The sequence below is a fragment of the Mauremys mutica genome, chromosome 23 (assembly GCF_020497125.1).
Source record: "Mauremys mutica isolate MM-2020 ecotype Southern chromosome 23, ASM2049712v1, whole genome shotgun sequence".
Taxonomy (NCBI): Eukaryota; Metazoa; Chordata; order Testudines; family Geoemydidae; genus Mauremys; species Mauremys mutica.
In genome coordinates, this window is record NC_059094.1 from 20,816,383 (window position 1) to 20,960,561 (window position 144,179).

The 144,179-nt window shown below is 44.4% G+C and overlaps 1 long non-coding RNA gene across 1 annotated transcript; it reads right to left on the reverse strand.

Annotated features, from left to right (window-relative positions):
- Positions 1 to 27,341: 27,341 nt before the first annotated feature.
- Positions 27,342 to 59,858, reverse strand: LOC123355258. Its single transcript, XR_006575037.1, has 3 exons — positions 59,666 to 59,858; positions 29,489 to 29,644; positions 27,342 to 27,415 (listed from the first exon to the last, which is right to left on the reverse strand). It is a non-coding gene; the product is annotated as an uncharacterized LOC123355258 (long non-coding RNA).
- Positions 59,859 to 144,179: the final 84,321 nt, after the last annotated feature.

Consider the following 144,179-nt stretch of genomic DNA (forward strand, 5'->3'; position numbering starts at 1 on the left):
AATTAAATTATTACTATTATTAATCAATGGCATGATGTCTTCCCCTGGAATCCTGGGATCAAGCTTAGTCCCCACAGTGCAGAAATAGGGCTCTGGCAAGGATGAGAAGAGGTGAGAATGGAGGACTGGGTTCCCCTCCTGCAGGCACCGGGGAGCTGGGAACAGCAGCCAGGCTAAGCTGAACAGTCTCATGCTGCAGCTGGCACTGCCTGCGCTAAGCTGCCGCTGGCTGCACCTCTGCGGCTGCTGCTGCCTCTGCCTGAATCATAAGGGACAGCCCCAAGATGTGCTGCAGAGTGGAGAGTTTGGGTGTGAGGGTTTCACACATGTAAGTGCTGAGGCTTTTGCCTGCTTGTGTGAGTCATCACTCTGGGTCAGACTGTCTCCAGCCTTTCCCCAGGAAGCAAAGGAGAGAGTGGTGATACGAGGAGCTTCCCTTCCACACCACATCATCCAGGGGCTGGTCAATGTCCCCTGAGTATCTACCAGAGCTCAGCGCAGGCTGCAGCACGAGGCCTACAGTCTATACTAGCACCCCTGCTTTGGCAAGAGCTGTGCTGAGCACTGCAGCACAGGCGAGTGTTTGCAAAATCCTCTCCGAATACACAGTCCTAGTGTGCAGTTCCTCTCTGGGAAGGGCCTCCGCATTCAGCAGCTCACATGCACGTTCCTCCTTTTTATTCCTGTTAGCTTGGCTGAGCCAGCACAGCGAGGGAGAGGGACTGGCCTGTCTTCTGCTCACATACCAACAGAACTATTAACTAAAATCCAAGTGCAGGGACTAAGTTCTGTCCTCAGGTAATCTGTACAATCACCGAAAAAAAGGGTCTACTTTATGCTTCATTCTCATTGGAGCTGCATACCCCACACCTTCTGTCTCCCCAGGCACCCTCCTGGTGTGTAAGTTACACTAGCTTTGCACACCCACTAAAGCTGGAAACACTGCGAGATATGCCACTTCCCATAACACAATCCCTTCCACACACTCTACACTGCTGTGGAACTTGGCCCAGAGACGCCCATGCCAGTTGCATGTTTGCAGTGAGTTTAGATGCAGCAGTAGGCAATGAGGCTCTCACCCAGCCTCTCCAGTCAAAGTGCTGCTTTTTTTTCCTAGAGGGAACAAGCATGAATTCCGCTCAGTGATGAAGATTATTTCTTTGCTCCCTTCCTATCTCAGCACCAGACACCCAGACTTCGAGACTCCTGGACGGAACACGTCCCTAGTGCACCAGTCCTCGGGGTGATTTTAAGCTGGTGGATGGTAGGGGATCTGTAGAACCTAGATCCCTCCCTGCCTCCCCCCTTCTTTGCTTCTGGATGAACATACTTGTCAGGACCAGATGGGGAATGTAATTAGAGGGAGCTGTTCCCAGAATGCCTCTCCCATTTTGGCAGCAGATGGAAGGTGTGAGCTCAGTGCTGCTGAATTCCACACCTCCCCCTCCCAGACTCCCACCCACACCTCACACACCCTTTGGAAACACTGTAGTGAATAAATCACACCAGCCCATCAGGATGTCGAGCTCTGGTGACCGCCCACAATCCCAGTTCATGGAGCTGATAAACAGAGTTCTCACTTGCTTCCTGGAAGAACCTTCTCCTTCAGTAGAAGCGCTGGGATGCTCACTTTCCCAAGCCCATTGCTCCAATTACGACATCACCAGTTAATATGGCTTCTTTCCTGGGTTGTGGGCAGTTGTCTATCTGTTCCCAAATCCTGGCTTGCTGGTGTTCCCACACACTAAAATTATATAACCATGGTACAGAGCTGACTATTTCTGTCTTCCCAAGCAACGCAAAGCAAAGCTGAAACAGCTTCCTTCTCCAACCTGCTGAGTCTATGCCCTAGAGCCCTGGTGAGCTGGGAGGTTCCCATTATACCTGCCAATAAAATATAAATAGTAAGTCATCGTATTTAGCCTAGAAAACACTTATGGAAAGGCCTGAAAGTCGGAAGTCTTGGAAACCTGTATTATTCTATGGCAAGTCTACAGCATTGGGTCCTTCAGAATTGCTGCACGGATTTAGGAAAATTTTACACTGCTGGGAGATTAATAGATTAAGGCCAGAAGGGACCATTGCAATCAGTCTCATGTCCTGCATAGCACATGCCACAGAACTTCCCCAAAATGATTTTGCAAAGGAGAGGCCAAAAAGTCTGCCTAGAGCCCATACATTAATTTGTTTGGCATATCAGGATCTTAGGAAATTCTTACAAGTTTGTCAAACCAAATCCCTCTTGGGGAAAGACCTTGGACAGAGAGTTTCAGCACAAGCCAGTGGTTACAGCTAGCTTGTGAGCCCCTGGAAACAGAGCTTACAGAGGACCTCCTGTAGGTGTAGGCAACCCCCTAAGGCCCTGCTCCTGTGAACACTTACACACGAGTAGTCCCACTGGATTCACAACATCTGACCTTTTGATTGTAAGTTACTTGTCTATTACTGTATTTTCTATGTAGAATGTACATTGTTTTGGGGACAGAAACTGTTAGTTTTGTGTTTGTACAGAACCTAGCACAGTGGGACCTAAGTCCTGACGGAGCTACCTTAACACCTACTGCTACAGTTAATCTACTAACACATGCCTAATTATCTTTGCCAATGCCTCCCCCTTGCACAGTATACAGTCACAACCAATCCTTTTGCCTAAACCCTCCCCAGCATTGCATCTGGGTGTTCAGAGACTGTTCCAGCAGCCTCTGCCCTTTTCATTAGCATCCTATGGGAAGCACTGCATATGTCATAGACAGTGCAGATAGAAATGTTGCTAATTTAAAAAAAAAAGCCTCTTCCTCCCCAGCCATATCTAACTTCTCACACATTTGGCCTTTGTACCACCCCACCCCCAAAGAAAATCAGAAGACAGTAATAGTAGCCAGAATAAAATAAGCCTGTATAGATACTGGTGACAATCCCAGGCATGGCAAAGGGTAAATTGAACCTTAATTTCTTTCTGGCCAGCACTTACTGTACATAGAACACAGATTAATGTCCATTTTTCCTGGGCAACAAAACAATGTAAATGATAAATTATTTAAAACACAAGTGCATCTTTATGTAGAAAAATGGCGCCCTGCACACCTGCAGCTGTTTGTCTTATTTCTAATCCAGTGAGAGTCCATGTAACCTGAAGGATAAGGATCATGCAGAGCGATGGAGCTGTAGCATTTGTCTTTTCTGAATGCACCTAATGAAGCCCAAAATGACAAAAGGTGACATACTGTATGTGTTTTAGCTCATTAATAAATAAGCATATTTATCTCTTAAATCAGATGTGACTTGCACCACAACATCAGTAATTAAATTAAATATTGATGTGTGATGGTGGTGTGCTAAGGCTGCATGGTAAGTGGAATTGCCATATCTAATTATCATCTTGCAGAAGTGGCCCCATTAGGGTTGTTAGTTAATCCTCCAAATGGTAATACTAGCAAAAGAGTAACTAACACTTAACCACCCTAATTAATAGGCATCTCATTAGGTTTGACTAACATCCTTTTGTTTCGGGGGGCTGCTGGCTGGGCTTTTCTCATGTCTTTGTAAAGTTGTGCACTGTTTGGGAGTGGGGACTGCAGTGCTTTGCTTCCATGTCTCAAGGAGACATGCTGCTTATTGGTTCTTTGAATTAACACATGGCAGCATGATAGGGTTAGAGATCCTTGGAGAAAACCACACTGAGATAATTTTAATAAGAGCTTCAAATTCACCCCCTGCCCCTGAGAGCAGAAGCATGTTAGAGGGTGGGAGGTTGGGTGTACTTGTCCTTTGTCAAGCATGCAAGATTGGCTAGTGCCTTAGTTTTTGAAGCTTTACCACCTCCTTACTATACACAGACAGCTCTCTCCTTGGAGAGGACTGCAAGGATATTTTGTTGGAATGCTCATTAAATCCCAGGGTCTCGTAAGCAGTTCAGTGGTGCCATTGCAATTCTGATTACTGTTCTACTGTATGCTGAGCTGAGAATACAAAATGACTTCACTTGGGATTAGAGAGATTCCAGGCCAGATTTTAGGGAGAACTCTAACTATTAATCCTCTATCACTCCCTTGTATAATATAATCCATATAGTGGTTGTTACACAGGCTGGATAAGTTACATCATCTGAAGTGATTAATACTCATGTTCATTTAACTACTACAGATGCTATTCTCAGCTGTGACTGAGCGAACAAAAAATCAAGTGTATTAAAAAAAACTATTCCCCAATTTGTGCTTTAGAAGCTGTTCCAGGGCTGCCCATCCTTCTCAAGCATCACAGGAAATAACTTCATAGATGACTCTTTCCGCTGCACTTTAGACTAAAACAAGGTCAGGACTTGTGTCCACCCAGCTGTCTCCAGGGAGGCTGCAATTCCATTCTAGCATCCTGGGGACATCAGAAAAAAAAAAAAAAGGACCCAATTCTTGCACTTTCCTCGCTATCACTACATGCAGAATTGCAGCTGGAAATTGGATGGGATGGTTCAGGGTATATTAAGTTCTTGATAATGGAGGGAAACAAAAGATATTTTATTATCCTTTATCACCCTTTGTTTCCTTCTCCTCTGCTATTTCTCCTACAAATCTCTTCCTCCCTTCTTGCCCTGTCCCAGGCACCACAAAAGCTGCATTTCTGATTTTAAATATGCTACTCAAGTTAAATAATGAGACAGCTGGTTTGTTTTTAAAGTAAACATGCTGGCCCAGGTTCAAGCCTGCTGTAACCCTCCAAAGCCAATGGAGTCACAATTAGGATGAAATTGGCCTGTTAACTGCAGCCTCTTTCTCTGAGAGCAAAGCAGGGATACACCCATCTCCAGAGACACCAGGGTCATTTCAAAGCTCTATATGGAGAATAGCTGTAAAATAAAGGGAAGCATAGCACTTCTATCATGCTTTACATCTTCAGAGCACTTCAAGCATTAGTGGTTTAACCGTGGCTGGAGCAGAGCATTTAGCAGTGCAAGTGTCAGGTTAAGATGGCTGGACTCCCTGGGGGCCCAGGTTCTATTCAGCTCTTCATCCCCCAAGGGCAGAAAGTTTACTGCACGTGGTGCTTTCAGACGAGACTCTCAAAGCCAAGATCCCACATGGTCTGTGAGAACATTAAACATTGCTTGGTGTTCATGGGCCCTGAGATTTGTTCCAGCATCCTGAATACAATCCCCCTGGTCTCACCCTTGCATAGGGCTGCTGTGCACCTGTTGTCTGCCTGGCTGTCCTTGTCCATCTAGGGATGGTTACATTTGCCAGGGGTTGAAGTGTGCTCAGTCTGTGAACTGTTGGCACTCAAAGGCGCCAGAGAAGCATGAGCTACTGTTAGCAGATGAGAGTTATATTGTTTGAAGTCTCATTTCCCTCATTGCTCAGTAGCATTACCAGGGCTGAAGCACCACTGACTACAAAGTGCAACAATTCCCTGGAGTCCCAGTGGCACCAGACACTACTGAAACCACAGAGCAATAACTTGCACCCATAGTTCTATTTTCATAGCTAATAACCAAGCACAACTATGTAGAGGAACATGCAATCCTAATTTGTGGCCAGGATCCTCTTGCCTCTGCCCCAGCCTCAGAGTCTCCAGGTCATAGTGACCCTCCTTCCCCTGGGGAAAGGCAGAAAGCAACATTGAGGCCCGTGAGCCAAATACCCTCAACCCCCCGCAGCTGCTCTCAAAGACCACCTTGCTTCCCTAACCTGTTTGCACATTCCCTAGTAAGGACAGCCAGTCTCCCCATCAGTGTTTGGTGTTCTAATAGCAAAGTGAGAAATCCACCCCCAGCACAGCACACACAGCACCAGCATCTAGCCCTGCCTGTCAGCTTTCTGGGTAACTTGGATCCCACAAACAGCCTAAATTCTCATCCTGAGGCGTTTCTGTAAGCCTCCCCTGTCTCTTTTTTTAATCCTCCCTGAGGCACCTCATCCCTCTTTATATCCTGGCTGGCTTAATGGGACACACCTGCCAACATGACTCATCGCTAATTACCCTGACCCTTAATGCAGCATATTAGCACCCAAGCCTAGAGTGTCTCAGCAGAAGAGCCCTGCATCTTTCTCCAGGGTCTGACATCTTGTTATACAGCATGAGGTGAGGGTCTGTAGTTTGCAATGTACAAGAGGTCAGACTAGCAGATTATGATGGTCCCTTCTGACCTTAAAGTCTGAGTGAGAGGGTCCACAGTGCTAAACCTCCTTCTGGGGGGACTAGATCAGAGGAAAAGGCTGCTGCTTGCCCTATGCATAGCACCAAGCCCAGATAGCTGGGTGCAGAAGCTTTTCTTGGCCAGCCACAAATATAGTTTATAGCTGTTTATTTAGGATGCAGCAGCAATTTTACAAACCCTCACCAGACAGGCACTAAAGAAATCCCACAATAACCAGGACAACAATGAATGTATTGCTTTTTGTTTAGACATATATATTAGCAGGGATGCAGCCACCATGTTTTCCTATATAGTAGGGTAATACTTTATTACAGGATAATTTGCTGTATGTCTTTTAGGTCAGTGATTCTCAAACAGGGTCCACAAATGTCTTACATGGGGTACATCAACTTGCCTAGATATTTGCCTAGTTTTACAACAGGCTACATAAAAAGCACTAGTGGAGTCAGTACAGACCAAAATTTCATACAGACAATACCTTTATACTGCTCTATATATTATACACTGAAACATAAGTACAGTATTTATATTCCAATTGACTTATTTTATAGTTACATGGTAAACATGAGAAAATAGGCAATTTTTCAGTAATAGTGTGCAGTGACATTTGTATTTTTATGTCTGATTTTGTAGGTTTTTAAGTGAGGTGTAACTTGGGGGTATGTATGACAAATCAAACTCCTGAAAGGAGTACAGTAGTCTGGAAAAGTTGAGAGCCCCTGTTTTAGGTCATGTTACTTCTAAGTACTTTCTCAATACACTGAATTACAAATCTGTCTTTACTAGTCCTGACAAACCAAACTGAGCCTATTATGCTTATTAAAATTATAAGCAATTTGCTAAATACTTTTTTTTGTTGGCAAGTGTCCTTTGTCCCCATATTGAACAAATCAGATATCTAAGTTTCTATTTGTCTATTTTGCTGTGTGCGTACCTGATGTTTTAATTTTCCCACACTCCCATCATATCAGGTATTGGAACCATTTCTCTAATTTAGGACATTTTGTCCTTTTGCCATGAGAAGCAATACTCTAGTAGCTATTAATGGTTGCGTGATTTGGGCTATGGCTAAACTACAGCTGATGTCAGCAAAACGTATGTTGCTCAGGCGTGTGAATATTTCAGTGCCTCTGAGCGTCATAAGTTACACCGACATAAGCGCTTGTGTGCACAGCGTTATGTCAGCTCCTATCGGCATACAGCATCTTCACCAGATGCACTACAATGGCACAGCTGTACTGTGCTAAACATAAAGACATACCCTTAATGACTTCCTTGAAGGAGACCCCTAAAGGGTTACCAAAGGATTTGGTAATAAATGCCCAACCATTTGTAATATTGCCACGAGTCACATCCCAATACTCTTTAATAATGGGACATGCTCAGCATATATCTATATAAACTCATCTCTTCCCCTCAGTTTCTCCAACATATATGCTCACCCAGTCTGGATTTTTTTTAACTATGCTGGTGTAAGGTACCTTAGAAAGAATATCTTATAGACATTTTCTCTTAATATGCTACAAATCCAGGTTGTGGCTTCTCTTTGTCAAATCACGGCTCATTTCTTTGGCATAGTTAGGGCTAACACTAATTGAATTCATTTCCCCAGCCTATCACATCTGGACATTTCCCAGCCAAGGAAGCTGCCGGCAGAGCTGACTGAAACTGGGAATTTCCATTTTGCAAAGTATTGACATTTCAAAATTCATTTTTGTTCCCAAAATCTTTTAGAAATTTTCATCAGAGTGTAAAGTTTGGGGAAAAATTGTTTATAAAATTTTGTACTGGAAATTATTTGCAATTGAATTTCATGATAAAATTTTCATTTTGAAATTTATTCTTTTTGTATATTGTTCTTGCATTATTTCATAACATGTCAGTAGTAGCAGTACATAATGTCAATTTGTAAAAGAAAAGATAGCCACTCACTACTGAAATGTCAAACTGTTTCATTACAACACAGACAGGAGACACTTTGATCTAGAAAATAAGGTTAGATGTTTCACTTACTACCAATTAGCAGGTGCCTTTAATGATTTAAAAAATAAAATATAAATAATGTAATAGACTATTTCATGCTAATAGTTGTTGGGTCTGCCAGCACATGTCATACTATTAAAAATAATGCCATAATAGGATATGACCTGTCCTGGTAAGCCCGACTACTACCAACATGTAATGAAATAATGTAAAATCATATAACACTGAAAAAACTTTCAAAACAATATTTTCATTTTGAAATTACATTTCAATTTTTGGCCTAAATTAAGTTTTTGGAAACTTTTTCAGGAAATTTCATCAAAATGTATGATTTTATTCAAAATGGCGTTTTGTAACAGAAAACTCTGGTTGGAAATGTTTTGATCAGCTCTAGTGGCCAGAAAAACCCACCTTTTTATTGATGGAATTTTGTCTAGGCATAAGCTGAAACTGCCCTTAACTCCAGGCATTCCCAGCTGTTCTATTACAATAAGCTCACTTTATGCTTACCCTCAAGGATTTGTTTCCATGTGTCTACAGTCAGGTATTGGCATGTTATTGTGGTCACTCGCAAGCTAACGATATAGCTCCCTAAAGCAGAAAATCCCAAGTGAGTATTGGTTGACATGGACAACCTGCACAGTGTATAGGTCATCTCAGCCATATGGAACCATTGGGTTTCTGTGTGACAGACTGGGTACCAACTGCTTATTAATGGTTATATTATTGGGAGGGAGGAGGTTAAAACAAAGATCGAGCATAGGAAAAAGATTGGAAGCGAACAGGGATTCTGCAGTAGGGAGGGGATTGTATGGCCGTGTGGAGGAGAGGACTGATTCGATGGCAGGAAAGGATAGAGAACATTCTTCAGCAGGAAGGGGAAATGCATTTTCTAGCTCAATCGCTCACTTGTCAGATTCACATCAGTCCCTGAGTCTGTGTTAATCAGAAGACCTACCCTCTAAAGCCATGTCATCCTGCACTGCCCTCTGCCCATTCCAGCCTGGTGCTGTTTGCCTGGTTCTGTTTTCATGCACAATGTCACTTGTTCCAATAATGTTGAGCTCTGAGTTTCAATCTTCCAGGTAGAAGAGCTTTGATAGAAGTGGAACTATCTAGATTTCATGCTTTTAAATAGCACATGTTGTATTCGATGAATTTCAAAGACACGCTAAACCCAAATTACTGCTATCCATGGATCTTGAGAAGCTTTTATAAATGGCTGCATTACAGCGTAGTACAAAGCAGTGATTTCCATAATGCTTGTCTAATGTATAGAGCATTTTACATAGAGCAGACCCTGTTTCATCTTGAAATGCTTTTTAATTAATTCAATTCATTAATACTGCTTGTCATGGCTAAACTCTTGAGACTTAACAAAAACTTTACTTCAGCAGTTGTCAACACATTTCATTAAAACATATGTTTTTGAATGCTTTCTGATAACATAGCTATTCTTCATATGCAGAGTGCACTACTTAGATGTATTAAATTGAGAAGGGGAGTCCCTGTAAAATCTCTATTATATATTGACAAAGCTGCATTTAGAGATTACAGCTGGGTGAGCCAGCCCAGGGGACACTCATCCACAGCCCCTTAATGAACCAAATCCAAGCCTCTCAGTGGGTTTGGATAGGGACGCTTCTTTCCCCACCTCTCTCTCCTTGGGATCCTCCAGGAGGCCCTGGCTCCCTCTTTCTCTGTATCACACACAGAGCCGGCTGGAGAGAGCTCTTTGCATTGGTAGACACTTGGGCCTGTGGTTTGGGGGCCTCCTGGGTTGACAGACAACTCTCTGTTTAGCGGAGGAGTTTTGTTTCCTTCACAGACAAAGGCAAGGCAAAAACCTTTACACTTCTCTTGCCATTGGGTCAACCTCTAAAGGAGTCTCAGATCACCAGTGAGCCTCCAGGTTTATGGTAGTGGTCTGAGTGGTAGAGGAGCTTACTTGCCAGTGATCCATGGCAGCAGGAGAAAGGCCATGGAGAGTAGGCAGTGGCACTGCTTGGCCAGCCCTCCTGGGGCCAGGGAGCATTTCCACCACGCAGTTTGGACCACTGATGACTTGAGATGGACATCAGACCAGATTAGGGGTGCAGTTAGTATGCCACCAAATGTCTGTACTCAGGCCGCAGAGCAGCCTAGGGAGGAGTCAGCTTTAAGAGACTGTTCTGGAGGAAAACAGTGAAAAGGCCAATGGCACCTTAAAGACTAACAGATTTATTTGGGCATAAGCTTTTGTGGGTAAAAAACCCACTTCTTCAGATGCATGGAGTGAAAATTACAGATACAGGCATAAATATATATACTGATACTATCTAAACTCCTACATGCCACAGGGGGCTACAGCAGTGGTACCCTTAACTCACACAACAATATTGTTAATCTATCCAACCACACACTTAGCCCGGCAGTAGAGTCTGTCCTATCTTTCTGCCCCACCACCCCCACGCACATAATACTGTTCTGCGGTGATCTAGAAGCTACTTTTGTTGTCTCCTACTCAAGGAATATTTTCAACACACCACTGACCAGAGCACGGACCCACAGGAACCCTCCTACTAACACTACGAGAAGAACTCTGCGTGGACTCCTCCTGATGGTCGAAATGACAGACTGGACTTCTACATAGAGTGCTTCCCCACACATGCACAGGCTGAAATAGTGAACAAACAACATCACTTGCCCCATAACCTCAGCCGTGCAGAACACAACGCCATCCACAGCCTCAGAAACAACTCTGACATTATAATCAAAGGAGCTGACAAAGGAGGTGCTGTAGTCATCATGAACAGATCTGATTATGAACAAGAGGCTGCCAGGCAACTCTCTGACATCACATTCTACAGGCCACTATCCTCCGATCCCACTGAGGAATACCAAAAGAAACTACACCATCTGCTCTTGCACAGGAACAAATCTACTCAGACACACCTCTAGAGCCCCGACCAGGGGTATTCTATCTGCTACCCAAGATCCATAAACTTGGAAATCCTGGACACCCCATCATCTCAGGCATTGGCACCTTAACAGCAGGATTATCTGGCTATTTGGAGTCTCTCCTCAGGCCCTATGCTACCAGCACTCCTAGCTATTTTTGAGACATCACCGACTTCCTGAGGAAACTACAATGCATTGGTGATCTTCCTGAAAACACCATCCTGGCCACCATGATTAGAGAAACTCTTTACACCAATATTCCACACAAGGATGGACTACAAGCTGTCAGGAACAGTATCCCTGATAAGGCCATGGCACACCTGGTGGCTGAGCTTTGTGACTTTGTCCTCACCCACAACCATTTCAGATTTGGGGACAACTTATATCTTCAAGTCAGTGGCACTGCTATGGGTACCTGCATTGGCACTGCTATGGGTACCTGCATTGTTAATCTATCATGGCCCCACAGTATGCCAACAATTTTATGGCTGACTTAGAACAACGCTTCCTCAGCTCTCGTCCCCTAGTGTCCCTTCTCTACTTGCACTAAATTGATGACATCTTCATCATATGGACTCACGGAAGGGAGGCCTCTGAAGAACTCCACCTGGATTTCAACAATTTCCAAGCCACCATCAACCTCAGCCTGGACTAGTCCACACAAGAGATCCACTTCCTGGACACTACAGTGAAAAATAAGCGATGGTCACATAAACACCACCCTCTACCGGAAACCTACTGACTGCTCTACTTATCTACATGCCTCCAGCTTCCATCCAGGACACATCACACAATCCTTTGTCTACAGCCAAGTGCTAAGATACAACCCCATTTGCTCCAATCCCTCAGACAGAGACAAATACCTACAAGATTTTTATCAAGCAGTCTTAAAACTACAATACTCACCTGGGGAAGTGAGGAAACAGATTGACAGAGCAAGATGGGTACCCAGAAGTCACCTACTACAGGACAGGCCCAACAAGGAAAACAACAGAACATCACTGGCCATCACATACAGCCCGCAGCTAAAACCACTCAAGCACAACAACGATCTACAACCTATCCTGGAAAATGATCCCTCACCCTCACAGACCTTGGGAGGCAGGCCAGTCCTCCCTTACAGACAGCCCCCCAACCTGAAGCAAATACTCACCAGCAACTATACACCACACCAGAGAAACACTAACCCAGGAACCAATCCCCTTAACAAGCCCCGTTGCCTACTCTGTCCCCATATCTGCTCTAGTGCCACCATCAGAGACCCAACCACATCAGCCACACCATCAGGGGCTCATTCACCTGCACATCTACTAATGTGATATATGCCAGCAATGCCCCTCTGCCATGTACATTGGCCAAACCAGACAGTCGCTACGTAAAAGAATAAATGGACACAAATCGGACATCAGGGATGGGAACATACAAAAGTGAGTAGGAGAACACTTCAATCTCCCTGGACATTCAATAACAGATTGAAAAGTAGCCATCCTGCAACAAAAAAACTTCAAAAAAGACTTCAAAGAGAAACTGCAGAGCTACAATTAATTTGCAAACTTAACACCATTAATTTGGGCTTGAATAGGGACTGGGAGTGGCTCATTACAAAAGCAATTTTCCCCCTCTTGGTATGGACACCTCCTCCTCAGTTATTGGGAATGGACCACCCTGACTGAATTGGCCTTCAACATTGGTTCTCCATTTGTAAGGTAACTCCCTTCTCTTCATGTGTCAGTATATATATTTATGCCTGTATCTGTAATTTTCACTCAATGCATCTGAAGAAGTCAGTTTTTTACCCACGAAAGCTGATGCCCAAATAAATCTGTTAGTCTTTAAGGTGCCACCAGACTCCTTGTTGTTTTTGTGGATACAAACTAACACGGCTACCCCCAGATACTTGTTCTGGAGGGTTCTTTGGTTGTCACAGTGGATGCATGGGCCTGATCCTGAGTGTAACAGGCACTGTCAGTTGGGTACTGAAATTCCCATCCCCCTAACCGCAACACCTTCTAAAACACCCTGTCTTGGCACCTGTGGTTTGTAACCTCACCTCTCCTGTCACTCTCCTCCCTCATCAGCATTTCCTTCTTTCTGCCCTCGTAGGTCTAATTGCTTCACTTCCACCAATAGCTCTTAAACTGCTTACAGGCAAATATACCAAATACCCCAGAGCATCATGGACAAATGTACTAAGGCTACAGAAGTGTCATCACCAGGGCTCCCATCCCATTGTCACCTCTTACTCATGAGATGGACACTGCTGCTTTGGCAACACCATTAGCTACAGTGCTGGGGCCTCATGTCTTACTCGTCCCCTCCAGGGATTTAGCCTTTCCATTGCCAGTTGGTATAACAGGGCCACACAGCTAATGTTCTGCTGCCTGCTTTGAGGGTTATATTTTCTCTTCAAACTTTGCCCCAAACACCCGTGAGTGTCAATTCACTAATGCCTGACATGCTGGGCTGATCCGATACAGCTTAGAACATCCCACAACCAGAATACGCTCGGAACAAACGAGGAAGAAAGGCTCTTGCACTTTCCCTAGCTGAGCCCCATCTGGAGTGCTCTGAGCTGGAACACTCTGTAGTTGCAGACTGACCCAGGGATGACTTCATCGCTCAGACAGGAGTGTTCTCCACAAAGATCACACAACCACAAGGCAGCCTGCTGGCTCTCAAGCCTCCTTTTCATCCCAGAACACAAGGCTCTTCATCTTACAGCTGTATGCTGTGCAATCCAACACATCTGGTTCACTGGCAATGAGAAGGGAGGAGCTTCTTTTCCAATGTTGCCAACTCTTGTGACAAATGGCACTCAAGTCAATTGGGCCGAATAGCATTTGTGTTACTGTTCACGGGTGCAAAATGGATTGAGCACCTGAACACTGGGTTACTTTCTGCTCTGCATGTCATTAAGCAGCGTACAATCCTGGACTGCAGAACCACAAATGTCTTGGTACCCTACAAAGAGAACAGGGAAACCTGCTCCTGTTGAACAGTGTGTAAACCCTGGATTACAGAACAGATCCACTTGAAATAGACTAAAGGAGTCTGGAAGAAACAAACAAACCCCACGTCTCTCTCACGCCCCACCTCTACCGGACTGTACACTGCACTGAGAAAATACATGAAGAAAACAAAATTGGAAAGCTGACCCTGTATGAATGTGGGAACTGGAAAAAATGTTTATCTTAAGTAGTAGGAAGAAAAAGTTTCAGTTGTATAGCTACAAACTGAATAGTTTTTGAAAGCAAAAGGCAGTCCCAGGAGAGAGGTGTTAGAAGACTGTAAAAAAAAATGTAAAATATTGAAAACATTTTGTCATAACATTTCCAATGAATATTTAGCATGTCCTGCTTATATCCCAGGCCATGCTGTCAGTCTGTATTTTAAGTCACCTTTCTGTCTTACTGGATATGGGAATCTAATGTTTTTAATGCAGTCTCCTGTGTGTGTTTTATATAGTGGAATACTTTACAAATCAAAATGTTATTGGGGAATCAGCCCATGATCTCCAGCGTGACATTTCCTGGCTCTACTGCACACACATCTATTGTTCAAGATTGAATTGGTCCCAAGAAGCATCAGAGCATGTGAAAGCCGCTGTGAATTTTGCAAAGTGGCTTCAGGGCAGTAAAATACGTCAGAAGAATAAGGTGCAAAATCTGAAAGTCCAAATTTAGGAATCTCAGTCAATACTAAAAACTGAAAAAAATGAGTCAATGCCCCTGGTTATAGCTCATGCACTTTTCTCCTCTGACACTGCTAATATAGTTGAAAGCTACATGCACAGCCAAGAAGCAAAATAAATCCAATTATTAAATACGTTTACATGCAATTAAACTGTTAGTCTTTCACTTATTACCACATGTGAGTCACAAGATTGTGATTTCATTAGCAGATTTTTTTTGCATACCACTCTTATTTAATAAGTGTTTTTTCACTTTCATTACAATGTGCCTTCTATTTAGTGCTCAGGAAATTAATGTCTCTTGAAAAGTCTAATACATTGCTACTGGAGCTAGCTCAGTTGAAAAATACTCAGATTCAACTTTGTGCAGCACATTTTTCCACATATATAAGAAAATATAATCTGTCAGGGAAAGACCCTGTATCCAGGACTCAGAAAGAACAACAGAGATTTTGCATGAATGTTAAAAAAAATCTCTGATTTACGATTATTAATCCACATATTTTTATATTAATTCTAATGCAGCATCCAGTAAACTGATCAATATATTTCATACAGGTGCTTAGTTAGAATCCTTTGGTCCATATGTTTCTCAGGGCTAGTAATTGGTCCTTAGCACACAGGCTAGAGGGCAGGCATGGTGTTGTTCCAAATGCTAACTACCTTTGTTACAAACTGTTATTACTTGACACTGTAGAAAGCAGTGGTATCATTTTTTGACAAATGATTATTGCTTGTTTTGTTTTTCAAATCTGGCCTGCACTGAAAAGTAAAACCGCAGACTGGGGTAGGGTGAATTAATTATATATTTACAATATTAATTACGGTATATATTTAAAACAAACCTTCAAAGAGAAACACATTTAAATTCAGCAAATGAGATATATTTTTCTGAAAATACTTTGAGCAAATCCATCACTCAGGTCTGAGCCCAATTTACCTGTCTGAGGCATGTGCAGAATAGTCCCAAACTAAACCAAAAAACTAACAAAACAAAATCCTTATTTGAAACCCCCCAAAATGAACTCAAGTTTCCATGTTTACTGAGATGAATTCCTCAAGGACATGATTCAAAGAATTATCCTAAAAAAGTGGATATGAATTATAGACAGAAATATATGCAAGAGGAAAAAAGAATATTATATGTGTAAATAAGCACAAGGAATAGTAAAAATAAAAACTAGTAATAAGAAACTATTTTTGAATTTGCTATGCACAGGACATAACAGCCTAATGTAAAGTTATATGTTGCAGTTACTTAATATCTCTTTCTTCAAAGGATTGCTAATAAGTCAGTGACTGAATATCTAAAGGGAAAAAATATTTCTCTTTATAGTTTTAGATAATTGTCCCTGAAAAAAATAACAAACCTTTAATTACAACTCACATGAAGAAAGCTTGATTTGTGCGCTGTGCCCAAATGCTGAGGAGTCGATGTAAAATATTTGTAATATTTAGGGAACCCTGAGTTTTACATAAAAGTAAACAGCATTGCCTGAAGGCACAATTTCCAGCAACACAATAAAATGTGCAGTGAATTTATGGCGGCCATCCATTAGCTCTTACCAAGGCAACGTCGCCCATATCTGTCGTCCATCATTATAATAGAGGGTTAATGCACCGAATTTACATAAAAAAGTCATATTGTCTGCATGAATTATTTACACTCTCAGCTGTTTTTACAGCTTGGTTTCAAGCTGGATTCTGGGAGAGATTCTGCCAGTAAATTACTCTGTGGAGACCCGGCTATAACTACAAACAGAGCTAGCAATGAAAAGAAAAGAAAATGGGAATGCACAAGTCAGTAGTTGGAATGGGAGCACAGACTGTTGGCTTTCCTTTCATATGCACAAGAGGACTAGGCAGAGGAGGCATGTGCAGCAAGAATGCTCTCCCAAGAAGTTCTGCACATGCTGCTCTGTATTAGTACCTTTCTTTCTTGCAGTTGAAAACAGCAGTGTAATTTTGTTGTAGGTATTGTCCTTTTCTGTGCGTAAACGCCAGAGAGCTGCATAGCCATTCATTCTAGACTGACTGAGGAAAAACTGACCAAAAAATGAAGTTGCTTTGCACCCTAACACAACACCAATCCCCAGCCCACATACTAAACCCAACTCACAATCCACATCCACAGGACAATGGATTTGTTAAATTCCAATCACAGTTATGGGAAAGGGCCAGCACCAGGCTTATGCACCACATAGATCCTACTGCAACCTACAGGGCTTAGGTTGGGACAAATTCTCTGCTGGCATAAAGGGACACAGCTCCATTGATGTCACAAGAGTTTTGCACATTTACAATACCAATGACTTCGGCCCAACAGCCACAAATGGCTCAGGTTTTACAGGTGGGCTGATGAACTTGGGCCAGGATATACCAGCCCAAGATCTGGGGCCAGTGAACTGACATTCTCACTGACAGCCCCAGCATAAGCCATTGTTGCCTTCATTTCAGAGGGACTTTAGCATACACAGCAGCTGTAAGGAAAGGACAGAGGACCCAGGCTAGTTAAACTTTGTAAAGCACCTGAAAGATACAGAGCACTGCACGGGAAAGCCCTACAGAATTTGGTAGGGAAGAAACCAAGTGTCCAACAGAAATTTAGTAGGCTCCTACAGAAATTATCCTATAAAGTTACAGAATTGAATAAAAAATGGACCCTTTCTATAGGTTTTTTGCACTATCCTATAGAATTCTCTAGTCAAGTCTATAGGATAGTTTAAAAACCTAGAAATGTGATTTCTACTATGCATTTCTATAGGGCTTTTCTCGCTGGACACAATATAAGTATTAGCACCATTTTCCTCACTCTCCACGCTGAGCACAGCCCTGAGTATCTAGTCCCTCACATGGAAAATGTCCCTCTTTTGGAGGAGCAAAGACATTTTCTAAAGCGCCAAAGAAATTCCTTTATTGCTTTAAAAATAAGAAATTTGTTGATTTCTTTTTTAAAAGGGGAATTAAATGACTCCCCCTTTCCCCTAGTAGTGCTGGAGACATTTTCCCTCACGATGGTCACAGACCTGCAAGCTCCTGCCTTCGCTGCCCCCAGAGTGACAGTGCAGCAGTCTATTATTTATTTGATTGCTGCTCAAGGTGACATGTCTTTTCTGCCCAGAGGGGTTAGACAGCAGCCTGCAGTGTGGAGTGGAGTGGGTGCAGGGATTCTCGGGGACTCTGCATGCTAGGAGGGGAATGGGTCAGTGTCTCATCTTCACTGTGTAAAGCGACTCCCCAGATGTTGTTGCAGAATCACAGGGGTGAGATCTGGAAGAGACCTCTCAGGCCATCAAATCCAGCTGCCTGCCTGTATTCTCCCTAGATGAGGGATCTAGTCTCTCTGTGGAAAATACCCAATCCTGGGACCTCCTGTCCCCTACTGCTGCCTTCTCTTTGCGGAAAGGGTCTTACCGTAAGGGAGAGTTTCTTTCTGTCTAACCTGAAGGCACCTTCTTTAGCTTTAGGCTGTGGCACCTTGTCACCCAGCCTTGAATACAGATCTCCTTCCTTGGTTTCACTCCTTCTTGAGCCTATGGCTAGAGCTACTACTATCATCATCTTCAGAGCTGGGGGGAGGGATAGCTCAGTGGTTTGAGCATTGGCCTGCTAAACCCAGGGTTGTGAGTTCAATCCTTGAGGGGGCCACTTAGGGATCTGGGGCAAAAATTGGCCCTGCTAGTGAAGGCAGGGGGCTGGACTCGATGACCTTTCAAGGTCCCTTCCAGTTCTAGGAGATTGGTATATCTCCAATTATTACCTTTATTACCTTTTAGCCTGCACACCAGCTGCCCATTGTAAATGCAGGGATGGACAATGTGCCTCTTATCAGAGCCAACATTGCACCAGGCTTCCTCGAGTTGGTGGGGAGCGTAGGGGAGAAGAAGCCTCTACCTGTAACCCAGTGGAACTTGTCCTGGGGGATGCAGCAGTGGCTCACTCCTGTTGCACCCCAGGAAGCACTGTGCCCCAATGTGGCCAGTGGCTTTATAGCCACAACATGATGTTTGATTTTACAACCTCCAAATACGTGCAAGCCATTCTCATACTCTCACCCTGTTTGTTGCCATTTTGGTGAGCATAATGTATTTAGCTCACCTCATCTCTCCCTGAGGACCCAGCCCTCCAGCCCCTCATTTTGGTGCTCTTGTCTGAATCCCCTCCAGTTTGTCAGCACCTTCCTGGTACTGAGGTGCCTGGAATTGAAGACTGTATTCTAGGTGCAGTGACCCAATTACACTGACGATTTATCGCCCAGAGCAAAGGAGCTGGACTGACCCCACATGTGGGAGCACTTGCACACATTTCAAACTTGCCCGTTAATCCACAGAACCAACGCATGGCCTGGTGGAGACAGTCTGGTGTGCTCGGAAGGTGACTTGTGTTCTGGGGGAGAGCCCTTGACTGCCCCAGTAGCTGTGGTAACTGTTGGAGACAGGAGAGTGAAGGAATGAAGCTCTCTCTCTCCCCCCCTCTTGTCTCAGATGCTGCTTGAAAAATGGGAACCATTTGTGTGAAAATCTTGGCAATTATTTTTCTTGTTGAAATATTTCAAAATTTTCCAACCAGTCCTATGGCTCGTGGAACAACGGGAAGCTCCAATTTACCCAATTTACCGAGAACATCCACAGGCTTTATGTGGCTATTTGCTCTGCTATTCCATAATAATCAAGCACCGTAGTTACTATGGCAACTGATGTAAGTGATGTTAACAAAAATGTCTTGGTTAGCTCCACAGTGGTTTACACACTATTGCATCCGAAGAAGTGGGTATTCACCCACGAAAGCTCATGCTGCAAAACGTCTGTTAGTCTATAAGGTGCCACAGGATTCTTTGCTGCTTTTACACACTTTGAGTTTCACTTCTGATGCTCCAGGTCAGAAATCCTCTTCAAAGCCCTGGCCATAGGGAGCAGAGTGAGTGACTTGGCAAAGTTAAACTTCTTAGCACCCCTGAATGCCAGACTGTCTCTGGCTCAATGAAGCAGTGGAAATGCAGTGCTGCTGCTGCCGCCAGGGGGGATTTATAAACATTTGCTAGGGGCCAGCTGAAGGAGTGCAGTCTGCTGAAAGGGGCTTATATTTTATTCTTTAAAATTGTTCTTCAGTGCAAAGGTGCCATGTCTCCATCTTGGGCAAGCAGCATCCCAGAGCGAGGGCTGGGGCTGCAGATGAAGGGACAGTGGGGATGGTCCCCAGCCTCCTGAAAGCCAAGTGAAAGATCTCTGATAGTTTGGGGCTGTGCGGGGGGGTTTAATATTGCATTTATAAATATTAGACTCATTCTCCTGATACACAGACTCAGGTGAAACAAAGCAGCACTGTCTTCGCCATGCGGCCATATCATCAGACAAGCACTAGTGTTCGGCTACTGCCTTGTGAGCACCAGCCCCATGAATTCCCCCTTCATACAACAATGAATCCTTAGCTTCCAAACGTGCCTTTTCCACAGGGAGCTCTGAGATGGGCTGTGTGGCCAAGACAGGCTGTGAAATAGCATCTTACAATAGCATGTAAAGTCACAAAATTATAAATAAGAATGGACCAACACAGGTGATTCCTCTCCCTCTTGATTATTTACAACCTTTAAATATTTGCAGACCTATGTCCCCTCCTTAGCTGCTGGTGAGCCAAGTATACATATTTATCTCACTTAATCTTTCCTCATAAATCACTCTCTCAAGTCAATCTCTCTACTCCCTAATTATTTTTGTTGCTCTTCTCTGAACTCCCTCCAATATGTCAATCAATATCTTGCTGGTAATGAAGTGCTCTGCACGCAGCACAGTATTCTGGGGCAGTTGCTCCGGAACTATAAACAGTATATCTGTGCAAGTGATATTGATTTCAAGACTGGAAAGGAAGGATGGTCCAGTGGTTAGAACACTAGTCTGAGACCTGGGTTCATGTCTCTGCTCTGCAAACGACTTCCGGTGTGACCTTGTCAAGTCACTTATCCCCATTTTACAGATAGAGAAATGAGATACAGAGAGGCTAATAGCACTTCCCTACTTGACAGAGATGTTGTGAGCTCCAGTGGCAATTTAAAGGGCCCTGGGCTCCCTGCAGCGACCAGAGCCCAGGCTCTTTAAATTGCCACCCAAGCCCCACTGCCGGAGCCCCAGGGGTAGCGGCAGCAGCCAGGGGCTCTGGCAGTGATTTAAAGGGCCCTTTAAATCACCGCCTGAGCCGCCTCCACCACCCAGGGGCTCTGGCAGCGGGGCTCTAGTGGCAATTTAAATTCTTGATAAACCCTCGGTACTGCTCATGGGCCTGGCATCCTCAATGGTCTGTAACACCTCAGTGCTGCTCATTGTCCATGGGTCCAACACTTTCTACATGGGGCAGGGGTCGCTTGCTGGTGGATTATCTGCTACTAGAAGTCTTTAAATCATGATTTGGAGCATTCAACAGCAGAGTCAAGGGAGAGAATTATTTCAGGAGTGGGTGGATCGGCTTATGTGGCCTGCATCTTGCAGGAGGTCAGACTAGATGATCATAATGGTCCCTTCTGATCTTGGATTCTATGATTCTATGATCCCCCTCCCCCTCGAAATATCTGTTTCATTATTTTACTAGGGGGAAAAAGCTACATTTATTTAGCCTGTAAGTGCCTTGAGATAGGACTGTCTTTGTACAGCACCTGGCACAATGGGTTCATGTCAATAACTGGGGCGCCTAAGCACTACGCAATACAAATAAAAATAATATTAGAGGATGGGAATTGTCAATATTACCCTTTCCTATTTTGAAGGTTGGTATTTATTTGCTTTTTCTGCCTCCCCAGTTCTCCATGACTGTTATCAAACAATTCCCTGTCCTTCTAATCTATTCTGGACAGCTCACTGAAAATGTGCTCAACGTGCAGTAGTCATTAAAAGAAAAAAAGCAGGCAAGATGTTGTATGTTATTAAGGAAGGGTGGAGAATTACACTGAAATATTATAGAGGCAAGGCGGGTGAGGCAAATTTTTTATTGGACCAACTTCTATTGCAAGAAGTATGGGGAACAAACAGGAAGAACTAGAAATATTAGTGAATAATCAGAACTATGACATAGTTGGCATCACAGAGACTTGGTGGGATAATATACATGATTGGAATATTGGTATAGACAGGTACAGCTTGCTTCTGGAAGGACAGGCAGGGAAAAAAGGGCGGAGGTGTTGCTTTGTATATCAAAGATGTATACACTTGCACTGAGGTTGAGATGGAAATAGGAGACAGACTTGTTGAAAGTCTCTGGGTAAGGCTAAAAGGGGTAAAAAACAAGGGTGCTGTCATGGTAAGGATCTACTGTAGACCATGTAACCAGGAAGAGGTGGATGAGGCTTTTTTTAAACAACTAACAAAATTATCCAAAGCACAGGACTTGGTGGTGGTGATGGGGGACTTCAACTACCTAGACATCTGTTTGGAAAATAATACAGCAGAGCACAGATTATCCAACAAGTTTTGGAATGTACTGGAGACAATTTTTTATTTCAGAAGGTGGAGAAAGCAAGTAGAGAAGAGGCTATTCTAGATTTGATTTTGACAAATATGGAGAAACTGGTTGAGAATTTGAAGGTGGAAGGCAGCTTGGGTGAAAGTGAACATGAAATGATAGTGTTCATGATTCTAAGGAATGGCAGAAGGGAAAACAGCGTAATAAAGAGAATGGACTTCAAGAACTTGGCAGTTTTTCAAAAGACATTATAAAGGGCACAAAAGTAAACTATCCAATGCATGGGAAAGAGAGGATGTATGGCAAGAGACCATCCTGGCTTAACTAGGAGATCTTCAATTATCTGAAACTCAGAAGAGTCCTACAAACAGTGGAAACTAGGTCAAAATATAAAGGATAAATACAACGAAACAACACAAACATGTAGGGATAAAATTAGAAAGACCAAGGCACAAAATGAGATTAAACTAGGGTAACAAGAAAACATTCTACAATTATATTAGAAGCAAGAGGAAGACCAAGGACAGGGTAGGCCCATTGCTCCATAAGAAGAGAAAGACAATAACAGAAAATGTGGACATGGCAGAAGTAGCTAATGCCTTTTTTGTTTCAGTTTTCCCCAAAAAGGTTAGGAGCAATCGGACATCTAATATAATGAAAGCCAGCGAAAATGAGGTAGGATCTGAGGCTAAAATAGGGAAAGAACAAGTTAAAAATTACTTAGACAAGTTAGGTGTCTTCAAGTCGGCAGGGCCTGACCAAATACATCCTAGAATATTCAAGGGGCTGACTGAGGAGATATCTGAGCCATTACTGATTATCTTTGAAAACTCATGGAAGGCGGAAGAGATTCCAGAGGACTGGAAGAGGACAAATACAGTGACAATCTATAAAAAGGGAAATGAGGTCAACCCGTGGAATTTCAGACCAGTCAGCTTAACTTCTGTACCCGGAAAGATAATGGAGCAAATAATCAAGCAGTCAGTTTGCGTACAGCTAGAAGATACAGTGACCACCAACCTCTCACTGGATGAAGAACTAAATATTCGCATTGGAAAGGCTGCCACCACTTTTAGCAGACTAACTAAAAGAGCATGGAACAACTCAAAGCTTACCATCAAGACCAAAATGCTAGTGTACCAAGCCTGCGTACTCAGCACTTTCATGTATGGTGGGGAAACATGGATAACTTATGCTCATCTGGAGACAAGGTTAAACAGTTTCCACCTACGTTGTTTACACCACATACTCAACACCAAATGGCAGGATAAAGTCACCAATGCAGAGGTTCTTCGAAGGGCAAATTTACCAAGTGTGACAGCCCTGCTTAAGCAAAGAACACTGCATTGGCTGGGCCATCTGAGTAGGTTGGAAGATGGATGCATACCCAAGGACATGCCATACGGGGAGCTATCAGAGGGAACAACAACAACAGATGGCCCAAGCTTCGCTATAAAGACACATACAAATGAGATATGGAGGAATTTGGAATTGATCCTGACCAATGGGAAATCTTGACAAGTGAGCGTAACAAGTGGCACCGTCATCTCCATCAGGTATCAAAGTCCATGATAGAAGCTGGCCCCCCAAAGCTTGAAGAGAAAAGAGCCCAGAGGAAGCAAGCAGCTCCCAACCAAGATACAGACATTTGCAATAACAGCCAAAGATCATGCAAATCTCAGATTGGACTATTCAGTCACATGAGACATTGCAAACCATCTACATTATAGGCTGCAATTCCCACCATCTCGCAGATGAAAGGATGCCCATTTTTAAGAAGATTATAAGGTGATAAGTAACAATCAACATCAAATCATTTCAAACCAACCTAATAGTTTTCTTTCTTTCTAATAGCCTTGTGCATGGGGTGGGGGGGGAGTGGTAGATGTGGTATATCTTGATTTTAGTAAGGTTTTTGATACTGTCTCAGATGATCTTCTCATAAACAAACTAGAGAAATATAGTCTAGATGGAGCTATAAGGTGGGTGCAGAATTGGTTGGAAAACTGTTCCTAGAGAGTAGTTATCAGTGGTTCACAGTCAAGCTAGAAGGCCTGTTGAGTGGGGTCCTGCAGGGATTGAAACATGACCTATCAGGAAAGGCTGAAGAATTGGGTTTGTTTAGTCCGGAGAAGAGCAGACAGAGGGGGGACATGATAACAGTTTTCAAGTACATAAAAGGTTGTTACAAGAGGAGTGAGAAAAAATGTTCTCCTTAACCTCTGAGGTTAGGACAAGAAGCAATGGGCTTAAACTGAAATGAGAGAGGTGTAAACTGGACATTAGGAAAAACTTCCTAACTGTCAGGGCAGTTAAGCACTGGAACAAATTGCCTAAGGACGCTGTGTACATTGGCCAAACCGGACAGTCTCTACGCAAAAGAATAAATGGACACAAATCTGACATCAGGAATCATAACATTCAAAAACCAGTGGGAGAACACTTCAACCTCTCTAACCACTCAGTGACAGACTTGAAGGTGGCAATTTTGCAACAAAAAAACTTCAAAAACAGAGTCCAAAGAGAAACTGCTGAACTTGAATTAATATGCAAACTAGATACTATTAACTGTGGGTTAAACAAAGACTGGGAATGGTTGGGTCATTACACCAATTGAATCTATTTCCCTATGTTAAGTTCCCCTCACACCTTCTATGGGGCATCTTAATTATCACTTCAAAAAGTTTTTTTCCTCCTGCTAACGATAGCTCATCTCAATTGATTAGACTCTGCCTGTTGGTATGCATACTTCCACCTTTTCATGTTCTCTGTATGTATAAATATCCCCTGTCTGTGTGTTCCATTCTATGCATCCGAAGAAGTGAGCTGTAGCTCACGAAAGCTCATGCTTAAATAAATTTGTTAGTCTTTAAGGTGCCACAAGTACTCCTGGTTTTTTTGCGGATACAGACTAACACGGCTGCTACTCTGAAACCTGTGAAATCTCCGTCATTGGAGGTTTTTAACAGCAGGTTAGACAAACACTTGTCAGGAATGGTCTAGTTATTACTTAGTCCTGCCTTGAGTGCAGGGGACTGGACAAGATGACCTACTGATGTCTGTTCCAATCCTACAATTCTATGATCCTATGATTACCTCACTCTCTCTCTAATATCCTGGGATCAACGCCACTACAACAACACTGATTACTGAAATATTATGCCATGATATAATCAGTGGGAACCCACACTTGGAATCACGTGCTCAGTTCTGGTTACCCCATCTCATAAAGAACATAGTTCTAGAAAACCCTCAGAGATGGACAATGACAACGATTAGAGGAATAGACAGAGTTCCATAGGAGGAGAGAGAAAAAGATAAGGTGTATTTGGCTGACAAAAGAGACAAATGGAGATGACCATACTAAAGGTGTATAGAACAATGAATGGTAGAGAAAGTAAATTTAGAGCTCCTGTTTACCCTTCTCAGAATACAAGAAGAAAGGCACATCCAATAAAATTAAAAGGCAACACACTTCAAGCTGATAAAAGGAAAAAATATTTAAATAAACAGTCTGACTTCCTTCCTAATTGCTCAAACGTCAGGAATGTACCCTGCTTCACTATAGTATCTCTTAAGATTTCACAGCCACATTCTCTACTGGTGGATTTAAATAATTTTCCTTTCTGGTATAGCATTCGGAGAATGGAAAATACCATGTATGTGCTACATAGTATTTTCATCAATCCCACAAGGCACTGCTACCAAATATCAGTCCCACAAGCTGTTTTGGGGGACTGACCTGCTATAGTAGTGTGGTACATTATGGGATCAATACCTTGTATCAGTGTGTGATTCAAATAAGTGCAGATCCTGATTCTCCACTGCCTTGCACCTTGTGTAATCAAACTCATGCTAAGTGTATATCAAACGTTCCCAAATCAGAATGGTTGTGTTTGACACTCACTTAGCACAGGTGTCACTGACTACACACTGGGAAGTCAGGACTACAGTATTCAAAATGCTTCATATGTGGTTATTGTTTCAAACCCTACACAAACATGAAGCACACATACTGTGTAGGACATTTGGTTAGAGATTCTCTAACTGAATTATTGCAGTTTTTTATCTTAAGGATAACCTGGTCTTAAAAACAAAAACCAAACAAACAAAGGGGAGTGGGTTAGGAACGCCAAAATAAACTGAAGAAAGCAAAGAAATCTAAGCATTGCAGTTATTATTCATCAGGCTCCCAGAAATGCATTATAATGTACTATATGCAGTAAGACTAAAAATTATTCCCCACTGAAATGGTATTCACACTGCTTCTGCTGTACTGAGGCGTACATCGTAATATAATCATAATAACTAAAGTAAGTTTCCCTTGGGGATTATACCTTTGTGTGATTTAATCCTTAAATTTGTTTTGCTTTCATCCCCAGGAGAAGAGAGATTTCAGTTATAAAGTATTCTTCCTAGGAATATCAGACCCTGTACATGCATTCATAATCTGCACTTACACTTGCAAACCCAGGCCAAGGGGTGAGCAGAATTGGAAGCACAAGTGTTATCAATTTGTCTGAAGAAACCAGGTTTGTTTTTCAAAAAAGAAAGGCAAGGCCAAGGGAGGAGTCCTGCTTATTCAGGAACGTTCCCCACACAACAGCAGAGCGAGAGTGAAAAATAAAGATCAGGAAGCCAGGATTTCTCTAACCTTGATACAAAATATAAAGGAGTGTGGCAACTTGTTAGAGTGAAATTAGGACAGAGTGACCACAGTGCCACTACCTTGGCTTTTGTTTACCTGGAACACAAAAGTCAGTGAATGAGATGCTTCTGTGTGTTGTACCTTGGGCCTAGACAAATAGCTGGAAAGCAGACAGAAAACCCCTATGTTGTCTCTCTCTGATATATATGAGTGCTTGGAAAGAGAATAGAATCAGAATGGTAGCATTGTACATTCACTTTGTACAAGTGTAAAGGATGACACAAGCTGCAAGACAAGGGAGAATCAGGCCAAGTATTTAACACAACCTCTGTCCACTTTTTAAGTTAATCTTGATCTTCTCTCTTATGTTTACATAATAGCTCTGCGGAGTCCAAAGTGATTTGCTGTCTTTAAAATGGATGTTTTCACATCTTTGTTCAAAGCTATTTCGATGGCACGTAGCACCCATGCAACTTTCAGCTGTACTTCCCACTCACATCTGCACAAAGCCAGTGTTTTCCGGCACGACGATCACTGAGCTTCTGGGCTTCACAAAAATCTATTAACAACAAAGAGCCATTGTGATGACAACAGACTCTGACTTAAAATAAAACTCAAATGTTGAGCACCAAACAGCCGAAGCACTGCAGGAATTGCCGAGCGAACACCATACTGTAGCAGCAGTTTGGAAATAGCAGTTTAAGATGCTCGAAGGTCTAGTAAGAGTTACATCTGCTGACTAACGCTCTAACCCCATATGTAGTAATTGTTACCCCAAAGCAGGAAAAGAAAAGCAGCCAGTAGCATATTGATAACATAAGTGACTCACACCATGACCCTAATATTTGGTCAATTGATGGTTATTAATTAAACATGTTAGCCCTTTAGCAGGTGATTTTCCTTGCTAACAACAAGAATGATCATCTTGTTAAATTGATCACTATCCTGTCACCAACACTGGTTTTGCTGTTGGGATCCATGTTCACAGCAATTTTTCACACTACTGACACAGAATTTGTGTTCTGTGTGTACTATTCATTAAAGCCATTTTATTCTCAGTCCAGTGGCCATTTTTCTATGGGACGCACAAACTAAAAAAGAGGTGCAGCTAGAGGAGAAAGATGGCTTGCATGCATTGCTCTTCTTGTCACATATTAATTTCTAAAGATGAGGCTTCCAAAACACTGACAAACAGGACTGTGAACTAGGACTCAGCCCTTCGCAGCTTTTATTTTGGTTTCTAGAGGGAAATTTCAGCTTTAGTAAAATCTTTAAGTGGAGCTGGAAGAATTACTAAGGCAAATACCCTCCCAGCATGCCAGCCTTCAGCCAAGCCACCCCAAATGCTGTTTTGGAAAAGGTAGGCCTTGATAATTAGATTCTTTTAGCTGGCACTAGGCTGTAGCAGTGTGGCTTGCTGCTTATTGGTTAGAGACGCCTGGGGCCAGCCAACCTTGATTACTAAGAAGCCCCACCTGGGTATGCATCAGGTGATTTCCCTATAAAGAATAGCGGGAGGCTGCAGCAAAGAGGAGGGTGGATGCTTGCTTGCGTAGGGAGAGCAGAGTAAGTAGGCTCCAGCAGAGTGTCTTAGACTTAGGCTATGTCTACACTACGCACCTTTTAGTGACACAGCTGTGCTACTACAGCCATGCCGCTAAAAGATGTGCAGTGTAGCCACTCTTTGTCAGCAGGAGAGAGTTCTCCTGCCAACAAAAAAATTTCACTCCCAACAAGTGGCGGTAGCTTTGTTGGCAGGCGAGCTCTCCCAGCGCTTTTCGTCGTAAAACTTTTGTTGTTTCGGGGTGGGGGTGCTGGACAAAGCCTAAGACTCCAAGCCAGGAGTGGCCTACCAAAGCAGGACAGTCCCGGGCAGGAAGGCCTGAATGTAGGAAGAGAAAAATTTGTTTTGTGTGGACTTTTATTGAACTTTAATTTGGCACTTGGAGTTTATTTTGATGTTAAAATATCTAGACCCCAAGGAGGGGTGGTTTTGGCCACAAAAAGCTTATAGGTGAAGTTTATTGAGCAGTCCAAGATGGAAAACTGAGGTGAGAGGCAGTTTGCAGGGTTCCCCTGAGGTCACCATGAGGTGCTGGAGGATAGCCACTCACTGACACGCTCCTCTTCCAAATGCATGGGGTAGCTATTAGGCTGTGGTTGGTCTTCCACAGGAAGTGGTGGATGCCCTTATGCTTGAGATACGGCAAAAATAATCTGTGCAAAGAACTAGGAAATCACAGGAACAGTCCTGAATGAGACCCTTGGGGCGTTGGTGAAGAAGGATTAGATGTACTTTGTATGCATCACTACTTGTGATCCATAGTTGCAGTTGCATTCAACGTGCAACACTCAGCACTGCATGCAGATGGGACATCTCTAGCAGGCATGCATAGATATGGCTGTGCTCACTGTCTTGGGTGATGCTCTTTATTTGCAGAGGGGATAGCAGCAGCATCCACTGGACAAATATAGTCTCTGTATTGGCTTTATAAAGGTCAATTGTTGTTCATTCTCAGTCATCAGAATCATTTATTGATTAGCAAAATATTCCCAGCTGCACTGAAAATGCTGCCAGAAAGGCAGCTGATATGCCTGACAGCTAGACTAGCCCAGGCAAAACCACACTTACATAATTTCCAAAACCAGGTCACAAAGGGATTTTCCCTTTTGCTTTTGGAAGAGTTCCTCCTGCAAGATACCAGCAGCAAGATCAGGCTAAGGGAACTCCCCAGGTGTCTTGGTCTCTCTTGCTGCTCAGGTTCAACGCTGAAGCTGTGGCAGAAGTCTGTAAAGCCAGAGAGGGCACACGATGAAAAACATCCCTAGCTGGTCTCTCTGTTTCACTTACCAGAAAGGGCTTGCTGGCATATTCTACTAGCCATGTGCTTTTGCTTCCCCATTCAGATGCGAGTCTAGAATGAAGTAAGATGGAGTGGGAGGAGGTTTTGTACATGAAAATACCCTGGCACAAAGTCAGACTTAGTGCATAAAACATCCACCTCCTTCCCAGCCCTTGCTAGTAGGTTTTCAGTGCATTGCAGAGGAGGTTAATATCAGCTTGGTTATCGCTGACTCCTACTGGACCTCCTCCAAAGCTTACGAAATTGGAGACACGTCTTTACATTTCCATGGGACTTTGTTCTCTAGGCAATCAAGTCCCAAGTCTCCAAGTCCATCTGAGTGTTTGTGAGTGAGTGTCTAGTCCATGGATGGCCCTCTAGCATTTTGCAGGCGTTATACTACGTGAAGTTGCATCCAGTGGTATTTCCTGTTTTAACGTTGACAATCTCTGGGCTAGTCTACACTTACGAGCCGGGTCGACGCGGTGAGTTCGACTTCTCGGAGTTCGAACTATCGCGTCTAATCTGGACGCGATAGTTCGAACTCTGGAAGCGATAGTTCGAACTCCGGTACTCCACCACTGCAAAAGGCGGTGGCGGAGTCGACCTTGGAGCCGCGGACTTCGATTCCGCGGCGTCTGGACGGGTGAGTAGTTCGAACTAGGGTACTTCGAATTCAGCTACGCTATTCACGTAGCTGAATTTGCGTACCCTAGTTCGACCCCGATTCTTAGTGTGGACCAGCCCTCTGTCTTCTCTCCCCTCCAGTTATCAGACTTATGGTACTTTCAAGTGAAGAATGGGATCAGATTCTCAGAGAGAGAGACAGACAGACAGACTGACGGTCTCGCATGGTTATTACGACACTGGAGCAGAGGATAGACACTGATTTGTTCCTGACACTCGGACAGGATGTTGGCTGCCGTATTATTTTCATGGAGTTATAAGATATAGAGTCTTGTGGAGCCTCTCTGCCAGTCACCCAGATGGAGGCTGTTTGCAATGACACCCAGTGGAGCTGTAGCTGACACTGATGTTATCAAATATTTGTCCAGATCAGTCCAAGGATTTGTTGCTCACAGGTTGTCATTCTGTGACCCTGTGTCACAGTCAGCTTTAACAGCATGGACATGGTGTCATGCTGAAGCAGCCTTTGTCAGACTGTACAATCTGCCTTAGGTGGTTTGGTGCAGTGGCCATGAAAACACCACTGAATATGACAGGTAACCCCAAGCCATAGATCTGCGGTGGTAATTCTCTGAGTGGCCAGAAGACTGACAGGTCCCTGTCTAATCTGAGGTCCCATTCCTGATTCACTGTTTGATTTTTATTGCAGTCAGACGTTGCCATCTCCGCCGGCTGAATCAGCAACTGTGTGTGAACAATTCAGCTCACGAGCCTCCTGCCTGTCTGTACCATCAGCCTCTGGGCCAAGAGTCCAGGTGTGGATTCCCCATTCACTGCTGCACTGATAGGAAAGCAAACGGCCTGGAGGCCACATCACACTAGAGACTCACTATGGACAGATGCTGATGCTTCTTCCTGTTCCGATAAAGGGGCCCACCATTTGTCTCCATTCTCTCCGTCATGCCAACTGTCTGCAGGACTAGGCACTAAGCTGTCAGGACCCAGACAGGTCCCTAACCTTTTATTTAAGGATGGCTGAAGCTTTTGGTTTCAGTGACACTTCTCAGGCTGTCATGTGGTTTATGTCCATTACAGTAATGAGATCTCAGTGCCACGGCCTGCAGTCAATTCCAGGGGCCTTAAATTCATAGTGAAATCTATTAGCAGACAAAATACTTTTACTTTAGCAACAACCTCGGCCGATAGGACAGAAGCTGTCTTGTTGACACCCACCCTGCATCATAGACACTGGCCACGTGGGCTACACATTCTCACACTCCATCCCTAACCCACCACATATGCCGCTCACAGGCCCAGCCCATGCTTCAGGTCTCCCACCCATTTTTAACCCCAGCAACATCTGGCCTCTTATCCCCATAGACTGACTCAGCCCTTTGCCATTCCAACTAGCCACTGCAGCCAAGAGACGACGACAGCTCACATCTTGTTCTCCAGCCACGTTTCCCGATTCACGATCCTGCTACAAGACAGAAAAGTCAGACTACCTTATCCACCTTCCCTGTACCGCTTGGAGAGCCCATCCGCCCAGTGAACAATCTTCTTCGTGCTTGGCAGAAAGCAAATGCTTTTCTGAAGAGAATCTATTGCCACAGACCAGTGACAGTCACCTGATGAGCTGAACACGAGGCCCTTAAATACAAAATCAGGCCTCTCGTGACCTAATGAAAAAGAACAGTTATTGACCCTACCATCAACCTCAGCCTGGACCAGTCCACACAAGAGGTCCACTTCTTAGACACTACTGTGCTAATAAGCGATAGTCACATAAACACCACCCTATACCGGAAACCTACTGAATGCTACACCTACCTACATGCCTCCAGCTTTCATCCAGACCACATCACATGACCCATTGTCTACAGCCAAGCTCTAAGATACAACCGCATTTTCTCAGATCCCTCAGATAGAGACAAACACCTACAGAATCTCTATCAAGCATTCTTAAAACTGAAATACCCACCCGGTGAAGTGAAGAAACAGATTGTCAGAGCCAGAAGGGTACCAAGAAGTCACCTACTACAAGACAGGCCCAACAAAGAAAATAACAGAACGCCACTAGCCGTCACCTACAGCCCCTAACTAAAACCTCTCCAGCGCATCATCAAGGATCTACAACCTATCCTGAAGGACGATCCCTCACTCTCACAGACCTTGGGACACAGGCCAGTCCTCAATTACAGACAGCCCCCCAACCTGAAGCAAATACTCATCAGCAACCACACACCACACAACAAAAACACCAACCCAGAACAAACCCTGCTACAAACCCTGGTGCCAACTCAATATATGCCATCATTTGCCAGTAATGCCCCTCTGCCATGTACATTGGCCAAACCAGGACAGTCTCTACGCAAAAGAATAAATGGACACAAATCTGACATCATAACATTCAAAAACCAGTAGGAGAACACTTCAAGCTCTCTGGTCACTCAATCACAGACCTAAAAGTGGCAATTTTTCAACAAAAAAACTTCAAAAATGGACTCCAACGTGAAGCTACAGAACTGGAATTAATTTGCAAACTGGATACCATCAGATTAGGCCTGAATAAAGACTGGGAGTGGTTGGGTCATTTCAAAATCTAAACTTAATTTCCCCAATACTAATTTCTCCCTACTGTTACTCACACCTTCTTGTCTGTAATGGGCCACTCTCTTAGCACCTCAAAAGTTATTTTTCCTCCCTTGGTATCCTGCTGTTAATTGATTTATCTCATTAGACTGACCTCACACTTGGTAAAGCAACCCCCATCCTTTCATGTATTTATACCTGCTCCTGTATTTTTCACTCCATGCATCTGATGAAGTGGGTTCTAGCCCACAAAAACTTATGCCCAAATAAATGTGTTAGTCTCTAAGGTGCCACAAGGACTCCTCGTTGTTTTTCCCATAACTATAGTTCTCCCAGATGTTGTCAATGTGGCTCCTGCTGCAGGTGCACATAATAAAGTTTAATGAAGTACAAGAGTTGAAGAAGGATTTCTTCTCAAAAATAGTTTTAGAAATTGAGCTCGAGGACAGTAGCAGGTCAGACCCTGCCAGGTTCTGTCTCACTGCGCCAGGTGGGAAGAGGGAGCTGAGGGAGGGTCGCAGCCGCTCTGCCCAGTATGTCTTTCCATGGAAGCACAAGCTACGTGCGTAGCCCCAACAGATGCTGCTGTTCAACAACTCCATTCTCCCAGGCATGAGGCACAGTAGCACCTGCAGTGGGAGTCACCCTGACACCTAGTCGAAGAACAGCATCAGGTTTACTGGTGAAGTATAAAAGGACCTTTATTTTCTCTCTAAGCTGCAACTAGCTACGCGAGTGCAAACAGCTCATGCACATGCTACAACAAGCTACAGATTCATTTATTTATTTACAGCTTGTTTTCTTCAATCACCACATAGGCATGAGTTTTCCAAAAGATTTCAGCATGGGGAATGTTTGGAGGGACAATACCAAGTCATTTTTAAGCAAAAAGATGCACAGAAATGTGAGACCCAAGTCAGAATCTCAAATCAGGCCAATTTTAAATAATCTGTAACTCAAAAGGCTTTGCAGAAAAATTCTCAACCTTCGGAGTAAGCCTGGCATGATGGAGGACCAGCACCGATTGTGCTAGTGTCTAACACGAGTCCTACCCCAGCCTAGGGCTCCCAGATGCTATGGTAACACATATGATAAATAATAATAGCGAAAGTTAAAGAGGGAGCTAAAAATCAGGCCTGCAATTGGGTCAGGTTACAACCATAACTTTGGAGGAAATGATTCTATTTCTATGTGACACTATGGAGCTTTTCTTCAGCTGTTGTACAGTGTGAAATGACTTCCACTATATTGCATTTGTCTGTACTGCAGCAGTGCTTAGGGGCACCACTCAAGAGTCAGTGCCTCCACTGTGCTAGCGGCTGTATAGACACACTGTCAATAATACAGTTCCTGCCCCCAAATGCTACGCACTGTCTAGGTTAGGACAAGGTGAGACAACCAGGAGGGGAGGGAGGGAGGAGCAGGAAAGGGAAGGTGAACTAAGCAGAGTTCTTGGTCAGCTCCTGCCTAAGCTTTGCCAGCTGGCAGTGATTTCCAGGGCTCTGGGCCAAGCGGAATCTTAAAAGGGCCCTAACAAAGGTTAAGGTGGTGCCTTTTTTCAGGGTGTTTCTCTCAGGCATAAGTGGTCACCTGGGAGAAAGCAAGAGGGTGCTTGTGGATGGATCAGAGCAGCAGACCTTTTGCCTGCGGCTGGGTGCTGGGCTACAACACAGAAGGGCTACCGGTTCAAGTATTTTGCTCACTAAGGGCTAGTCTACACTTACCTGCCGGGTCGACGCGGTGAGTTCGACTTCTCGGAGTTCGAACTATCGCGTCTAATCTGGACGCGATAGTTCGAACTCCCCGCGCGCGCCGGTCGACTCCGGTACTCCCCCACTGCAAACGGCGGTGGCGGAGTCAACCTTGGAGCCGCGGACTTCCATCCCGCGGCGTCTGGACGGGTAAGTAGTTCGAACTAGGGTACTTCGAGTTCAGCTACGCTATTCACATCGCTGAACTTGCGTACCCTAGTTCGACCCCCGCCCTTAGTGTAGACCTGCCCTAAGTGTATCTGATTTTCTCCTGTGCATTCAGGTACCCCCCTCTGTCTCTGAATTTCTACCCCACTCATTTAGAAGATAGTGAAATAACTTTTAAAGGTGCTAATGATGTAATTATGAAACACACAAAAAAGTCTCAGCATTTCAAGACAAACTCAAACCAAGCGCTGCCAACATGCCACGCTCCTCACTTCCCCTTTGAAATAAAGGGTTTCATGCATTTCAAAGGGGGCTTTGTTTCACTTGTTTAGCACAAGATGCAAATATGTTGGCAGGTAAAGTGGAAGGGAAGATGCACTTCTTATGTGTGGGGAGCAAAAACACCTGACCAACCATGCAAACAAAAACGGAACTCCCGGGTGGTGGGAAGTGAATGATTCGAACTTCACCCACCTTGTTTGTTTCATTTTTAATTACAAGTCTTTTTAAAAATTAAACCTCACTGAGACAAGAAGGAGTAAATGGGTTTCCTAACAGACCTCTCCCTGCAGCCAAGCAGGCAGAGCAAGAACCTCCCTGCACCTTGGAATGGAGACAGGTCAGCAGCACATCTCTCCATTATAAGGCCTTAAAGATATTTGATTAGCTAGAGACAAAACAAAGACTTCAAAGACCACACATGTAACTGAATGTCTTTAAAGGGCAGAGATTTCCTGGGGACTCAGGGGGAATGGGCTCAACAGGCATTTCCATTCTCGTTACTCTCCTGACATTGATTTTTTTATTTTAGAAGGGAGAGGGGACAATTTGGAGGGCAGAGCCCCATGTTAGATTGGCATGAGTAGGTCTAGCATATTGGCTGCTTCTCATGTTGCTGGGGATGCTGACAGCTCCTGAGGACTTTGTGCCTTGTGTCATCTAATGAAAGTTACAGTAGCAACATGTTTCCTGCCTTCTGTTCTTCCACTTAGCACATCACAATAGAACTCTCACTTTCATCTCCAAAGTACAGTTATGCTGGGGTTTATATTTCAGGTGCTGTGTGGATCAAAGCCACCCTGGGGAGGATGTGTATTTGAACTGGCAGAAATTAATCAGTACCTTGGGTGTCAAAGCTCTGAGCTATCATTAGCTCAAAAAGCTCTTCTAATGCATGCCACCTTCACCTACTAAACCTGTCATCAGCAGAGATGCCAGCTATTTGCCAGGTATTACTTGATGAACACCACCAACTCTTCAGCCTTGACTACACTAGCTTTTTATTAGTTTCCAACCACTGCAGCCATGAGCCGGGTCATAGAATATCCTGGCTGACATGCTGGTGGCTGGTCTGCACTGGGTCTCCCAGCTCAACGTAACATAAAAACCACTAGTGTAGCTTTGTCATCACAACCTAGTATTTCTGCTAGTCACAACTCTGATGGATGGCCACAAAACCTCCAATGATCTTTTCTAGACATAGATAACCTGCTTGTCCCAAGCACTGTTACCGCCACCCTTGCCCAAAATAAAGTTAATTTCCTACTGAACCACATTTCAGACATGAGTGTGAAATGCATTTCCCCTGAGTGTTCACACAAACCAAATTTTGCTTGTACAAGCATCTGCAGGAAGGTGATACAAAAGAGGTGGGAACATGGCAAAGCAAAATTCACTTTTTAATTACCGCAGCATTTGAGACTATTTTTTCCATTTGTCATCCAGTCCTTGTTGTAACTCAGCTTCAGCAGAGCTCTTTGGAGCTCTTTGGTGTTCCAGCTGTGAGACACACACGGCAGTGTGATGATGTGGGAATGCCCAATGATACAGCACAGCACATCCTTTCAAACAGAAACCTGGCCTAGTGCAGGAATGCGTGTGCAGGTTTGCATAGGGTGCCCATCTACACTAAGGCAGAGCTGGTATTTTACTCCCTGGCCCTATACCAGCCAGTCCCACTGGGCTACAAGAAACCATGTCTGAACCACCAGGGGAGGCGCCTATGACCTCTCACTGCTGGCTTGTTCTCAATCCCAGAGCTCTCTCTGGCTTGCCCATTGCTGGTTGGCTAACCAAGAACCAGGTATCTTAAAGCCTTATCAATACTCTGAAAACATGGAGCAAAAAAAGAGTCACTCGTAGGGTTCAAAAGGGTTATTCTGAGTCTGTCTGAAGTGAGACTGGAAAGGGGTCGAGGCTTTTCATATTGAGCTCAACGTGCTAGTGGTTGTAGCTGACACTGGCTATCCTCTCCGTGCATTGCAGGTGCTTCACTTCACACCTACAGTTTGCTGCAGCCTTTCCACAGGCTTTGCATGTCCTGGGCACAGAGAGTGGGATGTTGAGAGGGATGGAAGGAGAGAGGAACTTGATATTGCTTTCAAATGCTCCCAATCCAAACACTTGAACACCAGTTTCATTCCCGTATGTGCCCCCAACACGCTGCAACGCCTCTGTCACCCGAACTACAGTCCTGTCAAGAGCTTCTCATCAGCCCCACACTAACAAACACTAGAATGTCCCGCTCTCATGGGCTTTGTGACACGTCCCTTGTGCTCCACAGGGCGAGCTGGTGGTATTGCCAGCTCCTGCAATAACTGGGAGTGCACAGATTCTCCATGCATCAATGGGAGCCTCTGGTTTGCTCCTTCCTGGACATGTTGGCAGACCCATTGCTATGATGATAGATCTGACTAGGTCCTCATTATGAAATATGGAGCCATTTCAAACCCCCTGCTTCGTCTTTAATTTGTGCATTATAGCTGCTTCAACTGCCCCATTTATCATAATAGAATCCCTTATTATTTATCTGTTCATACAAAAAATAAAATTATGAAAATGGATTTAAAGAGAAAAATAAGTTTAATGAGTAGAACTGTCTACATCCCTCTTTTCTGTGCCGGGAGGAACGGCTGAGATTCTGGCATGAGATGGGGAGCTCAATAGCTGCACTTCAATGCAGCTGCCAGCAGGAAGACACTCTCAAACAGAACTGAACCTTAACACTAAACCATATTTTTTCCAGTCAAATGCTTCCTGTGTGTAATTCTGCTTGGCAGGTAAATGCTTCAAGTCAAAATTCTGTATCCATATCTAGTAACTAACACAGCCCACACAGAAGCTTCAATTTCTTATTCACATCCTCCCTGCAACATGTTCCCTCCCTCTGAGACTAACCCAAAGCAAAGGGGGAGCTGAACTCCTCCGGCAGAGAGAGCAGCACTTGGCAGATGTGGGAGATGAAAAGTGGAGTTTCTTCTCTTTGCTTCTTTTTAAAAATTTTTATAGGAATTTAGTGGATGCTGAAAGGTGCCAGCCTGGCAGCTCTGGATGCAGAAATATCCTCTTCACCCACAGGACGAAGGAAACACTGAAAGCTCCCTATGCTGCCCCTCACCAGCGTGTCTCAGAGCCCAGCGAGAGGAGCGCACTCTCCAGGCCCATCCTATCTTGGGATGCTCTGCTGAGGCTGCCAATCCATGGGCCAACTGTGGTTCTGAGTAAGATCACAGACCACCCACTGCCCTTAGAAAGAAGGGCAAGTTCTGTCAATGAAGATAGCTCATTCCCTATTATTTTTACAACCTCTGAGTCTAGACACAAATGAAATAGCCCTTCATGTAGTACAAGGGAAAATAAACTAAAAGATGTTTGAGATTGTATCTTATTGAGAATAATGTGTGCCTGGCTGACCTGCCTCTGTGTATATCCTTTCCCCATCAATGCATTAAAAGGCATCCATAGAGCAAAAAATGGCTGATAATTTATTATTGTGCAAGTCCTCATGAGCTATAGACCATAATCTTTGTATCTCTTCTTTTTCACAGTGTGTTAGAAAAATCCTTTTTGAGCGGGGAAACCAGGAATGGAAAATTCTAACTTCCCTTTCGTCATTTAAAAAAACCAAACAATGACCCCTACTTGATCTGATTTTTCTTTCATAGGTCTCTCCCTGGCTTGCAGTTTTAGCCTCTGCTGACCTTGCAATGGTTTTGTAATGTGTACACTTGTCCTAACAGGGGAGAGCTGTGACCCCCCCAAACCCACTTTATGTACGAGCTAAGGGCATATTAGAACCTAACCATACTGAGGTGAAAGGTTAACGCATCAGTTCACTTTACCCAAGCCCTGTAAACCAGAGTTTCTACAGGTGACTAAAATATTTCTCACCATCTCTTCATCCTGATGTGTAACCTCAATCCTACTCTGAAACCATGATGATAATTATAACTGGAACATTAAAATCAATACCCGTTCAATGGGATAATACAAATGTCCCAAACAAACCCCTGATGGCGACACCACAAAAGGACTTCCAGCCTTCAACCTAGCCTGGCAACGATGTTCCACGATGAACTGTATCAGAACATCACATGGCAGATGCTGTCATCTTTTACACCTCTGGGAGATGAGAGACAAGGCACAATGTGACGATGGACCCCAATAGCAAACTATGGACCACATTGTAAATCAGCACATCCTTCTCACATTGCTGGCAGCATGTCAGACTTCCAAAGCTACTCTCTGGCTCACTCATCTAGTCTTGGGTATTTAAACATTGCTAATCACCTATCTTGCCACACAAAAGAAGAAGGAGGAGGAGAACCTCAGTCCGACCCTAAGCTGTTTCTGAGGATATGTCTACACTAGAGCAGCTACAACAGTACAGCTACAGTGCTGCAGCTGGAGCACTACAGGTAGATGCTTCCTACATCAATGGAAGGGATTTTTCCATCAGTAGAGGTTGTCGACCTAGTTGCGTCTACTGTGGGAGTTAGGTCGCCTAACTATGTCGTACAGGGCACAACATTTTTCCCAACACTGAGCAACTGAGCTAGGTTGAGCTAAGTTTTATGTGTAGACCAGGCCTCAGTAGTTTTAGAAAATTGGGTAAAGAATGCAGATTCAGTGCTTAAAGGGAACTTCAGTTACTAACAGAACTGCAGCTTGGCAGGATGAACATAGCTACAAATCTGTGCCAATGTGCATTTATTTATTGGTAGATAATTTGTGACTACTGCTGTTTATTTCTTGGATTTATAGGGTTATGTCCCGGACTATGCAGGGTAAATGGGGACATTCCTATAAGCAGACAGTTTTAGAGACAATATGATCATGAGGACAATTTGTTTCCAGAGAAAATGCACTAGGATTTTCACAAAATGCTCTGGGAATCAGACCCTGCTCATTCCCCAAATGTATTCAGAAGAGAAGCAAACAGTTCTTCCTGCAATTAAAGGCTGCCCGAGTTTTCACCTGTAGATACGCAGATACACTTATATCATCCTCTTCCAGGTTTCTGTGGGCTGGCATGTCAACAATGGCTATACTGATTTAGTGCAATAGCTCCAAATGGATTAAATCACAGAGAGCGTCATTTGAATTTTACCCAGGCTTGCCACACAAATCTCAGAAACTGCTGTCTTGCATGAAAACTTCCTCTTGCTACTTCTGAGAATTTCAGGTTTATAGAATGACAAGTACAACGTATGAAATGTAGACTGTTAACATGGAACACAGAGGCAGCACATATAGCCTATTAGATGGACAACAGCTCTGATATTAACAAATTACTATAGTTTATTAAACAGAATTTGCTCATTTTTAATATTTTATGATGAATTTTATATTGTATTTAAAAAGTGACGACAGTTGGTTTTCCCTGATGTACATATTTAATAAGGGAAGTTACCATGTTTTAAGTGCTATAATATTTTACTTGCATAATATCACTAACACTGTTGGTGCTGCATAGTGCATAAGCAGGCATCTAGTATTTACCCAGATACCACAAAGATGGTCCCATTAAGAAGAATTTTGCCATTGACTTTAATGAGGCCAGGATTTCACCCTCTATCCCTTGTTAAGGCAAGAACCCATGATTCCACAATTCTCACCTAATTCTAACTAGATATGGGGTTTAGTTCAACACCAGCTGTGCACGTATATTTGAATCAGCTCAACAAAAGGGCACTTGCTAGTTCTTTAAGAGCTGTGTGAATGATTCCTAGCATAATTTAACTAATTAATTGTATTTCTTTTTCTATTTGTGGAATATGGGCAAAGAGATTGTGATTTTCTCCTATTTGTTTTTTACTTCAAGGTATTTTATTATTTTCTGTGAATTGCATTTACGCTCTGATTTGCTAACAGAAATTCAAGCTCTGGTACTTAATTGTGTTTGATCACATAAGTTACATGGTATTATTTCTGTTCACTGATTGAATGAGAGTAACTCATGAGTCTCCAGGTTCGAATGCTCCCAGAAAATCTATGTTAAATTTGGTTTCTGTGAGTATTCAGTCTGAGAGCCTAACATCTGCTTTCTGTGAGAATTCCTACTAATAAAACTCAGTTGCATGAGGGCAAAAAGGGATTTTGGTTTGTTAAATATACATTGAACCCAATTTTGCCTTATTACCAGCTTGCTGACATAAGAAGTAGATTTGGTGAAGCCTTAGAGCTGTTGTAGGGTCTGTTTCCTCACGCGTCCCAGCATGGAGCTGAAGCCTGAGGTAAGTATTTTGTGTAACCCTGACGCCTGTTCTTTCCCAGGGAAAGGCAGCACCACGTTACTACAGACGGGTATTTTCAAAGGTACAGTGGGAGCTAGTGCCCAGCTCTTATTGACTTTCAATATGGGTTGGGCAACTACCTGCCCTTGGTTAGCAGCTGGTAATGAATGTACAGAGGAATTGCTGTGATGTGATGAGGGGAGCAAGGGGAAAGTGGCAAATCCAAAAGCACCAATGAAGAGTTTGGCTTCACTGCCAAGTTAATTAGATTGTTGCCCCAACTAGAGTTCTGTCCACACACAAACGCCCATCACTGGAGTGCGGTGGTGCTTTGAAGTCAAGCTGGGTGGCCAATCAAAGGGTGTAGGCTAAAGCTCGAGTTAACACAAGTCATCACTTGCGGATGTGACCACCATAGCATGGACACAGGCTAGCAGGACTGCAGTGCTGCTTGGCCTCCAGTGCCTTCCTACAATTCCCCCATGTGCAGGAAGGAGAGACAAGTTCTCCTACAATTCACTGGGAAAGAATCATAGAGTGGCTCATCTTATTGCAGCACAAACATATAGGGTGTGCAGTGTGTCCGCTCTCATTCAAGGTAGGCTAACTCAAGACAAATCATGTGAATGGAGATAGCTCAAGTTAACACTGCAGTGAAGATATACCCTCGAGAAAACAGCGCTTGTTCTTGTGCCCATAAATCCCATGGGCCCATCCAAAGGATCCCTGCTGTTGGAACAACCCTGCACTTTCCCATCTAGGCTCTGCTGTACTAACCCAGCCTAGTCTATAGAGTACAGCCTGATCATCTGGGAAGTGTCAGCAACACTTCTGTGATAAATGTGCTTGATTCTGCTCTCACCAACACTGGTGTGAAGCCAGAGTAACCCTACTGACATCAGTGGTATTACAATGGTGTAAACATGGTGTAAGTGAGAGCAGACTCAGTGCCAAGTGCTATGAGATGGTATCATCAAACTCAGACAACTCTCTAGTGTGAATGTACACACCCATTTTCACTTCACTTATTTTTTCTTTTATCAAAGGTTAATCTGCTTTTGGCAAAAGATACATGGTATTAACTGGAAAATGCCGCTGCCATTACGAACACTTGCTAGACCATCTCAAGGACTGTCCCAGCTAATGCATGCTGCAGTAATCCTGGAAATCTCTTTTCTTTCCTTTCCAAAGGCAGATTTGTCTGCACCTGGATGAGGGACTGTTCCGGCTGCCTAATTAACCCACGTTGCATTGGAACATAATCACCGAGACCTTATAAAATACGTTTGAAATTAACAAATTGGGAAGGTAAGGCAAGAAAACATAAATATCCCCATTAAATCGTACGTACGTACACAAAACTTTACATAACATAAGCAGCAGCTCTAAAGACGCCCACAGACCTAATTGCATTTCTGTGCAGAGAGAACTTACACTCTCTGATCTCTGCTTTCCCCATTCATGTTAGTAATTACATGGAGCGAAGCGGCTAACGCACTTGTAATTAAATCCAACAGAACCAACAATGAAGCATTTGTAGGTGCCTTTATACAAGAGAATCAAAGCGGGAAGCAAGATGAACTAGGATGTGAGGATGATCACAGCTGAATAAAACCACTGGGCCTGGAGAAAGCCTGTGCATTGCTGCCAGTGGCCAGTTCCAGTGTTCCTGGTACCAAGGGTGTCTATGGAGAGAGAGGGTGCGAGTCACCCTCCCATTTTGAGAGATGCTGCAGAACATTTTTCACCCTCTCATTGGATTTCCTGTGAAACTGAGAGCTGTTTTTGGCGGGCAGGGAGCTCTCATCCTGCCTGTGAAAATTCACGGAGTGGAAATCAGAAGCTTGGCACGATCCAGCCTGCAGCATCTACCCATTTCGTTTGGCACTTTATTGGCAAAGGCTGCGACATTTATTTCAGTTGGGTGGGCGGAGCTGTTATGCAAACTCCAGTTCTCATTTGAATGATGAATATTCATGACTCACGCAATCTGTACTAGCCAGACTCTGTCGCCCTCTCTTTCTCGTACTTACTACCCGAGTAGTAACGATGCGAGACGCTATATTTAATGTATAAATACTCATCTAGTGTCGATTTTGCAAGGTCTGTGCAGAAGCGGGAGGCTCAGCATTTATCAAGCAGGCATAAGGCATGTTTGGTGACACAGGTGTTAACACCACTCAAAGGGAAACGGAGAGACTGAAGACAGCAGGGCTGGTGAATCAGGAGGTGACATCTTCATCCCTGAGCCAGTGCCCCAGCATCAGGGCAGGAAGGACTGCCATTTGGGTGACTCAGAAAAGGTCTTTATGGCCCTCATCAACATAGTGTCTGAGCACCTGGCAAGTAGTTATGGTGCCCCGAGGAGATAGGGAAGGTCCTAACCCTCTCATGCTGATGAGGCCACAAAGGCTTTTTCTGCAAGACTAGAACCATTATCCCTGGATCAGACATTCTGCTCTTCCTGACCTAAACTTATTGGCAATGGTGCTGTGCCCTGTTAAACAGCTGCTGTGTTTCACTGAGGCAGTGGATGCATTTCAGTGGTGGATGATGAAGTGATCCCTGTGTACAGTCTGTGGGTCAGTTTGTTAAGTTTGTAAAATGGTCTGAGATTCTTCTGGATGAAAAGTGTTGAATAAATGTAAGTTACAGATGGGAGCCCCACCTATTCCACATGGGAGCCTCACCATGCTGGCACGTGTTCCACATCATTTGGCTCAGTATATTTCACTTAACATTTAGTTTGGACTTTAGATTTCAAACTCCAAATTATATATCTAGCAAAGGGGAGCAGATATCCCACAGAGCACCATTCTGATGAAACACAGCAGGACAGCTTGTGCATTACGAAACCACACAAAGCCCTATGCACAGTGTGCTTGGTGTGTGTATCTACTGCAAGGTTATGTACTTTATATTCACACACACACATGCAAATCCACCTGCCTAGTGATACAGACATTCTGAATTGCGTCCCATATCTACAGATTCGCTTGGAGAAGCAGAACAGAAGGAACGCACCAGGAAAGAGAGCCTGGATAATATTTTATCAACATAGTAACATTAAGATTTATAATGATTAAATCTGAGCTGCAATTAACCCATTAATGTTTCCCGGCTGATGCTCTCAGTTAAACTGCCCTGGATGGCTGCAGGCACTGGGCTCGGGCAGGCACAGTGCTGGCTGAGAAGGGGCATTTTCTAGCTCGATGGCACTCAGCCAGTTTGCCAGGGAATGCCATCCACCCTTATCACGCTGCTGCTCTCTGGCACACTGCTCAAACCCACAGAGATGTAAACACTCTTCATTTACAAATATGCAAATTTGTTTCTTTTCTGATATGCAAATAGGGAAATTACAAACAGCTAATTAGGGTCAAAAGAGCTATTCATACCAATTAATGAAACTGATACCCTTTTATTTTGAATAGTCATGCCCTCTCTGCTCTCAGCTCCTGAGATAGTTCAATGAAGCTGCTTAGGCTGACAGCTTTCATTTCAATGGAGCAATGGAACAATAATTCAGTAGCATTCAACTGCCTGTTTTTTTATGCAATGTAAGTAGTGGCTTCAGTTGAATATTTGAAACTAGCAAGAAGAGGGATCTTGAGTTTTTAGTGGAACTGTTCATTGGAGAGAATATTCATCAGAATGTCAGGGAAAAGAACATCGTATTTTAACAGAAATAGCTGGTGCGAAGAATGAGAGGGTCCCCATAGCTGCAGCAGGCTCAGGGAAACTGCAGACAGAGAGACACTGATACCTCGGTCCTATGAGGCTTGGAACCCTATACACCCAGAGAGAGCCAGAAAGAGCTGCAGTAAAACCTGCACTGAAAAAAGGACTTCACAGAGACCAGCTTCCTTTACAGGTTTAGTGATTTGTTCAGCTCAAGCTCCTTTCTCCCACATATATAACTAGCAGTTCAATTTTAAAGGGAGAAAGTGTGTATAAGATGGAACAGCCTCAGGGCATTTTACCTGGTGCATTAAAAAGATCCAGGGAGCATATTTATTATGCTAGTCAATGAAAAACCATAGTGAGAAATATGATCACAACTGCCAGTCATGTCACACACACAGCACAAGCACCTTCTTAGACACAGATGCCCTCACTAGCTGGTCACTGAAGGGCTATTTACCTACATGGTCATTGGTAGCGTGGAGAAGATGTGTTGGGTCAGTCTGCTAGAGCAGCCCAACTCCCTGAGTCCATGTGACCAATAGGAGTCCCTAGAAACCATCTGGGGACCAGGGCAAAGGATGCAATGTTGCTCTTGCCAGCCCTGTGCCTAGAGTGTCATCTGTGCACAACCTGCATCTCATGGCAGAGCTGGGAGACTAGGCAGCTCTTACTGCAACGTGGCATTTAGTGAGTGTAGCTCAGACTCCCAGAGCCCCCGATAAAAGAGATGGTTTCCTCTCTGCCATGAGAAGAGTAATTTCTAGGGAATGTCGCCCTTCAGTGCTTGCTTTTATAGTACTTTGCTTCACTGGCTCCTCTGTTCTGAATCACACATGCTGCAATACTCAAATTCATGTGGCCCAGACAAATGTTTTTTAAAAAACATCTGTAGGAACGTTAATGAGTGCCACTCACATCACACAATCCCTCACACGTTACGGGGCTAATTGGCCTACGATGCTAAGAGGACGCATCGGAGCAGGAACGGAAAAGCAACATGCAGAGGCAGCAATTAGCAGTATTTCAAAAACTACATGTAGAAAACATCTGCTTAGTTGACAAAACATGACCCTGGCTTACCTGTGGGCATGGGTTTCTCCAGCTTTACTGAGTAATAAACACATTTCATTATGGTTTGCCTTTAAGATACTGTAAAAATCTCTTTGAACCCTCACCTCAGCTATTGCAGGATAAAAGCTCTCCATGCACAGTGCATTTGCTCAATGAGCTCTTCTCCACTCAGGTAGCGGCCTCAGCTTCCTCCTTTCCCCATTGGAAGTAGCTATTTAATAACTGCAAATGTTTTTGTGTTGCTACATTAGTTTCAAACCCATAGCCAATGCCCTTGTGGAAACTGCATGCCAGCCAAAGCCCATGGGAATGATCCCTCAGCCAGCCTACCCAGTTTCCCCCTTTCCAGCCCTGGAGATTCCAAAATGCACTTACCCCCCTTTGCTTCGAGGTGGCTGGATGGGCCTCTCACTTGGCTCTCAGCAGGGGACAGCATGAGCCATTCCCTCCCCATGACTGGGACAAAGCCTGTCATCAGAGCACACTATGGCCTCACTTCTCCACCCTGTGCGACTCGAGGGAGGCCTGCCGGGGCACCGCTGCAGCTCGCTCAGGGACCTTATACCAGTCGAGGACGAGCTCTGCTCTGTCACCCCTCCTCCGCTCCCTGTCCTGGCCAGGCCCCGCTGACGGTGGGGTGGGGCGCGGGCAGCACTCAAAGGTGCTGGGGAAGACGATCTCTGCACTGTGCTGTGCTGTGCTGGAAATGGCATCTGGCATTTATGACTCAGGTTCACAGTCTCTGATGTGGGGCTGCTTTTAGAAGATCAGATGGCAAGTGCAGCCAGAACGGTGTGTGCTCCCATGGGCCTGGTAGGGAGTGTGCAGCCCTTTCTTGCCAATGCAGACCTTGCCCCCCCTCCCCCCACCCAGGGGTGGCTCCAGGCCCCAGCATGCCAAGCGCGTGCTTGGGGCAGCAAGCCGCGGGGGGGAGGCGCTCTGCCGGCGCCGTGAGGGCGGCAGGCAGGCTGCCTCCGGTGGTTTGCCTGCGGAGGGTCCGCTGGTCCTGCGGCTCCGGAGGACCCTCCGCAGGCAAACTGCCGGAGGCAGCCTGCCTGCCTTTTCGGGAGGTTGGCAGCTCCAGGGTTATCTAGGGGGAGACCTTGTGGTTCTGTGACATGACTGGGCTGAATGTCACTTGGTTTAAGAGACTGTTAATTGGAAAGTTGATGCAGGAGCCTATTGCGTGAAAAACATTTAGATTCTCTAATGGTGAGTCTCTCTGTGGTGGAAGGATGGTCTAGCCTGCAAGGGCACTATGCTGACCCTCAGGGGACCACAGTTCAATTCCCAGCCACTGATTTCCTTGGTGACCTTGTCATGTCACTTAGCTATCCTGTGCCTCAGTTTCCCATCTGTAAGATGGACACAATGCCTCCCTACTGCACAGGGGTGCTGTGAGCCTCAATGATTGATTGTGAGGAACTCAGATACCATGGCAACGAGGGACATACAAGTACAAGCTGGCTAGATAGAATGTTTAGAAGGTTCCTAGCACACTGGGTCAGCACCAGAGACCAAAAAATAGCTTGTAAAAGGAACTGAAAATAGTAAAGAAATAAATTGCTTTTGTATTTTTTAAAATAAACTTGTGCACGAACGTAGTGCTCGTGAAAGGGAGACTGAGGCAGATTGCTTGTGTGTACCCTGCCAGCTCTGTGAGCTCCCCACAGCTCTGCTAACCCAGAGTTCTGATTGTGTAGCTCCCCGGCCTGCCCAAAGCTTTGCCCCTTGGGACAATTTGCCTGGCAAGTCTCTGGACAAAGAATAAGAAAGAGGAGGTCAAGTACACTGATCGGATTTGAACCTATGTCACCAAAGACAAAATGTCCAGCCAGTGACTCAATGTCCCAATTTGCCTCTAAGAAGAGTTTGTTTTCTCTTGCAGTAGGACTCATGCTATCCATAGGGTACGTCGACATACTCGTGTTAGCTCTCATTGAGCTAACACCACTAAAACAGAATGGAGCCGCCCCAGCGCAAGCAGCAGGAAGGGCTAACCACTCTGTCAGAGACCAGAGATGTGTGCTTGGGGCAGCTAGCTGCTTGTACTGCCGCTACCACCTTCCAGTTTTAGTGTGCTACCTTGAGGAGAGCTTGTATGTCTCCTTGAGTTGGGAATCAAATCCCCAGCTCTCAGTGTAGACGAATCCAGAGTTACAGCACTAATTTCCTTGGCTATTACACAGATGTCAGGCTGCTACAAGCACTAATTTGGCCTCTTGCCATATGAGGGTGTGAAAGCCGGATTGAAATAAGCAGCAGGTAAATCAAGTGCGGGAGTTGTAGGGTAAATATAAATACTGCCTGTGTAAAAGGTAAAGATGTGAAGTGTTGGTGGGATTACAGACAACATGATTATGATCTCAGAATTCCAAGAATTCCAAGCTGTGTTATCCCAGAGCTGGTTTGGTTTGGAAGATGATATTAAGGTGATGGGAGGATGTTCTCTATCCTTTCCTTGCCAAAATAGATATTGTAAACTGGAAGCTCAGTCATTTTTACTCCAACAAGCTGTCACTTATTACAAAATTTTAGTGATGAGGAATGACCATTTATTCCTTCAGTTTCTGCTTCCCCAAACTTCTCCTCCTCTATTCCTTAACTGAATCCAGCTAAATGTGCTGCAAACTTTCCTGTTCCTAAGAGTCTCCATCCCAAGTGAAGGTTAGAGCTGAGCAAATAGTGGCAAAATATTTGGCCACTACTCACTTGAATTTAAAAGTAAATTTCAGTGGGACTGCATCTGCAATTCTCTCTGTTGCATTTGCTTTCTGTAAACATTTGAATGTCAAGCTTTGCAAGTACAACTTCTAACACATTTTAAATATGGATGCATGAATATGTGAATTCACTCAAAATACTATCGAGTTCTGATTTGTATATTTGACTAATATTTGGGATTTGCATTTCACACTATACCTCATACTCAGAAAGAGATTGACCACGTGGAGAGTTCTGAACAAAGCAAAAGGAAATGGATCAGGGGTTGGAAGGAAGGATGCAAATGCTAAATCTGTGTTCTTGGCTAGGGGACGACAAAGGGGAGACATGACAACAGCCTGCAAATATTTGAAGGGTGCAAAACTTCCAGGAAGCCAAGGAATGAGTTAGGGAATTAAAACAGAGAGAAGTGAAGGAAAGAAATGACAAATTTAGTTTCAGCAGCAGGGAACCCACCCTGGCAGTGAGATGTATCAGGTGCTGGAATCATCTCCCAAGGGAAGGGCTGGACTCACCTGGGTTCAGACATTTAAAACTAGACTCGGCAAACCACTGGTAAATGCTCACCAGCTAACAGTCCTGCACTGGCCCTTGGTGGACCCTATAGTAACAGTAACACGAAACCACTCAGGTAAGGGTTCCCTAGTCCCAAGGCTTCTCTGGAACTTGAGGGTGCTCAGCATCTCTGAATATCAGGCCCTACGACTCTGTCTTTCCTGAGGCCTTGCTGGCCTGGCTCTCTCCTGTCTGCACTGCCAATAGTACTGGAGCATGCAGCAAATGAGACAGTCTGGGCTCTCCCGCAGCTTGCAATACAAAAACGTCAGGTTTATTGAGACGATGTTGCTGGTGTTGAAAAAGAGGGAATGTAAGTCTAAGGACAGAGGAGAGCTCTGCCCTGGGCAGCATGAAAACAAGGGAGAGCAGGTCCCCTCACAGGAGACACATCAAAGAGAGACTGGGAAATCGGCTTCACAACAGCAGAGCCCACTGGACCCCCCTGCTCAGTGGAGATACATTTAATTAAGGGGAAGGGGAAAGAAAAACCAGCAAGAGACTGATTCTGGCAGGGAACGAGGTCCTTCATTTCCTGTCAAACAGCAAATACTAATCCAGAAATTTCCCCCCTGAAGCCCCCTCTTTATTTCCACGTGTCAGAGGGAAAAGGAACAGGTTTCAGATCTGAAATCAACCGCAGCCAACGCTGGCACCACTGTCATGGTCACATGGTGTACCAGGGACTGTCAGGAAACTGAAAAAGGAGTGACATCATTGGGTAGAAACCAAACGGGGGAGGGAAAAACAGCCATGTGGAAACCCAGTCCCTGGACCAGAGGATAGAAAGTGACATGGCTGTCCATTTCTGTCAAAGGAAAGAGGCTTCAGCCCCCCTCAACACCAGAGAAGCTTTAGGAATGGGGAACCATGATTCTGGTGCCAGTGGTTTCAGGGTCAGAAGAGAATAAGCAAAATAAAAACAAAAAACACCCAGAAGAAATTAATTATACTTGGGTCAATCAGGTGTGTTAAGAATGTGCAGTATTATTGTTATAATAAAAATTCACGGTGCTCCCCCAAACCCGGGACCACACATTGTTGGGAGTGATGAGATCTATATAGCGTGAGAAACCGAAATATCACCATAGAGAACTATGGAGACTTGGGACTTTTCAGTGCTCAGAGGCTATGGGGAGGACCCCCATGGAAATGCCTATAAATTAATTCAATTACAGATGTGAAGCCATCAGTCAGGGAGGCGTCATCACTCCACCATTTTTCCTGGCTCGTAACTCAAAAAGTAAATGAGGCATCTGAGCCCAGTTTGGGAATAATAATTCCTAAATCAAAGATAAATATGTCAGGGCTGCATAAACAGAAATGAGAGTGTGGCCCTATAAATAAGGCGTTAATATTTGTGTGCGTCTGGACAAGGTCCTGCCTTTTACCCAACCCAGCTATTTAGGGACCTGGATGCCTATGATCACAGCTCTCTGGGCTCCCAAGTGCCCAGGTGGCCATGCTCACTGAACCAGTGGCCAGTACTTTCTAGATGTGGCTATCGAGAGTCCACAGCTCCATCTAGACAGTCTCACATGGAAATCAGATGTGTAGGTAATGAGCAGTTACTCCATCTGCATCGGGGTTCTGAGCAGTCCCTAGGATTAAATGACAGATGTGTGATCTGCTTTTCCTTCTCTCCTCATGCAGCACTTCACTGTGCATTATCTTCTCAGTCTCGGTTCCTTCTCCATGGACTCAAATTGATACTGTACAAAGAATTTTCAGAGCTTCCCTAACAACTCCTATGCCACCTCTCCCTGCCCTGGCACAGGGCGTCTGCCTGGGGCACTCCTACAGCTGGCGATATGGGCTGTGAGGCACACAAATGCTAGAGCCTCAGGAATTCGCCCACCACCTCTATGCTTCCGATGGCTGGAACAGCAAACACTCAGCTGTCATCTGCCTAACCGCTAGGCAGCGCAGCTCTCGTTGCATCTGGAGAGGAGAGGTATGTGCTTCCTTTTGTACAAATCACAATGTTATAGCAGAGGTGTCAATAGCTGATACCACATAGAAAAATTTAGCACATTTAATATTGCCAAACTGATTAAGAGTTGGTTTGCCAGGAGTAGAGGTGAAGTAATGAAACATGAGATGACATGGTTACCACTGAGTGAGACATTCTCATTGCCCTGAGCACAGGCTAAAAGCATAGAAGACTGAGACATCCACCAGGCTGGAAGCCAGACTTATTTCATCCACAAAGTTTGCAATGAAAATTCTAATGAAGTAATCCTGAGATCCTGCAAAGCTCTTACGTGGAATCCACGGTAGGAAGTCCTTCTACCAAGGTCAGGTCTACACTACCGCTTAAGTCGATCTAACTTACATCGCTCCAGGGTATGAAAAAGATATCCTCCCGAGCAACGCAAGTTACAATGACCTACGTGCTGTCCATACCGGTGCCACATTGGCAGGAGATGCTCTTCTGCTCACACACTTTCTGCCTCTCACAGAGGTGGAGTAATTATGCCGACAGGAGAGTGCTCTCCCGTCGGCATAGAGCATCATCACAAGACGGGCTGCAGCATCGGAGCTGCACTAGTGTAGACCTGCCCCAAGATGCACAATGTTGGGGTGGGAGGGAGGCCCAACTGCTATAGGACTCTCTCCCTCCTCTCCTTGCTGTCTGTCCTTCCCCAGTTTCCTCTGACTCCTTTGTGGGTCCCCACTTCTCAGTCTCAGCCGTAGCTCATGCTCCCACCCCCTGCCCCTTAGAAGGAGAGGACAGATATAGAATGAGCATGCTGCTTCTCTCAGATGCAGTGTCCAAATCTTAAAACTCACAACTTCATGGCAGACTGCGTTTTTTCTCTTTTGAGCTCTTGGCAGAGCTGGGAACAGAATCTAAGTCTCGAGTCCCGGGCCAGGGACCTATCCACTAACTCATGCTGCCTCTTCAGGACACAGTACTGCCATCTCTGTTCCTTGCTGTAGCATAACTTGGCACAGCCCTAACCCTCTGCCAGCCCTGTACTGGAGTCCAGCCCAGGCCCCAGCCCAAGCCCACAGCAAGGGTGTGCTACCCCTCCCTCTGTGAAGTTGCCTGGGTTATAATTTGGTAGAAAAGCACACCTGGGAAGAAGAGGTGATAGATATAATCAGATATTTTCTGTCTTCAGCTGCCACCCATGTGCACACCTTCCCCACAAGCTGTGGAGTGAATCTGCTAACAATTCTATTAATAACAGGCAGAGTGTAAGTAGGTGAACTGGAGGAACTTGTGAGAAAGCAAAACCCAAAAGCTAGATCAGTCGCTATGATCAAAGCACACAGATAATGATCTTGGCCCGCAGACAGATCCCACCTCCCATCAGCCCATCTCCAGGCACATCCAGGATGGTGTAGCTAGGCACATTCCATACAGACAGACAGACAGATACGCACACACACACACATATAGATAAAAACAGCAACTGCAAAGAGCCACTGATGACCCTGGGAAACTTTGGATGGCAGAGCTTTCTTTGGAGCGACTGTCTGCATTTCTCTTCCTTCTAAAACACTGTGCAATTGCCTGAAAATCAGATCTTTTGTTCCTCAAGGGCTCATGTCTCCCTGCTGCTTAGCCCTCATCTGAAGTCACAGTCTATTTGTGGCATCACAGTTAGCGGCTACAGAGGTGACTGTGACATCACACACAGCATTCTGGCTTCAGTCAGGGTGGCAGCAGCAGGAGTAGGTGATTAGTGTTAAGAAAGATTCAGGTTATTTGCAGACAAATCTCCACAGCGATGAACACAGAGAAATATAGGAAACGGGACAGAGACAGGACTAGGGTGTTCTGAGTTTCCCAGGCAGTGTTATCTGTTCTCTTGGGTCCTTCCAATGCTGAGGCAAAATCCTGATTTTCTTGTCTTTGAAGCAAGGAACAAGGGATCAGACTCTAAAGTTCTGGCTCGTTATTAACTGTCTGTGTCACTCAAAGGCAACTTTCACAGAGGCCCAACTGTTCACAAGCATCTGCATATCAGCAGCCAGAACTGCAGCCAGTGAGGGAGGAGACAGAGTGGGAGGCTCCCAAACAGGCCCCTATGAATACAAATGCATTGTTATAGGGGTCACTGTAGCCACGGGCTCAATACCATAGCCGTTGCTGGGAAATTTAGCCAGAGGGGCAGGAGGGACATGGCCACAGGCCCACAAGGAGTAGCACTGGGGTATTTTGTCCAGCAGGATTTCAGGTGGCTTGTGCTCCTTGTGTATTTCTGAAACACCCCCACACACTCTGCCTGCCCATTCCCAAGTCCTCTCTGAATTTGGGGGCAGAACCCAAAGGTGTCCTCTGAAAAAGAAGTCTGACTCAGGAACAGACGGAATTAATATAAAACAGCCATGTCCTCATCACCACATGTTACTATTTGCAGGTACAATCAGCCACTGACCCAAAATACCCAAACTCCCACATTCCTGTAAAGGCTGGGAAAGCCTAACCCAGGGGTCAGCAACCTTTCAGAAGTACTGTGCCGAGTCTTCATTTATTCACTCTGATTTAAGGGTTCACGTGCCGGTAATACATTTTAACATTTTTAGAAGTTCTCATTTCTATAAGTCTACAATATATAACTAAACTATTGTTGTATGTAAAGTAAATAAGGTCTTTAAAATGTTTAAGAAGCTTCATTGAAAATTAAATTAAAATGCAGAGCCCCCTGGACTGGTAGCCAGGACCCGGGCAGGGTGGGTGCCACTGAAAAACAGCTCGTGTACCACCTTTGGCACGCGTGCCATAGGTTGCCTACCCCTGGCCTAACCCATCCTCTTCCAATCCCAGAGCCATAGAGGAAGGCAGGACTGCGTGAAGGAAATGTGGTCTCTGACATTGCTCTGGTTCTGCTGTGTGCTGTGATACATGATCTGAAAGTTTCCTCTTCAGAGACTTAGCAACTGCAGAGCCTCCCAGCCTAGGAATGTTTGGAACCCGATGGTAGAAGACAACAGTGTCTGTATGCCCCCGAGGTTTTAGAGAGCCCTCTTTGTGTTTCCAGTTTTTCAGATGGTGGGTCACAAGTGACAGACACATCACAACAAGCTGCATCAGCCATGCTGTTTCATGTCCCATAACTTAATGGAAAGCAGTTGACAGGAGCCAGTGAGATGCAATATCTGGAACGTTTTAGGAGAGCTTTTGGGGAAAACACAAAACTCCAGAAGATTTCAGAATCCACTTTAATTATTTTGCTGCTGTTAAATATAAATGAGCAATCCTATCCCTTTCCCGACTCCTGCAGGGGAGATGACAAGTCTGTGGGTCCTTCTCTCAGGCCCCTCTGAAATACAGATGCAACATCAGAATCTCTGTCTTCAACAGTTTCTGTGTCCGACACTTGTGCAAGGCTAAATATTATTATACACAGTGCATAAAAGGTAATTTCATAGCATGGCCTTATTAATAATGCCAGTGCTGGCAATTCTTTCAAATGATCAGAATATGTTCCTTTGAAAACAAGAGAAGATAAAAAGTGTCACAATACTGGATGCTAAGGCCAGGTACTGGGAAGCTGGAAGGATGAACGGTGAATTGCCAGAGGTACTGTTCTATTAAAAGACATTTTCATTCTCAGAATGGAGTGGTCTATTACAATTCTAAATAGTCCTTAATTCCGCTGATGATGAATTATGCTGTTTAAAGACAAATATTGCACTTTTTGCAAACCACGAAGGGAAGCAAGGATGGACGGACAGAGTCCCCACTGAGTGCTTCCCTGGCTCTGTGCCATTTCCTGACTGACAGCTGATAATTATCTTTGATTTAATGTTGCTTAATGTTCTTTTTCCTCCCCTCTTCCTCTCTTCCCCCCATCCCCTCTCACTCACATATAGCAGGATAAGGAGCGATTTGCAAGGACTACGTGGCTTCAGTGAGCTATAAAGATGATGTGGATTTTATTTAGCTCCTGAAAACTTTGAACATAGGAGGAACAGACTGGCTAAGAAAAGCAGAATTAAAGCTGCAAACATACACCGAGAGGAGGAAAGTAAAACGATAAACTGGAGAAGTAAATGAAGAGCCCTGGATGTGGATGCATTCCAAGCTAATCAATTCATCTAATTTCTATCCCCTAATGGTTGAACCATGCATCACTATAATGCATTCTGGAATTTGGATGCGCATGAGCTTCCCAAATAACGATGTGCATACCTGCACAGAACACATTGGTCTCTGCAGAAGAACACTGCAGCAGCAAAGCAAAGAGTTCTCTTAAGCCTGCAGTGGGCATGAGAAGCAGCCAGTCATACCCAGTGCCACAGGAATTAGCTAGCAACTTTTCAGAACGGAGTTTTTAGAAGCAGGTACTTAAATGTACACACAAGGAAGAGATCATGAGGCTAGCACCAGTAGTTGGTGGATACACTATGGCTGCTTATATGTCATGATCTTAATATTTTCCTTCCTGATACAGCACAGTCAAATTGCCTTTCAATGACCAGATAAAACTGATTGGGGATATTGGCCTAAAAGTGGAGATGAGAATGCCTGCGAGAGGAGGACATTAGTCAGAAATGATTCCAAAGCCCTAAAAAAGAGGAAAGGAAAAGAGGAGGAGCAGGAAGCAAAGGAGTGAAATGTAGCTGGTGACTGCCTTTTGGATGTAGAGCTGCACAGATTAGAACTGACGACGCTGTGCCGTTGGCCATAGGATCGCTGGACAATCATCCAAGCACTTTGGATTTCAAAGCACTTTACAAACATGAATTAATTGAACCCTGCTCTGTAGCTGGAGAAACCAACACACAGAGAGCGAAAGCAACTTGCTCAAGGTCACACAGGGAGTCTATGGAACCCAGATCTCTGGATGCTCCGGACTGTGCCTTACTGCTAGGCCCATGCTCCCACACTCTACCCTGCCTGTCTATTGCTAATCACCCTGAGGAGGAGAGTGATTGTTTTCAGCAGAGCTCGCAGGCAAAGCAACTCTATTGTCTGAACCAGGGTATTCTAGTTGCCTGGACATTGGGGCATCTGCCTGAGGTATCACGCCTCCCTCTCTCCTCGGTCCTCTTTTCCTCTCTCACGCCTTTTCTGCAAAGGTTCCCCAGGCACAGCACTAAACTGAAAGTTATAATGCCTGCCCCCCCTGGACTTGAGCTACGCTTGTCACAGTCAGGAGCTCAGGTTCACTCACACTTTCCATTATTTATGAGGGAGCTCGAGCCTCTTCTGCACCTTCTCCGGCGAGAAGCAAAGACTGTGAGAAAATCAAAACAATTTCCTGTTATGTTAGTGGGACCGGTACTAAGATCAGAACCTCCCTCTGTTCCTCCAGCGCTCTCACTTGCCTCCTCAATGTCTATAGGTCTCCTTTCCTCCCCCAGCTTTCTGAATTTTTAAAGTTCATTTTCTAATGATGAATTTCAAGAAAAAGTAACAGCCCCTCCACTTTCCTTCCAATTCGCAATACAAGCCACAAGCATAAACACAAGGTCACTTTAATTGCTCGAAACCAGGGGTTCTCAACCAGAGGTCTGGGGCCGCTGTGGGGCCCTGAGCAGGTTTTAGGGGGTCTGCCAAAATAAACCAGAGAGCAGGGCCGGCATTCGACTTGTTGGGACCCAGGACAGAAAGCTGAAGCCCGAAGCCCCACTGCCCAGGGTTGAAGCTGAAGCCTGAGCAACTTAGCTTTGCAGGGCTGCCTGTTGTGTGCGGCCCCAGGCTATTCCCCCGCTTGCTACCCCCCTAACGCTAGCCTTGGCTTTTAATCTACTGGAGATGCAGAAAAACATTTGTCGCCACAAAGGTGGGCCAGGGAAGTTTTAAGGGGGGCTCAGAAAGAAAAAGGTTGAGAACCCCTGTCCTAAACTAGCACCTAGCATTGCTTTCCAATTGCTGGAATTCCACAGTCGTTATGTTAGAGAGAGGTTAAAACCTATTTCTCACACTAATGTTAGGCCCCTCCTTTGTTTTCCCCTGTACTTCAGAAAATGGGTCTGATGCCATATCCTCCTCTGAGCTGATTATTTTTAAAGAAACTAATTTGGGTCTATTAAATAAGTGTTTTTGAAGCTGCTTCTGTGCAGAGACAATTTATTTAAATTTCAGTGATTTTTTCTGATATGAAAACAGATGCAGGCACTAAAGTCTGAACAAGAAGAGGACTTGTAAGCTCTAAAGTTTTACATTATTTTGTTTTTGAGTGCAGTCATGTAACAAAAAAAAATCTACATTTGTAAGTTGCACTTTCATGAGAAAGAGAAAGAGAATGCACTACAGCAGTGCTTCTCAAAGCTGGTCCACCGCTTGTTCAGGGAAAGCCCCTGGCGGTCTGGGCCCGTTTGTTTACCTGCCACGTCCGCAGGTTCGGCCAATCATGGCTCCCACTGGCCGCGGTTCGCCCCTCCATGACAATGGGGGCTGCGGGAAGTGGCGTGGGCTGAGGGATGTGCTGGCCACCCTTCCCGCAGCCCCCATTGTCCTGGAGGGGCAAACCGCGGCCTGCGGACGTGGCAGGTAAACAAACCAGCCCGGCACGCCAGGGGCTTTCCCTGAACAAGGGGCAGCCCAGCTTTGAGAAGCACTGAACTACAGTACTTGTATGAGGTGAATTGAAAAATACTATTTCTTTTATCATTTTTACATTGCAAATGTTTGTAATAAAAACAATAATATGAAGTGAGCACTGTATACTTTGTGTTCTGTATTTTAACTGAAATAAATGTATTTGAAAATGTAGAAAAACATCCAAAAATAATTAATACATTTCAATTGGTATTCTACTGTTTAACAGTGCGATTAAAGCTGCAATTAATTGCGATTAATTTTTTTAATCATGATTAAATTTTTTTAGTTAATTGCGTGAGTTAACTGTGATTAACCGATAGCCCTACAATTTGCAAAAGCATCTAAGTGAGTTGGGAGCCTAAGTCTCATTTTCAAAAGTGACTCGGGAATGTAAGGGCAGGATTTTCAAAAGGGCCTGAGCAGATTAGGTGCCAATGAAAGTTAGTGGAACTTAGGGTTCTAAGTGACGTGGGTGCTTTTGGAAATGTTACGCCAGGGACTGACCACTCAGGTGACAAGAGCTCAGAGGGAAGTGCTTATTATTGATCACGATTAGGACAGTTTATCACAACAGTATTGGAGTGCCGAGGGCGAGACCAGCAAACATCACTGAAATAGAGTTTTAAATTGGGAATTGTCCGATGCCCCGAAGAAATGTCATGCAAAGAACTAGAGCTGTGTTCGCACTGGGAAAACGGGACAGCTTGTGCTAATGTTCCGAGCAATGGTTACCATGAATAGTGCTCAGCTATTATGGTGATGGGCGCCAGTAGAAATCCTGCAGTCGATAGCGACACGGGTAACTGTCAGAACAGGACAGCATCCTGTAACCCAGCTTAGTCCTCTACACGGTGCAAAATTGCCCTCTTCTTTTCTTGATTTCCCCACTCCCTCTATTAAAGCACAGCTAATGTCACTGGGAGAAATGAAAGCTCACCCAGGGGCCTCCCTGGCATGGTGATGTGTGTGGCTGCAATGCAGGTGCTGTGATTCTGCTATTACGGCATCAGAGTTCTCGGTGAGGTGGGTTCAGCTGACATAACTGCATCTGCCCACCCCCAACACCAAGCTCAAAGACCCAGAAATCCAGACTGTATCTCAGAAAACACAAATGCCTGATGCCCTGAGTAAAAACGCCTCTTAGCCAGTAGACAGGGCCTTTGGGATGAGAAATGAGAGTATCTTCCAGGAACGCCACGGCCCAGGGATCCCTGTGTGAACCACTTCTCACAGCAGCCCCCCAAGCAAGGAACCCAGCTCCCTCCAACAGCACCACCTCCAGCAGGCATCCTTTTCCTCCCCTCAGTAACAGCCCTCTCAGCAAGTATCAACGTCTCCCCATACAGCAACAGCAAGCACTGCTCTTGGTGCAGCCAGTAACACAGCCACTGGGCCCCATGGAGCGAGCCACCAGCAGCACGTTCAGTGCCTTTCTCCCACTTACATCGAGGATCTGCAAACATTGTGTCTTTTCAGTACAGAGTGTTTAGTATTTTCCACTCATTTCTGCATTCAGAAACTTGAACATTTGCCTCCCCTTCCAGAGTTTCCCTGCCCACCCCCTTGTGCCAGGCAGCTAGGCACTTCCATGCCAGGGCCCGTGTACTGGGAGGAACATGGCACTATGGGGCTCAAATGCCGATATCCCTTTGGTATCCAGTGCCTCTCAATTATGGAGAAAAGGACCAAACAAGTTGGATTTTTTGGCTATGCAACAATAAAAGTGAAAGGCACTCTTTGCCCTTGTCCTGTGTCAGGATTTGTACTCACCGATGACATCTTTTATAAACACGTCATGTACCCCACCTAAAGGTGCTGTGTGCTCAGTAAGTGCCAGATGTATTAGCATTCTCCAGCCATAACTTCTGGAGTCGGCATTTGACTATTTTTGCATTTCTTCCAGGTTGTAGTTAGACAACTCCTAATTCTTTGGGGAACACAAGGACTATAAAATGCCAGAGCTTCACTCCGCTGAAATAACATTAGCAAAATATCAAGTCCTTTATGATGTCATGAGGGATTCCTTAATGTGACTATAGCCTCCTAATGACATCATAAAAAACAACTGCAGCATCAGAAAACAGCCAGAGGTCATCAATCAGCCCATTCTCTCTCCTACTCACCAGGGGCACCAGCCAAACTTGCTCCTATCTTCTTTTTATGACCAGCGCTGTCCGCTGAATAGCACACAGAGAAGAGACTAATAATCATTCAAATGTCAGGGAGAATGTGTCAATCATCACCTGAAATGTTTAGCACACCTGAGGGAAATTCGGGTGCCTGAGCTGAAACAATCTGCAAATTTAATATGTAAAGGGAGCGGCAATATGCAGTGAGAGGTGACCTAGTGCTCCCCAGGGAACAGAGACACCCAGGCTATGTCGCTGGATCGACGCGCTGACGATCGATGCACTGGGGGTCAATTTAGCAGGTTTAGTGAAGACCCGTCAAATCGACCGCAGATCGCTCTCCAGTTGACCCTGGTACTCCACCCCGAAGAAGAAGAGTTAGGTAAGTCGATGGGAGACACTCTCCCGTCGACCCAGCATGGTGTAGACACCACAGTAAGTTGACCTAAGCTACGTCGACTCCAGCTATGTTATTCACGTAACGGGAGTTGCATAACTTAGGTCGACTTACCGCAGTAGCGTAGACATAGCCTCAGTTAGGAGTTCAGCCTATTTTTAAATATGGGGAGTAGGGGACTTCGGGCTTGTCTACACTTAAAATGCTGCAGCTGCACCGCTGTAGTGCTTCAGTGAAGACACTACCCGCCCCAACTCCCCCCAAGACTCGGCAGCTAAGTCAACATTCGTCCATTGACCTAGCGCTGTCGACACTGGGAGTTCGGTCATCTTACCTAGGCAGTTCAGGAGTGTGGATTTACTCCAAGCGAGCGACGTAGTTAAGCCAATTTAGTTTTCTAGTGTAGACCAGGCTTAAGAACAAATTCTCTGGTTGCGCCCTCACTCCCTTGACTCTCAGCAATAGCTTTTTCTGTGTTCTCCAGACACTCATTTGCACACACTCAACACAACCAAGGCCTGGCTGAAAGAAAGGTTTTTGTTCTTGAATTGAAATGGGTGATGGTCCCATTGAGACCACAGTGACTGCCAAATCCTCTGCCAAGAATGGCAACTGCCTCCCGCACTTTTCAAAATGCAACACACCAAAGTTAGATCCTCATTGTTATCTCTTGGGAAAACGTTGGAAGCTTTCCTGGGTGGTTAGAAGTCTTCAGGAATATCCCAGAGAAAAGCCCAGACTAGACACAGACCGCTGAATTCTCTAGAGTTTTTATAATCACTACACTGAGATTTTTAAAACAAGGGTCCTGCCATCGCAGGCTGAGCAAAAGCTAAGGTTAGTCACATGACTGGTAACGGAAGAAAGGCTCAGAGCTCACTGTTGTCACTTTGCCCCAAATCCTCCCCCCAGTTCGCAGCCATGCTCTCAGCCACAACTCCTGCCCTGACAGCCCGCACACCTGCCCCTGCATGATAATGCCCCCTGCACAGTCCCCCGGTCTTGCTCTCTCCTGAAGAGGGAAATTGCACTGCTCAGAAACAGCTGGCTTCCAACAGTTGCTCACTAGTTACATTCAATTCCCTATATATTTTACTCATAAGGAGGGCAGGCTTTCTGCTCCCAGCAGGGCTGGGTACAAATGTCTGAGGAGCCTCTCATGCCCTCAAGAGCTTATAATCCACCTAAAAACCAACTACAGCCCATAGAGCTTTCCTGAATATTAGCAGGGATTAGCCATTGCTATGACAGGCTTTTCTACTGTCTGTGAACTAGGAGATAACTCCAAGGCAATACAGGAAAGCTTTTTCACTTTCCTTCCCAGTGTCCAGGATTCAGTTGTTGCAATCACAGCATAACAATCCACAAATCCATTAATAATTAGTGTGGTTAAGTAGTCTCAAGTCAGCTAGTTGCAATGAGAGCTCAACCACAGCCCCGTGGGCAGCAATTTATGGTATCATTTCATTTCCAATCTTGTTGAGGGCTCCCAGCTACATGGATAATTGTTAACATCTCTCTGAAGCTCTTCTGGCTGAATTCATTTCAGGACATTTGTAAATATTTAGCAATGCTTTAATACTGAGAATATCTTCAGGTGAGAGAGAGAGAGCAATAACGCTGGAAATACAGACAAGGGTTTTCCTGCCTCATGGAGGGCAGACTCCCCATCAGTTAAAAAGCAGTATATGTTATCTGCAATTGCACGCCATTAGTGACTGCAGTAAATACCACTTGAACACATTCACAAATGTTCAGAGTCCGTTGGCCCCAACTCAGCAGAATGCACCTGAAAATCCCCTGCAAACAACTGTAGCAGCAAGGCCAGTGAGGTATTGTCCTGTTTCCAGGGCAGGTCCAAGCTAATCGGTGGCCTTCGCGAGGACACTCCAGCTCTTCCCAAAGCGCACTGCAAGGCAGATGGTTCAGTGACATATGGATGTGCATTAATAGGTGCATGAAAAGAGAAGATTTTAGAATGTGAACTAGTGAGTTGGATCCTGCACCACTGATTTCAGTGGGAGAAAGTGCTACTGAAAATCAGCTGCTTGTTTGAATATTAATACAATCCCCTGAAGTCTCTGGTCATGGTGCCTCTGGCTGGTTGGGCTGGCACCTAATCTTTGAACATGCAGCAGCTGCTGGTGCTGATGCTTGGAATCAGCACTCCCTTTTCTAATGTATGTGGCTACTATTGACAGAGAGACAAGCTGTTTTCAGGATGGAAAGTCAAGATCAATCACACAGATAAATGGATAGTGGAAATAGTTAAAGGCCATTGTGATTCCTTTAGCAATAGAATGCACTGGACACAGTGTAGTTATCCAAATTTCTTCCTTCATCAGCCCCAGCAAAACCTGCTCCACTTGAGAGTATCAGGAAGAGGAAATGCATTTATCGCAGCTCTAATTTTAACTGAAGCTGGAGCTTGTCTCTCAGATCAGTGGTGGGAGCGCTCTGGAGTTAGCACCACAATTGTGACTATGACTCTGAATCATCTCTGAGAGCACTCAAGGCAGAATCATAATCTGCTTTGTGCTTTGCTTGCTCCACTGAGCAGCTGCAGGGAGCAGTGTATTTCCATAGATGATTTCTTTTTAGAAGGTTTTGTTTCCCATTTGTTTCTGGGTCTTACTGTCTTGTCCCAGTCTTCAGAGGTGCAGATAGTTCACCTCCCACCCCACCTCTGCCTAAGCTGGCACAACATGCAACCCCTCTCAGCACTCTGATGTCTCCCTGCTGGCCAGTTCCTTTCCTGCTAGGCTCCCATTCTCATGCTCCCTAGGCAGGTCATTTCCATTCACCTGTGAGGGAAGGACGAAGTCAAATTGTGTCTGTTTCACAGATGTTAAAGTTATTTATCTATCTTGTGAAAGCTGTTCAGGGAGGGGGAGGCAGCAAACATCAGAAAGGGGTCGGACTCTGATGCTGGGGCTGCTTTGACACATTTATATAACCTAGGACGCTTGGTAACTGTTGGGCACCATGCAGTTAAAACTCACCTGCTGTTCGCCATAGAAATCTGTTTGCAGCAATAAGTGAGTCGAGGTTAGATCCTGCTCCAGATCTGCAGGGGGTGACAGAACCATCACTTGTACGGCAGAAACTTCTGCACTGCGGGCAGTCGCTGCATTGGAGCTGCAAACAGTCTGTTGATCATTTAGTCCATTACACCTATGCCAGTCTGGTCTCAGCTGAGACCAGCCAGAGCGCGTTGTTTCTCATGCAAATGGCTGAAGCTCTTTCTATGGAACCTGTTGAGCTGGCTGTGCTAAGCACTTACCCTTTGCAGGAGAGCCTCTTGCCCAAGAGATTGGCTGATCGTTGGCTGTGAATTTCCACACATCATTTTTTTCTGCCAGATCTTTAGTATTCTTTTCATGTCAGTTTTGCTGGGCAGCTATGACTGCCCATTCACAGACCATGACAAGGCCAAACTCTTTAATAACTGGTGCTGATCTGGATGAATTTCCTCGTGAGGTTTCCTTCCACTTCCCTTTCCCATGTTCCAGCTGATAGTCCTGAGTGTTGTTCTTGGGCTGAACACTAATGTAAAGGATGCCAGATTCCATGCTCTATGGAGATCACTTCAAGTCAGAAAGCGGGATGGAGGGGATGGAGTAGAGGGTTGCTGCTGGCATTTTGGATAAATGGGGAAAATAGTTATTTTAATCTCAGAGCTACTCTAATATTTGTAAATTATATAACCTCACTCCTAAAAGAGGGTTATTTGAGTAGAATGTCATGCTAAATGAGTATATTTACTGCATACGTTAACTGCAGTGGAGAGCTGTTAAAAAGATACGCTTGTTGCACCAAAATGTTATTCTTTTAGCAGGTCTGTTAGTTCTATGGGTCTCCAATTCAGAGGCTTTGTTCTTTCAGAACACACATTTCAGTTTGATATACAGAAAATGTGTTCACTGAACTGATCAATTCTTGTATCAGGCTGACTTTCTGTTGATTTTTATGTCATTTGGTGACACTGGAGTCGATTCTTTTAACAGGTTTATTCCTGTAGCAAAGATTCTCTTACAAGCAACTCACTCTGTCTCAGCAGAAGTGTTGGTTTGGTGAACAAAAGTGTATTCTCTTAACAGATATTAGTTTTAATAGACGCTATAACATAATGATTAGCACTGCCCTTCCCAGTGCATCCTTGTCATTATGTTCTTTTTATAGCTTGTTTCAGTTATTATGTTCTGTGGATAAAAACTTGTGTTATAACATCTGTAACCTAAGCATTGATAATATTCATTGTTGCTCTTTACTAAATGCTAATACACTTTAATTGCATGTTATTCTCTTTATACTTAGAATAAGAAGTGTACAAATTCATGTTGTATCAGTTATGACCTCTATTAAAAAGCCCTGGGAAATCTCTTCTTTGATCATATATTTATGAAGCAGTAAAGAGATTATTTTATGTATTGGGAATATTGGCATCATGATGCCCCTGGAGCTAGACACGTGACTGCTATGAAGAGATGTCAGAAAATACCTCATTGTGCATGTGTGTGTCCATGTATGATTTCTGTTCAGTCACAGACCCCACTCAAAGAACTAGGAGTCTCTCTGCGTAAAGCTCACTGTCACAGAGTGTAGATACCTCACAGTGGGGGGGGGTGCGTATGGAGGAGGGGGAGAGAGAGAGAGATTGAGAGAGAGAGCGTGTGTGTGTGTATGTGAGAGAGAGCACAGAGGAGGGGAAAAGTCTCGTTTAGAGCATGGGAGGATGCTCAGAAGGATTCTTCATTGGATGAGAAATAGCTGCACTGCATGCTTGATGGATAAGGCCATCTGTAAACAGCTTTTGGCCCTTACTATTAGTGATGCAGAACTTGTTGGGTGAAACATTTCTGTTTCCTTAGCCAAGAGAAAGGGCGATGTACTTCTGCAGGAGCTTGAGCCCTTCTGACTATGCCTGATTCTCTGACATGCAGCCACAGAGTTTGTTTAGCTCCTTTGTGAAATTGTGCTGCAGCTGGTTCACTGCACAAGCAAGACAGGAGCATCACCCTGGTGGAACTGGAGAAGAGAGTGGAGATGGACTGGTTCAGAAATGGTTGTTGGCCTCTCCTCCTCCAGGGAAGTGGAGAATACAACTTTTCATGGACAAATCTAGACACTGGTTACACATAGAGTTGCCAACTTTCTAATTGCACAAAACTGAACACCCTTACCCCGCCCCCACCCCAAGGCCCTGCCCCTGTCCCACCCCCACTCACTCCAGCCCCCTCCCACCCTCACTCACTTTCACTGGGCTGGGTGACGCTGAGTGGTGCTTACCTCAGGCAGCTCCCGGTCAGTGGCGCGGTGGGGATAAGGCAGGCTCCCTGCCTGCCCTGGCTCCGCGCTGCTCCCAGAAGTGGCCAGCGTGTCTCGCCCCTAGGCGGAGGTGCGGTGAGGTGGCTCTGTACAGTGCGCACTGCCCGTGCCCATAGGTGCCACCCCTGCAGCTCCCACTGGCCATGATTCCCAGCCAATGGGAGCCTCAGAGCCAGCGCTTGAGGTGGGGGCAATGCATGGAGCTCCCCTGGCCGCCCCTGCACCTAGGAGCCCAGGGACATGGTGGCTACTTTCGGGAACTGCACAGAGCTAGGGCAGCCTGGCTGTGCCGCCGAACAGACTTTTGACAGCTTGGTCAGCGGTGCTGACTGGAGCCACCAGGGTCCCTTTGTGAACAGGCGTTCCAGTCGAAAACCGGATGCCTGGCCACCTTAATTACAGATTCAAGTCATGCACATCCAGCCCAAGGTCTTTTGGGGAAGCTGGGCAAGGGTAAGAGTTTTTCAGGGAAAAACCACTTCTTTTTGTAATGGCAATTCTGCTCTGAACAGGGATTTTCTAAAAATGGCACTTTGGGCTTCCACATTTAGGTTCAAATTTGCAACAGTATGAATGTCTGATCAGTGTATGCATACACACATATCCAGGGCTCTGGTGTGCAGCAGTGCAGACCAGAGATATACTTGTGCATAATGCATGCATGTGCACAAGCATGAGCACACACACTTGCACACACACTTAAGATTATTGTCCTGAGTGATGCCCATTCAGCCCTATGGGCACAATTCAAAGGCAGTGGGGATATACTTGTGTTGCTGCAATTAGACCTTATGTAACAATTCTGTAGCTCAATGTTTGCTAAACTTGGGATGCCACTTGTGTAGGGAAAGCCCCTGGTGGGCTGGGCCAGTTTGTTTACTGCCCTGACCGCAGGTTCGGATGATCACGGGTCCCAGTGGCCACAGTTTGCCGCTCCAGACCAATGGGAGCTGCTGGAAGCGGCGCGGGCCGAGGCACATACTGGCCACCACTTCCCGCAGCCCCCACTGGCCTGGAGCAGCGAACTGTGGCCAGTGGGAGCCGCGATCAGCCGGACCTGCAGATGGGGCAGGTAAACAAACTGGCCCAGGCCTCCAGGGGCTCTCTCTACACAAGTGGCATCCCAAGTTTGGGAAACACTGTTGTAGATGATGCATGAGCTCCAAAAGAATCCAGTTCACTCTTCCAGAGCTTGGTCAGTTTGGCAGGTCTAACAGCAGTAAAACTTTCCATACTTCACTGAAGTCAGCAGATCTGACTCTAAATACTCAGAGGGAGCAGGTGTGCTGAGTAAGAATGGGCCATACTTACATTGTCCCTCTTCAGAGCAGAACCACATTTTAGACAGCAAAAAGAAGGCATCTGATTTCTCTTATTTGACCAGCGCAGGGCACTTTTTCCTTGCCTGGCTCTATCACCACCATGCATCCATGCTTCAGTCAGGGGTCAAGGTAACCAGAACCATGGGTACCAGACAAACCCCCTTTCACAAGCCATATAAAAATATGGTTCTTTGAATTGTATCTAAATGAACCACATGCAGGAAATAAAGGACCTTATGACTGCACAAGACTTGGTATTTACTCTCCCTAGAGACTTGCATAATGCAGAAGTGTGCATGAAAGGGAGAAGGTCAAACCACGTATAGGGAGCACTGGGGCTCTTTTATAGGGAATAAGCAATGGGTAAAACTGCTGCAAAGGGAGAGAAGCTTGGACTATCCGTGGTTTCAGAGCTTCAGCAGAATGTGGGCAGGGCCTGTTAGCAGGGCCCCGACTCCATGAGCAGACTCACTGTGTAGGTGACCTACACGTTACCAGAGACAAAACACAAACTGAGACTGCAGCTCTACTAAGTGAGACTCTGCAGCTGAGCTAATCTCTGCTTCAAACTTTTACTTTACCTAAAATCTGGCACTTCAAACACGGTAGTTAATCCCACTGATATGCCAGGAGAGAGCCCGGACACATGGTGAACACATGGTCTATGGCGAACACTGCAATCCTTAGGGTGCCATGACTTCATTGAAAGTTTATCCTCTTCCTACTGCAAGACAGGCCTCTGGGTCTAAAATCACATGACAAAATAAACCTGGCTACTCTTAGGAGAACTCGCAAGGGTTCACCTCAGCTGGTATCTCACACTCAAAAGTGGCTAAAGCCAGATGCTTCGGAGGAAGGCATAGATCCCCACAACACCCCTATCGAATAGGGGACATTTCTTCTTTACCCCAGCTAGCAATCTACTTGTACCCTAATCTCTAATATCTTAATAACTAATCTCTAGAATCAGAACCCATTTGTCCCAATAACATACCGTTCTCTCTTTAACAGCTCCACTTCCATTGAGGTAACTACAACACGCAATAGTGCATATAAAACCTGCTAGTCCTCGGGCATCAACCCACTGGAGGAAATTAACGCAAATCAGGCATTACAAAATGATGAACTACAATGCTGACTATGGCTTTGGCAAGGCTGCCTCCTTCATGTGCAACATCACTGTTACGTGTTTGGCAGCCCAGAATAACCATCATACTTTACCTGTCATCTAAAGTTACACATCTAGCAAGCTGAGGCAGACATGTCAGCTCATGTTCCAGACTGACTCTCATTCCAGAGCACATGCTGCTTGCATCTCCCCTTGGAATCTCAAACTGCAGCCTGTCTCCAGTCGCAATTAGAGCTAGGTTCAACAGCAGCCCAGGGATAACAGGTGACTGGCCACCCTATTTACTGGTTCTGGATTGCACTGGAGTCTGTCCTACTGCCCCCTCTCTCCATATTTCTCCAGCTCTGCAGGGCTGTATTCTAAAACGGTGTCATTTAGAAAAAGAGAAATGCCAGGCCAACTCCGCAAACCATCCTTCAATACAGTTTCTCTCTCTTCCGCCACTGCCCCACATCTCTCTGACCCCCCAGAGCATGCCCGTATAAACCTGCTGGGAATGCTCCTGCTACTGGCATATAAGACATAGCTGCTGTTAAAGTCATACTCCAAACACACCATTTACACAAAACACTTCCCAGGACAGGGCTTTGCAGGCCACTCGTTTCAGTGCTTTTTATTCCTGCCTGTGGAGCTACAGAGATGAAGATGCTCAGACAGGTTCCCTGGCTACATCCCAAATGCCCAGTGTATCTGTTCCACAGACCCATATCTACTGCACCTAGAGCCTCACGTCATCTTGGCAGGTCCCGACTGAAGTGGATTGCAGTCTGTGGTTCAGAACCCAGGCAAATATCCCACTGCTCCCCTGTATAGTCCAGCAGGCTGTGCAGTCTAGCTGAGGTGAGGTCGTGTCTCAGACAGCACCAGCCTCAGCAACTAAGGAAATTACAAACATTCCAGGAGCATTTGCGTGTTTCTAGGGTCACTTTAAAATTTAGGCCATTTGAAAATGTTTTCATGGCTATAAATTGCTGCAATGCTGGGGATACTGCGGGATGTTCAATTAAGGACAATAACACAAGTCTCTTGCTACTTTAAGTTCTCTCATCCCAGGCCTGCCCACCCTCCCTGGCAAATACAAAGTCAACTGCAGGCTGGAATCTTCTTCTTACAACTTGATTCATAGGTGGACGAAACCTAGAAAGAGTCTGCAGACAATCCAAGGCACTAAAATTCCACTGTTACTGCTTATCAGGATTCATGAGACTAAGGGATGTCAGAAAATGCTAAAGGAACATGCACAGGGAGCAATACTTACCCAGAAAAGAAAACAGCGTTAAAATATGGAAGAGTATTTGAATATGAATTCCTGGTGAGAATTATGTTCTTATTTATGGAGATAATATGTTGAAAAAATCGTCCTTTTTCTTGAGAGCTGTTTCCAGAACAGCACGTGTGAGGCTGAGGATCATTAAAAGCTCTTGCCTACAATGGGATATCCCCTGTTGAGGTGCAAAACATAATTCAGTCTTTGACAGTAGGAAAGACAGTAGGAAGTGAAACACATACTGCTGGGCGTTTAAAATTCACACATGAGCCTCGCTTTCCCCATCTGTCCTTGACTTGCAGCATCCCTTTTAGGGGTTTTCCTCCAACTTCTCATTAGGTTAAGCTGCTACTTGTGTTTAGAAGCAAAGCAGGCTAACGGAATGGTAATAACATGATGGATTTTATACCGTGGGATTATGTATCGGCTTGTCTCCTGACAAATGTTGGGAATTTAACATCCCTTTGCCCAGAAGGAAGTGGGCCAGTAGCTCCTGTGCAAATTTGACTCTCGAAAGTCCCCCATATCCATCAGAGAGCGCCCCGCTGCAGCTGCCTTAAATGGGTGCAAAGGGCACTGCAGCGTAGCATCATGCTCGAAACCCAGCCCAGCCCAGGTTCTGGCAGGCCAGCTGAGGGTGGGCACGAGAGAGATTTCCCATCAGGGTGAGACAGACCTAGGGGCAGCTAGGATTTGAGATGTGCGTCTCAATACTATTACATATTCTGTAAGCTGAAAGGGCCAGTCAAGGACTGTGTTTTGGTATTAACTGTTAGGCAAATACACATTTCTGGGTTTCCCCTAAAGAAAAGCCATTTCCAACAGCTGAAGAACAGAAGCCATATAATGTATAATGATCCTGCACAAGGCTGTACCATAAAATCTTACTGGATGAAAAGAGCAATCCAGCACTGAAGGTACAGATCGGAACAGTATTTTCACTGTGCATGAGGATGCTGCTGGATAATAGCTGCACTCCCTTTCAATTAATTACAAAAGCATTTTGTCAACTTTAAATGTTACTATTGCTTGAATTGACAAAACACAACAAAACAAATCAAACAAACTCTGACATGAAGAAAAGACTCAATACAGTACTCATAGAATGCTACACTCAGGTTCAGAGTTAGAGGTGCATACTCCATCCGTAACTCTTGCCTCTCTAGGCAGGGACCACCAGGGTCTCAGGTCAGTCTACAAGGATACGCATTAAAGTTTGTCCACAGCAATTCCTTTGCTCAATGGGGACAGTAGGATGTATCGTAATTTCTGATATCCTTGATTTTTATTGGTTAAGTCAGACCCTTATTTTCTCTTTATGTTGACAAAATACAAAGAACTGATCAAACAAGAAGGCCAAAAAGGTGACACTCCCCTGATTTATCACTTAGCCATGGCAGTCTAAAGGATGCATCATATCATGGTTAATGTGGAGGCCTAGGACTCAGGACACCTGGGTTCACTTTCCAGCTCTGCCACAGACTTCCAATGTAACCACGCACAAGTCACTTAATGTGCCAAAGATCCCCATACAATGGAAATAATATTACTTCCTTTCCTCCCTCCTTTGTCTGTCTTGTCACATTGTTTGGGGCAGGGACTGACTTTCACTATATGTAGGTACAGTGCCCAGCACAATGAGGCCCTGATCGTGGCCGGCATGCACGATAATAATTGGAGTGTTGGGAATGAGCATTTAACACTCATCTCTTAGTTCCATCCACTTCCACTACCACAAACTGTGTAGATTTGTGTCGCAAGTGTGCCCAGTCATGTGAAATCATCAGCCAGTAAACTCCTCTAACAGACACAATCATGCAGTTACAGAATGCCATTTCTCACTTCAGAATTATATGCATAGTTCCAATTTTGTAAGGTGACTGTTCTTTATGTACTTAATTTTGTATGTGAAAAAAGTCAAACACTATGGTACCATAGCTAATGGAAATGCTGCAAAGCTAACACAGCAGTTTTATGTCCAACAGGCAATTCAGGATTCATCCCAGATACATTGCCAAAAGTCTGCATGATAATGTTTGTATTGTCTGAGTAAAGGCCAATGCCCCTTTGTCTTTTATTGGTGTTAGTATCATGATTTTCTGTATGCAGATGGCAAGAACCTGATTAGTCCTTTATCTGATGATTAGTAAATCTTGATCAGATCTGGGCATCTTATTCAAAGGAGTATATAAAATTGTTGAAACTGTCTGCCCCTTTCCCCCTATAAACATTTGTCAATTCAGTCTCCATCTGCTATTTTGTGTGTACACATGCCCAGGCTAATGTTAGCTGAGACTGCATTGTAGCTTTGTTAAATAATGTTATCTGATTTGTTGGATGATGGTATTTCTAATGGAAAACAACATGGTAATTTTGGAATGTTACTGATTAGATGAAAATGATATTGCATCAAAGTTACTTCCTTAATTTATTCTGAAAAAACAAGAAGGCATTCTCTATTAAGATGTTTAATTAAAATCTCTCTCTCTCTCCATACAAAATCTATACTTCAGGTCCTGTATGTTTGTGCTGCCTGAAAAGAACAAAGGTTGATTAGCATCTTTTACCCTCTGGTTTTCTTCATGTCACATATACATTCATTCCAGCAATTCCAGCCTGGTTTCAATGGTCTGAGAGAGAAGACTGCTCTGTACACAGCCTGGCTGAATAAGGCAGAACAACAAAAGCATGCAGCTGAACTGTTTAGATTTATAGAGCTAATGGGGGAAGGGGTTAGCTTCAAAAGGTCAATAGGAAGAGCTCAGAAAAGGGACTTAGTGTGAACTACCAGTTTGTTGGAGGGAGGGAGAATCTCGGCCGGTGAACAGTTACCACTGCAAGGGAATTTGAGGGAAAGGAATCACAGAGCAACAGACTCCAACATGAAGCTGCAGAACTGGAATTAATTTGCAAACTGGATACCATCAGATTAGGCCTGAATAAAGACTGGGAGTGGCTGGGTCATTACAAAACCTAAACTTAATTTTCCCAATACTAATTTCTCCCTCCTGTTACTCACACCTTCTTGTCAACTGTCTGTAATGGGCCACTCTCGTACCACTTCAAAAGTTATTTTTCTTCCGCTTTAGCTCACGAAAGCTCATGCTAAAATAAATTTGTTAGTCTTTAAGGTGCCACAAGTACTCCTGTTTTTTTTGCGGATACAGACTAACACGGCTGCTACTCTGAAACTTTTCTTCCCTTGGTATCCTGCTGTTAATTGATTTATCTCATTAGACTGACCTCACACTTGGTAAAGCAACCCCCATCTTTTCATGTATTTATACCTGCTCCTGTATTTTTCACTCCATGCATCTGATGAAGTGGGTTCTAGCCCACGAAAGCTTATGCCTAAATAAATTTGTTAGCTTCTAAGGTGCCACAAGGACTCCCTGTTGTTGATGCCGTTTGTGTGATTTCACATGTGAAAACAAATAGAAACCGCCGCATCACCTGCACAGAGCTCCAGGACTCCCTCCCAGACTAAGACAAGACAGACAGACAGACGGACAGACACACACACACACACACAAAATCTTAGAGTCCAAACTCTACCTAGGAGGGAAGCAAAGAAATCCCACCTCTTCTCCACTGCAATAGCCACTGATAAATCACACCTCTCTGAGCTATTATGGACAGTGAATGGCTTTGTTATCTTGTGATGCCTCTTTCCAACTCCTTCGTCCATCACCAGAATTATCCACCCACTGCTCTGAAAAAAATCACCCGCATTTGAGGGACAGTCATATTCATGACTTTAGAGGAGCATTTTTCACCCTATTGTAACTATGGTATTATCCTAGGAGACATCACATGAAAAAAACCAGTCACTGCAATGAAAATGAAAATTGTCAGCCGTGCTCTGAAGTTTGTATCAGGACCAAATGTCCCTCATATCTGAGCCTCTTTGTCAGTGATGTGCTGCCAAAATATCAACAACCAGTTCCCTCCTCCTCACCCCATGAGGGGGTCATGCCCCCCCTGGGACTCCTGCCCCATCCAACCCCCCACGTTCCTTGACAGCCCCCCCAGACTCCTGCCCCATCCACCCCCCTTCCCTGTCCCCGGACTGCCCCCTGCCATCCCATCCAACCCCTGCTCCTTCCTGACTGCCCCCCCGGGACCCTTGCCCCCATTCAATCTCCCTGTTCCCTGCCCTCTGACCGCCCTGACACTAATCCACCCCCCCAACTCCCCTGCCCTCTATCCAACACCCCCTCCATGCCCCCTTACCGCGCTGCCTGGAGATGGGGGCCACGCCGGGCCGGGGCCGGGGCCAGGCTGGGCCGCTCGGCCAGGGTTGGGACCGGAGTCGGGGCGCCCCGCTGGCCGGGGCCGGGCCGGAGCTGCGCCGCCCGGCTGGCCGGGCCCAGGGGCCAGACCGGAGCCGCACTGCCCGGCCAGCCGAGGTCAGGACCGGGCTGGAGCTGCGCAGCCCGGCTGGCTGTGGTCGGGACCGGGCCGGAGCAGCGCCGCCCAGAGGCCAGGCCGGAGCCATGCGGCGCCTGGAGCCCTCCTCGCACTTCCGCCCGCCCTACCCCAGCTCACCTGCGGGAAGCCGCTGCTTCCTTTTCAGCTTTCCCAAGCTTCCCGCGTGAAGAGTTGATTCGTGGGAAGCCGGAGAGGGGGAGGAGAAGCCTCGGGAGCATACAGGGGAGGAGGCAGAGGCGGAGTGAGGTGAGCTGGGGCTGGGGGAAGGTCAGGGACCTGCTGGGGCTTTTGTTAAATTTAAAAGCCCTTTTCGAACCGGTTGTAAATTTAATAACTGGTTCCCGCGAACCGATGGGAACCGGCTGCAGCTCACCACTGCCTATGGGTAGGGCATTTAGAGCTAGGGTTAGTGTTCCTATGGTTAGGGCTTCCCACCCTAGGGTTAGGGTTCCTAAGGGTAGGGCACTTGGAGCTAGGGTTATTGTTCCTATGGTTAGGGCTTCCCACCCTAGGGTTAGGGTTCCTATGGGTAGGGCACTTGGAGCTAGGGTTAGGGTTTCTATAGGTAGGGCTTCCCGCCCTAAGGTTAGGGTTCCTATGGGTAGGGCACTTGGAGCTAGAGTTAGGGTTCCTATGGGTAGGGCTTCCCACCCTAGGGTTAGGATTCCCATGGGTAGGGCATTTGGAGCTAGGGTTAGGGTTCCTATGGGTAGGGCTTCCCGCCCTAGGGTTAGGGTTCCTAGGTGTAGGTTGCCCAGCCCTAGGGTTAGGGTTCCTAAGGGTAGGGCACTTGGAGCTAGGGTTAGGGTTCCTATGGGTAGGGCTTCCCACCCTAGGGTTAGGATTCCCATGGGTAGGGAACTTGGAGCTAGAGTTAGGGTTCCTATGAGTAGGGCTTCCCACTCTACGGTTAGGGTTTCTATGTGTAGGGCACTTGGAGCTAGGATTAGGGTTTCTATGGGTAGGGTACTTGGACCTAGGGTTAGGGTTCCTAAGGGTAGGGCACGTGGAGCTAGGGTTAGGGTTCCTATGGGTAGGGCTTCCCATCCTAGGGTTAGGGTTCCTAAAGGTAGGGCACTTGGAGCTAGGGTTAGGGTTCCTATGCGGAGGGTGCCCCACCCTAGGGTTAGGGTTCCTAAGGGTAGGGCACTTGGAGCTAGGGTTAGGGTTCCTATGGGTCGGATGCCCAGCCCTAGGGTGAGGGTTCCTATGGGTAGGGAACTTGGAGCTAGGGTTAGGGTTCCGATGGGTAGGGCTTCCCGCCCTAGGGTTAGGGTTCCTAAGGGTAGGGCTTCCCGCCCTAGGGTTAGGGTTCCTAAGGGTAGGGCACTTGGAGCTAGGGTTAGTGTTCAAATGGGTGAGGCACTTGGAGCTAGGGTTAGGGTTCCTATGGGTAGGGCACCCCACCCTAGGGTTAGGGTTCCTAAGGGTCGGGTACTTGGATCTAGGTTTAGGGTTCCTATGGGTAGGGCTTCCCACCCTAGGGTTAGGGTTCTTAAGGGCAGGGCACTTGGAGCTAGGGTTAGGGTTCCTATTTTGTGTGGTAAACCGGTGCAATGTTGGCTTAAAGGAAGAAGAAAAATCCTTATTAAATAGTTTTTGTAACTTTGTCTTTATGAGGGGAAAAAACCCTAACAACATAATATAGTTGTGCCTGAGAGAGTGGAAGGGAAAATAGGTCCAGTTTTTATTTGCAAAGTGTTTTGTTACATATTATTACATTTTTTGCTCAGTATAAGGTTGGTTTATGAATAATTTAGCTATTGGACATTAATAATTGCATGACTAAAGGGGAAACCCTTAAGTTCCCTTCCATTCGAGACAGAGTGTCTGATTCTTCTCTCACTTACACTATTGTAAGTGTGAAGTAATGTTGTTAAATGGAATTAGGGTGACCAGATGTCCCGATTTTATAGGGATAGTCCTGTTTTTTGGTCTTTTTCTTATACAAGCTCCTATTACCCCTCCACCCCCATCCCAATTTTTCACATTTGCTGTGTGGTCCCCGTAACTGGAATTGTACTGGTGTAAAACTGGTATTAAGTGAGAAGAGTATCTGGCCCATGGTGATCAACATATGTGCAATGTACAGCCAAACAATCTAACTGATAGCAAGAGGCCAGGGGCTCTAGCTTGGGAAGCTGAGGGAGGACGCTGTGCACGTGAATCCCAATACATATTAATATTACTATTAGTACAACAATAAGGTATCATCACCATAGCATATGGGCACCATGCTGTAAGGATAGTCATGTACACAGCACTGCAGCCTCCTACCTCAGCAGTCACACTGTCAACATCTGTCCTGACAGGTGTTTGGGGAGTGTGCTGTGTATGGTGTGGAAGAAGGGCTATGTGGGAGTTGCACTGTGTCTGCAACCTGCCTGTATAGTCTGCTCTCCCCTCCATTCCAGCCCGCTCTCCCACATTCCTTGGCTCTCAGGTAGCAGCTGGCAATGTGGAGGTTTTTCTCACAAGGATTGCAGGTGAAGACAAAGACTCGGCCAGAGCCTGTGGGCTCAGGGCTGCCATCTGTCCCCTCTGTCCTCTCCATGGAGTTCACAGACTAAGCAGGACATAGGAGACCAGAGACAGGAACTAGAATTCTCTTTCTGATTGGGCCTGCCGCTCCAGAGCATCAGGACTTAGTGTGCCGTTCGTTGCGGAGTGAAGTGTTCACATAAGGGCTACTGACTGACCAAGTCCCAGTTTAGCCATTAAAAAAGACCTAAAGCAGCGGAAAACTTGTGCTGGTTTTCTTCCTGGGGTGAATTTTGCCCTTGCACATTGTAGACTCCTTAGGTCAGGGATTTAGTGAAAAAGGCCATCTTTGTCTCTAAAGCACCTGCTATGCCTGGGGTGCTATACGAATAACTACAGAACGGCTCTGGTCTTGCTGAGAGATTCCATTTGCATTCTATTCGGAATGGCACTCAGCTTAAATTAATGTTGCTGGTTGTATTGCATTTGAATACTGCATTTTCTCCTGGGACCACTTAATCTCCCATAATGCTGCTTTCGGGGGGTGACAAGAATCAGTTCTCCCTTGAACCCCATAGTCAGAAGTTCAATCCCCATTCAGTGTCCCATCTCACACATACACACACACTCCCCACAACCAAGCTGTTCCATAGGCAGCCTGCATCACCCAAGCAAGCCCTCTTATCCCTAAAGGCAATGAAGAATCTTCTACTAATCTGAGAGCCCTGCATGTTCCCTGCCCACAGGGATGGCAAAGGGCAACTAATACTTATAGGGCAGTTTAGTTGTTCAGAGCTTAGAGAGCTGTACCGGTGACAGTGGCCAGTGGAGATATTGTATCAAAAGCTTTGCTAAAGTCAAGATAGATCACATCCGCCACTTTCCCCATATCCACAGAGCCAGTTATCTCATCATCTCAGAAGGCAATCAGATTGGTCAGGCATGACTTGCCCTTGGTGAATCCATGTTGACTGTTCCTGATCACCTTCCTCTCCTCCAAGCACTTCAAAATGGTTTCCTTGAGGACCTGTTCCATGATTTTGCCGGGGACTGAATGAGGCTGGCTGGTCTGTAGTTCCCCGGGTTCTCTTTCTTCCCTTTTTTAAATATGGGCACTCTATTTTCCTTTTTCCAGTCATCCGGGACCTCCCCCAATTGCCACGAGTTTTCAAAGGTAATGGCCAATGGGTCTGCAGTCACATCCGCCAACTCCATCAGCACCCTTGGATGCATTAGATCTGGACCCATGGACTTGTGCATGTCCCGCTTTTCTAAATAGTCCTTAACCTGTTCTTTCACCACTGAGGGCTGCTCACCTCCTCCCCATACTGTGTTGTCCAGTGCAGCAGTCTGGGAGCTGACCTTGTCTGTGAAGACCGAGGCAAAAAAAGCTCTTTCTCTTCTTTGAGAATCAGCTCCAGCTGAAGTTCAGGAGACAAAGTCTGTGTGGACGGGAAACCTCAGCTGTTTCTTTTGTCAAGATGCGGATTTTTGCCCACATTCTCTTTCCTGCCAAAGCATGACCACTTAACCAGGTGATAGTCCATTTGATTTTGCTGACACCTGGCTGAGGCACTGACTAACCTTTTGTCTCTTGGGAACTGGTTTGTGATTCTTCCCCAGACTCAGAACATGTCTTAGTAATATCGTAGAGTAGAATCCTACAACTTTATACACAATGTTGCCACATATATTTTACCAGGACACTAATTATCAGTAAATTATGAGTTTTCAAATGATGCTTCACAAGGCATACTTTGAATGAAATTTATCATAGCTTTGTAAGAGGGGTGAATATGGGTACAGGCTGTCACACATATCTCTAGCAATTCTAATACTGAGATTACCCTATGAAAATGAATGCTTCCATCCTGTGCTTACAGCGCTATACAGCAGCTGGCCATTGCTGGAGAGACTGTGACATAATAAATGTCTGTATTTGCACACCCCTCCCCTTCACAAGTAAGAGAGCTGCTGCCTGGGTACCTGACACTGTTTCCTAAGGTGCAGAGAGAATGCAAACACCAAGGCAATCAGCAACACAGCTTCTCCCGTACTAGAGTAAGCAGCCAAGTGTTCGCCTCCTAGAGCCACTAGATAATGCACTTGGAACCAAAATCTCACTATGGAAATTATAATAGTTATTCATGCTGTAATTGTTAGAAATGGTGAAACAGTGTTATGACACATTCAGCCACAAGTTATTTTTATATAAAGAATAATCCATGTAACTTCTATGGCAATTCTATTTGATATTGATTCGTATTCTGCGCTGATCACCATAGTATCTCTGAGAACTGGATATGGCCCGTGAACTCACTCACTCATAATGTGGGGGTGTTCGTCCACAAAACCAACCTGCTCTCAGCAAGGCCCATCAGCAGTTCTGCAGCTAAACATGCTTATGGCTTTGCATTTCAGACCGGGGACCCAATTCTGATTCTCAGACACGAGCGAGAAGTGCAGTCAGAGCCGGCGCTAGGCATAAGCAGATTGTGTAGGGCCCTGAGCAGCTCAAGGGGGCTCCGATTCGCTTTTTATTATAAGAACGTGCCTGTTTTAGTACGGGGGAGCAAAAATATTTCTGTGTAGTGCCCTCAGTGGGCTAGCACCGGCACTGAGTGCAGTATAAGAACCAGGAGAGAGAAGAATAGTTTGGACACCATTTTCATACCATGTCACTTCACTGACTGCAGTGGAGTTACTCCTGATTTGCATGGGGCTCAGAGAGCTCTGAATGAGATGACTGATGTACAGGGAGCAGTCACGAGGCATCAGACTGGCAGGACCGATGAATGAAATCGCCCTTTTAAGGTGACATTAGAGCTGATGACATGGCTGCTCTCCTCAGAGACAAAACACTCCTTTGGCTGCACTGTGGTCTACGTGAAAGAATCAACCTAAGTGCCTTTCTGGCAGAGATGTGTGAAATTCACAATTTTTGTCACTGGAAGTTCACACTCAAATTTTCATTTTGTTTCTCACAGTTTTACAATGCCCAGGGTTTTGCTTTAACAAAACAAAACAACTATTTTTTGCATTGCAAGTTTTTGACACACAGGCTGTCTGCCGGGAAAATGACCCAAATAGTGCTTGAAAATTGTGTACACCTGCAAGTAACCTTGAAATGTGATTCATTTCTGCCCTTTAAGAATATCCCAGATACCTCTGTTCTCTAGCTTACATTGCTTAGGAATCCCCTGATATGCAATGATACACCCATCCGATGTGGAGCGACAGAATGTGCCCTAGATTGTGCTGTGATGCCTCAGCTGGATGCACTGGCTTTATTACAGATGATCAGATCTAACTCTGAATAAACTTGGCTTTGGTGGGTATAAGTCACAGACTTACCGTGACTTTAACATTGTAGTTTATTACACTGCAGAAACTAACTGTATCATTTTAAACCATTCTGGATACAGCACGAGATCTATCACTCCTTCTGTTCTGTGAAACTTGGATATCCTGACAGGAATGCAATTCTGAATCTAATGCAACACTAACATGAAGCTAAGTCTTGGTATGATGCTTTATTCCTTATTAGCAAAACTGTGCCAGTACCAACCCACAAAGAAAGGAGAGGGAGAGGATGTCATCAGAGAAGGGGCAAGGGCTGCTGCAATTTTTTTTAGAGTCACTTTTTCATTTTTACTAGCCTATGGCATCATTAGATTTTTATGTCTGCACTACTGTCTGACATTGGTAATATCTAGAAGAAGATTTCTGGATTAGTGACAAGGAGTCTTACTCCCACAACTTGCATATGTCTAATTCAAAATCAGGGAAGTGTGTCCAACAGACACAGTGGAGGGACAGGTTGTTGAATATTTTTTCTCTCATCACTAAGAAGGATTCCCTGCTGGGTGTAATCAAGATCCATAAACTTGCAGCTTCTATCAGCGTGAATGCTGCAATCCCAGCACTGCCTCACTTCGTGATGCTAAATTCATCCCTATGTAGACATCCACTTATGTTCTGATCTACTGAGCAAGTAGAAGGATGGTGCAAGGTTCATTTGATTAATTTTTCAATGTCATGTTCTGATACATTTTTACCAATTTGTAATAAATGCAAAACCTATATTCTGGACATATTATGCTTCCAAATTTACACACACACATAAGCCAGGAATTTCAAAGTTATGGTTCCCACAGTAACCATAACCCAGCCACGGAGGCCCTGGCTGCTATTTCCTATGACTGTATATGATGATCCAAGATAGAAGCCGATCCCAGGAGAATTTAAAACTAGACTGGACGAAGCACTACTCAGTAAGTGTAAGGAATAATCCTGCACTGGCCTCTGGGGAATAAACTGGATGATTTAATAGGTCTTTTTCATCTCTAACTTCTATGGTATAACTTTCTATCAGAATGTCTGTAAAGTTATGGTAACTGTGGGTGCCCTCTCTCCCTGAGAATTATACACCCCCGAATTCAAGAAACTCAGCCATAATGTTACATGAGTGTAGATTTTTTCATTTAGTTTTCTTGGTTTAATAAACAACAAGAAACCCCCCCCCATTCCCCTGAATGACTGCAAAGTGAAATAAATGCAATTGCATTTATTTAAATGTGCAATAACCAAAACAATAATTTTTTAAGTGAACTGATATTCTGATATCCCACATTTTGTGCACCTAACATAAGGATCATAACATATGCTATTGTACTGCCAACTCACAGCTCAGTGCATTGGTTCAAGTTTACGATAGCGGCTATTCCTCACTGGGGACTGTGTTCTTCTCAGGTACAAATTTTAAAGCATAATCATTGATTAGTTACCAGTGTGGGAACGAATCTAGAAATATTTTAAAGAATGGAAAGCTCCTCTCAGAAATGGTCAAACAGAATTGTAGTAAAATGACACGTACAAAAATCACCTTTGGGCTGGGGACAAATGTAGTGTAATTCACCTAGAAATGTATGTCTAAAAATAGGGTCTTGTATTCAAAGTGCTTCCTCAGTCATAATTATTGCAGGGTTATCATGATTTTTACTCTATAGTTCAAAAATAAAGAAACTGTAGATGATTTAAAAGAGAAGCCAAAGTTTTCAAGCACGGAGAAGAAACAATATATGTAGAAACCTATCTGTCTTTTTCTCTACCTCTACAGCAGTGACAGTATATTGAAAAGCCAGGCTGTTGAATATTTTTTCTCTCATCACTAAGAAGGATACCCTGCTGGGTGTAATCAAGATCCATAAACTCACGGCTTCAGTCAGTGTGAATTCTGAGATTCCAGCTCTGCCTTGTTTAGTGATACTAAATTCAGACCTAGGCTTGGCATAGACACGCATCCTGTGTCACTCTGGGCTATTGATCCACATGTCTAAGTATTTTTTAGTTTCATTTAATTTCCCATAAGTGTAATGTATAGAATGTACAATCATTTACATTACAGGTCAGTAAATAAGAAGTGATTAAATTAAAACAGTAAAGCTGCACGTGCACAAGCACTGAGAAACCCCCCCCACACACACCATCTCTCATCTCCCCCCTCATCTGCTTCTCAAAGATGCTGTCAGAAATGCAGCTTGTCAAGTAGAATTCCCTAGTACCTGTAAAACATTTATTTGTTATAAGCAACTGTGCTGAATTTTTGATGTTATGCATATTGTTTTCTATTGACAGCACCTAGTTACATTCCATGAGAATTCTGTGATTGCTTTCTTTGCTATTTGCCAGTCGCACATTATTTCTGTGGTAATTCTTCTTTTGGGTTTGTCTTCTGAGGACTTTCTTCTAAGCATTCATTAGTGTGTATGTATGTTGTTAATTGCCTGAGTAGCAGTAACTAGTTAGCCATGAGCTAGCACTTATTAATGGTGATTAACACTGAATGTACATCTTAGACAATACATGATTGTATGTGATTTTACCTGTATGTTATTGTACACTGCGTTCATGCTTTACTCTTAGTTTGAACTTATACCAAAAAAGTAATGATGTTTGTATATTTCTGTTTCGTTATGTTTCAGTGATGTCTAGGGCTGCTCATGCCATCCACCCCTATAGGGCAAATTCTACTTTCAAAAAACAAATGCTCTTGTGAGTTGAAAAAATACATGTAGGGTCCTAACCTGCAGGCCTCTGTGTGTGTGGAACGCCCACTGGCATCAATTCATGTGTTTGTGCAGTGCCTAGTGCAACAAGGCCAATGAGTATGCAATGGAAGCAATGGATGTTCCACATGTGAAGGAACTACAGGTGTGACTGATTATACAGGGCCCCCTGCAGCTGCCTCTCTAGCTGTCAGTGCAAGGGATTCACAGGAGCCCATCCATCTCTTGCTTAGAATGTGTGTGTGTGTGGGGGGGGGGTGTTCCAGTGGGCTCTGTCCATGCCTCTTGACATCAATCTAAACTCAATCTTGGCTAAAGATGAATGCTTGAACTTTCTTCATCCCAAATCTCACACAGCAACCTCTCAGGGGAAGACCAGGTGTCTGGACAATGGCCAGCGCCTTCTGGGTGCTGCCAGCAAAAACATTAACTTGTCTGACTTAGCTGCCAGTAGTGTGACCCTTGTCACAACGCTACACTCTGGAGCAATGCTTTGGGAAATACTGCAGGTTTTCATGTTTCTCCTTTTTTATTTCTGGCTGCATGTACTAATAATACAGTGTCTCTTCGGACATATTTAGGTGAGACTCCTTGCTGGCTGCATGGGATGGATGGCCTACCTGTGCAATGCACTTCCCTGTACATGAAAAACTGAATAACTGAGTAAATGAGAAATTAGGGATTTTTAAAAAAAATATTCCCTCTTTAAAAAGAGGGCGCTGTTATATTTCACTCTGCTCTGCAGCTCAGCAGCAGATGATACCAAGATTTATGGCCATCCGACCTGAAGTTTCTATACCCACGTAAGTCTTTCTAAGCAATCACTTTATTTATGAGTTTGTAGTTTTTGTTTAAAAAAAACAACAACAAAAAAACGGAAGATCCACCACTGGGACCTCTTCAACTAGCTCAGCCTGATTCTTTTCCTGCTCTCTAGGACCATAACTCTTAGGCTTTTGATTCCCTGAAACTATAAAAGTCTTATTTCTATAAGGTCTTTTATTGTTACCCATATAGTCAATAGTGTCATTTTCATTCAGCTCATTCTGTAGGGAAGTTAGAGGAAATGAACCAGACAGAACAGCGCTATAAATAAGACTCAGCTACACAGTTCCCACTGTATATTCAACAACCTTCTTTTAAAACCACAAAAAATATAAATTTGGCATTATGGGAAGTCTTCTATTTGCCTGAATTCAGATATTATTTTCCATGCAATGGCCAGTATTCATTGTTGACTTTATGTGAATACAAGATGCATTTGCTTAAAACTAGCTCTCTGACTACAAACCTCAGAGCAGCAACACATTACATGTACATTAGCACATGCTTAAAAGGAAAGTAGCTCAGGAATGTTGGAATTCTCACAAACAAAGGATTCCACTAAACAGGGGAACCCTCACAGCAAATGGATTAACGCTGGTTTTCTTATGGGCTCGCTGTGCAATATGATGGATTGTTTGCTTCACAGCAAGATAATGATGTATAATAATGGTTACCTTTCCTCATGGATATCTGAAAAAATGTACAAGAGTCTACAGGCAGACTTGCTGTGCTGTCAGGAAATAGCAAGTGTTGGCTTTATGTAAATTCCAGTGAACTACATAGGACTAGGGGCCATGTCATAGCTCCGGTGCTCCCTTGGAGCTTTACCTCAAGCTAGAAGAGGGCATGGGCGAGGGAATGTTTGGCAAGAGGTGTCAAAATCTAAATTTTCATAACCAAACCTGGCAGCTGGCAACCTTCGTGCAGAGGCTTTGAAAGGAGACAAAGTGATGGTCCTGTATAAAGCTGACACCTGGCCAAAGGCCTCCTTTCTCTAATGATTATGATGCCTATTAATTTTATACAACCCCATCCCCTTGCCCCAGTGCTCAGAGTGTTGTACAACAATTAAATATAACAAAAGCATTACAAAAATAACCAATATAGTAATTAACATAAAACCCTCAACTAACACACAAATACAGGGGAGTCGCATCTTACGCGGGGGTTAGGTTCTGAAGTCAGTGCATAAGGCGAAAATTGCGCATAGTCAAATGCTCATTGAGTGGAATAAATAGTATTTAAATTATTATTTTTCTCTTTTTGTTTTGCCAAGCGCGTATCGGTAAAATCGCGTAAGTTAAATGCACCTATGATGCGACTCTGCTGTAAAGAGAGTCGTACAAGCGCAGAACGGATAAGGGCTACAAGCAGGGCTGACAGAGGTCCCAGTAAAACATTCCCTTGCAAACAGAAGTTTTCGGAGGAGCCCCACAGCCTGGGTGTTTCTTCCTGCAGACGTAAGTTGTCAGGATGAGCTCAGGGAAGGCTCTTCAATATAACCAAGGATAGTGCTCTGAAAAGCCTTGAAAACCAGCAATGCCAGCTGGAAGCAAATCCGTGGCTTTGTAGGTAGCCATGGCAGAAAGCACAGACTGGATGCATTATGCGCATGGCTGCTCAGCACAGTGAGCAAACGTGCTGCTGCATTCTGAACAAGCTGCAAGTGTCCCAGAAGCCCCACGAAATGGGGGTGGGGAGGTGCAGTATTGGATTTCCTGGCCACAAGGATGTGCACTGCTGCTGCAAGATCATTGAGAAAAGAATAGTTCAGATTCAGACCATTCAGGGCAGGTGCCTGATCACAGACATCAGTGAAATTCTTATAAAAATGATGGAACTTGTTCAAGCCATTCCACATCTTCTTCCTTGTGATTTCTGAAATCTGGCGCATCCCATTTGTGCCTTTCAATCCTGCCTGACTGTACTAGGTGAGAAGCAATTTTCACATGCAGATCTAGATGTATTTTTGTTCCTTCAGAAAACACCAATGACAGTGAGTGGCACTAGAGAGTGTCCCCGTGGTAAAGCAAAATATTTTTAGTAATGGCACAGAGAGCCCAGGAAAGCACTGGCCAAGTCCTGGACATTTATTTCTGGGGGGGGGGGGGGGGGGTTGGGGGAGATGACATGTGAGTTTGCAATTGTCCACTAAATGATCAGCTCCCTTTGATACATTTCATTTTGTCTGGGTTGTTATGAATTGGGAGCAGGGAAACTAGAGCTGGTGCATTATGTTTAAAAAGCTATGAATACATTCAGAGCGCTCCACAGCAAAGTGCATTGTTTGTGGCAGCCCTAAGAGTTTTAAAGAATGTGTATCTGTTTGTGTAGTGGGTGAGTGAATATCCCCCTGGTACCCACCAAGTTTCATTGTGCTTCAGCTGGTGTGATTTGTAATTTATTTACTGTATATCATTTCCTTATTTCAGCTGATGTCTGCGCTCCACATATATTTGATCTTTATACATTATATAAAGAAACCTGAAGAGAAGTGCACATTTTTGACACTCCTATTAACACTTCTGAACACCAGAGTTAGAATAGACTGCAGCCACAACTATGGGGTTTACTAATTAAATAAATTCATATATTATATTATTTTTTTCTACTCTATCCTTTGTTATTGGGGTGAGTGGGCAGGGAATAGAGTGATGAAGGACAGACTTTGCATAAATAAAACAAAGCAGCAAAACAGAAAATATAAAGGCCTAAAGAGTAAACAGACTGGGCAGCTAGACCCACAGAGAGCAATGAGAACGTGTGACAGGCACCCAGAACTGAGTCACTGATATGCCTCTGTCTTAGCAAAAGAGAGACTTGCTGATGTAAAACTATACATCAGGTCCCTGATCCTCACAGTCAGCCAGACAATCTCCTCCAAAGATCTGCTTTACTTTTCCTAGCAGGTAATACTTGGTGCAGCCCAAGACCAGAGTCCCCTGAAGAGCATTCCCCTGGAGTACCCAGCTCCCGCAACTGGACACCCAGAAATTACCAAGTTCACTGTCTCCTAAGAGACATCATACACGTTCAATTCAGGATTCACACTTTACTTGAAATTACAGCACTTAGCTGTACCTATGATAAAACAAGCAGAAATTTGTTAGGAAAGACAGAGATCTAATAGAATGCAACGACATTGGAAACAGATTTGGTAACAAATAAACCAAAAGTATACCACATGTCTGAGAGACTAATAATAATTTCTAAGAAGTTAAGACCTTTATCTCAGGTACCTAAAGCAACCCTTCAGCATCACCAGCCCCCAGGGTTAGGATCCAACTTTCATGGATGCAAAAAGCGCTTTCCTTTTTATTCCCTCAGTGATGCATAACAAGTGGGGATCCTTTCCCCCTTCTTATAGTCCAGAAAACCTTTGAAATGTATCCTTTTGAAGCGTATCCCCAGATAAAGGTCTTCTCTCCTGCTACTTGGTCTATCTACAGTGAGCTGACGCCATGCTGCTTTCACCCTGCTTTCCTCCTGTTAACTTGTTCCTCGTGTTTACCTCAGATACAAATGTATTTCCCATTGGTTTAGGCTTAGCCTGCTTAATTTACCAAGCAGACAGGTAGATCAACATTCCTATGTGTGAAAACATTGTTTATCACCCTGCCTGGTTACCTACTTTAAACATCCTTACATATAAAAAACTTCTTGAATAACACCCGTACAGACATCTCACAATGCTTCTGATGACCAGTATGATATTAACTTTCATTTAAGATCTTGCACAACCTTCTTTACATATAAATACTACGGCAGCAATGTGTTAGGTGTCATGAGTGTGTCAGGCCTGATAGGAGTTGCTGTTACAAACCCTTTGCTAGTTGGCATTGAGGGGCTCTAGGGTCACAGGGGAAACTTTAAGATGTCCTGATGAACCCAGTGAAATTTGAGTTGCTAGTGATCAGCACCAGTTAAATTTTATCCATACAGGAGAAAAGCAAGAGGAAGGCCCAGATGTAATGGAATCAGTGCTGGTTCCTCTTTGCATGTATCACTGCAACATGCTGTCTACGCAGGGTAGCGTGTCTCAGACAAAAGCCAAACCACTCACTGTGCAGCAGAGTGCTATAGGAGAGCCAACACAGCCATGCACTATGGAAGTTGAAGGCAGGGGAAATTTGTGCAATTACTAATTTATTTAGTTTTCAGAATTTGAAATTTAATGAGGATTCTTTTGTCACATCATTCATCACTGACAGACACTCCAGAGATGGATGATTAAAAACAAAACAAAACAGAAAACGCAAGAGCTGTTTGTTGCTCAAGGCATGTGCTAGTCTGTTGTTCTCAGATCTCTCCAGTCACTGTTTTGCTCATAATAGTTCTGTTAGTTGCAACTCAAAAGTAAAGCAATAAAACATATCCTGCAAATGCTTTGTGGGGCCTCAGCAATGCTCCACGGCTGGAAATGCTTGTAGAGACCCGTCATTTATGATATGTATCAGAGGGGTAGCCGTGTTAGTCTGGATCTGTAAAAGCAGCAAAGAGTCTTGTGGCACCTTATAGACTAACAGACGTTTGGGAGCATGAGCTTTCGTGGGTGAATACCCACTTCGTTGGATGCATATAGTGGAAATTTCCAGGGGCAGGTATATATAAGAAAGCAAGAAGCAGGATAGAGATAACAAGGTTAGTTCAATCATGGAGGATGAGGCCCTCTTCTAGCAGCTGAGGTGTGAAAACCAAGAGAGGAGAAACTGGTTTTGTAGTTGGCAAGCCATTCACAGTCTTTGTTTAATCCTGAGCTGATGGTGTCAAATTTGCAGATGAACTGAAGCTCAGCAGTTTCTCTTTGAAGTCTGGTCCTGAAGTTTTTTTGCTGCAGGATGGCCACATTAAGATCTGCTATTGTGTGGCCAGGGAGGTTGAAGTGTTCTCCTATAGGTTTTTGTATATTGCCATTCCTAATATCTGATTTATGTCCATTTATCCTTTTCCGTAGAGACTGTCCAGTTTGGCCGATACGTCTGATATGTGACACCATGATACCTCTGATACTTGACACCATGCAAGGCACTGCATTTAGCCGTATGGAGTGGAAATCCATCAACCTCATGAAGAAACTTGCACAAATACAGACAGATATCATCTTCCTTTCCAAATGCAAACGGATGGACATCATATCAAATGGACTAAAGGTAAAAAATCCACTGCTATCTACATACTACACAAACCACAGTGAGAGACTATGGCATACTCTATCAAAGAAACTGAGGAACCACCTGATCAGCATCCTATACAACAAACAGGAAAACATCAAAAAAGAGCTCTCCAACCTGGAGACTCTCATTAATAACCAAACTTCCATACAAACGGACTTCACTAAAATAAGACAGGAGATCTACATTACTCACTTCACCTCTCTACAAAGGAAAAAGGACTGTAAGCTGTCTAAACTCCTACCTGCCACATGGGGCCACAACCGTTGGTAACCCTAACCCACCCAGCAATATTGTCAATCTATCCAACCACACACTCAGCCCAGAAGAAAAGTCTGTCCTATCTCGGGGACTCTCTTTCTGCCCTGCCACCCCCACTAACATGATACACAGTTCTGCGGTGATCTGGAAGCCTACTTTCGCTGTCTCCGACTCAAAGAACACTTTCAGAATAACAGTGAACAGCCCACTGATACACAGTTACCCTCCCACCAACAGCACAAGAAGAAGAACTCCACATGGACTCCTCCTGAGGGTCGAAATCACAGTCTGGACCTATACATAGAATGCTTCCGCCGACATGCACAGGCAGAAATTGGTGAAAAACAACATCGCTTGCCTCATAACCTAAGTCATGCAGAACGCAATGCCATCCACAGCCTCAGAAACCATCCTGACATTATAATCAAAGAGGCTGATAAAGGAGGTGCTGTTGTCATCATGAACAGGTCTGACTACCAAAAGGAGGCCGCCAGACAACTCTCCAATACCAAATTCTACAGGCCACTTCCCTCAGATTCCACTGAGAAATACACTAAGAAACTGCACCATCTACTCAGGACACTCCCTACACTAACACCGGAACAAATCAACATACCCTTAGAGCCCCAACCAGGGTTATTCTATCTACTACCCAAGATCCACAAACCTGGAAATCCTGGACGCCCCATCATCTCGGGCATTGGCACTCTCACTGAAGGACTGTCTGGATATGTGGACTCTCTACTCAGACCCTATGCCACCAGCACTCCCAGCTATCTCCGTGACACCACTGATTTTCTGAGGAAACTACATTGCATTGGTGACCTTCCAGAAAACACCATCCTAGCCACCATGGATGTAGAGGCTCTCTACACAAACATTCCACACTCTGATGGAATACAAGCTGTCAGGAACAGTATCCCTGATGATGCCACAGCACAACTGGTTGCTGAGCTCTGTGCCTTTATCTTCACACACAACTATTTCAAATTTGATGACAATATATATCTCCAGATCAGTGGCACCGCTATGGGCACCCGCATGGACCCATAATATGCCAACATTTTTATGGCTGACCTGGAACAACGCTTCCTTAGCTCTTGTCCACTCACGCCTCTTCTCTACCTACGCTACATTGATGACATCTTCATCATCTGGACCCATGGGAAGGAGACTTGAAAAATTCTACCACGATTTCAACAACTTCCACCTTACCATCAACCTCAGCCTGGACAAATCTACATGGGAGGTCCACTTCCTAGACACCACAGTGCAAATAAGTGATGGTCACATTAACACCACCTTATACCGAAAACCTACCGACCGCTATGCCTACCTTCATGCCTCCAGCTTCCATCCCGGGCACACCACACAATCCATTGTCTACAGCCAAGCACTGAGGTACAACTGTATATGCTCTAACCCCTCAGACAGAGACCAACACCTACAAAATCTCCATCAAGCATTCTCAAAACTACAATACCCGCACGAGGAAATAAGAAAACAGATCAACAGAGCCAGACGTGTACCCAGAAGCCTCCTACTGCAAGACAAACCCAAGAAAGAAACCAACAGGATTCCACTGGCCATCACATACAGTCCCCAGCTAAAACCTCTCCAACGCATCATTAGGGATCTACAACCCATCCTGGACAATGATCCCACACTTTCACAGGCCTTGGGTGACAGGCCAGTCCTCGCCCACAGACAACCTGCCAACCTGAAGCATATTCTCACCAGTAACTGCACACTGCACCATAGTAACTCTAACTCAGGAACCAATCCATGCAACAAACCTCGATGCCAACTCTGCCCACATATCTACACCAGTGACACCATCACAGGACCTAACCAGATCAGGCACACCATCACCGGCTCATTCACCTGCACGTCCACCAATGTAATATACGTCATCATATGCCAGCAATGCCCCTCTGCTATGTACATCGGCCAAACTGGACAGTCTCTACGGAAAAGGATAAATGGACATAAATCAGATATTAGGAATGGCAATATACAAAAACCTGTAGGAGAACACTTCAACCTCCCTGGCCACACGATAGCAGATCTTAAGGTGGCCATCCTGCAGCAAAAAAACTTCAGGACCAGACTTCAAAGAGAAACTGCTGAGCTTCAATTCATCTGCAAATTTGACACCATCAGCTCAGGATTAAACAAAGACTGTGAATGGCTTGCCAACTACAAAACCAGTTTCTCCTCTCTTGGTTTTCACACCTCAGCTGCTAGAAGAGGGCCTCATCCTCCCTGATTGAACTAACCTCGTTATCTCTAGCTTGCTTCTTGCTTGCTTATATATACCTGCCCCTGGAAATTTCTACTACATGCATCCGACGAAGTGGGTATTCACCCACGAAAGCTCATGCTCCCAAACGTCTGTTAGGGTATAAGGTGCCACAAGACTCTTTGGTGCATTTATGATATGATGTTACCTCTGAACTCCCAAAGTGCTGAAGATGCTGTTGCTGCACATGCTCTGGCCAGGATCGGGGTGGGGGGTAAAGTTAGCTGTGTAAATACAGTAGCATTATTTTCAAAAGCAATGAACACCTAGTAGCTTCCACTTATTTAGCCTAAATAAGGATACAGGAGCCTGACTTCAATCATTTCTCAGAACAGCACCGTTAACATCCATTGGCTGGTTGGCAGCACTGCAGCCTTTCGGACAGTCCTCTCTAATTGTAATAACTTCTAGACTGCGCAGTGTCCTTTGGGCACAGCTCACTTCCCGCACTCTTCTGTTTGCTACCCTGAGAACTTTCCTTCCTCTCCTGGGGTCAGATCCTGCGGCACTGGCACCCAGACTGAATGCTACAGTGGAAAACAGACTCCACAGGTGAGATGTGCTGCACTCACTCTGGAAAGGGGCTGTACCAGGGTCTCCCCAAACACAGTGTCAGACCCTGCCTCAGTTTACCCATTCTCATGTTAGGCAGCGGGTGCATCAGTAAAGCTCCCCTAGCATCAGTGTTTCTTTCTCTTCCCCCAAGGATGTGCTTGTTGTTCAAACACAAACACAGTTCAACATCAATCAAAACAGGTACACAGGTCTTGCCACCCGGCCCCTCGTAAGGCCTGTGATGCCACCTACGCAGTAGGCATCCCCAGCCAGGTCTCCCAACTGCCTGCCCACTGCCGTGCCCCATCCCAAGAGAGCAACTCTTCAGGAAGACCAAGCAACCTTCAAGCTCTCACCTGACCCCAGCTTCAGCATGGAGACACCTCCTTAATCACAGGTGGGGCTGAACCTAACTCCCCTGAAGGGGGGCCAGATACCCTGTGACAGAGACCTTTGGCCTTTACATTTTTTCTAAATAGATACCAAGTATTTTATTTCAGAAATGATGTAAAGTGCTGCCCTGAGCCAGTCAGCAAAGCTGTCTCCTGCTGCAGCTCCGCAGGTAGCTACCGATCACCCAACACAGAGTGCTGAAGAGAGCGAATTTCCATGCAGAAGGTTCTGCACATGCATCAGGTTTTGGCTGCTGGATGCAGACTTATTTTCCATCAGAATTTTCGCATAACAGATACGAAAAGCATGTAGAGTATTTTTGTATCAGAACAGCCCAGTCCAGACAGCCATGGCAGAGCCGTATGTACAGGGAGATCTCCATGGAGCAGAACTGGGAGCGTCTCCGATCTTCACTCAGACTCAGAGTGCTGTCCCTCACACACACACCTGGACAGCACCCTGCAGAGCAGTGCTGGGAACAGTCACCAAAAGTTGGTTCCTTGTGTTCATGTAAACAACTTCTTGCTTTTGTTTTTTTGATGGTAAAACTGCTAGAGATGATGCTGAGGCTGGAAATCTAGACAACACTTTAATGTTAAAGGGTTCTGAATTTTACTATTTCCCCTATTACCTCTTCTATGGGAACTATTAACTGTAATTTAAGCCCAAAATGTTCAAAGCAGTATACAGATTTAAGGATTTTTTCATACCAATTACAAATAATTTCTAGCTGTACTTCAATGCACAGGCTTTTATCTATTGTTATACTGGAAAAATAACTTCTCTATTGTAATATAGGGTATCTGCATAGATTTGATTCTTATTATCTTTGATGCTATTGGCAAATAGGGAGTTAAAACATTTCTGCTAAATATGTTTGCAGTTGTTGAAATATCTACTCCTAAGAAAATTACAAGTTTAAAAATGAAGCTATTCAAAGTTACAATTTAATTAACATATTAGTAGAATATTCACAACTGATGTCACGTTGCAGTTCACATTGTGCTCAGAGGCATACAGGAGGCTCCTCTGCCTTGACTTGCAAGCAACCTAGAAATACCACGATTATCATCTCCAACTTGCTGAAAAATGCCAGCATTTGAAAGACCAATCTCTGCATTTTAAGGAGAGTTCTGATCTCTCTCCTGCAGTTCCTGCAGCAGATTCCCCTTTGTTCTTAAACTACATTTTCACTTTCTTTACGAATTTGTAATTTCTCTCTCTTGCGCTCTCTCTCACACACACGTACAGATTCTGACATTATTATTGATACAAAAGCCTTTAATTACTTAATCTCTGAATGTTAGCTGTCTGTACAGCAACTGAGATGGATAATGTGAAATATTCCCTGTCAGACCATTTCATTTTATAGTCTTTGTCAAACACTCTGGCAAAATGAAAATGGAGAGCTAAGTGGTCCATTTTTCCCACTGTTTTCTCTGAACAGTCTCTCTGATTTGTCTAGTCAAGTCAGTTTGTGTGGGCTGTGACCTCTGGGCTCGCCGAAGGTCACTGGATCACGACCTTGTGACAATTGTTTCTCCTTTTTCTGTCATTGTGAATCATGTTCTTACGTTAATGGGGGAGAAGTTTTAAAGAGAAGGGCTCACCAGCTGTGGAAGCTGTCTGAGGAAAAATTCAATCATCAGATCATAGTAGTAAAAGTAATTTGTCCAGGAATTAGCTTGTGTGTATCCATTTGTACAGATTTTTTTCTGCTTGAACTGACAAACTAAATAATAGACAGTGTCCCACCCTTCACAGATGTTCCTGTGACACATTGTGGGGTTCAGCCAGGCCAGTAAGGGGTTCAGTCACCATCTGCTTTGTAACCTTGGCTGTCCTGTGCTGTGCAGCTGCGGTCTGGAGCTCTGACCCCCACAGCTTGCCAGCAGCCCACAAGCCTCTCCCAGCTTTGCCCAGCCTGAGTACCCTGGCAGGTTGATGTTAGAACCCTACCAACCCTGAATTCACCCCAAAAACTTCCTATTGCAGGGACCAGTCCCTCTCACTGGGCCCTCACAGAGCAGGTGTCAGGTTTACTGCCATTGAAGTGACAGTAAAAGCCCCAATCTGTCAGCTCTCTACAAACCTACACTGCACAGAACTTACACAGCAATGATGATTTATAATGAAAGCAAAACAAGTGTATTAGCAAAAGAGCCTGGATTAAGTGATACCTGGTAAAAGGGATAAAGGCAGAGATGGTTACAAACAAATAAAAGTGAAAACACACTTCAAAAAGTGACAGTTTAACACTTAGTCTAGCAAGATACAGTCTTTGTTCAAGATGATGCTTTTCACCTCCAGCCTTCCCTGGCTGGCCTGGCCAGCACCCAACACAGAAATCAACTCGCTTGGTTCCTTACTCTAAGGTGAAGAATAAGGATGGAGTCACACTCTCTTCCTTTTAGCCCCAAAGGGCGGGTTTTTGTATCACAAGTCACGAAGGCCTCCTGGGGATTCAGCTTTCTGCCTCTTTCTGGGGTGCTGGAGCCATATCAATTCTCTGTCTCAAGTTCAAGAGCAGGATAACCCCCACTGATTTAGCCTAAAGGCTTTGGTTACTGCTAACATGTAAATTGAGGTAAACCCACATTCCTTTGTCTAGGACAGACCTGTGTATCACATTTACCTAAGCTAGGCTGTCTGGTCTTAAACATATTCTAGTAATATCCTACAGAGGGAATTCATAACATCACATACAACTTTAACACATGCATTTTACAATGATATTAATAACCAGTGTGTTATAAGCTGTCATGATACATCACAAGGTGTATTCTGTACAGCAGTGTGTCAGGTGTGAACAAAGGGGTGCCTAGAGTCACAAAGAATTACCCACTTGAGCTCCAAGCCACAAAAGGATGTACTGGTGAGAAAATACATGGGGTGAAATCATGACTCCACTGAAGTCAATGGCAATACTCCTATTGACTTCAATGAAGCCAGAATTGACCCCACAGTCCAGTTTATGCCCACTGAGACACCAGTCCTACAATTGCATTTGAGTGCTTTTTATGTGTGTATTTCATGTCACTGCTTCAAGGAACTCATCCTCTCACCCAAGAAATCAGACCACCACACAGGCAGAAACAACACCAGCAACATGGGATATTTCATTGAGTACAAAACTTTGATGGTTTCAACCTCTATAGAAGCTTGGAATTAACATGGCTTTTGCCAGCCATCACCCGTCCAAAATCTGCCATCTCTTTCTCCCACCCCTTTGCTGTTTCACCTATTGCAACTCTTTTGAGGCAAGATGTGTTTTTACAGCAACTAACACAAAGGCATTATTGCAAAATGAAAAACCACCCCTCACAACAGCGTAGCCCTGTGATAGTCTCCTTCTCCTGACCCGATGTAACACTCAGCAAGTGCTCAGGAACCCAGTAGGTTAAAAGAGAGGGCCCACACCGCAGCACTCGCATGATCCTCCTGACTCCTCCCTCACCTTTCCTGAACATGATAAATGTTACTGTGCTACTCGGATTTGCTTTATGTTTAATGTACCTTTCCCCACAAGGCTCTGACATGAGCACTCACAAAAATGGAGCAATTGGGGCTTCTTTGTGCATCGTCTTGCCGGGGTGAGTAAGACCCAGGCATCACTCAGCGAGGCTGTTAGCTTTATACGCCTGCCTCCCCTGGAACTAGTTTTATTGTTAAGAGCCATGTCTTCAAAAAAATCACTCAGGACTCAGCTATTATCCACGCCTCTCATCTTACTTTGCAAAGGGATTTGTTACCTTCAGTTGCATAAAGCTTTGTTTGATGATGACTTTGGTGATGCTGGGAAAATTTTCCCAACTTAGATCTCCCCCTAAGGTGACACAATGTGGAGTTACTGAGGGCTTGTCTATACTGACAACGGCGCAGCTACACCACTGTAGGGCTTAGTGAAGATGCAATCTACGCCGACGGGAGAGCTGCTTCTGTCAGTACAGGTACTTCACCTCCCTGAGAAGAGGCAGTTATGTCAACCGGAAAAGCCTTCCTATCATCATAGTGCTGTCTACTCTGGGAGTTCAGTCGGTATAACAGCGTTTCTCAGAGGGTGTGGATTTTTCACACTCCCGAGTGACGTAGTTATACCAACATACTTTCGTAGTGTAGACAGGGCTGAGAGTAAAGACAGACAGACTCAGGAAGTAACATCCATAAACAAAGCAAAGTCTCTCACTCCTGTCCCTGTTTGCTGTCCTTTCACAGCACTGAGCTGGCAGAGCGAGTGACAGCTCAAATTACACTCATGCACACGGACAGGGTGGGGGCTGTCGGGACGGGGACTAGAAGCACATGTTCCAGAGTAACTAGACACAGGCAGATTTTTGGATGTGTCATCCTCGTTTCCTCAAACACCTCCCCTTATCCTTATTCCTTCTCTCTCACTCTCTAATTACCCTCAGCCATCTGAAAATACACAGCCACAAAGGTTGTGCCTAATTCGTGCAGTTCCCAGTCTTCTGGTGGTGTAATGAGCAATAAAACCAATGAATGACACCCAGCTGCTCATTGGCAGAAAGCGGAGGCTCCATGTTCATATTAACACAGTTATACTGACAGAATAGAGATACTGGTCACATGATCTATGCACACTTTTATGGGGCCTTAATCCTCTTCCCTCTACTGCAAGAAATCAGGTACCTCTTTCACATTCCAAAGGGTGCTGCAGTCCCAAACTATGAGGAAGGCAAATATCCGAAGAGGTGGATTGTAAAATATAGTACTGAAAGACTGGAAAAGGGCAATTCGCGGTCATATTCCATAACAGTAATGGACAACAGATATTGCAGAATATACAGAATCCGTTGCTAATAGTTAAGATTTGTCTTTATACACATCCCCAGTTGATAATGTGGGTCTTTCTTTACTTGTCAAAATACCATTTTCCCCCCAGAATGGTTTTATGAAAAAAACGGGTCCTAGATTTTGATTATTTTAAACAACAATACCGGTATTTGGAGGCACTAATATTTTGCTTTTCTTTCTCATTTCTAAACTATTTGTTTTAGTGCTTGTTTTTGTGTTCCCTCAGCTGAGGTTCTGAACAGCTGTGAAGTCTCACAATTTCTGTGCAGCAGTAACTATCACAGCTGTACCAAAAAGTTTGGTTGGGACTTTGTTGTTTTTCACAAAAACCAAAGGCACTTTCACAGGTGACAAGCTGGGATAAATTTAACTAACTGCTAAATTCAGCACTATTCTCTGCAGAAAAATACAGAGGCACAGAATGCTTTAGATTAGAAAATGCTGTGGTTGAAAGCTACATTATCCCCCATGAAATGCATAGCTTGGCTATGCTAATCAGATTATGTCATGTTAATATTGTCTTTAGCAGAAAACGGTGTGAAATAATTATATACAAATGTATATGTTGGGGAGGGGGAGGGGGGAAGAGAGAGTATATATAATTATTTTTGAAACTAGTCTCAGATTTCCCCAAAGTGGAAACTTAGTTAAGTTCCTCCATAAGTTAAAAAAACTCTCTTTCCTTTTCCAGTGCGTTTGGGCACCTGCCATCAGACAGACCAATAAACCTGGAAATGATCTTTCCCCTCCTATGCTTTTTAAAGGTTACCTCATTACTCTCCTGGCTTCCAAGGCAGTTTCTGACCACCAGTACATGCCCTGGAACTTGCAATGAATCCACAGCTTCAGGAAGATCCCACTGTCATCAGTATTTGTTCAGATTGTGGTAGCGCCCACTATGTGTCACATGCTTCCCAAACACAGAAGGTGATCCAGCCCCTGCCCCCATCAGCTCACAGTCTAACATGACACGGGGGAAAGGACATAACATAGCTTTGCAAACACATAGCTGACATGAATTTTTGGCTTCATTTAAGTAAGTGCACCAAATTCTCCTGCCCTGTGCTCCCTCTCATCTTGACATCATGCAGCCGAATTCAGGAGCATCTCCTCCAAAACAGGCAGTTTACAGGAGATGCTCTTTTAGGGCCAAGTAGCGGTAGAACAGCCTGTATCGCCTCTTCAGGCCCACTAGTGGGGGCACAGCAGGGCAACTGGTACAGAATACTCCCTACTGTACAGAACAGTAGAGAAAAAATACCTGCCAGTGCATTAAAAACCACTACAGTAGCTTCAAGTACACCTTATTCCCCGGTGTGTCAATTACGACAGTGCAGCACGTGCAGACCCCTTTGGCTGGAGAAGGGGACAGTCAGTCTCCAACACTCAGAATTCACAGAAAGGCTGCCTAGGCAGAGTCACCAGGGATCAGTGATGCTAGGAAAAGGATATCCCAGCAGGACGGGCCTTCCTGGCTCTGTGCTCCATTTTCATGTTTCAATAAGTGATTCTGCAGTGCTCCAGGGTATTTTGACCCCATCACCACAGCACCTAAGTGCCTCACAATCTTTAATTTATTTATCTTCACAACACTCCTGTGAAGGAAGCATTTCACAGATGGGGAACTGGGGCACTGAGAGGCTATGTGAGCTGCTCAAGGTCAGACAAGAAGGCTGTAGCACAGCAGGGAACTGAACCCAGGTAGCATCCTAACCACTGGCTTGGTCCTTCCTCTACCCCTTCTCTTTCTCACTTCTCCACATTTAGAAGCAAAGAAAGGGCAAAGACTAGCAAAACAGCGTTCAGAAGCCAGCAAGAGAATTCTGGAGAAGAGGCATAAATACTTATCAAGGGACGACTCCTCTGAGCACCATATTTCTTTTCGATAGCAACAGGGGAATTTTTTCTTATTGATTGCTTTTTGTAATCGAGCTTAACAAATAGAACTTCCCTCAAATGATTCTTCCAACTAACCTGATAGAAAGCTAACCTTGTTATATTTATTGACAGAACATTGAAATAAATATTATAGGTCTAGAGGGAATGTTTCAGTCCATTGATTTTTTTTTAAGGAAATAACAAATGGAGCATATTCCCCTTGGCATGTTATGCTGGGAATAATCTGAAAAAATGCTTAGCTTGTTCAAAATAAGGCTCAAAAACTTCTCCTTTCAGTCCCCAAGGACCAGGGGACCTTTTGCATAAATCTGATATTGCCCAAACAATCAATTTTCAATTTTAATTATTTTCAGGATTCTCTTTTTGTGTTTGCTCAGGAAATTGAAAAGAGACTCTGGTTTTGGTTTTTAATTTGTGGCCGTGAAAGGACATGAGCCCCTGGGGGGAATATTTGTTTCTTGAGGATGGGGTAGGGGCTAGAGTCAGCTATTGATAATCTAGTAACATTTCACAGAATCTTGCACTGTTCTTTGCCCCCAGCTCCAGGAGACGGGGAGATCATGCTGCTCCCACCTGTCATAGGTGCTGGAACTAACGGTGCAGCCACACCCCTAGCTGGAAGTGGCTTCCATCATAGACAGGGTTCACAGTTTGGTTCAATGGCTCTCTGCACTCCCATTATACAAATTGTTCCTGCACCCCTGCCACCTTCCATCAGCATGTCTGATCCCACAGTATCCACAGTGCTCGTAGTCTGCGCAGGAATAGTGTTGGACTGAGGCTGAAGGGACTCCTGGGAGTTGCAGTATCTCCCATTCCTAGGCAAGCCACCTGACTGGCCTGCTATCCACTAGTGACTTGGGGATGCAGACAAACAGGGTACCACGGGAAGGGGTTGGGGACCCTCTGGGGGGGTCTTTGTTTTTCTTCATGCATACCAGGTTTTGCATAATTTTTCAAATAATATGTGATTAAGCAGCAGCAATTACAAAACCCCAGTTTCCCTAAACATGATGCCTAGGTGGCACAACAAAGCTTTTCAGAAAGAATGAAACACTCAGATACTTAAGGAAATTGTCACTTTTCAACAGCATGAATTGAACAGACTCCACACACAGACAGCGGAACAGCCTGCTCTTCAAGGTTTACAGGGAACACAGAACCAGCTTCTGCTGCAGAGATGTTAACTTCTTTGACATGCCAACAGTCAGTGAAATCACCTCCCAATGTGGGTTGTTCTGGCTCCCCAGCAGCATGAATCTGGATAATACTCTATGGTAAATGCGGCTCATTACAATGAAACACCATAAAGATTTATATAGGACAGTCATTCTCATATCCAAACCACTCGATTAATTCATTTCACTACAGGAACTTGCAAAGAAACTAACTTTCTTCAAAAGTTGTGAAGCCTGAGATTAGCCCTTGATACCTGAACACACTGTAAGTAGTTAGTGGATGCCGTTTACGTGGTCTCAGAACAAAGATAATCTGATTGGTCTGCACTAAATCCATACTATGTCAAGCATATAGCAGCAAACTTTGTAAATTATACAGGCTGCCTCTTGGGTTTCATCTCCTTCTGTCTGATTTGGAAAAATATCATCACATCCTTCCACCGTTGGTCTGAACAATGCTCCTCTACCAGCTGAATAAAACTGATTCAGACGATAGCTAAAATAGCAACACTTGTAGGGGTAGGAGACAAGCAACCATTTTGGCCATAAATAGGACTTCCATCGTTCTTTCACCATAGGACTCAACATCTGTTGTACATACAAATGGCTCCTAGATGTGGATTTTCGCTACACCAGAGATCTTATTCCTAGCAAGGGACCACATCCGAATCCATTACAGCCCTCTTATATCAGGGCACTAAGTGAAGCCACTATGTTCACTATTATAAAAGAAACATACAAAGCCTTTCAGTATAGTGTCTGTCCATGAAAAGTTGAAAACGATTTTTCCAGTTCTGGTGGGAACTTTATTTATTTATTGAGTCTGCAGACTCATAATTCTTGTCTGTCCCATAAAAGGATTGTTTCATCCAAGTTTTGCAGCAATAATTATTTCTTCCCAGTATATTGTGCCTTGAATAATCAGGGAGATTATTTATTACTTTACACTGTATAGGTTAGTTTGTATGGAGATTAGGCCAGTGCTCTTGGAGGCTAAGGCTTCATGTACACAAATTCCTTATTTTCTCTATTCTCTATTTTCTCTATTGGTTTTCAGAAACACTAGTTTCCTTCAGAATAAATCTTGTTTGTTATATTGGTATAGCTGGTCTGGATTTGGTGTTTAGGATTTGCCAAATAAATTCCTAGTTGTTTTGGGTCCTGTCTACCTAGAAGATGCCTCTCTCACCCTGATGCTTCTTAGACACCGGTTGACCCTCCAGGAGGGTGAGTATTAACGTACAGTAAAAATCATACCAGATGTCTAAACAGTTAAAGTTTGTCATTGATGACTCATATTGTTTCTCAAGTGCTGCCATTTAGTCTCCTCACTCAGTGCTGTCTCTGCTAGCAGCACTATTGATAATATCCTGGGATCAATCTAGTATGTGCACAGTCTATCTGCACTTGTCATTTGTAATAATAAGTGGGGGGGAGGGATGCTATTTCTAAGCACTGCTAATGTTCCTTCATTTAAGTGCTCATGAGCCTACACATCTGCTTTATTCTAGCTGGCTTTGTCAAAACTTCCCAGTAGACATTGACCATCCAGGAACAACTGGAAAGCTCACAGAGGGTGACAAAAGGAATTTTTCGCCCCTCCAAGACACTCTGCTGAGTGCCTTGCATATTCCAGTCAGCATTACAGGGCACAGAATCACACTTATGCCAGATGCTTTATAACGATTTATTATCTGTATTGTCATAGCACCTAAGAATCCAAGTCATGGTCCAGTTCTAGGCACGGTACTGACATACAACAGAGAGATGGGCCAACCCCAAAGTGCTCACAATCTAAGTATAAAAGTCCTAGATGCAACAAAGCAACTGCACAGATTAACGTAATCTCATTGGAGGGTCCGAACTTCAGCAATACTCCAGCATTCTGCATGCCCCAGGACATACACATTCAGCGAGGTAGGATATAGCTAACTATTAGGAAAACAATATAAATTGCTGCCAGTTTGGACCTGAACGACAGCCCCTTTGTGGTATATTAGAGATATAGCAAAGTCTACAGCTGTCCCCTAAATGAGGGCTGATCAATAGATGATAATAGATCAGAAGAAAATGAGAAGAATTGAAGCACAAAGCAACCAAGTCTGGAATACCATCTGGCTGGGAATTCCAGCGACTGGCACAGTCTAGTCATCAATATGTAAAAACAAACGTAGCAATATGCCCTGAGGAACAAACCCCACCTTGCCTCTGTGGGGAAGGGAGTTGGTTTTTAAGGCCAAGGATTTTTAAGGACAGACAAATTGCAGAAGACCCAAATTCCAGCACTATGTGAACCAAGAAGCTTTACCACTTGCCTAGAATTTGAATATTTAAAGGAAGGGAGGGGCTTCCTGGAGTCACATCCTGGAGACATCTCTCTGTTGGCTCAGTGATGTAATTTATGCAAACCCTAGCATTGTTTGCTGCCATGAAGGAATTGCTGCTGTAGCATCATGCAGATGCTATTTCTCCTTTGGTGTCACTGGCACAAAAGACCAACCCATGAATTTCAGGCTCCCTAGAGCCAGCTGTCAGCTAAAATCTCTGTGTTATTGTAATCTGCAAAGAGTGATTTGGAAAAATGATCTGCGATGTTATCTGATTCAGCAGCAGGAGAGGAGCCAGAAAAAGGCGATGCCTGATTTAACATGGACATGATACTATACATATATATATATATATATATAGCTACCTACTACATAGCAATGTGGTGCACTCACATAGCACCATTCGTTAGAGACACTCAACGTGCTTTGCACCCCGAAAGGTAGGCCAGCATTTTAAACCCTATTTTGCATATAGACAAACTGAGACAAAGGCAATGGAGTCAAATGCCAAGAGTCATACCGTGAGCCACTGGTTGGGCTGGGAATAGGCCCCACAGGATCTGACTGTGATCTTCCTTACACCTGTGTAAATCTGGATCAACCAATGAATTCAATTCCTTCACACTGGAATAAAACCAGGGAGAGATGATATTCAGGCCCCTGTCCTCTGCTCTAGCCACTAAAACACAAGAACCAAGCCATCAGGAACTGATATAAAGTGCCTGAATATCTTCTTGCTTGCCTTCATGATGATCTGTCAACAGCAAAAAGTATGACCAAAACACTTAATCTGCCTGAGCTTTATCCTCCTCACCGACACACAGGCAGGCATTTATAGGCTAGGGTCTGTCTACACTGCAGTCATGAGGTGTGATTGCAACTCGTGTAGACATATTCAAGCTAGCTTTAATTTAGCAAGCTCAGGTACCAGTAGCAGTGAAGCCATCACAGCATGGACTTCAGCATGAGCTGTATAATCCCACCTGGCCCACTGGGTAATTATTCAGGTGGCTAGCCTGCACAAAGCCCAGGCTACTGCCGCTTCACTGCTCCAGCACGCAAGACTGACAGATTGATGCTAGCTCAGGTATGTCTACACAAGCTGCAGGGTAGACATACCCTCAGCCAGCTAGCAGAGAGCCTCTCCAGGCAGCTGGAATACCTACTAGTAAAAGCACTATCCTTGGAGTGGAAGGCTGTGTTATTCTGCTGCCACACCATCCTACACTGTATATAATAGGCTTTGGAGTAAAGTCATTCATGGATGAAATGTAATTAGTACGGCATCATTTCCCGCAGCATTTCAAGTTGTACCTGTGAAATGAGTGCAGAACAGCTGGCAGGCCCAGTAAATGCAGTTTGACAGACCTGTTGAACTAGGTGGTTGCTGTGCAGATAGAACCAGGATTACCTGTCTTGTGTGACATAACATCGCCAAAGCAGCAGAAGAACCTTTAGGACCCGGATTCCCCACTGCCTGGCACATGTATCATCATTTCCACCGACGAACCACACACAACCATTGACAGACTTGACGTTGACAGACCAGTGACAGACAGAGTCACTTCGTACAGGTGTAAAATGATGAATCCAGCAGTGGCGGATTAGCCACTGGGCCAACAGGGCCTGTGCCCAGGGGCCCTGGCCAATTGGGGAGCCTCAGAAAAATGGGCGCCCTAGCACCCCACCCTGCTCCACCTGGCCCTGCTGCCCAGGAGTGGGGTCAGGGAGCAGCAGGGCCAGGTGGCGGGGCAGGGCACGCTGCCATGCCCCAAGCCCAGTTCCCCGGCAGGGACATGGGGGAAGAGGCAGGGGGACTGCAGGCAGAAGAGGTGGGGAGGGGCCCCCACTTGTTCTGGCCCAGGGCCCCAAAACGCTGAATCTGCCTCTGCCTCCAGGTACCAGATAGCAGAGAATCAGAAACTTTGGGAGAAATGTATTGCCATTGGTTGGGTGAGATTAACCCCTCACGTTCATGTATGGTAAATTTGAGATGGCTGGTGATATCAGAGAACATGAAATATTTTCAAACAATAAGATCAGGGTATAAGATAATATAGTTACGAGGCGATCCTCCCAAACTCAAGCTGTCCTATTGTCATGTCTGATAGCCACCTGTGAAATCTGTTCTGAGAGAGACAGAGCTCTTGAGATACCAGAAATTCCACAAAAATATTCTAGCAAGATTTAGTCCAGTTTTACTCTAATATTTTTTCCATTTACTGCCTTAAATATAACACTAACGCCTAATAATCAATATGGATGTTAGTATAAAATAACTTATTTAGCGATATATTACCTTGTTTTGCATGTGACTCAAACTGTAATGTATTTTATAAAACAAACTACTGTGTTGATTCAGGAAATCTTAAAATGTCTTGTCCCCAGTGAGAAACCTCTGATTATAATATATTTTAAGACAAAGTAACTTAAATATGTCTTTGTTGGTGCTGTGCAGGACCCAGCAAGTCTACATGAAGAGATGCTGCTGTAGATGATTTTTTAAATAGGAGTATGGTTGAAATTCAAATTTAAGTGAAGGGGTGAGATAAAGACACAATGAGAAAAGAATAATGCTACATTTGGGGAACGAGAAGTTAATTGCATTGGACAAATAGTGTGAAAGCTCTTTTACATGTTATCACTGTCCTTTTGTTTACTTGTTCTAGGCTGGATTTTTGCTTAAGATGGAGGAATACAGTTTCGGTTAAGCTTTGCTTTCAGTTCCAAGAGGAAGGAATGGATGGTTTGTTTATTACAACTGAGAAAGGTAATCTAAATTCAAGGGGAATATTGCAAACCTATCTGAAGGCAGCATCCAGTAAGTACCCACAAGAGACAGGACAGCAAAACCACTTCAGGGAAAATCACAAATAAAAGACCATGAGTTACTGCCGTTTGATTCTACTGTAAATGCAAAAACAGATGGACCATTCCTCCAAAACTGTTATGAGTTCAAAAGCCCAAGTGAGAGCAAGTATGCAGTGCAACTGGATCACTATTCTTTGGGCTGGATGTCTGTGCAGCTAGGAAAGCATGGGAGATCTTCTGGAGTGGCCTTTTTATATTAACAAAACGCTGGGAACTCCATTAATCTGCTTCCTGTGGTCAGGAGACCTCCTGTGAAGCAGTTGTTTTCTGAAGATCTTCCTTCAGTTTTTAAGGCAGACTTGCTTTACCAGTCTCCAATCTGAGAGTAAGGACATTCCATTAGTCAGGCAAAAAGGCTCATGTAAATCTCAATTTTTACAAGTAATTTCTGAAAACATAAAGCAAAATTAATCTCAGTACAGGCAGACCCAAAATTCATTTGTTCCTTTGGGCATTTTATAGGAGCCTGGGACAAGAGATGGATTTGAGCTGCTTAAGACTGTTTCTTTCAATCAGACTTCAAAACCCTCAGGAACAAAGTAAGACTGAGGAAGAGTGTGAAAGGGATGTAAGACACACTTCTTGTTGACTAAACTAACCAGCACTCTGCTTTCAGAGTGAATTGTAAATCCTGGTTCCACTCTCTGTTGCACTGGTGTAAATCAGGACAAACTACATCGGCATCAGTGGATTTGAACTGGTGTAAAATTGCTATGAAATCAGAATCAGGTCCTGCAACCCAGCTCCAGAGCAGCCAAATGTTTGACCTTCAAAAACAGATGACAGAGGGCCAAACCCACAGCTGGTGTAAACCAGTGTAGCTCTTTTGACTTTACTGGAGCTATGCTGATTACAGCCCTAGGGATCGGGCCCAGAGTGCTTTTTCCTCAAAAGTAAAATAAAGTAATTTTTTCCCTCTGCATGAGAAAGAACAGCATCTGAGCAACAGCTTGAATTGTGATGTGTACTTAACCAAGTGACTCTCTGCAGCACCTTCCTCCTGCTCCATCTTCCTGATAATTCGCTCCCAGAGCTGTTAAGATGATAAGAAGGACAATGGCATCGCGGCCCAATTTATTTCACATGTTGAAGTTACAGCGCTGGGACAAGTTGAAAATTCTTTTCAATATAGTTTCATTTTCCAAAAGTAGTTTCAGGGGGAAATGTGAATTTCCACTCGCACATTGACTTAATCACGTCGCTCTATATTTTCCTTGCTGAAATCTTGGGTAATTGGCAGCACAAGGCAGCCCTTTATGAGATAATACCTTATGCTGGTCCACTGTACTGTGAGACCACTAAGTTGGTAACTCACCTAACCAGGAACTGACAGACTACACTGAAAATTGAAAAAAAAAGAGAGATACATTTTTAAAGATAACCTGCAGGCAAATATAATATTTATACTTATTTATCCTCACAGCACACTCATAAGCCCCAAAACATGTCTAATGAGGTGGAATTGCAAAATGGCCATGAGTGCGACGTGCTTGGCTTCTCAGTGGTCTCTTAGCAGTCACATGTATCTAGATTTTTCAACTATGTGACTGCTGCAGGCAAAACTCCTGTTAGGAGCAGTGAGAGTTGCCGCAAGTCCCAACTCCCAGTGGTATCAGCCACAAAAATGCCAACCCAAGAAAAACGAGACGACTGACAAACAAAAGTTGCTGGGGCAATTAGCCAGAGCAGACAAAACTTAATGCTCTTCATAAGACTTAGTTTTCCAAATACAGGGCATCACCTGCGCCAATGAACTTCCATCCACAGCTTTTTGGGTTGAATGGTCTCTGCTCTTCTGGCATTCGGGCAGAATTAGAAATGTGCAAGGAACTGAAAGGTGGCAGAAAGGCATTATTAAATATCACAGATGAATTAGCCCTGGTCAGGTCAATACTGTGCCTTCTCCTGCATGCCACTTTTGTGAACAGGAAAGACTGCGTCCTAGGAGTCTGCAATGTCCTAGCTGATTCCAGCTTTGCAGAGTCCCAGCAGGAAGGTGTCTCTGGTACCCTGATAAGAAGTCTAGGCTTTCTGTGGAGTAATTCAGCTTTTACCATTAAACTTAGATGCAGAGTTAGAATAGAGGCAGCTCCTTCTAAGGTGATGAGACATCAGATTTGCTTAAGGATGGTCAGACTCCTGGCTTGTTTTGATTTTGTTCCCTTTTGTCAGGGTGTCCAGAAATTTTTGTCTAGACATTAAAATGCCCCTTTTGTAGGGGCTTGCCAGTTCAGTAGTGAGATTTAGGAACCTGGTTTATGTAGGTCACAAGCCAGCAGGGGAAATCAAGGTAACTAAATTGGCTAGGTTCTCAAGGAGTTCGAGGCCAACATTTTCAAACTTAGGAACCTACTTAAGCAGCAGATTTATATATGGGCATTTAAATAAGCAGCTTGATTTTCAGAGATGCTAAGCATCTGCAGCTCCCAGCAAGGTTAGTGGTGGTTCTTCAGCAAATCTGAAGATGCCTAAATATGGATTTGTAAGCCTCACATTAGGCAACTGAGTTTGAAAAATGTGGCCTAAGTGTCCAGATCTGCAGGGGATTTCCACTGCCCCTCTCCTCTCTATACCCCTAGGAACTTCCAAGAACCCCTATTTTTAAATTATTATTCCTCTAGCTTTGTGATTTGGATGCTCTGTGGGTGGCACTGCTCAGCTGAGTAGGTTAAGCTCTATGCACACGTATATAACTATGCATTTGCATACAAGCTGTACTCACAACCCACAAAATGTAAGCAGAAAAAAATGGAAAAAGGCCTTAGTTGTAACACCGCTAAGAGTTCAAAGAAGCCCCTTCCTAGGCTGAACTTGGAGTCACAAGGGAAGAATTTAAACCCATAGCAAGTGAGGTTTCTGACAGTTTTCGTTTTATTGTTAATACATCTTCAAAAAGGACTAACAAGTCTCATCTGGCCAACAGATCTGATGAGGCCCAAGAGGCTACGGGTCTGACTGATTTCCCATAACTCCAGCTGGAGAGCTGCTGGTGTAGAGCACCAGTGCAAACGAGGCCCTGCCTGCTTACTGCAGTTTTTGCCAGAACAAGATCACATTGTGTCATTTTCGCTCCTCAGTGCAGGCTTTGCTGCCGGTATAAGACACATAAGACATTAATACCTATGATAGTCTGCGGGAGACAGTATCTAGCTATTTTTAAATCTATTGTATGAATGACTCATTCACATGCTGTTGGGCAGTTTAACAGCTGGCATAATAATATTTCTAACAGGTGCTGCATTATATTGCTGCATATAGAAGGTGTAACCTAAAAATGCTGCATTCTACCCTTAATTTATAAACGGGAAAACAGTAATCCAAGATCTTGTAACTTTTAACTACTGTAAATGGTGATGATAAAAATCTTTTTAAGGTTTTCATTTCCTCCAACACTACCGGTTTCTGCAAAACTTTCATCGCTGAAGTGTTGCCATTGTGTCTAGATGGCTATTATAATTCTTAGATGACAGCAGGAAGAAATATCATCTTTCCTAGTGGAAAGGGATAACCCTTAGTCATCTTTCCCTTTGAAAATGTTTTGTAAAAACATTTATGTAAATAAACAAAGACAATGAAGAGACTCTACGTGGTTTCTGATGCTTTTCCTGCTGACCTACTGAGTCATTCCAATGCTCGCTGGTCCTGCAGTAAGGAAGCTGAATGATGACCTATTGTCTAATAAACCAGTTCAATGCCAGGCATTCTCTTTTTAAATTGTTAACATGAAAAATAATAATCTCAACAAATATTTGAAAATTTCACTGGAGAAGACAGATGGGCCTTTTGCATTTATTTCTGATCTTCTGTGGAAAACTTGCAGTACTCCAGCCAATAATTTAGTAGCTTAATCTTCTTGATTCATTTTCTAGTCTTTCACTTCCAAGACATAATTTCAAATCTATCCCACACTAAAGTGACAGAAAAATCTTTGTGATCTGAGTCTTCCGGAAAGGTCACACTTAAAATAAGTTCCTATATTTTAGTCTGGTTCGAACCACACAGAAGAATGGGAGAAAAAGCAGTGGAGCCACACAACCAGGCTCAAGAAATTTCATGGTCTCTTGATTGTCCTGCACAGTCTATCATTATTCAGCAGGATCCTGAAAATCTTCTAATGAGGAAAGAATGTGCAGTTCTAATACAGACACAAGCCCATTTGTTCTAAGACACTTTTCCCAATGGCCTATGACAACAACTGGCCAGTTCTGTGGGTCTGGGTATAGCTCTGTGTATTATTCTGTTGTTTCTAGTGCACTGTAGTGGCACTTAACTAGTGCCATTGCCACCTGTGGGGAGCTGACCTTTTCAAGCCAGAGTGGCTGGCAGCTGTGACACAGGTTACATCTCTTCCAAGCAAAGTCTATGACAGTCACTTGACCCTCCTTAGCAATAAGTGAGAACACGTCTGTGGACATAAGGGGAAAATGAAGGATCTCTATTTCATAGATCCCTCCCCTATACATACTAAGCCATTAATCATCGCCTATGTGCTCTCTGTACAGTAGTATTTATGTATCTGGGGTCCATAAGGAGCTTTTTATAGTTTGTTTTTATTGAATGATCTCTCTGTCACTTTCCCCCAGGAACAGACACATACAATACGAAAATCACATTAAGTGCTTGGCACTAGTGAGAATGCCTTGAGCAGTATTACGCTGTACCATCTCTTCGAATGTGGGCAGCTTCTGCTCCTTGTCTTGTCATTTTCTGATACCTTGACTTATACTGCCTCCCTGGAGCTAGGCACAGACTGTGATCAGGTCTCCCCTGCTCCCAACTATTCTCTTATCTAAACCAGATTTCCAAACTATGGTCTGTGGCCCCTTCGTGTCTGCAGAGAGCTGGCTGGTGACAGAGTAATGGCTCTGCTCCTGAGAAGTCACATTAGAAGAGACAAAACAAAGTGAACACTTTCCTGAGATGAATTTTCTATGAAAACATTTGCCACAGGGATGTTATAAGATGGCAAATGGGAGAGGAGGTGGCATGTGTGACAGCCAATGGGAGGGGATCTTACCATAAAGCGACCAATCTTTATATTAAGATGTGATTCATCCTATGAAAGAATTTGAGAGTAGACTCCAATTGGCCAGGTACAGCAGGGCAGAAACTTAGGTCATGTCTACACTACCAATTTTTGTTGACAAAAGTGATGTTGACACCCAAAAGTCAACATAATAAAAAGCGGAATCTCATGTTCATGCTTGCTCCCGCTGTCGGCTGATCGCATCCACAGTGGGAGCCCCATCATTGACAGTGTGAGCAATGCACTGTGGGTACCTATCCCACAGTCCAGCTCGACACATGTTGCTAGGTGGGAAATGTGCGTGAAATAGTGGACGGCTTTCCAGAAATGAGTTTCCCTAACTGTGGAGGGGTGCTAGATGGCACATATATTCCAATTTTGGCGTCAGACCACCTTGCGACAAAGTACATCAATAGGAAGGGATACTTCTCCATAGTGTTGCAGGCACTTGTGGATCACCGTGGGCATTTCACTGACATCAGCGCGGGGTGGTCCAGGAAGGTGCATGACACATGCATCTTCAGGAACACAGGCCTGTACAGAAAGTTACAAGTGGAGACTTTCTTTGCAAACCAGAAGATTACAGTGGGGGATGTTGAAATGCCCATAGTGATCCTGGGAGACCTGCCGTACCCCTTACAGCCATGGCAGTAAGGAGCAGTTCAACAACAGCCTGAGTAGGTGCTGGATGACAGTTGAATGTGCCTTTGGCAGATTAAAGGCACGCTGGTGATGCCTTTATGGCAGGCTAGACCTTAATGAGGATAATATTCACATGGTCATAGCCACTTGCTGTACGTTGCATAATCTCTGTGAAGCTAAGGGTGAAAGTTTTACTCAGGGATGGAGTGCTAAGGCAGACCGATTGGTCACTGATTTTGAACAGCTAGGTACCAGGACTGTCAGAGGAGCCCAGAGGGGGGCAGTTTGAATGAGGAAGGCTTTGAGACAGCACTTTGGCAATGAGCACCAGGAATGTATATCTCTGTCAAAGGTGCTTCAGTGTTACATTACGTGTAGTTTTCCTAGGACACAATGGTGTCATGTTGGACCTTATATTCCTGTAAGACAATGATAACAATGCCTGTGCATGTATTGGTAGTGCCTGCAATCTCAATTTATAGAAAAAAATTAAGGTGATTTACCATTATAAAACTTTGTTTGTGCTGTTTCTTGTGCAATAAAAGCAAACACACAGGTGACTGCTGGAAAGGAGGAACCAGGGAAGGACAGACTTTCACAACTGTGTGTAGGTCCAGCCATCAGGGGCGGCTCTAGACATTTCGCCGCCCTAAGCACGGCGGCACGCCACGGGGGGCGCTCTGCCGGTCGTCGATCCCGCGGCTCCGGTGGACCTCCCGCAGACGTGACTGCGGACGGTCCGCTGGTCCCGCGGCTCCACTGGAGCCACAGGACCAGCGGACCCTCCACAGGCAAGCCGCCAAAGGCGGCCTGCCTGCCGCCCTCCCAGCGACCGGCAGAGCGCCCCCCGCGGCTTGCCGCCCCAAGCACGCGCTTGGCGTGCTGGGGCCTGGAGCCCCCCCCCCAGCCAGCCATCATTGTGAAAGTCGTCCAACGGGGTGGAGTGAAGGGGAAACCGAGAAGTCCCGGAGGTGAAAAGGAATGTGCGGGTGGAGCATGGAAAAGAGTTCTAAATGTGCTGCAGGGGAGGCTGAGCTTGGATCTGCTCCATCTGCAGCACCATTAAGGACCTCAGCATTTGCATTTGCTCCTCCATAACTTTAATCATCCACTCAGTTGCGTCCTTAACAAACCATAATTCTCTTTTCTGTCCTGTCGTTCGGTTTCCCAGCCCTCCTTATGTGCCCTTTATTCTGCATTGGAGCCCTGCACCTCCCGGAACATGTTTTCTTTGCTGTGTCTTGGGCCCTTTCTAATCTAGCGGAGACACTCGGCTGGGGTGCGTGGGGTGTTCCTCAAGGCCACATCTGGTGAAGCACAGGGGACACTGCACAGAAGCAGGATTGCTAAATTCACGCACAGCACTGAAACATTTCAGTTAAATTCACCTTTTGCAACATTGCGATCACTTTCTCCCTGACTCTAGCCAGGCACACATCTCCGTGAGCAGCCAAAGCATGGTGAGTGTTCGCGGGCTGCGGGGAGAGAAAGGGCTGGTCCACATGGGGAAAAGAGCCTACACTCTCTGCAAGGCTTGTGGTGTAGCACTCTATGGAAAAAATTCTAAAATTCTCCCACTTTTCCACAGGCAGGGGTCATTCTAGCAGACATCTCACTGCTAAGGGCAAGCAGGGAAACAAGGGTTCCCTTGTGGCTTCTGCCCTGCTCCCCTATGTGCCACTTTGGTCCCTGCACAAGTGATTGCCGAACGGTGCAGGAAAGTTTCCTACAATGGGGGAAGGAACAAAGCTGTTCTGCCACAGAAACTTCTTTCCTGGAGATCTCTCGGGAGGATTCCCGTGAGATCTCGGCGTGTAGCAACACCCTGTTCTGCCCTACTGATTAGCTACACAGGGAAACGTCCACCTCACAGAAACAACCAGCCTCCCACATTTCTATACCCTGAACCTACCTTCACACTACACAGGCCACAGCCCCTTACCAGGCGTCTCGTTTCCTGCTTATTGCTCCCTGAAGAGCGACTGCTGAGGCTGGCTGGATACCTCTGGAGTGGAGAACAGTTCCTGACTGCCTGCCCCACCAAGCGACCCTGCTGGGAGCTGCATATCCTCATCTAACGCCACCTCTTCATCAATAACTTCATCCTCCGGGTTAGGGCCTCTCTCCGCCACCTCCGTTCCCTCCAAAGTATCCATGGGACTCTTGGCGGAGGAGGTGGGATCGACACTGAGGATAGCGTCCAGCTTCTTATAAGAACTGGCAGGACTTAGGTGAAGCACCGGAGCAACTGTCTGCCTCTGTCGCCTCATGGTATGCCTGCCTCAGCTCCTTTATCTTTGCTCTGCACTGCAGCATGTCCTGATCATAGCCTTTTTCACACACGCCTTGAGGAATGTGTCCGTAGGTATCTCAATTCCTACGGCTCAAGTGCAGCTGGGACTGCACAGCCTCCTCTCCCCATATACTGAGCAGAACTAGCAGCTCCGCAGTGGTCCAAGTGGGAGAGGGTTTGCTGCGATGACCCACCATGGTCACCTGGAAGATGCACTGAGATCTCTCCACGCAGAGCCAGCAGGAAATGGACTTTCAAAAATTCCCGGAGCTTCTAAGAGGGAGGGGAAGATGGTTGTTTACCTGGCTGTAGGGCAGTGGAGTTCAAACTGCTGACCAGAGCAACCAGGATGGGAATTGGGGGACACCTGCTGGAGGCCAATTAAAGCAATGAAATGAAGCATAGTGTCTACACTGGCACTTTGTCAAAAAAAATGTAGAGGAAAAAGACGTAAGTCTCTCGTCAGGGTGGATGTATTTAGTCACCAAAACTCAGCATTTTTCCCAACAAAAGTCACATCACAGTGTGTACGCACTCACTATTTGGTCGAGAAAAGGCAGTTTTTGGTGACAAAACTTGGTAATTTTGTCACCAAACTTACAGTGGGAGGCAGCTGCAGTTTAGCATATTGAGCCTTGGGCAGGAAAGCAGGAGACAAAGGTTCAGGTCCCAGTTATGCCAGTGACTCTCTCTGTGACCTTGGGCAAGTTACATAACTGCTCTATGCCTCAGTTTCCCCTGTGTAATAGAAGGATAACAATCCTGAATCATTGAGAGTAAAAGTGCTTTTAGGTCTAAAACTGAAAATTGCTGTATGATGATTAACAACAGTAAATTACACTGATGAAAGGAAAACAGTTGGTGCTTTTTACAATCATTTGCCACAGCCCTTACAGACCCACGGGTCGAATACTGTGGTAAAGGCCATGTCTAACAAGTCAAATAAAATTAACATTCACAGTTCAACTATGTAATATCTTATTTAGAAAATACATATTACATTTTAACTTATCCTTGGCTCCTTTTAGCTCTCTGCATTGCTGCTTTACTATTCCGCTCTGTTTGATCTGCGCTCTGGTTAATTAATTTATTCTGATTATTTAACTCCATTTTCATTTTTCCATATTGTCTTCCTGTCAGTCTTTTCTTTGTATCACTTTCTGTTTGACTCACTTTGCCCTTACTTCTTTGCATATTTTCTCTTTTTCCCCTCTCTGTTTCTCCCATCTATCATCATCATCATCATAGTCATATATGGAAAATATATGCTAATACCTCTGAGGAAAAATAATCCAAATCATAGACACTTGGTGAGAGAGAAGATCCTGGGAAGCTGTGATGCTGAAAGAGTTCTAGCCGAGACAGCAGCCAACAGATTAGATACGAGTTTGCAATGAGATATGGATACAAAAAAGGCTAATGTCATCTCGGGCCACCTATGCAACGGCATCACCTCATGACACAGAACATGGAGATGAAAGTCCCTTTTTATAGGACTCTACTGTTACCGCCAACGGAATGCTGAATTCTGTTCTGTGCTACATGTTGCCAGAAACAGGTCGGTCGGTCTGTCCAGGAATTTATAGAACTCTCATCCCCATAGTAAGAGATCCAAGGTGGAGGGAGTTCAAAGAAGAACAACAGAAATGGTAAGTGGGCTGGAGGGACAGTTAGGCAGAAAGATTAAAGGGACTGAATATGTTCAGCTTGGCTAAGAGGTGCCTAAGGAGGCTCATGATAAGAGTCTGCAAATACACGATATGTGTGAACATCAGTGAAGGAGAAGAGCTGGTTAGTGTCATGCACAGGGGGGTAAAACTAGCATTAATGGGATGAAATTAAACCAGGGAAGAATTTAGGCTGAATTTCATGAAAAGTACTGTGTAACAGTCACCCAGCGAGGGGTTGGAAGACCCACTGCTTTGGACTGTCAGGTCAAAGCCCTGAAAATATCCTTCACTGGCCCAGCAAGATCATCTGGAAGATCCTTCACTGGCCCCAATGAGGTAGGCTGGAAGATCCGACAGCTCTAAGTCTATAGGGTTAGACTATCTGCCAGCACATATTAAATGCCCATAGAAGCACTGAGGTTTGTAGCGGCGCTGAACTGGTCTGAGTTTGTTTTCTGCATCTCTCTATTAGAAATAGATTCTAAGACATGGATGCACATTAGTCTGGAAAATCCTATCTCCAAAATAATCAAATCAAATCAAATTAACACATGCCCCATTCCAATGCATTTCCTCTCTCTGTCGGAAATCAATAAAGGATGCAAACACTGAAACTCCAGCATTACCTCCCGTTCAAGAGCATTAATGGCGTGTGAGATGCACATTCAACCTTGATGCATAATAAGCTTTAGTTGATACTTAGCCATCCGACAGTCAGTGTTAATAAAAATATACTATAAATAATTAACAATAATTTAAATATTCATATGTTGTTGGGGGCAAGGCCTTTTATCAGGCATTTGAGGATACATTAGTGAAACATGATGTATTTCACCAAGGTTGACTATATCCTAAAAATGCTACCCTGGTGCATAGAGTAATAAGATATCCGAGTGGCCAGCAGACAGTTTGCTAATATATAACTGCAATATTCTTACTTGATAAACTACAATTTCATAAATGGCTGATGCATATGAGCAAGCTTAAAACTATATTAGAAGCATTAATTTAATTTGACTAATGCTTATATATATTTTATACATTTATATCTTTTTTTTAAAAGTCTTTCTTTTATATTCAGAAAGGAATTTTTTTCACAGTGTTGAAAATGCAGCATGAAAATATCAACTCAAATTGTCACTTAAAAGTAACCATGGAAGGCTTAGATTTTTATTGGTAAATATCGGTAAACACTGATTTCACCATCCACATACACACAAACTGTCGGAAATATATTTCCATCAATAATAACTGAAAGATACAGCTAGGCAACAAAAGAAAAATGCTGTTTGAAAACTTAGAGTAAAAAATCCAGTGATTTAGACTTTTGAATTAGGCTTGTTACAAATTGACTAGCAAATGAATAGTAAAGTTGGTTTGCTTTGTTGATTTAAGGATATTTACTTTGCACATTTTGACACATGATGTTGACAATTTGTGTTTTAATGGTTTATAAAGCTTTAGCTATTTGAATTTCCATGTCAACTGTCATTAACTGTCTGACCGTCCCCTCATAATTTCTCACAACTATGAAAATTTAAAATCGATAAAAATCTAAAAACAAATGCTTAAAAATAAACACTAATATTATCCGTCAAAATTAATAAAAGCATTAAATTCTGCCAAGCCTTTCTAAAAGTAGAGCTGTTCATGGTGTCCCCAGATAAGCTTGGGATCTATAGTTTCCTGTCCTGTAAATGTTCAGGTGTAGGAGCTTTGCCTGTGAATTTGGACAGAAAACCAGTTTTAAGGGTATGTTCTCCTATCCATATACACACGTCCCTTAATATTAATGTGATCTGCACCCACAAAACAGAAGAAAACTGCTATATGTAGAAGGAGATTTTTGAAAAGAGATGTGAGAGAAATGGTAACTATGTCCCCGTGTAGACTGTATTAAGATAATTCCTCTCCCTCGATATATAGACAATACTGGTGACTGGATTCAGCAAAGTATTTAACCATGTGCATAAAGCCCATTGAATTTAAACACAAGCTTGCATGCTTTGCAAAAAGTACATTAAGGCTACAATAACAATTTTTAAGAGTCTGAAAATGCAGAAGATAGAGTACTTATGGCACTGAAAGCCCCATCACATTGCACATATGTAGTATCTTCTACTCCTGTTTTTTCTTGGTAAATGAGGGGCCTAATATACTTCAGTCATGTTAAATATATACAATAAAATATGGAGAATTTATCAGGTGACCACAGGAATATGGTTGTGGTTGAGGGAGCCACCTATGTGGCACAGGCTGCATATACTTGGCTTTTACCAAAAGATGTGATTTTAGCCACTGAAAGTATCATTTCACATACTGAACAAAAATCATTACTTTATAATGGAATTCTAGACAGGTAAATAGTAGTGAGCTCAATAAGGTTTGCAACGAGTTTCCTAATTACCATATATACTTGATCATAAGCCGGTTCGTTTATAAGCCCACCCCCACAAGATGGATAAGTAAAAAAGGAAATTTTTTATAACCCATTCATAAGCCGACCCTATAATTCAGGAGTTGGCAAACTCTGGCTCCCAGGCCATCAGGATAAGCTGCTGGGGTCTGAGATGGTTTGTTTACCTCGAGCGTCTGCAGCTCTCAGCTCCCTCTCTCCCAGCTTCCATAGGTGTGCTCATAGACGGACTTGGGAAGGATGAGCAGAAGATGGAGAATGCCATGATATTGGCGGCCCCTCACTGACATGCCTCTTGGCAAGTCTTACCTAGTTTGGCTCCACTCTGCAAAATCAGTGATTTAGACCAAATGCACTTTCCTGTGAATGGAGGAAATCTCCTTTCCCCTTTCTAATGCATTTCCCTTCCCCACTCCAGACACTTTTTGTGCTGAACTATTGCAAGGTGCCATCTCTCTCAAGACCCCATAGCTGGTCAACACAATAAGAAAGGAAGAGCACATTGGAGAGAAGATTTTGCAATTACTTCCCAATCCTTGTGACATTCAAAATTCAATGTTCCTTTGCCTAATCTGCCTAATCTGTCTCCTGAGTTAATGCTAAGATTAGAAGCCTAGGCTACGGCTTGCACAGAGAACTGGACGTCAGGAGACCTGGGCTGCATTGCTGGGTATGCTACAGATTTAGAGACTTTCTCTATACTTAAAACTTAGGTTGATATAGCTACACCAGTCACAGGTGAGAAAAAACACGCAACCTGACTGACATAAGTATGGCAATCTCATCCCCAGTTCATGGAAGAACGATTCTGGTGATGTAGCCAACTTCATTTTGGCCAGCGGTGTTCCTACACCAGTGGAAAAACCCCTTCTATCTGCGTATGCTGCGTCTACACTACAGGTTATGCTGGTATAGTCTTCATAGTGCAGTGTGGAAGTGGAGAAAGGGAATTTGAACATAGATATCTTAGTCTCTAGGCATAGAGCAAGAGTCAGGCTAACAAAGTCAGGGTGACACCAACTCTAATAACGTGAGACTTGAAGGCAGGGCCTAGGCGGGTGGAAAGCGAGTGGGAACAGACTGTAAGAGATACTGTTTTGACCTTGTGTTAGACACGAATGGAATGTAGACTGTGGCAGAAATTAATGAGAAAAGTGAGATATCAGGAAGGAAAATGTATAACAAAATGCAGCTGTTGCTCAGTATTGTATGTAACAAAAGGTATACAAGCTTGCCCTAATTATTGATCTAGCAGAGACCTGCCTAAGGAGGGGAATCCCTGCCCGTGTGTACTCTCCTGTGCATATTGCAATTGTTCGAAATAAAGCTGCCTCTGGCTTGTTGCTTCAAACTCAGAGTGAGGACATTGCTTTCTTCCACGGCAGATGCAGATACAGCTTTACTGCGTCACCATGGGAAAATTACTATGCTCTCCCCAGTCTTAGCTGCACACGGGGATTTTGACAGTGACTTATCTCATAGGAGATTTTAAGATTAACCTTGAATGGAAGGCACTAGAGAAGGTCAAAGTACAGTTGGTACAAGGTGTAAGACCTCAGCCCTAATTCAATATAAACAGGCCATAACGTCACTTGTTCAGGACCAGGTTCCCTGCCATCAATTCTGCTTGGAAAGTCGGAATCAAACCCCAGATAGAGCAAGCGGGAAAGTGGTCCACAAAAGTGAAGGTGACATCAGACAGGGGCTTCTGGGCTGACAGGAGGGGGGATCATGACTAAATTCAAGGTGCGGAATTTTAATTCTAATAAAAGAAATTTCATATTAAAATCAGAGACAAACGAATGGGACTACCTTCCCTTCACCAGTTCTGCTATACCAATAAGAGTAACTAAGTGCTTGTTTATAAGAGCTGGGAACCAAGGCATCACTCCACAGCCCATCCTCTGACATGGTTGTGTCCTTCAGTGGAGTCCTAGACCTTTAGATATAGGTTGGTTCTGACATAAATTTTAAAAAACAGGTAAGTAATATTTCCAGGTTCATCTCCTGAACCTGTAATGCATCCCTTTAAGTTGCCTTCCTGGTATTCCAAATTTCCATGAAGTCTGCCCTATTGTAATTACAGAATAGCTACTGCCTCAGTATAAATCTAATAGACTTTTTGGCCTTGTCAGATTAAAACTTACCTATCAACTCACTGCAGTCCTCTAGATCTCCCTAAATCTGTACTTGGGAGAGAATTTATGACCAGGAATTGCATTTTGCAGAATGATTAAAGTTACCAAACATCCATAAAAAGTTGCAGTAGTAGATATCATCTTTTTGAAAGTCTGCTTAATTTATAAGAGGTGGAAGGTTTATTGTCATTTAGAGTCCACAGTGATGCAGCAATTTAGCATTTTGCTGGAGCTGTACACAGCTGCTGTCTCATTTATGATTTTTACATGGTTTTAAATTGCCATACTTGTATCTGAGGCCTTCTGCATAGTGAAAAAATGTGAGACTCTCTTTGCATAGCATTTTGCTTCCTATCCCACTGTTAGAATATGAAGCATCCCATCTTCCTTCTGACAGCATTGTAGAGTACACAGTAAGCCGCATTTACATTACATTATCACACACATATTGCCATCATGGGATAAATTCACCTCAGTTTACACCGACATAAATGCTACTGTAGGAGCCTGGTCCTAGAAATTCTGCAGGGGGCAGGAGGGTAGTCAATGGCCACAACCTCAATAGTTCAGAGCACGTGTTTCAGTACAGCCATGACGTGGGAGCATTGTATGAGAAGGGGGCCTGGGAACAGGGGCGGCTCCAGGCACCAAGCGTGAGCCTGGGGCGGCAAGCCACGGGGGGGCGGCCTGCCGGTCTCCATGAGGGTGGCAGTCAGGCTGCCTTCGGTGGCGCGCCTGCGGGAGGTCCGCCGGTCCCGCAATTTCGGCAGCAATTCGGTGGCAGGTATGCCGAAGGTGCGGGACTGGCGGACCTCCTGCAGGCATGCCACCGAAAGCCGCCTGACTGCCGTGCTTGGGGTGGCAAAATACATAGAGCCGCCCCTGCCTGGGAAATGGCCTCTGGCTGCACCAGGATGGCAGGTCCCTCAGCAGAGCCCCACAGGGAACAAAACCGGGCTCTCCAGTTAAAAGGCAACAGTGGGAACGTCACCTGACCACCAGAGCTGTGACTCAAACTGCAGGGGAACTGGGTTTAGCTGGCACAGGGAGGTAAGGTTTGCAAACCTCTGCATCACCAGTGCCCAATTGCCTGCAATCTCAAATGAAAGGCCAAAGCCTATGAGCCGCCATTCAGATACTTAAGGGCCCATTCATGAAACCAGGATGACTTTTTATGCCGGACTTTTGTTGGCCTATTGTGTACTCTGCGTGGATCCTGGTCCCTTGCACTCTGGAAGGACTGGTCTGCATACTGCTGGGCTGGGGCAGCTGGGACATTCCTAATGGAGACCCTGGTGCCCAGGCAGCGCTGCCCCTTTAAGTGGCTAAAAACAGGCAATGAGAAGCTTTGTACGGCCTAGACCCAATTCAACAGTAAGACTGCCTTGCTCCAACCCGGCCCAAAGGTCTCCTCTCACTCAGGGCACTGTCTGTTCCCTAGTGTCTGCCCACCTCACTCCTCTGGGGCTGGGTATACAAAGCCCCGAGTATGGAGAAACCCAAGAGGTGATCCACAACCACACGGCGTCACCTCATCAAAAGGGCATCCTTCCCCATTCACCTGGCTCCAGGAAGACAACAACCAGTGAACAGGCAACACAGCTCTGGAGAACAGAGTAAAACCAAGCTTTGGAATGCCAGCTTGCACATTAAAAATGTAAGCAGCAAATATCAACTGACTCTTAAAATCTTTTACAGTTTAATACATCTGATTCTGTCTACTGCACAGAGCTCTTCAGCCATGGCAAAGCATGGGCTGGACACAGAACGGCTCCAGTCATGCCTTCTCAGCAGGTTGCCTAGACCATGGAAAAACTATAAGCCTGGATTAAAAACATCAGAATGGGCAGCAGTTCTGTCCCCACGACGAAGAAGATTCAGTCTGATCCATCAAGAAATTCAGTAGCAAGCTCCCCAACAGAATACTGACTGAAGGTGGATACCACTCGTATTTGAAATCAAGTGAACTGGAAGGCTAGACATGGAAACTTATAGTAAAACAAACTTGTTTCTTTGCACACTTCGCCATTTTCTTTGGAAGAATTTCTTCCATCGTTTGCCCAGTGAGCTAGTGGCAGAGATGGGAACAGGAGTCCTGATTCCCATTCCTATCCCTTCCCCAGTGGCCTCTGTTCTCCCTAAGCTTGCAGTCCAAATGCTAGACCAATTTGGAAAAGCATCTGAACTCCTGGGGGCTCATCTGAACTGAACTACTGAAACATCTGAGGTCTGACCATTACCATGTATAAATCTCCAACATCAGAGATGTGCGTGTGATGGGAGGTTGCTTTGACTGTTCAGTTCATCCTACTGTCATCAATATCTTCTGCATCTTTATGCTATTTTGTGTTTTAGTTCAGTTTGACAAAGTTAGCCCTGTATCTCTACAGAACACTAATTAAAGACATTACAATTTATCTTTGTAGGAAATCCAGTCTTGCTCCTGTGAGCATTACATTTTTCCAGCTTAACTGAATTCTACATTGTGTTTATGATGTAATTTTAAGAATCCCCTAAAAACAAACTCAAATGGCTCTTTTCATTAATTCTGAATTTCTTCTGCAACAGGCTGCATTTTATCTGTGGAGAAGGCTGGAGTTTTTTTGTCAATTGTAATAAAATCCAATTGCTGCTAATAACTGGAGTGAAGTCAAAAGGAGCCACAGCAATGAGGAATTAGAGATTAGTTGGAGTAATCATGGGCTAATTGAAACAATGAGCTATTAACTGGTGTTTTGGCCATTCTCACAGAAACAGGATGCTGCATGTAACTCAAGTTGGCATTACTAATCATAAAGGCGCATCCTCCTTAATGAAATCCCAGCCCATACTGCACTTTCCTTTTGTCCTGAGATGCTCTGGCAATGGGCACCTCATAAATGTGTGTGATAAAATAAAATGATAATCATTGGCTTTTCATTAAGCCTCGCAAATAGGAGCATATTTCATGCTAAAGCATCACATGTTTATCTGAGTCTCCTCTCCGTATTTCATCCAAGTCATCTCAAAGTTTTCCATTTTTAAATTGTTTAGCTCCACAAACCCTACTGGAAATAACACAGTGGTGCAAACACTGGCTCCTTGAACAACTTGTTTCATCCCGTGGGAATTGTTTCCATAGCATGTAAATATCACATAATTAGCACATGGAATGTTTAAATAGCCAATCTATATTAATATAATGAATTTCAATACGTCAGCATCAGCTGGAGCGAGGCAGCCACATAGAGTGCTCAGAAAAGGCACTCCTTTTCTAGTATGCCAACCAGGACCTGCCAATTCTATGTCAGTAAACCAGACAGCAATATGTCTGTGTGAGGGACACGGTGCCTCTCTCCACAGTATAACGTCCATCGCAGAGCAGATCCCATTTATCTGACTGTACAGAAATGTAACATGGGTCTCTCTTCCATTTCCCAAGACAGGACACTGGCACCAAAATCAGAGCACATGGAAGCAGCTGTTTTATGAGCATAAATACCGGCCTCAGTAGCCACAACAGCCTATTCAACCTTTATTCTGCTTCCTGCAAATCCCAGCAGAAACTGAAAACCTCTTTCTCCAAAAGGTACATCTGAAATTAAGCTCATTAGCATGTTTGCAAGGCACATTCAACTCCACCTACAAGTCAAAATTATAAATGTTCTCTGGACTGTACTCTACAGCCGCAACATTGGTCCTGCGGCTCTAGAGAGCTGAGAGAGAAGGGAGGATGTGGGCAGAATCCAGCTCTTTAAGAATAATTCTCAGAAGCAGAAAGAGAAAAAAAACTTGTAAAAAACCCATTTATTTCAGTAAATTCTAGAAAAGGGATGTGGCATCAGCACCAGCCATCCTGCAAAGGATCTGTGCTGGAGCTGACAGGCTAACAGCCTAAAATCCCCAGACCAGAGAGGTATGTGATGTAAATGTTGTCCATCATAAAAATCAATGGTTCTTTTGCTAAGTGGTCAATATTTATTTGGCTTTAGCATTGTTTAATTCAATGCATCAATTAAAGATAGTGTAATGTCTGATTTGGTCCCAAGCTGCTGTTTCTATTTGTCGTTACCTCATCTGTTTGATATCACTCATGTCTTTAAGTCTCTGCTCTTTTGTCCCCTTGCATAACTCAAGGACAGGAGTAATTGACGTGAAACTTTTAAAAATTAATTTCACCGCATATGCCACTAACAGAGAGTGCAAGTCCTCAGAATCATTTATAACTTCATGGTGATTGGCCCTGACAAAACAATACCTTAAAAACTCCCGAAAGTAAATTATGGCCCAGGCAAATGGCTGAATGCTAGCTGGGCCTAAGGCTTGGAACACAGCCAGGCAAAAACAAAGTAATGCGCTTTTGATATTAATAACAGAGATGATATTGATCTGCAAGCCAGTGTCACTTCTACACTCAGGCAAGGAGATTGCTTCAGGCATTTAGTCCACTGAAAGCCACTTTCTATATAGGCCATTTAATTCCGTGAGTCTTTAATTATATGAAATGGAACCCAGTTAAAGGGCCAGATACCTCTTTCACTCATCTTAGATGTGGGCTGTGATTCAGGAAGCTGTCAAAAATGTATATAACTCAATTCTTAGATTTCAAAATGCAGTTGTCTTTTTAAATGTTTATTTCATCTGTGTGTTTCTTTGGCTCACAGCCTGTGCATCTGTAGGTACAGGAACTCAAATTACAGGATCACATTTTTCAAAAGATCTGAAGTTAATGTTCCTAAATTTTATAAATAAATAAAGTAGTAACTCAGAGGGGAGAGCCAACTTCTCTTGCTAAAAGACAGAGGGAGACAATATAGAATTCCAGTGCTCGAAACCTCCTGCCACCCAAAAACCAGGCTTGTCAACCTTGATCAAAGGTGATCAGATTTGTCTCCAATTGAGTAAATAAGTGGATTATTTGTCTTTTATCTACTGGGATACGCTGTCCATTAAAGTCATGGCCGAGGGTAGGGGATGGGAGGAGGTGCATCTCCCCAGGGGAGCCGCTGGTGGCAGACTCAATGTCCCTGCGGGAGCCTGGACCCTGCTGCACCTTTTACCCTCCCTGGACACTTTAGAAACAACAGAATGGTCCCAATACCAAAGTGGATGCCAACACAGAAGGATCCAAGAAGGGGAAGAAGGGCCAAGGTGGCCAGTCGTGCACAGCTAAACGTATTGTACTTTCAGTCCTTGAATCAGTGATTCAGAAATCCAAAAAGCCCTGCACAGTCTGCCTTAGTTGTACCAGTTAGTTGTGGTATTATTCAGCTCATCCAGGGGCCTACAGAGAACACCTAGGTTAACCTGTATCTTCTGCCTGGCAGTGAGGGATAGAGATATTTTTTGAACAATGTCATGGGGAAAGTGAGCTGTACACTAAATACAGCTGTGTCCTAAGCTGTACTGCCAATGCAGCCATCACTTCTCAGCCCTCTTTTTTGTGCACATAGACATGCATAATATGGAAAAAACACTATTCCCGATTTCCGTTTTTTGAGTCTTTCCTAATGCCTGTATTGTGACAAATATACCTCAATCAATAGGGTATTTCACCACCCTCATCATTTTAGATTCTGTATAATTAATGAACCATGATACTAGCTAGAAGAATATAAGCAAACCAATTTTGAAAGGATGAAGTTCATCCTGCTTTTATGTGTTGCACCAGCCTTAGCATATTACAAGTTGGGCAGATATAAACTGCACCAAAGAGGTGACAAGATTATCTGTGCAGAATTGACAGGCTACTGTGCTGGTGAGAAAATAGTTTACTAATGATTTACAGTGCTTAGCATCTTTCAGTGGATAATGATACTTTCATTTAACAGGGAAAGAAGAAGCCTGAAGTACAAGTGACTATTGAGTCACAATGTTTTACCATCCGGAACTACTGAAAGGTTTATTATTACCAACACAAATTATGAAATTACCATGAAGTTACTTGTAGTTAACAATGCAGTTACACTGTTAACTGCTAAATAGGAAAGTAAAAGAGAACATGAAAATGTCACTCCACTCACAGGTTTTATTTTAGGAAAAAATAAGCTCTGCAGCTTGGGTTGGTAGCAAACCTAAAGACACTGGCTGAGCTATGTACATTTGCTCCAACCATCTTACCTTTCAGCAGTTCTCACTGAAGGTACAAGAGTATCTATAAGTGACAGTCATTCATGGCATAAGGTTTAGTTGTAGTCACAGGCAGAGAGGCAGATAGAGAGGGGCTACACGATGGCACGTTTTGTTATGGTTTTAACTCTTCAATAGTCTGGAATGGCAACCTGACAGAAAAGTGCTGAAGCCATTAGTGAGTTATGAAGGTTTTACTGGCAGAAGTTTGGGGGTGCCTGGCTAACACCCAATGCTGTTCTGCACTCAGATGAAGCTGGGTGTCCATCGCTGTGGTGTTGAGGGATATCCAAGAGAGCTTTAGGCATTTCTTGGGGGCTGTGTACTGTCTCTATTCACAGGTAAAGCTAGGTCCCTCAGTTTCCAGGGGCCTATCAGTCCTTCCTATACAGATACCAATGGGAGGAGCACTGGGGAAGGCTAACACAGTGAGCATTCCCTTGGAATTTTCCCTGAAGAGGGTTCATGTCCTTGCAGAATGGGGAAAGCATCTGTCCCTGCCTGGAGTCCAAGGATCTCCTCCGATCTAGGTAGATTTCAGGGGCATCTATGCCAAGGCCTTGTGCCTCTCCAATGGCTTTGGAGACCCTTCCCCCACTCTAGCTACCAGGCAGTGTGGCGCCATTGAAGCCTCACTGGAGGACTTCCTGGCTGGTAAATGCCTCCAGGACCCCATTTTAAAATTTTTAGAAGGTGAGGGCCACACAGGAGCTACCACAGCCTCAGGCTGCGCTAACTACCCGCACATTTCCACGGGGCTCGGCGGGGAGCTGGTGCCATCCTTCTCCCCAGCTGCAGATCCTCTGCTCTGAAGAGGGCTCTCCACGGGGCCCAGGCCTGGGACCTGGTACAACAGAGATGGCTGACTCACCCCCACATGGAAATCCCCTCCTCACAGCAGATACTAACAGGAGGGAGGATGGAGTCCAACTATCCAGGCCCCTGCAGGGGAGAAAAATTACAAATAAACCTCTCAATTGTGCCTAACAAGGCATTTCTAGTCACAGCTTTGGCCTCTGATATCTGAGGACCCTCCAGGGCAGGGAGCAGTGCTGTGTTCCTCCAGTGGGTCACTGGGAAAGGCTGGTTTTAACGCCACTGCTGGTTCAAGGCCGGCCAGTGGCCATCTTGCCCCCTCAGGCCAGGCTTGTTTGTGAGAGAAGGAAGGAAGGAAATGCTCGGAGCAGAGAGCCTTTTGTTTTCAACGCAGCTGTGAGAGCTGCTCAAAGGTTTGGGATAGCAGCCCCGGCACCAGGGAAGCTGAACGAGTCGGCAGAGTGCATCAGCGCTGTCCTTTATCAATAAGTACATGAGGGTGTGGTGCAACAGAGGTTCTATCGTCACACATTTGGGATGGTTGCATCACTCACAAATGGCAAAGTGAGACATACATAACTAGCTCCTTTCCCTAGAAGCCTCTGTTTTTAGCGCTGCTTTCTCAGCATTGTGGCTAGAAACTGATCCCTGATTACGCTCTGTTTTTGTGATGTTTGCATTATTTTGATTTCACTGAAAGCTCAGATGACATTCTCTTATCTACAAAGAACAAATTATCTCACTCATGTTAATCTTTTTTATGATTACAAGATTATAAATTATTAAACAAAATCTGAGAAGTGTGTTGAGATTTACCCTGGGACTGACGCAAAGAATACTTCCTTTCAGCATCAATGTTAATTAATAAATGCAGTTTTTGCATACCCAGTTGTTAGAGAGATAACAGAGCTGGCAGACAGTCAACAGAGAAGTGCTGTCTAGAGCCAAACAGTCTTGCACTTGACATAATTTGTATCTTTAAAGAGTGCATTGGTCCTTTGATAAAAACAGGGGAGTGTTGGGGCACATGCAATGGATTAGCAGGGGCGTCACTGACATCGATGCAGCTTCAATGTGAGAAGTGATTTCAGGTTACAATGCAGAAAATAGCAGGGTGTCTGACATACAATAAATGGCAGCACCCAAAAGCTTGACAGCTACTGGATCCTGGACGCCACATACTCTGGACTTGAGGACAATGCAGCGCCTGGATGAAATCTTGGCCCCACTGCAGTCAACAGCAAAACTCCCCTTGACTTCAAAGGTGCCAAGATGTCATTTCCTGTTTAGAATGAAGGCAGGGGTGGGATGAGGGGAGAGGAGAGGAATTAAGCTAAATTTTGTCCTAACTCACAAATGAAATGAGTTTGACAGTCTCAGCCTAACCCCTTACGTCAATATCACAAAAGTATCATTTCATTCAGAACCATTGTCAGCAGTTGTTGTAACTGATACCGCTGAGAGGAAGTTTGTGTGGCCCTTGCCCTTTCTAGAGCTTGCTCTTAGCAAGTCTGTTAGGGCAATCCCATGGCACTTTGCATTTATAGACAAGTAATAAAGGTCCAGACCCTCGCTAGGGAACCAGTACGTATGACCATTGCGCATTTCATAGATGAGGAAACTGAGGCACTAAGAGGGGAAGTGACTTGCTCAAGGTCTCATAGCCCTAGGGGTTAGAATTCAGGACATCTTGGAGCTGTCTTATTAGCTAAACAACTAAAATATGTTAATTTTCCTAACGGAATAGTGCCTGGTGGGGGAGGGGGGCAGTTATTTTACGGTTCAGATTTGGATTCTGGCGAGCATTAACCTTTTAAGTTGTTGTGACTACCAGAGACAATGAGAGGCACAAGGAGCGTATGCCATCAAACAACAGTAACTTGATGTTGGTCTGTATTTATAACAAACTCTGCATCCAGGGAATGTAATTATTTTTGGAAGGACAATCTCAGACTATGCTGATTGCTCCTTCTCACACTCCCCAGTAACTAGTGCCCTGTGTAATGCTGGCAGGAGAATGGCAACTGAGCACTCTTTCCCCACCACTGTTCATTAGTTTCTAGATGAAATCGAAGAAAGCTATTGAACTCCAGAGAGATATGCAGCAATGAGATCGCATCTAGATACATCTGGAGTGTAAAACAGATGGAATTTGCTCCAGTGTTTGGATCTCATTTATTCAAACTAGATCAGAAAAGGTGAAATTTTGCAGCAAAACCTCCACTCCAACACTCCATTTCATTTGGGAACTTGCTGCTGGCAACATTCAGGCAGCTGCCAGTAATGAGAGCCCAACACTGGCTTGCATGGTGCATTCGGACACCTCACCTAGGGAGCAGCTAGACTATTCTGCTGCTTCTACTCCAAATGAAGCAAAATAAGGGGAAATGAGTATCACCTGGGTGCTTATATCTGGTACGTTGCTGAGAAGGAAACTCCTCTGAGAAAGACATCCCATTCTGCTCCATAGCAAAGTTAAGGTGCCCTCAGAAGAAGAGAGAATGAAAGCATGGTCTCATGTTACAAAACCTTCCTGTGAATGTTTAACGGGGGTGATGACAGAGGAAGATTATTGCTGTTCTGGACATATTGGAGGTGGGAGAGCGGAAGATTGGGGAGACCATAGAGGAGAAGTTTTGGAAGTCAAGACAAAAGATAACCAAGGCTTGAATACAGGCCTTTCCTGTCAGAGGGAAGGGGAAAGTTCAGATATTAGAGGGATTATTACACAACAGAAAGGGAGTTCTCTGTCTTGTATGTAGGACCTCAATGCCCCACTTCTCAAATAGTTATATTGTTCCAAAATCATATAGCACCAAAACCCCAGACACATCTGAATAAAATGAAGAACAAACTCTGTTGACCAAATCCTGCTGGCCATACATGCACAAATAACTAATGGAAGTCAAGAGTCCATTGTAGCAAACAAGACTAGATGGGATGAAAAAGGCAAACAGAATTTGGATCTTGTGTTAACTTGAATATGAATATTTACTCCGTAATTTGTTCCATTTCCTTTTATTTTCTGTAAGTAAATGAGACTGGTCATCTACCTAGTTAGTGCCAGGACCCCCAACTGCCCTCTTGCATGTTCTTTTGTTTTGTGACTGGAAACCTCACAAATGAAAGAGTTAATTCACTTTCTGTATTAAATATTTACATAAAAATGTTCAGGAAGGTGTGTGTAAATTATAAATAATGTAAGGCAGGACGGGTCTTGGTTAGAGCTAAGAGACCCAAATTGTATCATCATAATACATTATTCACATATAATGCATCTATTCTCCTCCATTAGTGCTACTAGAAAAAAGCCCCTGAGTGCTTAACTTGAATTTGGAAGAGTGTAATAAATGTGAGATAAACAAATAGCAGTGGGGAATGCATCTGTAGTTAAACAAGTGTAAATTACAGTTCAGCCTAATTCCTCCGAACTGCACCTAGGACAAACATGTCATGTTTTCCAGAAATGAGATTGGATACAAATAGCAAAAGAAGATGCAATAAATCCAAATTATCTGAATTAATTCACCTAAAAAGAGCTTTCTGTGGAGAATGGCATCCTGCCGAACAGTCACAGGCACAAAGTTACATTTAAATAACATTAAGGTTGTGACAGAAACTGACAAATGCAGAAAGTGCAAAGTTAAAGCCAACACTGGGTCCTAATTCAGAGAGAAAGTGCATGTAGCAAGTTGGTTGAGATGAGAACAGAGATGTATCATACACAGAGTCCCTTGCTGCTGCTGGCTTATGCCACAGCCCCATTATCATACACTAATTTTAAATAGATGATTTATAAAAACGTAGTAGGTTCTCCTTTCTCATATAAATGTGAGAGTGCATGCCTGTGCGCGCACATGCATAAATACTACGAGTGGATGGAGCACACAGGTATTTATTTACTGATAGGATTGATTTGATTTGTAGGGTGGGCTCATCACCATACTTTCGCTGCACAAACCTCAACACTACTAAAAACAAGCAGAGTACGTCAACTAAAATGATATTAACCTGCACATTCAAACATCCCCTATGGAATAAAAGGTCACATCTTTGCTTCAGGCTTGTTCCTGCATGGTCACAGGCCTGTGGAACTCTTCTAACATCTCTCTTTATGCAGGCATTTTCCATCATAATGTTGCAACAAAACCTGAGGAAAGCATCATTAGCTTACAGAGCATGCTCAGCTCCAGCTTCGTCTAGCTTGAGCTGTGTCCCGTCTTTCAGAAAGCTAGGAATTCAGTTCTTTTTTAACTGTTTGACTTTCTTATTGCTCCCAGGAGCCAGTTTGGGTTTCCCTTTTACAGAAGATTTTCACAGCATGTTCTAGTAGTAACTGGCCCTTTAAATCTGGGAAGGAACCAGCTGCAACCCTCTTGCTGTCCATTTTGTTGCTGCATTCTGGAACTCACTTCCTGCCGGATAATGAACGTTAAGCTTCTTTAATGTGCTGTGCTGGCTCTCTTCTTTCTTCATTCATAAGGGTTGGCACATCCTCACATGGCTGAATCCTCCCAGCCACACATATACAAGTAGCCCTATTTATGTCAATGGGCTGGCCACAACTTTGAAAGCATTGTCTATAAGCAGCTATTTTTAGAGCCCCAGCACAAATCCCACTAGCTGATGTCTGTTGACCCAGGCTGGGACGCTTGCTTCAAAATGCTGCACAGACATACCCTCATTGTCAAGCTTTTCAAAAGTTACTGAATTTTGGGTGCCGTCATTATTGGTGCCCATTTTGAGACATGTTAAAAAGGACCTAAATTTCAAAAAAAAGGCCTGCACCTCCCCCACCTGAAAATCAGGCCACTCTTTAAGATGTCTGAACCTTGGGTTCCCCAAAAATGAGATCCCCCAAATCACTATCACTTTGGAAAGTCTTAGCCAGATTACTTCCATGAGTCGGGTGAGCAGAATCTGACTCCCATATTTTAGATGTTTCTTGTTCACATGCAGATTTTAAACGGCAACTACTTGTGAGTTACACAGATTCAAAAGCACAACGTTATTCAGATGAATTCCTCTTATTCCGGTCCAGTTTAAGAAATAGGATTTCTTTCCAAACCAAGAGAGCTGGCTGGAACATTTTTAACCAAATATTTTTTCATCAAAAAATTCTATTTGATTGAAGCCAAAAAGTTTCATGGAAACATACTGGATTTCAACAAAGGTTTAAACAGTAAGGTTTCTGGGATCCAGGAGAAACTCTCTAGTCAGAGAAAGACCTGAATAGAAAACCTGACCTGTTTGATCTGAAAACTGATGTTTTGAAACAAGTCTGTTTTGTAAAAACATCCGAAAGGATTTATTGCAATGCAGAACAAAAACGAATTTCGAAACCTTGCAAGTTGCTGCCAAATGCAATTGTTGTTCTCCAGTCCCCTCTATAAACAAGTAAGACAGTTTCAGGAGTGAGACTGTAAACAGGCAGCCTGCTAAGCTAAGAGTGACTGTAACACAGAGAGCTGCAGCGTGATGTGGAGACAATGAGGACTTATTGCTTTTCTACATGCTTTTACTTACAGCGCTGCTATACGTAATGTGTTATTAAGCAGCATAGCCACTCTTAACCTTGGCCATGGTAAATATAGAGTTGCATTGAAACTAAAAATAAAATGGATTAAACTGAGATACAAAAATATGTAAACAATCCTAAGCAGTCAAACTTACTAATTAGCAGAGAAAGAATTGCATTAAAAATTACACAAGGAAACATCACATTCTCAGCAGACCCCTTCATCTGAGCCACATCCACAGCAATGTGCAACCAGGTGCCTGTACAAAGGGCATCTCTATTCAGCAGGATGCTACGTCAGTTCCTATGCCCTGAGAGCCACAGATTCAAAGCCATGGAGTCCTTTGGCCCCAGGAGGTGGAAGAGGCAAATCCTGGTAACTGCTGACTGGGAGACCAGAACCTGGCATCACCACTCCATATTCTCTTCTCCTCAGTCTAAAGACTGCAGAACAGCTATGGCAGGAGATACTTCCAGGGCCAGAAGATCTGACAAGAACGAAGAGGGGCCTTTTATGCTGGCAGAATAAAGGGGTACAATTCAGTGGAGGGGATCTTGGAAGAGCTTTACAAAGTATTACGTTTCTATGGCTAACTCTGTGTATTCAAATCTGCATGTCCAAGAGGCTTAGACCCACTGCTCTCCCACATGTTCCTTTCCACTAAAGATGTTAGATGTCTGGATATAAATTTGATCTAGGATTCTTCTCCCTGAATCCAGCAGAATATCAGCTCCCGATTACTGAAGATTTAGTGGTGATTTATGAGTTGCTACTTGCTGTTGGATTTGGAACATGACCATGTCTGATTAGAGTTACTGAATCCTTGGGCTAGTTTTGCCAGGTGTTTCCTTGTGCCTTGAGCCACTCAAATTCCTTTCCACGCTGGATTCTGTTACTATCAACAACAGGTGTGGTGGTGTTTCAATTCTCGGGGTAGCTTTTTCCTTTTTTATATTTTCCTAGAAGCAAAATAAGTTTTAAAAATGCCCTGCTATTTCGAGTCTTAATGTACACATTTTGCTGCAGCCGACAGCATCTCACTCCCCACTCCCATTCCATTAGAACAACAAATTTTGGAAACCAACTTTGAATCTGGAGCCCACCATACATAGGAGCACACTTATTGCTAGACACTGCTAGTAGCTTGTGTAACCCCGATGAGTGAACCAACAGCAGCCTATCCATACAGTAAGTGCCGGGAATGCTAAAAAATGCAGTGATTTAATGAGATGACCTCCACCCATATTTACAATTGCTTCTCAACTCTGACATAATTCCCCAACTTGACTGCCCACTGGAAGGCATGTTGAGCTGATACTAGGGCTTGTCTACATTACCCGCTGGATTGACGGGCAGCGATCTCCCGTCGACTCCGGTACTCCACCAAGGCGAGAGGCGTAGGCAGAGTCGACGGGAGAGCGTTAGCCGTCGACTTACCGCAGTGAAGACACTGTGGTAAGTAGATCTAAGTATGTCAACTTCATCTACGTTATGCACATAGCTGAAGTTGCATAATTTAAATCAATCCCCACCCCCGGTGTAGACCAGGCCTAGGTGATCACCGCTAATTTGGAACTAGCTTTGTTCTCAGTACCCCTTCTCTGCCACCACCCTCAGTCCCTTTTACAGATCATCTAATGTCTCTCCTCTTCCGCCCAGGAATGATAAAAGACTACCATCATGCCTAACACCAGAGGTACTTCCAACCAGTCTGGCAGGTGATGCTGATGTGCAAGGTGATATTTTTCTCATGCATTTATTAACACATTTAGAAAGAATGTGAAGCTTGCTGCCTATAGGCAGAGCCATACTGGATAGGCACCAGTCCAACCAGCAGGCAGGATGCAGGAAAGTTAGGGACACTTTGCAGCTTCTACCACCAATAGTGAGAAAGTTTCCTACTGCAATATGTATTTGCTGGAATTAGTGACTTGAACATCTAACCTGCAAAATTAGCATGCATGGCACTGGCAAAGAAAATGGCAGGTCACAAAGCATGAACGGTCACATAGCTGAAGGAAGGAACTCTGCTGCTTGACGCCAGCTTCTTGATTTGATATAGCACAAAGGTCTGAAAAAACACTGGGAGCAAGTGTGAAGCACTGAGCATGTTGTGGAGAAAGGCTGTTAGGGCAGCAGCATTATCTAGTGATTACAGCAGGATACACAGAGTCAGGAAACATAGGTAATATTCCTGTCTCTGTCACTAACTCACTGTGTGATCTTGGGTTAAAGCTACTACTGCGCCTCAGTTTTGTTACCTGTAAAATGGGGAGAAGGATGTCCAAGTGTGTAAAATGCTTATAAGATTCTCAGATGGAAGTCACTGTAGGAGTGTACAGTATTATCACTATTAATTATTAATCTATACACAGAAGTCCGGTTATAAATTAAAGGATTTACAGTATAATATGTTCAATCCACATATTGCAGTGCAAACAACCAGGTTTAAATGAGTCAATTGAAACTGCCTCTTGGAAGGGCTGAATAAATAATACTCCTGGCATCTCAACTCCAACATGTTACGTGAATGATAATACTACAGTTGGATAACAGTTGTTCTTAGTATGTGTTCCTGCAAAGCACAGAGGTTCAAGAGGCAAGCGGTTTAATGCCTTCTCTGAACTACAACTCAGTTAAACTTTGAATGGCTTTACGCTGGGTGAGTCTTTCTGCTATAAGGTTGAGCACCTCAGCCTTGAGGCAATAGTGCAATCCTTCTTTTTTCTGCCTGCAGTGCACATACGGCTTTGTTACAATAATGAAGTTTAATAGCTACATAAGTGAAACAAGAGTAAACTAGTCATCGTCTTGGCACATGGAACACTTCCGCACAAAGAAAATGAAGTTTGTAAGTTACTGATATATGAGAACTCAAACTGTTCTAAGACAAGGGTGGTTAACATGGAGTCATAAGAGGGAATGCACTTCTATTTCTGTATTGCAATAGCAAATTTAAGATTCAAGTGATACCTAGGCTTTATTCTGGCCCTCTGCACAGGGATAAACATCACTCTGAATGAACAAAGTGTAGCCAGGACACCATAAAGGGTTCCAAATCCCATAAATAAGGGCAATGCATGTGAGTACTCTACACTACACACACACGCACCATCACCACTGAGTGCAGACCAGACCACCACAAGCCCCTCACCTTAAATGAAGGGTGTTTCTTGAGATGAGAGCCTATGGCCATCCCACAAGGAAGGTGAAAGAAACAGGAGTAGGCATCCCAAGCAAGGTAAATAAAAATTAAGTCAATTTGTTAATGCCTGACAGGAAGCCAAAGCAGTTCCTGTAGTCTGGAATGTTACACTCAGAAATCCCAGCTCTCTCAAACTTCTAGTAGCTGAGCTCTGCCGCTGCTGCAGACGTTTAAGGGGACTGTAGGTAGACTAGCAAATAATGAGTTACAATAATCCAAGCAGGAGATGATACAAAACATGTACAAGTGTCTTTGCCTCCTGGTGAGACAACACAGGTCACACCCTGGAGAGATTCCTCAAGATGGTAGTATGACAACTTCACTGTCTGATTAAGATGATCCTCCAGAGAGCTCAGAATCAAATGCAGCTCCAAGGTTATGAGCCTTGGGAACAGGATGAATAAGACAACCACAAAGGGAACGGACAAGGAGGATAGAAAGGATCTGCAGTGAAAGATGCTAATCAGCATCAGACTGGTATTTATCAGCACTGCTCCAGAGTGGAAGAAATGGAGGCTTGAATATTCCATAGACAGCCACAAACCACAGCAAGGGCTTTCTCTGGGTAGACAGGGTGAGAGAAGTAAACCACAGCCCTGCCAGCATGTGCACGGCACTGGGATGCCATCAGCAAACATCACAATCCCCAATTAACCCAGGACAAAATAGGATCCAAAACCAACCCTTAAGACTTCAGGGCAATTTGGACCTACCGTGAAGCAAACAGGACCAAAAGTATGAATGGTCTTTGCAAATGGAAAGAAGATTCAGGCCCAGCCATGGTGTCCCAGACAAGCCAACCTAAGTGATGGCCAAAAGGTTTCATGACACTAACTAAAAGGTGCTCCACCCTATAGATCACTGCAGAGGCACAGCAGGGCAGACTTTCTGCTGCCAGGTACATATAGGTACAAGGCTGGAATGTCCTGTGAAATGTCCAGTTCCTGAAATAGGACAGTCACTGCTTAGTGATATCCGAGATGGGCAGTGACTGACTGAATCCCATCTGGGAGAAGCAGGCTCTTTACGGGGTGGCAGCACTGCTACCAGCTTCAAACAAGCAAGAAAACTGAGAAAACGTACACCTTATGGAGCTTAAGAAACCTTCAACCAACCAGGTGGGCCAGAGATCCGAAGAGGTAGATAGCTGAGTGCAACCCTGAGAAACCTACATTTCACATCTGTCAGTGTGAGCTCAGAGAAGGTGAAGCAGGAGATGGATGGGCCCAGCACAATGGGCCCCCTAATAGAAATAATACATAATAGCAGCAGTCAGGTAGTCCTGTAATACTCACTCCAGAGACCTACAGAAAGTCAACCAGAAAGCTCACCAAATGAGACCAACCTCCAGAGCAAATTCCTTTCAGAAAAGTAACTACGGTACTTTCTTAAAAAAGATTTATTCTTTGTCCCCGAAGTGCCACCTAACTGGAACTAGTAGGAAAGGAGCTCCCAGAGTCGCTTCTCAACAGCCCCCCTCAAACGGGAAGTTCAAGTTTTTAAAACTTTTATTGCATTTGATATCTTGTTGTTTATTAATGTAGGGCTGGATTTTCAAGACAGTTGAACACCTTACAGCTCCCCTTGAGACCTATGGAGAAGTCTCCCCACCTCCCATCCATGGAGAACTCTGGGAACTGCTGCATGCTAAGCACAGGCCGTAGGTAGAACATGGCACAGAGCAAATCACTTTACATAACAATGATAATTGTACAGGCATCTCCAGCAGCAGAGAGAGGTATCTGGCTGCTCCACGGTCAGAGAGCTTCTATCTAGTCCAGAGAATTTCCCGGTGAGTTTTTTTGTTGAGTGGGATATGTATTTGTTTGGGAAGCAGAACTAAGGGAAATCCCACCAAATCCTGACCCTCTCAAATGATTTCTCAGCCAAAAATGCACCAGTAATTTCTGTCCATCTCTTATCTTTTGATGGCTAACATTATCATTTGCTAAATAGTTTAGGATGTGCTCTTTACCTCAGCCTGCAACTTTGAAACCTTCGTGTACCTTCTCCCTAACTAAGAATTTCATAGATGAATCACTGGGATTCTCTCTAAACTACTCCCATTGCTCCCAGCAGGTATCAGGTTGGCAGGATAACAACACTCCAGCCCTCCTACCTGACTAGTATCAGCTAAATATATACCGTATTTATCGGCGTATAACACGCACAGGCGTATAACACGCACCTTCATTTTAAGGGGGAAATTTCAGGAAAAAAACTTAAATTTCAAATAAAGGACTTTGAAGCAAAATAAGGGTAGCTCAGAACTTGTTTTATTAATATTATTACCACTTATAAGGTAAATAATGTAAAAGGACAGTAAAAACAACTGTTTTAACAAAGAAACTTGGATATTCTATATTTTTACAAAAGTTTACTCAGAAATCGCTACTATCTGGGAAACCAAGAAACTCTTCATCTTCACTGCTATCTTCAAAATCACAATGAACACTGCTGCTTTCACTGCTACTATCTTCATAAATCAGATCATCTTCTTCCCCATCCAAAGCATTACTTATGCCACATTTTTTAAAAGATTTGATAATAATATCTTCTTTAACTGCGTCCCACGAAGTCTTTATCCACTGACACACTTTTGAAATGCCAGGTCTTTTCATTCGCCCAGATTTCGTAACTTCATGTTGGCTTTCATCACACATGTATTTATTCCATTCTTCACGCATGAAGGCTTTGAAGGGCTTATTAATGGAAACATCCAATGGCTGCAATTGTGATGTAAGTCCTCCTGGAATGACTGCTATTTCTGTTTTGCACATTTGAAATTCTCTCTTTGTTGGTTCTGTAAGATGAGATCTGAACGAGTCCAGTACTAACAAGGATGACTTCTTTAACAAAGCACCTGGGCGCTTCTCCCACACATTTCTAATCCAAAGCCTCATGCCTTCTTTGTCCATCCAACCTTTGGGGTGAACATGCACCTGTATGCCACTTGGAATTTTCTCCTTAGGAAAAGTTTTCCTTTTAAAAATGACCAATGGCGGCAGCTTGTTTCCATCTGCAGTGACAGCAAGGACCACAGTATAATGATTTTTTTCATGCCCTGAAGTTTTAATTGTTACTGTCTTGGCACCTTTTGCTTCCACAGTTTTGTTTGAAGGAACATCGAAGGTGAGTGGTACTTCATCCATGTTGCCTATTTGACCAATTTCAAAATTTTGTCTTTTCCTTTGTTTGATAATAAAGTTATGAAAATTTATTATCTTCTCTTCATAATCGTCTGGCATACGCTGGGAAATCCTGGTTCTTGTTCTCATCCGAAGCTCATGCCTCTTCATAAATCTTTGGCACCATGATGCTGTCCCTTTGAAATCTTGTATTTGCAACTCTTTGCTGATTTTCACTGCTTGAATGATGATCATTTTGGTTGATAAAGCAATACCAGCTTTTCTATGATTAAGTACAAACTCCTTCGCCTGTTCTTCTAATTTTGGCCATTTAGCAATACCGCTGCGAAAATTGCATTTTGTTTTTGATATTGTCTTGAGTTTTTCTTCCATTTTTCGCCACTCTCGTATTGTGCATTCTGTTGGTGGCTCTCCAAAATGCCTTGCTGCAGCCCTATTTCCATGTTGCTTGGCATATTCCACGACCTTTAACTTGAAACCAGCTGTATACGCTCCACGCTTTTGTTTTGAATCCATTAGGGATACCAGTAGTAGGGAAATACCCTAAGTACGGTAATGAATGCAGTTTTTCAACTGAGTTTAGCGTCGGAATGTCAGGATGAGTCACACTGCAGTGGTATACGGTACTTTTTACCTAAGTTTAAATTAAAAAAAGAGTAAGGTAGTATCAGGGGTGTGTACATTTACCGCTACTCTGTTGTAATATCTGTGCATTGTAGCATGGCTGTGTGTAGTGTGTGTTGTAGCATGGCTGTGTGTAGTGTGTGTTGTAGCATGGCTGTGTGTAGTATGGTAATGTGTTTGTATGGTATGGTAAAATTAAGGATGGCTCAAGCGTGTTCAGATCGAGCCCCCCAGGAAGCCATCACTGCACACCGCCAATCATAAGTAGTGAGGCATTTCCCGAACGTCAGCTTCACATACACACGCTACCTATGATTGATGGTGTACAGCGCTGGATCCTGTCGGGCTCGATCCAAACACGCCCATTGCCTAAAAGGGGGAGTGGAGCAAATAGACACACACTCTGCTTTGCAGGGATGGGGGAGAGGGTCCTGTGTATCACTTAGATCCCATCCCCCTATCAAGCAGTACCGTATTTCTTTGCTCCCCCCCCCCGGCAGATTTATTGCTATTCAGGTCCTCTTTAAAACCAGTGCACACTGCTGCCTAGCAGGGAGGGGGGCCTGTCAGCTAGTGTGTGTCTCTTAGCTCCCAGCTCCCATCCCCCTGTCAGGCATTGTTTCTTTGCTCCCCCCTGGCAGGCTTCTTTTGATACTCTGGTCCCCTTTAAATAGGTGCACACTGTTGCCTTTGCAGGGAGGGGGGCCTGCCTGCTAGTGTGCATCTCTTAGCTCCCCCCTTCCCCTGTCAGGCAGCGGGTGACGTCACTCACTTATTTTTTTTGTACTCTACTTGTACCTGACGGGTACAAGCTCTCCTGCCTCAGACAACTCTCGCGAGGCTGCAAACTCTCGGGAGGCTGAAAACTCTCGCGAACCGTGCAGAGCGTTACCGTGGTTACGCTCCGCCGGCCGCGAGAATTAGACGTGAAGAGGAAGGCGCGGGTTGCCTGAGCAGTTACCGGTACCGATGGCGGCTACTGATCCACGGGCCGCTCGGGAGGGGGACGGGGGCTCGGGCCGGGTCGGGCCACGCCGCTCGGGAGGGGGGTAGGGGCTAGGGCCGCTCGGGGGGGGCGGGGGGACGGGGACGGGATCTCGGGCCGCTCGGGAGGGGGACGGGGGCTCGGGCCGGGTCGGGCCACGCCGCTCGGGAGGGGGGTAGGGGCTAGGGCCGCTCGGGGGGGAGGGGGGACGGGGACGGGATCTCGGGCCGCTCGGGAGGGGGATGGGGGCTCGGGCCGGGTCGGGCCACGCCGCTCGGGAGGGGGGCAGGGGCTAGGGCCGCTCGCGGGCGAGGGCGGACGGGATCTCGGGCCGCTCGGGAGGGGGTCGGGGACTAAGGCGGCTCTGGCCGGGCCGCTCGGGAGGGGGGCGGGGGCTAGGGCCAGGGCCGCTCGGGGGAGGGAGGGAGGACGGGGTCTCGGGCCGCTCGGGAGGGGGACGGGGGCTCGGGCCGGGTCGGGCCACGCCGCTCGGGAGGGGGGTAGGGGCTAGGGCCGCTCGGGGGGGCGGGGGGACGGGATCTCGGGCCGCTCGGGAGGGGGTCGGGGACTAAGGCGGCTCTGGCCGGGCCGCTCGGGAGGGGGGCGGGGGCTAGGGCCAGGGCCGCTCGGGGGAGGGAGGGAGGACGGGGTCTCGGGCCGCTCGGGAGGGGGACGGGGGCTCGGGCCGGGTCGGGCCACGCCGCTCGGGAGGGGGGTAGGGGCTAGGGCCGCTCGGGGGGGAGGGGGGACGGGATCTCGGGCCGCTCGGGAGGGGGTCGGGGACTAAGGCGGCTCTGGCCGGGCCGCTCGGGCGGGGGGCGGGGGCTAGGGCCAGGGCCGCTCGGGGGAGGGAGGGAGGACGGGGTCTCGGGCCGCTCGGGAGGGGGACGGGGGCTCGGGCCGGGTCGGGCCACGCCGCTCGGGAGGGGGGCAGGGGCTAGGGCCGCTCGGGGGGGAGGGGGGACGGGATCTCGGGCCGCTCGGGAGGGGGACGGGGGCTAGGGCGCCGCTCCGCGCCGCTGGGGGGGGGGGCGGCGCTTTTCTTTTCTGCCTGGGGTGGTTATATCGGCGTATAACACGCACACATCATTTGCCCCCTATTTTCAGGGGAAAAAAGTGCGTGTTATACGCCAATAAATACGGTACCTAAGATAATGGCAGTAAAGTAATTCCTATAAAGGCATGGAGAGAATGAGGATTCAGGGAGGGGAAGTGCTGGATAGAACCAAGGACTTCACATTTTTTAGTTTCTGCTTCTCTGTATGTATATATCTCCTTACTATATGTTCCATTCTATGCATCCGATGAAGTGAAGCCCACGAAAACTTATGCTCAAATAAATGTGTTAGTCTCTAAGGTGCCACAAGGACTCCTGTTCTTTTTGCAGATACAGACTAACACGACTGCTACTCTGAAACCTGCCTCAAGAGACTGTGTCAGGTGCTTTAAGCCAAAATTTAGTTTTGTTTCTTCATTGTAACCTGTAACCAAATTTGTTATTAGCAGAAATGTTTTTGTGGCATCCTTGTATAAGCAATTAACTGAAAACAGAGATGTATTTTTAAAGTGTGAATACCCCTTTACATCATAGACATCCTAAATCTCCCTGGATTGGAGCAGCATTTGATATCCAGACTGGAGTAATGGAACAATTTGTATAGTGGAGGTGCTGAGAACCATTGACCTAAACTATAAACCTGGTATATGATGGAAACCACTTCAAGCCAGGGGGTGCAGCTGCACGCCAGCACCCCTCATTCCAGCACCTATAGATCCAGAGACCAAAGCTAACTACAAACAAAGGAAAACAGCTTATCTATTTTCATGGCTCTTGAGGAGAGAAATTTAAAGAACAGCATAAATAGTAAAAACTGAAAGAGACTTTCACAATGATTTCAGTGTGAACAGTCTGAGATATTAGCACTGGTGAGGGCATTTGTTCTGCAGAAATTTTTGGGAGGGGAGGGGAGTTGATTATTAACCTGACATTGCCCCTTTAAGCAAACATGCTGTAGAAGAATTTTTTTCTTTTCTATTGTTCGACAGTGGAGAGTAGGGATCATAAAGGGTCCACTGACTGGTCTGCAAACCCCAGAGGCTTAGACTAACAAAGCAGATGGCAAAGAGAAGTCGGGTAGCACAATAACTTTAAAGTAAGAAAGATTTCTCTCTTATACAAAGTGGATACATCTAAATAGCCAATATCTGATTCAAATGGATTAGGAAGAATGGATGCATCACAAATATTAAAATCTCAATGTTCAAGAACTGGAAAAGGTTGTGGATATCAACTATTAAATTATTTCCAAATAGTTTATCATATGCCTAGATATAAAAACTCAAATGCTTGCCTTTTTCCTGGAAATCTGTTTCATTCTTTTCGTATTTTTTTTGTTTTTCATCAGTCTTCTCCATTTAATGAATATACATAGTTTGAATATTTAGGTGAATAGCCCCTACCACTGAACACAAAATGGAAATGATGCAGATAGCATTATGGTTCTGCTGCTTCTCCTTGCAATAGGCTAGAATTGATATGCAGTAGGGATTATGCTTTGTTTAAAGCTGAGCCTCTGCCTCTAAAAGAATACATTATACAAATCTTCTAATGTTGTTGAAATTCCCCAAAACTTGATTGTGTCAGACATAATGTGCCAATGAGGTTCTTATCCATACCTTATGCAGAATAAATATCTAGTATCAGAGAGTGTAACCTTGGAAAAGTATACACCAGGGAACATCCCTCATGTCAATAATTCATAGTGCTGTTGGTGGGAAGGTACATTCAGCTAGCCTCTAACATTATACAGAATACATTAATGCCCATGCAGCCACAGCTCTAGGGAGGAGGGGTAGGGTTTAATTTACTTCCTTTCTGGCCCATTTAAAAATCCAGAATTATTCAAAATGTGGCTCTAACTATCAAGGAAAAAAAACAACCCAAGGATCAGGAGTAGTGCGTGGAGAGAGGACTGTTTTGTATTATCTAATTGTACGGGGATAAAGGCTCTGATTTCCTGACTCACTGCTGCACGAGTCACACCGGTGTAAACTGGAGTAATTCGCTGGTGAATGAGGCCCCAGTAGTTCACATATTAATTCTACTAATATTAAATCCTAAAATCAATATATTCAAGTCTAGTGGTATTTCTGTGGGCAGAAATATTGTTGCCATCTAAACCAGCTAAAAATAAATAAGATGCTTTTCTGATAATATATATCTGCCTTAAAGACAATTGCTCCTTTAATTAAAGACAGAATGAGAGAGAATTTTAATATAGTTTGGGTCCTTTGCATTCCTATTTGCTCTTTAAATGCTATAGTTTTAATGATTTAGGAACCAGAAGAATAACTAAGGAACCCAACAGTCATTATCTCAAATAATGAGACTTTTTAATGCAAAATCAATGTTTGTTATAATGAAAATAGATTCCTCAGCTCCTGCAGGGCCATATGTACAAATCTTTTCTGCTGTTAAATAAAATGTGACTGCTTATTTTCACCAGCATGATGAACATTTTTATTCAGGAGTAAAAATAAAATGTCAGAATTTATTTACTGTTATTAAGCACTCGTTCTTAGTCAGAAGCTTTAGCCAATACATGATTGAAGCTGAGAAAACTGAAAATAACTTCATGTGAATTTTCAGGGTCTGGGGAAGAGTGATGCAGAAACTCTGGTAAGTAATGAAAAAGCTCTCTCTGGGGGAAATTTGCCAGGCTGCATTTTACCTTCTTTCCATATGGCTGGCCGAACTCTTCGTACATTCAAAAGTTATGGGAACATCTTAGAGGAAACGTGTTCAACTAATATTAGGAGGCAGTTGAATGAACCAGAGACTAAAAGCAAATGAATGGAGTAATCTTAACAATACTTAATCAGATCAAATTGAGCAGCTCTTCCACAGTTAAACAGTAGACGTGCTAAACACTGAACAATTGTTCAGAGTCATTACACACATATTTATGGCTATATTTGATCACTACATGTGTGGAAAGAAATTCACATTTATATCATACATTCTTATTCTAATATCCACCCAGATGATCCAGAATACTGGTTTTAATGCTCCATTTAGAATCATTTAGTTTATTTCTGAGTTAATATTATTGCCTGTTTGTCCATGTAATGCCTAAAAACGAATCATCAGCAGCAGAAGGAAGAATTTGCAACAGAACTGTCAATGTGAGAAGCTTGCACACTTTAAAAAGTTTTATTAGGTGCTCTGGGTCTATGTTAACTGCAGAGTTAGGACCACACCAACCCCACTTCCATCCAGACCAAAACCTCTAACCCAGGTTTAAGGGTGCTTTAAACCCAGGCTAGCTGAGGGTACAGGCTGGAGCCCAGGGTTTGTTTCATCATGGGATGGCAACCTGCCTACGCTGCAGAGAGAACGCAGGCTAGCCAGGCCCAGGTGCTCTTACTCCTTCAGTCCTATCCCACAATTACCACCTGGGCTGTACTTTCTTTTCTAACTCCTCTTCCTCCACACTGCATTGTAACCCATGTTTGCCAGCTCCATTCCTGCTGCACTTCCACAG